This window comes from Rhinoraja longicauda, chromosome 8 (genome assembly GCF_053455715.1).
Source record: "Rhinoraja longicauda isolate Sanriku21f chromosome 8, sRhiLon1.1, whole genome shotgun sequence".
Classification (NCBI taxonomy): Eukaryota; Metazoa; Chordata; class Chondrichthyes; order Rajiformes; family Arhynchobatidae; genus Rhinoraja; species Rhinoraja longicauda.
In genome coordinates this window covers 54,110,988-54,255,166 of record NC_135960.1, presented here as the reverse complement: position 1 = coordinate 54,255,166, position 144,179 = coordinate 54,110,988, and the positions used below count along the sequence as shown (strand labels likewise).

At 43.6% G+C, this 144,179-nt stretch overlaps 2 non-coding genes across 2 annotated transcripts; both read left to right on the top strand.

Moving 5' to 3' along the window:
• Nucleotides 1-10,603: 10,603 nt before the first annotated feature.
• On the top strand, nucleotides 10,604-10,675 carry trnaa-ugc (transfer RNA alanine (anticodon UGC)). The gene has a single exon. It is a non-coding gene; the product is annotated as a tRNA-Ala (tRNA).
• Nucleotides 10,676-11,993: 1,318 nt separating this feature from the next.
• On the top strand, nucleotides 11,994-12,065 carry trnaa-cgc (transfer RNA alanine (anticodon CGC)). Its single transcript has one exon. It is a non-coding gene; the product is annotated as a tRNA-Ala (tRNA).
• Nucleotides 12,066-144,179: the final 132,114 nt, after the last annotated feature.

Sequence of the window (144,179 nt, the reverse complement as noted above, 5' to 3'; positions counted from 1 at the left end):
GATGAAATTTTATCTTGAGGAGAACAATGATTCTGAAAGGAAAGCGAGGGAATTACTTACTTTGTCTCTGATGTTTACATCTCAGTGGGGGAATATTATTGTGAAAGATTCTCGGTTTATTAAAAGTTGGTAGGAGATGAGAAGAAATTTCTTTCGTCAGAGGGTAGTGAATCTGTGGAGTTCTTTACCATGGGCTATGGAGGCCAAGTCTGTGGATATCTTTAAGGCAGAGATAGATAGATTCTTGATTAGTACAGGTGTCAAAGGTTATGGGGAGAAGGCAGAGGGATGGGGTTAGGTGGGAGAGATAGATCAGCCATGATTGAATGGCAGAGTAGACTTGATGAGCCGAATGGTCTAATTCTACTCCTTTCACTTATGTCCTTATGAGGATGTTGCAGTAATCCTTCCAATGGTGAGCTCTGTTTCAATTTTGTTGTAGCCAGCAATCTCATTTCTTTTTTTGCAGAAGAGAAAAGAAGAAAGTGTCGTAATCCAGCTTCAGTAACATCCCAGAGCAAACAGTCATACGGCATGGAAACTGGTCCTCGGGTCAACTTGCCCGTGCCGATACTCCATCTACACTAAATGCTGGAGTAACTCCAGCATTTTGTGAATAAATCGATTTGTACCAGCATCTGCAGTTATTTTCTTATACTCCATCTACACTAGTTCCACCTTCCTGCGTTTGGCACATATCCCTCTAATCCTTTCCTATCCTACTACCTGTCCGAATGTCTTTTCAATGTTGTTATTGCACCTGGCTCAGCTACCTCTTCTGGCAGCTCAATCCATATATCCACACCCACTGTGTAAAAAAGTTCACCCTTAGTCATAGTGTCATAGAGTCAGAGAGTGATACAGTGTGGAAACAGGCCCTTTGGCCCAACTTGCCCACACCGGCCAACATGTTCCAGCTATACTAGTCCCACCTGCCAGCACGGTGCATATCCCTCCAAACCTGTCCTATCTATGTCTCAGGTTCCTATTAAATCTTTCCCCTTGCACCTTAAACCTATGTCCTCTGGATTTTGATTTCCTTACCCTGGGTAAAAGACTCTGGGCATTCACCCTCATGATTTTATACACCTCTATAAGATCACTCCTCAGCCTCCTGCGCTCCGACATAACGTCCTAGCCTGCCCAATCTCTCCCTAAAGCTCAGACACTCAGGTCCTGGCAACATCCTCGTAAAAAAACTGTGACCAAGAAATTCATGAAATCGTGAGATTGCTAAGAAACAAAAGAGAGAAATAGGTGCTCCTGTGCATTATTCTTCACACCATAGAATATATATCCTGAAATTGCTCTGAGTGCTTTGAGTATGCTTTGATACCACCAAGAACATTTGTCCAATAAAATATAATGTACAGTTTGTACATGAAAGACCATAAAAGATGAAATAATATGCTATTGTATATCATACTTTATGCGCGTTCGTGCTTTGTTTATCCATGTACAGTATGTACTGAAATAGGCCGGCCTTATTATGTATTAGTGATACGTTCAACAGAATCACCACACAATATCAGTGCATAGTTTAGACAATTTAATGATGGACTATAATTTATCATAATGATCCTGCCAGACTGTTTGATTTTCTCTGCTTTAAGGAGAAACCAATAAAAATTGATGCTGCAGGCATCTCTGTTCTATGTGGCACACTGAGAGATATGTGAGCTCACAGTATTCAAATAGATAACATAGCTAGATTTCCGTTTACAAAAGCGCTTAACGCTCTTAATATTAGTTCAAATTGATATTATTACAAGAACTTTGGTAGTTTAAGGAGGAAATTAAATCAATGGGGGTTGTTGATGTTGCTTACCTTTTTGTTTAGCCCTGATTAAATCTTCCGCTTTTTGTTTATTAGTGAATCTGTAAATGTTTTAACTGCACAGCTTTTTGAGAGAGAGTAATCCCATTGCCATCTGTCAAACAACACACTCCATTACTCTATGATCTGGCTAATTAAAAATAATCATTCCTTGGGATCGCTTAATTTTGCTGCTGCAGATGTGCAGTAAGATGCAATTTGTGCCAGAAATCTCGAATACTTATTTTATTTTGTAAGATTTTCCCGGTGAAGAACAAATCACCCACTGAAATGTGTGAGAGGAAATATTGGAATTTGGATACCAGTTATTAATTTTGTCGCCATGCAGGAAGCTTATCAGTTGAAAATCTGCTTTCAATTTTTTCAAGAGGCGAATCCTCGAAACACGCATGGACTGTGAATGCATGGTCTGTTCTTAAACATGTCGTCTTGCAATTGTGGTCTATAACACTTTATTGCCCTGAAATTTAAGACCCACAGCAGACCACCTGTGCTTCCCATCATTTCCATTTTGCTGACCTGCAAAATATATTCTGCATTTACTACAGCATCAACCGTATTCCAAGGCTGTTACGCTTGCTAATGCAAAGGCCCTATATTGTGGCAGGCTTAAAACACACCTGGTTTATCCAGACAGCCTCTGATATTCAGCAGCAATCTGAATGGGCGGCACACTGGTGCAGCTGCTAGAACTGCTGCCTCACAGCTTAAGAGATCCAGGTTCGACCCTGATCTTGGGTGCTGCTTGTGTGGGGTTTGCACTTTCCCCGTATGACCAAGTGGGTTTCCTCTGGGTGCTCCGGTTACCTCCCACATCCCAAAGATGTGCATGTTTGTAGGTTAATTGGCCTCTGTAAATTGTCGCTAGTGTGTCGGGAGTGGATGCAAGAAAGGGATAACATAAAACTAGTGTATGAAGCGTGGACTCAGTGGGCCAATGGGCCTGTTTCCATGCTGTGCCTTTCAATCAATTCAATCTTTCAAAGCATTCAAAAATGTTTCAAAATGCTGTAGTTGCTCAGCGGGTCAGGTAGCATCTCTGGAGACAAGGAATAGGTGACGTCTGTCAGTTTGAAGAAGGGTCAGAAACATCACCAATTCCTCTTGTAGAGATGCTGCCTGACCTGCTAAGTTACTCCAGCATTTTGTGTCTATCTTTTATCAGAATTACACTGTGCAACATCATGCCACCATGTGGCTGGCCCAGAAAAACGTTGCTCATGTCCCTGATATTCCAAATCTTTAAAAAACTATTCGAAATGAAACAAGTAAAACATTTTAAAAATCTTAAAAATCACTCAGAAACACATTTAAATGATTGCAATATCACCACATGCACAAATACAAATGTTTATTAGAGTCATAGAGCCCTACAGTGTGGAAACAGAGACCATTCGGCCCAGTTTGCTCACACTATAGACAATAGACAATAGACAATAGGTGCAGGAGTAGGCCATTCAGCCCTTCGAGCCAGCACCGCCATTCAATGCGATCATGGCTGATCACTCTCAATCAGTACCCCGTTCCTGCCTTCTCCCCATACCCCCTCACTCCGCTATCCTTAAGAGCTCTATCCAGCTCTCTCTTGAAAGCATCTAACGAACTGGCCTCCACTGCCTTCTGAGGCAGAGAATTCCACACCTTCACCACTCTCTGACTGAAAAAGTTCTTCCTCATCTCCGTTCTAAATGGCCTACCCCTTATTCTTAAACTGTGGCCCCTTGTTCTGGACTCCCCTAACATTGGGAACATGTTTCCTGCCACTAATGTGTCCAATCCCCTAATTATCTTATGTGTTTCAATAAGATCCCCCCTCATCCTTCTAAATTCCAGTGTATACAAGCCTAATTGCTCCAGCCTTTCAACATACGACAGTCCCGCCATTCCGGGAATTAACCTAGTGAACCTACACTGCACGCCCTCAATAGCACCTTCCATCATGCCCTATCTACACTAGTCTCACCTGCCTGTATTTGGCCCATATCCATCTAAACCTGTCCTATTCATGTACCTGTCTAAATGTTTCTTAAATGTTGAGCGAGCACCTGTCTCAACTACCTTCCCCGGCAGATCATTCCATACACCCTTAAATTCATATTCAATCTTTCCCAAGTGAAGTTCTATTGACCTTTCTCTTTTTGAGAGAATTTTCTCTTCGGTACTTCCTTTATCCTGCAAACTGGTTCCTGACTTGAAGCTGGGAGGTGAGGAGAGGTAAAGCAGTGTTTTATTCCGTTGCTCCTTATAAATTGTTCAAACCAAAACACAATCAAAAATCTGAACCACTATCTGCTGTGACTTCTTCTGGAAGATAATGCGTGGCAATAACAGATCTTTATTGTGCAAAGACGTGGTGTGTGACCCTCTGTACTTTACCTCTCGTCTCTTCCACAGTCAAAAAGGCCCAACAGAGGATGTACTTCCTGTGGCAACTGAAGAAACACAATCTGCCACAGGCAATGATGGTCCAATTCTATACTGCTATCATTCAGTCCGTCCTCACCTTCTCCACGATGGTCTGGTTTGGCTCGGCCACCAAGCACGACATCCGGAGGCTTCAACGGATCGTTCGCACAGCTAAGAAGGTTGTTGGCTGCAACCTTCCCCCCCATTGACGAACTGTACACTGCAAGGGCCAGGAAGCGAGCGGGCAAGATCATCTCTGACCCCTCTCACCCTGGCCACAAACTCTTCAAAGCACTTCCCTCTGGAAGGCGACTCCGGACTGTCAAAGCAGCCACAGCCAGACATAAAAACAGCTTTTTTTCCCACGAGTGATAGTTCTACTCAATAACCAAAGTCTGTAGTCTCTTTTTTTCTCTGGTTTATTTTCACCCACATGTTTAGAGCGTAATGTTGTATCCTTATTGTTTTGATGTGGTTATGTTTTATTCTTAATTGTTAACTGTATGTTTGTGTTGTCATTTGTGAGCGGAGCACCAGGGCACATTCCTTGTATATGCATACTTGGCCAATAAACTCATTCATTCATTCATTCATTCATTCATTCATTCATTCATTCATTCATTCATTCCAAGGTCTGCCATTTCATACTAAAAACTTATCCACATCTTTTTCATGATAATGTAAATAGGGTAGCCGGAATTGTCTTGGAAATTACTCCCATCATTGGGTGAAAAAGTTTTTTCTCATCTCAGTTTAAAATGGCCTCCCCTTTATTCTTAGACTGTGGCCCTTGGTTCTGGACTCCCCAAACATTGGGAACATTTTTCCTGCATCTAGCTTGTCCAGTCCTTTTATAATTTATACACTTTTCTATGAGGTCCCCTCTCATCTTTCCAAATTCTAGTGAATGCAAGCCCTGTCTTTCCAATCTATCCTCATATGACAGTCCCGTCATCCCGGGGATTAACCTCGTGAACCTATGCTGCGCTGCCTCAATAGCAAGGATGTCCTTCCTCAAATTAGGAGACCAAAACTGCACACAATACTCCAAATGTGGTCTCACCAGGACCATGTACAACTGCAGAAGGACCTCTTTACTCCTATACTCAAATCAGTATAGTAAAGCTTTAGGATGTTGAGGTCTGAAATCCTGACATACGCTAGCGGTAGAGTTGCTGCCTTACAGCACCAGAGATCTGGGTTGGATCCTGACTATGGTTGCTCTCTTTCCGGAGTTTGTACGTTCTCCCTGTGACCGTTTGGATTTTCTCCGGGTGCTCCGGTTTCCTCCCCACACCAAAAGCCGCACAGGGTTGTAGGTTAATTGACATCTGTATGTTGTAAATTGTCCCATGTTTGTAGATTAGTCCTAGTGTATGGGGTGATTGTTGGTCGTCATGGACTCAGTGGGCTGAAGGGCCTGTTTCCACGCGGTATCTCTAAAGTCTACATAAGCAGCTAGGTCTTCTGCATCTTTGCCTATGCTTGGTCAGATACATGGATAGGAAAGGTTTAGAGGGATATGGGCCAAATGCAGGAAGATGGGACCAGCTTAGATGGGGCATCTTGGTTGGTATGAATGAGTTGGGCAGAAGGGCCTGTTTCTGTGCTGTATGATTCTATGACTCTAATAGTCAAATCCTCTTGAGATTGCTTTCATATTCACTACACCCAGGTGTTTTGCATAAATATTGCTTCATATTTCCTATACGATTAATATTGTGTGCCCGTCTCCTATATCACCCTGGTTGATGGACAGGTCATGAAATGACCCGGGATGAAATGACATCACGTCTTCACTCAAACGTTATGCAACTTGTACTCACACGGACAAATGTCAGAATAGCCTGGGTGAGTAAGTGCAGTGTATTTGTAGGTGGCACAGAAGTTAGGCACAAAATGCAGGCAGCATCTCTGGAGAAAAGGAATAGGTGACGTTTCAGGTTGGAACCCTTCTTCTAGATGGCACACACTTTCATAACTATGTGCTAAGGGAGGAGGTAAAGAATGTTTGCTGAGGTATAAAGCAAGTGGGAAGCTTTGCCTTGAGAGTGTTCGGGCTGCATTCATACAGACAAGTGGGCAGCAAATTCTGACACTCTCACTAGTGGAAACATCCTCTTCATGTCCACTCTATCCAGGTCTTTCATTATTGGAATGTGGATTGATGCTCTATAGCCTTTCCCTGGAGAGACTGGTCCAGGGAGACCATGAGACCTGGTTCCATACATGTGTGTGGAGTGATGTCTATAGATATTCATGGAGTGATTGTCTACAGACTGTTTGTGGAGTGATGTTCCTCTGGTTCTCTGTTGGGCGATGCAGTGTAGCCTTTGCACGGAGCAGCGTTGCTCAGGCTGTTTGGGGAGTACTGTTGCACAGGCTCGGACCACGGCAGCCAATTTCTATAAGAAACGACCATTGTTACATCCACTGGTCACACTGTTGTAATTATTATCTGATGGAAACCCCAGATGAATTCAGACAATAAAGGATGCAGCATCTGCAGCATGGGCGACACTGTGGCACAGCAGTAGAATTGCTGCCTTACAGCACCAGAGAACTGGGTTTGATTCTGACTACAGGTGCTGTCTGTGAGGAGTTTGCATGTTCTCCTTGTCACCATGTGGGGTTTTTTCTGGGTGTTCCAGTTTCCTCCTACATTCCAAAGACGTGCAGATTTGTAGGTAAATTGGCTTCTGTAAATTGTCCCTCGTGTGTAGGATAGACCTAGTGTATGGGTGATTGTTGGTCAGTGCAGTCTCGGTGGGTCGAAGGGCCTGTTTCCATGTTGTATCTCTAAACTAAACTAAGCTAATCTGCCCAAACGAATGATTTCAAATGCTGAAGAGAAACACATATCAGAATTAAACCTGCTGTGTGTTTCAAAGTAACTAACTATAATTTAACTGCGGATCAAACAGTGCAAAGTACTTTTGTACAGTGGAACATACATTCGACATGGACTTTACCACAATTTCCTTGTTCACTCTTAGCCTTTTGATTTGCCCAGATGCTATTGATCAATTTTACACCCTGAGCTGTGACACTATGTTTAAATGTAATACAGCTGTGCTGCTGGCACTTGTAAGAACGAGACAGATGCATCAACCCAAGAAGACAGGAAGCATTTGTGGAAAAGATGTGGGACTTTTGCATGTTCGGGTGTTTGGAGGCAGATGTAAATTGTTTCTGGGGGAATGTGTGCAATTTGTAGGAAAATGTGCGGAATTTGTTCAGAGAAGTGTGAGATTTCAGTGGAGCTGCAGGAATTACAAACAGGTTTACGCATCAACTAAAATAGCTGACTTTGGTCTTTCACCAGAATGTTTTAAGTGTCCGTATGGATTAACATCCACGCATTATATTCTCAAGGCCTGACAAACATAATCTGAAATATGTGGGATTCAGGGACATTTCAAGAAGATTTTGCAAAGCATTTCTGTCATCCTGAAGGAAAATAGAATCTTGCTTTGAAATGAATGCTAATGCAGCTGAAAAATGTGGTTATGTTTTAATAGTTAATGTTGCTGATTTAATAATGCAGATGAATAGTTTGAATAGTAAATACTGTTACAGTGTACCCTTCATTCCACTTCAATGTTGTGAAAATGACAGCAGACTGATGTTGTGTTGACTGATGTTGTGAGCAGAATGATCAGTCACTGTGTGGTAGTGTATGGGGAGAGTCGATGGGAATGGGGGGAGAGAATGAATTGGGATCAGGGTAGAACTGGTATTAATTATCCTAGATTGTTAGCACAGGCTTAGTGGGCTGAAGTTTTTAAAAAGTTTACTTTAGTTTATCATCATGTGTACTGAGGTACAGTGAAAAGCTTTTCTTGCTAACCAGTCAGCGTACAGGTACATGATAAAGGTAATAACGTTTAGTGCACGATAAAGTCCAGTAAAGTCTGATTAACGATAGTCCGAGGATCTCCAATGAGGTAGACAGTAGTTCAGGACCGCTCTCTCCATGCTGCGTGATTCTATAAATGCATTCTAGTTGTGTGGTAAATGTGGCTGTGTTATTGGCCTCTCAACGTCTAAGAGGAGGATGGAGGATTCCCCATTCCACTCCCACATTTGCCAGAAATGGCAAAAAAAGACATTCCTGTAAGTTGTCTTGAGCACCTGACTTTTGCACAGAATATTGTTTAGAGATATAATATGGAAACAGGCCCAGCAGGTCCACGCCGACCATCCATCACCCGTGCACTAGTTCCACGTTATCCCACTTTCACATTTTACCAGGACCAGAGGCCATAGCCTCAGAATAAAAGGACGTACCTTTAGAAAGGAGATGAGGAGGAATTTCTTTAGTCAGAGTGTGGTGAATCTGTGGAATTAATTGCTACAGACGGCTGTGGGGGCCAAGTCAATGAATATTTTTAAGGTAGAGATTGACAGATTCTCGATTCGTAAGAGTGTCGGGGGTTATTGGGAGAAGGCAGGAGAACGGGTTTGAGAGGGAAAGATAAATCAGCCATGATTGAATGGCGGAGTAGACTTGATGGGCTGAATGGCCTAATTTTGCTCCTGTAACTTATGAACTTATGAATCACACATTGGGGGCAATTTACAGAAGCCGATTAACCTACAAACCTGCACGTCTTTGGAATGTCAGAAGATACCGGAGCACCCGGAGAAATCCCACACAGTCATAGAAAGAATGTGCAAACTCCTTACAGGCAGCAGCCACAGTCAGGATCAAACCCAGATCTCCCACGCTTTGAGGCAGCAGCTCTACTGCTGCACCACCTTGCTGCCCTATTAGCTTACCTCCCTGTACCACCAGACTATCCCACTGTTCACATTCTTGCATATTTGTTGGAGCCGAATGTTGAACGATTAGCTTGTTTGGCGTAAAAAGATAGTTTTAATAAGTCTGGATTGTGTTGATGAATAGAAAGTCACCAGTATGGCTGGTGAATGCCAGCGCTGTGTACAATGATACAGATACTTTAAATGGTTTGCTGCAATTTTCTTTGCATTAACAAATCTTGGCTTCATAAGTTCACAAGTTGTAGGGGAGGAATTAGGCTCTAGTGTTTGCTACAGGGAGATAAAAATAGTGAATGGCAGAAATAAATTTGGCTTACCTAACAGACACAGGATAACATCTTGAAGTCTATTTTTTGCCAGTTGCTCATGTTATTTAAAAATCATGCATGTTTTTTCATTAATATAGGCAAAAAGATGAAACAAAGCTCTCAGATTTATCGCACAGGCTGTTTGGAAATGTTTATTTTATCTTTTCATTTTAGGCATTCTGTGACTTCAGGAGATTTTGCCAATGTAAACTTTGAGTGGCTACATGATACCATTTTTATCAGCTGAGAAGTCATCTGAATCCAACAAAGGAAATCAGACCAGGGTTCCATTCCAGTCGGCTTTGCTTTGGCTGAAGTACGATTGCTTTAACAAGGTTTCCTATTTTGTCTTTAATCTTTTTAACGTTGGCGGAAAGCTGACAAGACAATTGGTTCCCTGCCACCACTAAAATTTAACTGCTACCTGCTGGGGAGTGATACGGGAGATGGCAGAATAACTTGGGATTGCAGTCCTTGCACAGTTTTCAAACAGCTCTGGTTTCATGCTGGTGCTATCAATATAAGAACAACCTTGTACACCAACCAAACACTTGCTGACCTCAATCACTGCTGTGCAGACTACAGAGATTAAATAAGGACCTTTGAAGCACTGAGTGGTTTTATTTGCAAGTGCAAATTGAAAGGACAGTGGTATTATCTATTCCTGTTTGTACAACTTAATGCTTTTATTGTACGAGAAACATTAAGATTATACATTATATGTAAACAAATATTTAATACCCAAAGTGGAACACAATGTTAAGTAGTATTTCATTAATAATATGTTACATAGGTTTAGGATTAAAATAAAGTGTTTATTTAGCAGAGCCCCCTCGATCTTATTGCATTACGTTTTGTGACCAAGAATTTAGTTCGGAGTGTTTGGAGCCATTTGCTATAGGTATCATCAAATTTATTCAAAGGCTCTCCAGATGAAAGATATAAAGTAATAAACAGCTGTAGTTGCTTCAGGGGCTTGGGGCAATAGTTGGATTGCTTGGTGGACTGGTGGTTGGTTTGTGGCAGGGGGCTGGTTGGTGGGGGGTGGTTGATGGTGTGAGAGTTGAAATCATTAAACAACACTTTAGGCTGAACATCTTTGAGTGATATCTGGTCAGTTCCCACTTAAACTCTGGCCTCTCTTTCTTTAGCCTCCTACACTGTTCCAATGAAGCCCAAAAGTATTTTTCAGACATTGCTAAGATTTAATTTCTACTGATCTTGGTCTTTGAATAGCACTTAAACCATAATGTACTATATAATAAGAGGGGATGTAGCTCACTGGTAGAGTGCATGATTTGCATGTATGAGGTCCCAGGTTCAATCCCTGGCATCTCCACAGGTTGTACCTCTGTCTAAAATAAATAAGGGCTTGAAGTGGGATGTATTTTGTTTTCCTGAGTTTTTCTTTGTGGATAGTTTGAGACATTTTCTTTCAAATTCAAATCTGATTGAAACAATTGTGTAATAATGTTTGAAACCCCCCAAAAATATGTTTTCAAAGAAGCCTAGTGGGCTTTGAGAAGGTATAAGTATGATTTCAAATTTCTAACACCACTGTTCACTCTGAACAAGAAAACATCTTTCAGTTGACATTTTTTCCATAATTTTCTTTTAAAATGCTTCATACAAGTACATAGTTATAGGCTATTGATCTTAATGTGATAGAGTAGTAATGGTGCTACTTTTGAGAAATTTTGAATTTATTCAACAAAATTGGAAAATAATTGTAATCAAGTGTCAGATTTGTTGACAGAGAATAATAAATATATTTTTCCATTTGATGTTTATATAAAACCCGAAGACTGGAATACTTGGTGACACAAGGAACTGCAGATGCTGGAATCTTGCGTAAAACACAAAGTGCTGGAGTAACTCAGCGGGTCAGGCCTCAACTCTAGAGGACATAGATAGGTGAGGTTTCGGGTCGGGAGCCTTCTTCAGATACGTTAATGCAATTTTCTTTACATTAACAAATCTTGGCTTCATAAGTTCACAAGTTGTAGGGGAGGAATTAGGCCATTCAGCCCATTAAGTCTATTCCGCCATTCAATCATGGCTGATCTATCTTACCCTCTCAACCCCATTCTTCTGCCTTTTCCCCATAATCATTGACACCTTTACTAATCAAGAACCCATTAATCTCCACCTAAAAAAAACCCCAATTGACTTATCCTCCACAGCCCTCTGTGGCAATAAATTCCACACATTCACCACCCTCTGACTAAAGAAATTCCTCGTAATCTCATTTCTAACAATATGTTCTTTTATTCTGATAATGATCTCTGGTCCTAGACACTCCCACATAGTGGAACCATCCTCTCCACATCCACTCTATCCAGGTGTTTCACCATTCAATAAGTTTCAATGAGGTCCTCCCTCATCCTTCTAAACTCTAGTGCGTATAGGCCCAGTGCCGTCAAACGCTCAAAGGCTTGGTTGAGCATTTCTTGCTAAAATCAGTTGATAGTTTTGTGCAGTTTTCACTTTCAGAATATCAGATTCTGGACAATTTCCACTTAAACTGTGGCCTCTCTATCCTACACTGCTCCAATGAAGCCCCAAAGTATTTTTCAGCCATTGCTAAGATTTAATTTCTACTGATTCTGGCCTTCGAGTAGGACTTAAACAATTTTGTATGGTGTGTCATAACAGGAGGGGATGTAGCTCAGTGGTAGAGCGCATGCTTCGCATGTATGAGGTCCCGGGTTCAATCCCCGGCATCTCCATAGGTTTTACTTTGGCCGGCACAGTGGTGCAGCGGTTCATCCTGACTCGGGGTGCTGTTGGTGCAGAGTTTGTACCAGAGCTGGTTGCTCCGGTTGCCTCCCACATTCCAAAGATTTGCTTCAGTTCAATTGTAAATTATCCCTGGTTTATAGGATTGTTCGTGTACGGGGTGATCGCTTATTGGCAGGGACTCGTTGGGCTGAAGGGCCTGTTTCCATGCTGTATTTCTAAAGTCTAAAGATATACATAATCCTACTTGACAAATGACTCAGCAGCAGATTTCGGGCTGAAACTATCTGAATCCAACATTAACATGGTGTTAAACTGAGATTAACGCCAATCCATCATCATCATCCAAAAAGTCATCTAACCCCCCCCCCCCCCTCCCCCACCCCCACTGTTTCTGCTGGTGGAAACTTGATGGTTAAAAGTCAGGAGTTTATGTCACAGTTCTGATTCTGTAGACCACACTCATGAAAGTTGTAAATGTAGCCTTAAATATATTTCAAGTTATTATATTGTTGATATATAGGAATGCTCCTGCTCCAAACTACGCAGGACCTGGGCTCACATGGCCCAACCTTCTCCCAGCTTTGCTTCCTCCTGGGACAAGAGATACCGCAGGAGAGTTGCTGTCTTTTAGCACCGGAGACCCGGGTTCGATCCTGACTGCGGGTGCTATCTGTGTGGAGTTTGTACATTCTCAGGTATTTATTCACAAAATGCTGGAGTAACTCAGCAGGTCAGGCAGCATCTCGGGAGGGAATGAATGGGTGACGTTTCGGGTCGAGACCCTTCTTCAGACTGATGTCAGGGGGGCGGGACAAAGGAAGGATATAGGTGGAGACAGGAAGATAGAGGGAGATCTGGGAAGGAGGAGGGGAAGAGAGGGGCAGAGGAACTACCTAAAGTTGGAGAAGTCAATGTTCATACCACTGGGCTGCAAGCTGCCCAGGCGAAATATGAGGTGCTGTTCCTCCAATTTCCGGTGGGTCTCACTATGGCACTGGAGAAGGCCCATGACAGAAAGGTCAGACTGGGAATGGGAAGGGGAGTTGAAGTGCTCGGCCACCGGGAGATCAGTTTGGTCAATGTGGACCGAGCGCAGGTGTTGAGCGAAGTGATCGCCGAGCCTGCGCTTGGTTTCGCTGATGTAAATAAGTTGACATCTAGAGCAGCGGATGCAATAGATGAGGTTGGAGGAGGTGCAGGTGAACCTTTGTCTCACCTGGAAAGACTGTTTGGGTCCTTGGATGGAGTTGAGGGGGGAGGTAAAGGGACAGGTGTTGCATCTCGTGCGGTTGCAGGGGAAAGTGCCCGAGGATGGGGTGGTTTGGGTAGGAAGGGACGAGTGGACCAGGGAGTTACGGAGGGAACGGTCTCTGCGGAACGCAGAGAGGGGAGGGGATGGGAAGATATGGCCGGTGGTGGGGTTCCGTTGTAGGTGACGGAAATGTTGGCGGATGATATGTTGGATCCGCTGGCTGGTGGGGTGGAAGGTGAGAACGAGGGGGATTCTGTCCTTGTTACGAGTGGGGGAAGGGGAGGCAAGAGCGGAGCTGCGGGATGTAGAAGAGACCCTAGTGAGAGCCTCATCTATAATGGAGGAGGGGAAGCCCCGTTTCCTGAAGAATGAGGACATCTCTGACACCTGAGACACCTCATCCCGGGCGCAGATGCGGCGTAGACGGAGGAATTGGGAGTAGGGGATAGACTTTTTGCAGGGGACCGGGTGTGAAGAAGTGTAGTCCAGATAGCTGTGCGAGTCACCCGAAACGTCACCCATTCCTTCTCTCTTGAGATGCTGCTTGACCTGCTGAGTTACTCCAGCATTTTGTGAATAAATACCTTCGATTTGTACCAGCATCTGCAGTTATTTTCTTATTGTACATTCTCAGTGTGGGTTTCCCCCGGGTGCTCTGGTTCCCTCCCCCACTCCAAAGACATTGCTATTGAGGGCGTGCAGCGTAGGTTCACTAGGTTATTTCTCGGAATGGCGGGACTGTCGTATGTTGAAAGGCTGGAGCAATTAGGCTTGTATACACTGGAATTTAGAAGGATGAGGGGGGATCTTATTGAAACATATAAGATAATTAGGGGATTGGACACATTAGAGGCAGGAAACATGTTCCCAATGTTGGGGGAGTCCAGAACAAGGGGCCACATTTTAAGAATAAGGGGTAGGCCATTTAGAACGGAGATGAGGAAGAACTTTTTCAGTCAGAGAGTGGTGAAGGTGTGGAATTCTCTGCCTCAGAAGGCAGTGGAGGCCAGTTCGTTGGATGCTTTCAAGAGAGAGCTGGATAGAGCTCTTAAGGATAGCGGAGTGAGGAGGTATGGGGAGAAGGCAGGAACGGGGTACTGATTGAGAGTGATCAGCCATGATCGCATTGAATGGCGGTGCTGGCTCGAAGGGCTGAATGGCCTACTCCTGCACCTATTGTCTATTGTCTATTGACATACAAGTTTGTAGGTTAATCGGCTTTGGTAAAATTGTAAATAGTTCCCAGTATGTAGGATAGTGCTAGTGTATGGGGTGATCACTGGTCAGCATGGATTTGGTGAGCAGATGGGCCTGTTTCCATGCTGTATCTCTAAAGTCTAAAATCTACTCCAATAAAAGCCCCACGAAGATACTGCGTGAATTGAATTTCATGAAACCGTTTTAAGAATTGGTCGATTGGCACAATGGGATGGTGTTGCTGAGGAAGCTGCAAATTCACAGTTTCTTTCCTATTCATAATTTCATAATACAGGATGTATCTTGCATGTTATGCAGGTCTCTTATTTGATTATTGTGTGCTTAATATTTCCACACTCCCCGGTCAGATGGAAACTCCCATTAGACTTTGTCTATGAAGATCCAGTGGCAGAAGTGCAGTATGAAGGTAACTGCTTCCGCCATGGGCTGAGGGACAGTGACCTCATTTGGGCTGTGGTGAGCTGGGTGAGAAATTAACTTCCCTTTCCTTTCCTGTTCCACTTCCTCAAGAGCCTGCTGGAAGGTCACCGTGTCTCACTGTTTGCTGTTTTCACACCGAATCCTTCAGGGAAACCTTTGTCTGTTTTTTTTTTCCTTTTGTTCAAAAGCTCCTCAGTTCCCAAGATTCAAACCAGGAAACACAGCCTTTGGCACTGGAAAGGTAAACCCTAATAGACTATTAGAAAACAAGATAAATTGTGTCAGCAGTGTTTCTGAATACAATTATATGTAGAGAGAGAGAGAGGGTATATACTGTGTAGACCCTAGTTTGGACAGGAGAATAGGGCCAGGAGAGACAGATCAGCCATGATTGAATGGCGGAGTAGACTTGATGGACCGAATGGCCTAATTCTGCTCCTATCACTTATGATCTTATATTGATCATTAATATGAAGCATTATTACCAATAGCACTAGGATCCAATTGGACCACCTTATTTTGGGTTCCAAGTCACTGCCATTTCCAGCAATAGCTATATACGTTTAAACAAAATAAGAAACATTATTTTTTTGGAATAAGCAAGATTATTTTGTGGGATGAGAGGTGTTCACATTTACCTTGCAATGACCTGATTCCACCGCCTCCACCTCTCATCTTTGCTGGAGTAACGCGAGGAGACTATTGCCAAGGCAGACATTCTGAAATTCAATATGCTGTTCCCTGTGACATTTACCAGTGCCAAAAGCAATCCAAACCCCAGAAAACACAATTTGGTTTAGTTTATTGTCACATGCTGGGGTTCACAGTGAAAATCTTTTTGTTTTACACCAGTCAGTGTAAAGACAATACTTGGTTACAATTCAGCCATCCAGAGTGTACAGATACTGTACATAATCAAGAGAATAACGTTTAGGGCAAGATAAAGTCCAGTAAAGTCTGATTAAAGATAGTCCGAGGGTCTTCATTGAGATAGATAGTAGCTCAGGACCACTCTCTAGTTGTTGATAGAATAGTTTAGTTGCCTGATAACACCTGGGAAGAAACTGAATCTGGAGGTATGTATTTTTACACAGGGTTGAAGTTCAATTTTAGGTCGGTTTAGGGCACCATAGGGAAGATTTGGGGTTTGATAAACCTCCAGTTGTGACAGGGCTGGAAAACAAGATCATTCACATTCTTGCAATTTATTTGTTAAAAAAGTATCTGCATTTTTAAATCATGCAATAATAATATTTAAGAAAAAATGAAATAATAGACATGTAGAGTAAATGCCATTTTTTGAGTGAGTGGTACGGTTGGTGAGAGAGTAGTGGCTCATGTTGTGAGTGTTTAGACCTCAGTTGAAGTGAGAAAAGATTTGTCAATGGGTCACAAGCAAAATAAATTTGATCAACATCAATAAATCTATCTGGGATTTCGCACCAAATTGACAATCCTTCATTCACAAGCAAAAGCAAAACCATGAACATTTCACAGTCAAACAGCAGGGGGCACTTAATGCACATTGTTCAGAAAGATGAGAGCTGCTTTGGTCTTCACACGATTGTGACCTGGAAGTATTTCCTACTAGAGGACCAGTTTTTTCTGCAATTTAACAGCCTAGTTTGTTGATTGTGTTGCTGGGTTATTAATCCAGGAGATGTTGACTGTTAACCTGGAGACATGAAGTAGAAACCAACAACAGAAAATAAAGGCTGAAATTCAGTGAAATATATAAATCTGGAATATAAAGCAAATGTTCATAAGAGTGAGCATGAAATTACTGAATTGTTGTTAAAACTCATGTTGCTCATTGACAACCTTCTGCCGTTTTACCTGGTCTGGTCAGTCTGTGGCTCCACGCCCACAATAAAGTAGCTGAACAAACCACTTTGTTTCAGTGCAATGAGATGACCATTAAATGGATACATTGCCAGTAATACCCAAACGAATAAAACAGTTAACAGCATTCTTTAACACTGACATTCCAATGAAAAAGAATGTTACTTGTGTTTTTGTAAAACTCAACAATTTCTTCCCAGCTGTTATCAGGCAGGTGAGCCATCCTTACCAACAATTAGAAAGTGGTCCTGAACTGCTATTTACCTCAAGGAGACCCTCGGGCTATCTTTGATCATACTTTACTGGCTTTATCTTGCTCTAAACCTTATTCACGTTATTCCCTTTATCATGTATCTGTTCGCTGTGGATGGCTCAATTGTAGTCATATATTATCTTTCCACTGACTGGTTGGCGTGCCACAAAAGCTTTTCACTGTACCTCGGAACATGTGACAATAAACTAAGCTAAACTAAACTGAACAATACTTTGAAATGTTGCAGCTTTTTTCTGGCGGGGGAGGGGGGGGGGGGATTCGGGTGGATAGATATCGGCGTGGGCCTGTTGGTGGGCTCAGACACATCACTGCAATAAGCCGAAGTCTGAAGAAGCATCCTGACCGGAAACGTCGCCTCTCCATTCTCTCCACAGATGCTGAATTACTACAACCCTTTGAGTTTTGCTCATGATTCCAGCATCTGCAGTTCCTTGTGTCTCCACCTTACTGTAAGAAGCTGCTACCCAAGCATGATGCAAGTCGCTCAGAGACAATATAGACTTCAGGCCTTCCTTGTATGGTGCCTGGATGGTACCCACAGCTGGAATGGACTGCGGGACGTTTCAGTGCCTGGTGCGGCTCGGCCGCGGGACGTTTCAGTGCCCGGTGCGGCTCGGCCGCGGGACGTTTCGGTGCCCGGTTCGGCTCGGCCGCTGGACTTAACATCGCCCGGTGCGGCCGCGGGACGTTTCGGTGCCCGGGGCGGCTCGGCCGCGGGGCCTTCCATCCTCTTGCGGGGGCTGTGCGTGTCAGTTGCCTCGGTAGGGGTCGAGCTGCCTGTCCGTGGGTGCGGGGGGAAGAGAGGGGAAGTTTTGTTGCCTCCATCACAGTGAGGGGGTGTTTGGAGTCACTGTGATGGATGTTTGTGTTGGGGTCGGGTGTCCTGTGTTTTTTTCTTTTTGCTGTGTTTTGTGACTGCTGAAATTTCGTTCGGTGTTGTGCCGAATGACAATAAAGTGTTGTTATGTTATGTGTTATGTTATCATGATTGCGGAGTTGCAGAAACGCACTACATCACTTGACTCCTCTGCTAGAACTTTCATTTTTCTTTTCATTTACTGCAAGGAGATGGCGAATAGTGGACAAGTAATCCTGAGCAGGCTTGGCCCAATACTTACCACCCCTCAACAATAATCAGTCTTATGAAGTACCGCTTCATGTGTGTTAAGCCTTTCATAACATGATTACATTTCCTTTTCACTGGACACAAAATATATTTGGAAGTAGCGGCACAGGTAGATAGGTTATTCAAAAAGGCGTTCGGCACATTGGCCATTATTTATCAGCGTATTGAGTATAGACATTGGAAGGTCATGTTAGAGTTATATAAGACATTAGTAAGGCCATATTTAGAGCGTTGTGTTCAGTTTTGGTTACCCTATTATAGGAAACATGTTATCAAGCTGGAGAGGGTGCAAAGAAGATTTATGAGGATGTTGCCAGGACTCGAGGGTCTGAGCTGTAGGGAGGGCTTAAGCAGGTTGGACTTTATTCCCTGGAGCGCAGGAGGATGAGGGGTGATATTATAGAGGTGTACAAAATCATGAGAGGAATAGATTGGGTAACGCACAGAATCATTTGGTCAGAGTTTTGGAATCTAGAACTAGAGGATATAGGTTTAATGTGAGAGGAGAAGGATTTAATAGGAACCTGAGGGTTGATTTTTTTACACAAAGGGTGGTGGGTGTATGGAACAAGCTACCGGAGGAGGTAGTTGAAGCAGGTACTATTGCACTGTTTACTGTTTTACTGCAATTTACTGTTGGTAGGTTTGCTGTTAACTAACACCCTTGCATGCCACTTAATTATATTTAGTTTTTACTTTTTCGGTTAGAGATACAGCACGGAAATAGGGCCTTTGGCCCACCAAGTCCACGGCGAGCATCAATCACTTGTTCACACTAGTTCCGTGTTATCCCACTTTTGCATCCACTCCTTACACGCTAGTAGACGAAGAAGTTGTTTTATCCTAATTAGCCACAAGGCCTGCCCACATTTTACATCAAGACCTACAATATGTTGCATGTGAATATGAATGGAGAAATTCAGTTATGAATAACAGACTTATTGAAGTGGAAGCAACAAAGTTAATTAACACTGGTAACCTTTTGTCTATTGCGGCCTAATGTACACATTCCAACAGCTATAAAAAGTGAAGCTTATTCACATTTTTACAAGAATTAAAATGTATGTTGGCAGCAGGATATTGAGCAATTATACAGCATGGAGCAACTTTAAATTCATGTGACAATTTAATATTATGCTGGTAGGCAATGATATTAATAATTCATGCTTTAAAACACATATTTTGCATTATTTAGGCAGTATATTTTACTGAAGTTCAGATATATGAATGTTTCTACATCATACTAAGGGAATAGGTCTTTACTTAGTGCAATGGTGCAACAGAGGTGACAGTGAGTTGATGGCCCATTTTATACATGTGCCAACTTTTGAAATCAGCACACGACATTTGTTATTATTCATCTTGCGCCATTACATAAACATAAAATTAGCCTCAAGTAGTTTTCATTCATATTTAGTATGGTGCTGAATATGTAAAAAAAGTTCTCCTGTGAGGATTACACAGCAGAATTACATTGCCACATTGTTCAATGATGTAGGAACATGAAGCAAAATTACAAATGGCTTTATCATAGTAAATTCAACATGTGGGCTGTAGGGAACGTAATAAGTTTGCAAGATCATGTTATAGGAGCAGAATTAGGCTATTCGGCCCATCGTCTACTCCGCCAATCCATCACGTCGGATCTATTTTTCCCTCCCAACCCCATTTTCCTACCTTCTCCCTCTAACCCCTGACACCCTTACACATGAAGAATCTGTCATCTCCTCCTTAAAAATGTTCGTTGACTTGGCACAGCCGTCTGTGGCAATGAATTCCACAGATTCAACACCCTCTGATTAAAGAAATTCTTCCTCATCCTCTTTCTAACGGTATGTCCTTTTATTCTGAGGCTATGGCCTCTGGTCCTCAACTCTCCCACTCATGGCAACATCCTCTCCACATTCACTCTATCCAGGCCTTTCAATATTATGTAAGTTTCAATGATGTCCCCCCTTCAGGTAATCGAAACATAGAAACATAGAAAATAGGTGCAGGAGTAGGCCATTCGGCCCTTCGAGCCTGCACCGCCATTCAATATGATCATGGCTGATCATCCAACTCAGTATCCCGTACCTGCCCTCTCTCCATACCCCCTGATCCCTTTAGCCACAAGGGCCACATCTAACTCCCTCTTAAATATAGCCAATGAACTGGCCTCAACTACCTTCTGTGGCAGAGAATTCCACAGATTCACCACTCTCTGTGTGAAAAAAACCGTTCTCATCTCGGTCCTAAAAGACATCCCCCTTATCCTTAAACTGTGACCCCTTGTTCTGGACTTCCCCAACATCGGGAACAATCTTCCTGCATCTAGCCTGTCCAACCCCTTAAGAATTTTGTAAGTTTCTATAAGATCCCCCCTCAATCTTCTAAATTCCAGCGAGTACAAGCCGAGTCTATCCAGTCTTTCTTCATATGAAAGTCCTGCCATCCCAGGAATCAATCTGGTGAACTTTCTCTGTACTCCCTCTATGGCAAGAATGTCTTTCCTCAGATTAGGAGACCAGAACTGTACGCAATACTCCAGGTGTGGTCTCACCAATGCCCTGTACAACTGCAGCAGAACCTCCCTGCTCCTATACTCAAATCCCCTCGCTATGAATGCAAACATACCATTCGCTTTCTTCACTGCCTGCTGCACCTGCATGCCTACTTTCGATGACTGGTGTACCACGACACCCAGGTCTCGTTGCATCTCCCCTTCTCCTAATCGGCCACCATTCAGATAATAGTCTGCTTTCCTGTTCTTGCCACCAAAGTGGATAACCTCACATTTATCCACATTATACTGCATCTGCCATGCCTTTGCCCACTCATCTAACCTCTCCAAGTCACGTTGAGGTAATACCAGATGTAATACTTTGTTCCAGGTCAAAACGTGAAGCCGGTGCCATTTCATCTCCTGGGCCTCATTTTAATCGCAATGCCTGACTTGTGGTTCACTTTCACCAGGAACAATATGGCTGGTGGAGAGGAACAGCAACATGCCAGTGACCGGAGCAGATAGAAAAGGTACAGTTCAGACTCACCACAATGTTGCTGATGGGAAGGGGTTACAGGCTTGAAATCAGACTTGGGTTTGGGAAATATAATTTTGAATAATTTTATTAAACTCTGATCTTGTAAAAGTCGCAAACATAATGGTAGGGAAAATTGTGATAAATTGTTTCTATTTGTTGGATCATGAGCAGTTTACAAATCTGTTAAAATTAAACACTGCAGCCTTGCACTGTGATTTAAAATTCATGTTTTCTTTCATTGTACACGCTGCTGTTTAGAAGTGGTTTGAACTTATTGTCTTGTCATGATCAGAGCTGAATGGCGTTATGGGACATGACACGAATGGCTATTTTCACAGTCAATAGCAGGACCGGTTATTATAACTCATTTGTCAAAAAGACACATAATATGTTCAAGGACTTTTCTGGGTTGGCTGGTGGACTTTAATGATATTTAACTCAAGCAATTTGCACAGTGAGTGTTCAGGAAACCTTCACAGTGGTCACACTGAGTTGGAAATTGAATTACCAATTGCCCAGATAGACAATAGGTGCAGGAGTAGGCCATTCGGCCCTTCGAGCCAGCACCACCTTACCACACTCTCTATATTTGTTCAACCACTAAAGGTACACTCAAGGGGCCACTCACAGGTAGATAGGGTGGTCAGAAAGGCTTTCAGCACAATGGTCTTCATCAGTCAGAGTACTGAGTCTAGGAGTTGGGAGCTCATGCTGCAGTTATATAAGACCTTGGTGAGGCCACATTTAGAACATTTTATAGGAAAAAAAACTGCAGATGCTGGTTTAAATCGAAGGTAGACACAAAATGCTGGAGTAATTCAGCGGGTCAGGCAGCATCTCGGGAGAGAAGGAATGGATGACGTTTCAGGTCGCGACCCTTCTCGACCCGAAACGTCACCCATTCCTTCTCTCCCGAGATGCTGCCTGACCCGTTGAGTTACTCCAGCATTTTGTGAATATTTAGAACATTGTGTTCATAGGAATGATATTGTCAAGCTGGAAAGGGTGCAGAGAAGATTTATGAGGATGTTGCCAGGACTCGGGGGCCTGAGCTACAGGGAGAGGTCGATTAGGTAAAAGCACAAAGTCTCTTGCCCAGAGTAGGGGAATCGATAACCAGAGGACACAGGTTTAAGCACCAAAATGTGGCGGCACTTGTGTACTGCCTAGGTGTGGTTTGCTATATAAATTTACCAGGTTGTATGCAAAACAAAGCATGTCACTGTACCTGGGTACATGTGACAATAAAGTATCATTGAAAGTATCATTAAATTTATATCTGGGAGGACCAGGAAACAAGGGTGTTGAAATTTTGTTGCAACTATACAAAACTTTAGTTGGATAATAACTATTCTGGGCATGGGTACACAAGAAAGATGAATTGAAGTGGAAAACTGTTTTATCAGATTCATATCCAAATCAGGGTTAAGTTACCAGGTGAAGTTACACAATTTGTTCAGATATTCCCATCATCCTAAAAGACTACATGGTGAATTGATTAAACTTTTCATGCTATTAAGAGGAACTGCAGAGGTAAAAGGATGAATTCTGCTGATTCGGTATGTCAACAAATACTCTCTTGAACTTCAAAGGTAGACACAAAATGCTGGAGTAACTCAGCGGGACAGGCAGCATCTCTGGGGAGAAGGAATGGGTGATGTTTTGGGTCGAGACCCATCTTCAGACATCAGTATTTTCAGACTCCAGCATTTTGTGTCTACCTTCGATTTAAACCAGCATCTGCAGTTCTTTCCTACACTCACTTGAACTTCTACAGGTGTGCGGTAGAGAGCATATTGACTGCTTGCATCAGAGCCTGGTTCTGCAATTCAAACGCCCAGGAATGAAGGAGATTACAAAAAGTGGTGCTGACCTCCCCACCATCGAAGGGATCCAGAGGAGGCGTTGCCTCAAAAAGGCAGCTAGCATCAATCATAAAGGGGAAGAAAGTATGGGAACCTGAAAACTGTAACGTCCAGGTTCAGGAACAGCTTCTTCCCAACAACCAGGCTACTGAACACCACAAGCTCTAACTAAACAGAACTATGAACTGCCTGGGTTGCACTCGGGATTTTGGGCCTTTTTTTTGTTTCAGCACTAAATAAGGTTTTTTTATTTCATGAACTTCTTTTTAGTTTGTTTGTTTACAATACGATTCACTTGAGTACTGTGTTTACAAACTGTTGTGCTACTGCCGCAAGTAAGAACTTCATTGTTCTTTAGACTTTATGTTAGACTTTTGACTTTTGAGATACAGCACAGAAACAGGCCCTTTGGCCCATCGAGTTCATGCCAACCAGCGATCCCCATACACTTGTACTATCCTACACACCAGGGACAATTTACAAATTTACCGAAGCCAATTAACCTGCAAACCTGTATGTCTTTGGTGTGTGGGAGGAAACTGGAGCACCCGGAGAAAACCCATGCAGGTCACAGGGAGAACGTACAAACTCCATACAGACATCACCCATAGTCAGGATCAAACCCAGGTCTTTGGCGCAGTAAGGCAGCGGCTCCAGTACTGTGCTACTGTGCTGCCTAGGACCTTCTGTTTCGGTACATATGACAATAAAACAGTCTTGACTCTAAACAAATCAGTTGTGCAAAGTGATAGAGCTCCAGAAATTGATCCAGCAAGTCAGGAGTGAATTTTATAAACACCTGAGTGTATACATGGTGGTTGAAGCTCAGTAATTTTCACCACCCGTCGATCAACTGACAATTTAAAATCTATGGATTTTCAATGAAATTCAATAAAATTCAATCATATTTTATTGTCACATGTACTTAGGTACAGTGAAATTCTTTGTTTTTTGCATACAATACACAAAGTATACAAAGGAATTGCTGCGTTTCTGGTGCCAACAAAGTCACAAAAAGTACTCATTAGAGTCATGATAGTCCCTCTTCGTTCTCGGTGGCCCCACCCCGTGCCCCTCTTCGTTCTCAGAGGTCCTTCTTTGTTTGACGGCTCGGTTCGTTCTACTTGGCTCTACCGCCAGGACTCCGTGGCCCGTCTGATTTGTAAATGGTTATTGCATACAAGCAAGTAAATGGAGTCAAGGCACAGGTCAGATTTGATCTCATTGTATGCTGGATCTGCTTTGAGAGGCCAAGTGACATATCTGCCCATATCTTCCTTTAGCTTCCTCTAACCACTAAAGATGCACTCAAAGGGCTGTTACATTTGGCAATGTAAAGACTCCAAGGAGATTGCATCTTCAGCAATCGACAGGATAATATTAGAGGCTGAAAAGCAAAAAAAATGCAGCTGCTAGAAACCTATAGTAGAGTCATAGAGAGTCAGAAAATCATAGAGTCGTACAGCCATACAGCATGGAAACATGTCCTTCGGCCCAACTTGCCCACACCCACCAACATGCCCCATCTGCGCCAGTCCCTGCCTGCGTTTGGCAACGAACTAAAAATAGACAATGCTGGAAACACTTAGCATCTGTGGGGAGAGAAATTGAGTTAATATTTCACAGCAATGCCCTTTTATCAATTAAAGTCAAAGAGCAATTCAGCACGAAAACAAGCCCTTCAGCCCAACTCAACCTTGCCGACCATGATGCCTCATCTAAGCTGGCCCATATCCCTCTAAACCTTTCATATCTATGCACCAGTCCAAGAGTGTTTTAAATACTGTTATTGTACCTGCCTTAACAACCTGGTTTAGCAGCTCGATCCATATACCCACCGCTTGAACTGCTAAAAATTTTGAACAATTTGCTTTTTTAAGATAATACTGATTAAAATATGAAGCTTGGGTTTCTAAAACATTGAGGTGAGTTGCGGGAACTTTGTGAAAGAGAGAGAAAGAGACCTGAATGACCCACAGCCGTGGAGGGAAATGTGATGGTTAACTTTCACACAGCAAAGTCCATTTAACAGCAGTGGGATAGACAACCAACTGGCTGGTGTTGGGGTGTTGATTGAGGGACAAATACTTGCTTGGACATCAGACAGATACATCAGAGGGGGGAAAGGACCTCTGTTTAACATCTCGTCCAAATCCGGCACTTCTGACAGTTTGGATTCACAGAACTTCACTGAGGAAATAAGTAAAGGATTTGGGTGATTGACAGGATTTGAGTTTGAAGCAAGAACTTCAATAAGAATTGTGTTGTTCCGGTTCATATCAATGGATCAATGGTATTTTATTGTCACATGCATCTAAAGACAGTGAAATTCTTTGTTTTGCAAACAATTCACTAAAATCATACGTAGACACAAAGTGCTGGAGTAACTCAGTGGGACAGGCAGCATCTCTGGAGAGAAGGAATGGGTGATGTCACCCATTCTTTCTCTCCAGAGATGCTACCTGTCCCGCTGAGTTACTCCAGCATTTTATGTCTACCTTTGATTTAAATCAGCATCTGCAGTTCTTTCTTGCACTAAATCATACTATACATAAGTACAATCATACATAAGTACAAGAGTACAAGTTCTCCTTTGCTGTTCATCCCTATATCTGTCTCCATCTGCATGCATTGCACCTTTTATTTACTGTTCCTGAAGCTGAAATAACTTCTCAATCTAACTTGGAAACCGAAAGCAAACCCAAGTTCCAGCCAGTGCAATATTACATCACCCGCTGATTATTTATAAGTAGGAGTGAGACAATAATTAATATGTCCAATCAACCTGTGGAATATGCCCTCTCTTCATATGCAATGGCGTCACATTAGAACAGATTAGAACAGATTAGAACACCAGGATTACATGCATTTCCCATAGTTTCCTCTGTCATAAAATAACAGTTTTATAATGGTCAATTTACATTGATTGCACAAACATAATTATGAAGAAGCATTCTCCATAGCCAATTGTTGATAAAATTATTTATGGCAAAGATTCATTGTGAGACTGTATTCACATGAATGGATATTATTTTTCATATCATGCATAATACTTGCTTAGTATATATGTTTAAAGTCTCTTCTGTCACTGTCTAATCACAATCAAAACATGAAAATAATATTTTGAAATTTGAATCACCATATTTATCTTTATCATGAAAATGTCTTAATTAAATCATTTTCTGACTGAGCTATCAAAAGATCCTCCTGAGAGGATACAAATTAAATGTGCTCAATTTTTGAATGTATAAATTATAACATTGAACATTTGAATGAATAAATATTTGCAAAAATAATCATTGAATGGTCATGAGGGTAGATTTGGAATATAGGGATCAGTCAATTGTAGTTTCACGGTAAATTGACTCAGAGGAAACTAAAAGTTCTCCTTTTGGGTGTAACGTTCGATAAGCACTTTGAAAAGGAGTGTGCAGAAATAATTACGCAAGAACAAATTTATTTGTAAGAAAATTGTCCTTGCCAATCCTTTGTAAAGTCTTAACCATCAGATTGTCGCAGCACATTCCATGTTAGTAATTCAGTTATTAATGATATTTATCAGTTATTAATATCAGTTATTAATATCAGTTATGAATCAGTCATCAGTAGTATCAGCTTTTAATAACATAATCCAATCAATAATTACATTTTCACTTAGATACTTCTGAATTTGTGGCAGTGGTTGTGTTGATATGAACATTTTCATAGGAATCATTGTTCCACATCAGTATGTGTTTTTCAGCTTGATTTTGAAAACTTACTGGATGTTTCCAAGCTTATTCCAAACAGCCCCAATGGCGCTATGTTTCTATAAGGTGGGAAGATTTACTGTGTCATTCAGAAAGTGCTCCTGGAGAGCAGGAATTATTTCTGCATGAATAATGGAAGCACGTGTGTTCTTTTCATATATCATTTAGAATGATTGCAGAATCAAAGATTCCTCCATTGTGTGATCTAAGGGTGACGATTTAGGTGGAATTTTTGTTTATCTGCCTGTCTACATTGGAAAACGGGGACGGTAATAGATTACCAAGGCTGCACTTTAGTGGATACATAATGAGCTAGCTGCAGCCTTCCTCTTAATTGGATCGTTCTTGCAGGCTTGATAATATAAAATATATCAACACTTTGCTGTGTGGGATTGTAAATCTTTGCATAATGTCAGCACGGGCAGCACTTTCTGGTGTATTATTGTAGAAGGGTGAGCATGCAGTGTAATGAAGAATGCTGAATTGACCTGATTGATCTTCATTTCCAAATGCACTCTGGGTGTATATAACAGCCTGGGCCCTAGGGTGGCGCTAGTAATTCACCATCTTTCATAGTCCTGTGCACGTTTATGCCTATTCTACTCTAGGGCATATATTGTCCATTCTACTGTTAATAGAGTTAACGGTGGTGCAACAGTAGAGTTGCTGCCTCACAGCGCCAGAGAACTGGGTTCTATCCTGACTACGGGTGCTGTCCTTACGGAGTTTGTACATTCTCCCCGTGAAGAAATTGTGCTTAATGCATAGAATGCTAAACGGGGATAACATAGAATAGTGTTTGGGTGATCGATGGTCGGCATGGACTCAGTGGGCTGAAGGACCCGTTTCCACACTGCAGCTCTAGACTAAACTAAGCTAAACTCGAATTCATCTGAATTCATTCTGCTTTTGTCAGATTGCAGGAAAAATCAACATTGCCTTCTTCAAGTGCTGGTGAGCTCACTGAAGACATGCAGTTGCCTTACACATACATCCTCCTTACAAAAGGGAAGGGTTTTTTCTTTCACCTTTGACTTTCATTGATTTAATATCATGACTGGATTACTGTAAGGCAGAGAGCAGTAGACAGCATGACACGTTAAGAAGGCAGCTGTAATTGTTATTATTGCTCTGCTGTGTGTGTAAAGCTATCAGATTGATGTGAGCATGGCAGTATCACTGCTTAAAACCCCATTAATAAACTTACAATCAATAAAGCACATATGGCCAAGTGTGTCTTTTTATCCTTGCCTGCTCAGTTACAAAATAGAACATAATAAATAGTGGAAATACCAATTCACTTGTTAGTCTGTTGTTTCTACTTAGTAATTTTATAACCGTTGTTTCATTTACAGTGAAATCATTTCAAGAGTAGATCTATTTAAGAATTAATAATTGTCCTTGGCATGGGCAAACATTTATAAATGTTTTAAAGAAAATGAAATGCCAAGAACCTGCTTCTTCTGAGAATCTTCCATTCTTGGAGATACAAGGGAATGCAGATGCTGGGTTACAAAAAAAAAATCCAAAGTGTTGGAGTAACTCAGCGGGTCAGGCAGCATCTCTGACGGACATGGTTATGTGACGTTTTGGGTCAGGATCCTTCTTCAGACTGAGTGTAGTTTGGGGAGAAAGCTGGAAAAGCAGTGGAGGTGGAACAAAGCATGACGAGTGATAGGTGGATACTGGTGAGTGGGAGGGGGAGGTGGTGGGGTGGGGGGGGGGGGAGGTTCGTTTCGCAGATGGCTAGACATAGGCTAGAATAAAATGACAAAAAGTGCGAGATAAGGAGGGAAGAGGCATCACCTATCCATGTTCTCCAGAGACACTGCCTGACCCATTGAATTACTCCAACACTTTGGATCTTTCAATCTTTGTTTTTTCGTTGAGATGTAGTAGCATACGAACCAGCTACCTTCCAAAGTCGTGAACAATATTCAACTTTGAATGTGATTGTCTGCAAGTTGTTTGCCTGTGTAAACACTACAGCTCAGATTCCTTTTTTAAATTGATATTCATATGTTTCTAGAGCAGTGTCCAGGGATGGAATCATCAGCAGGAAGACACAGGGTGGCAGAGTGACACGGCTGGTAGAGCTTCTGCCTCACAGCATCAGAGACCCAGGTTCGATCCTGACCTTTGACGCTGCATGTGTGGAGTTTGTACGTTCTCCCTGTGAATGCGTGGAATTCGTCCGGGTGCTCCAGCTTCCTACCGCGTCCCAAAGATATGTGTGTTTGTAGCTTAATTGGCCACTAGTGAGTTTAGGGTGTGGGTGCAAAAGTGGGGTAACATAGAACTGGTGTGAAGAGGTAATCGACAGTGACAGTGGCCGCTGTGGGCCGAAGGGCCTGTATTCATGCTGCATCTTTCAATCTATCAAGACTGGCCAATTGGCCACATCTCAGTGCCAGGGCACCGAGCAAAGGCCAGAACTTTAATGCTCAAATAGTTGCTGGATAAATAATTTACCAGGAGTTTCCTTGAGGCTGTTTCCACCTTGCTGTGAACCATCAGCCATCACGTGGTAGAGTTATGTGCAAGAACATGGTGATGTGAGCAGTGAAGTCTCTGAGATGATTCCTGCCACCAAGCCAAGTCTAGGGGGGGCATTTTAAACCCTGAAAATAAAGTCAGATTGATCATTTCCCTCCAATCATGCTGGGTTCATAATAGTCCTTATTTGTTTTCTACATCAGTTTAGATTTTAGAGACAGCGTGGAAGCAGGCCCTTCGGCCCACTGAGTCCGCACCAACCAGCGATCTCACACACTAGGAACAATTTACAATTATCAGAAGCCAATTATCCTACAAACCTGTACGTCTTTGGGGTGTGGGACGAATTTGGAGCACCTGGAGAAACCCACGCGGAGAATGTAGTCCTTGTAGTCAGGATCAAACAAATGATACATTTCTATGGAAACTACCTATGTTCCAAGATTATATCACAGGATGCAAGAGCATACCATCTTGTGCCACTTCCCAGTCCTCTGCCCATGGACCTCCAACTAATTCACTTATCCAGTTTGTTTCTGATAGATATAATGGAATCTGCCTCCATTCCCACCCTTGGCAGTTTATTCCAGATCCTAACCACCCACTGTGTAAAATAAATCTTCACTTTTAGTTCCTTCTCAATCACCTTTATTCTACCTCCTCTAGATTTTGACCACAGCACCAAAGGAACAGATTCCTATCACATGTTCAGTCCAAATGTTCCTGATTTAAATTACCTCAAATAGATTTCCTGACAACCTCACCTATTCCAAGGGAAACAACCCCAGGTTTTCCAATAACCTAATCCATATAACTAATATATCAAACCTGGAATCACATTGATAAATCACCAGGGACTGAAGAAGTGTAAGAAAATAACTGCAGATGCTGGTACAAATCGAAAGTATTTATTCACAAAATGCAGGAGTAACTGAGCTGGTCAGGCACATCTCAGGAGAGAAGGAATGGGTGACGTTTCGGGTCGAGACCCTTCTTCAGACTGAAATGTCCCGACCCGAAATGTCACCCATCCTTTTTCTCCGGAGATGTTGCCTGACCCGCTGAGTTACTCCTGCACTTTGTGTCTATCACTTAAGTAATTCCTTCTTCCAAAATCCTTGCACCTTTTGTAAAGTGTACGCTCAGAACTTAAAAGGGCGGCATGGTGGCGCAGCGGTAGAGTTGCTGCCTTAAGAGCGCCAGAGATCAAGGTTCGATTCTGACTACGGGTACTGTCTGTATTGATTTTATACGTTCTCCCCATGACCACGTGGGTTTTCCCTGAGTGCTCTGGTTTCCACCCACACTGCAAAGACGTGCAGGTTTGTAGTTAATTAGCTTTGGTAAAAATTGCAAATTGTCCTTAGTGTATAGGATAATGTTAGTGTGCGGGGATCGCTGGTCAGTGCAGACTCGGTAGGCTAAAGGGCCTGATTCTGGGCTGCATCTCTAAACTAAACTAAACTGGACACAATACTCTGGTGGTTGCTGTGCCAATTTCATAAGGGTTTATTTTGAAAAAATTTTTCCTTCTTCAATTCCATGCCCCTTTTATTTATGAAGTTCAGGGCCAAAATGCTTCTTTAATCACATTCTCAAACTGTCCTGTTACTTTCATTGAACTTTGCTCATGTATCCCATTACAACAGGGCTTGTCAATTTTCCCACCAAATCATAGCTCTTTGTGTTTCTCAGTATTAAATATACTGTGCAATCCATCCGCGCATTCCAACAGGCTGTCTAAATCTGCTTGAAGATTACTACTATCAGTTTAATGTGGAGATACAGCATGGAAACAGGCCCTTTGGATCACCGAGTCCATGCCAATCATCGATCACCTGTTCACACAAGTTCTACTTCATTTATACTAAAACTTTGCACTGTACTGCTATTTTGTACTTGTATTTATTGTTGAATTTATCCTTACTGTATATATACCTTTTAATCTGCTGGCTTCATGTGAACAAGCAATTTCATTGCACCCTGGTGTATATGTCAATAAATTAATCTAATTCAATCTCGGCACTACTACTCCGTTTCCTGTAACTTGGCCAATTTTCAGTCCATGCCGATGTAGCCCCTTTAATCCATGATGACGTCTATTATGCAGCACCTTATCAACCTTTGAAAATCCACATAAATGGCATTGGGTCACATTTCCCTCTCTATTATTTCATTTAAAAATTCTGTCAACTTAGTTGAATACAATTTGCCTTCAGCAAACCTGTGCAGGTTTTCTCTAACCAATCCACATTTGCCCAACTGACTGCTATTCTTTCGCTGGTTATTATTTCTGGAGCTTTCAGTAGAGTTGCTGCCTTACAGCACCAAAGTCCAAGGTTCGATCCCGAAAACAGGTATTGTTGATTCAGAGTTTGTAGGTTCTCCTGTGACCGCATGGGTTTTCCTTTCACACTCCAAAGACGTACAGGTTTGTTGGATAATTGGCTTCAGTTATAAATTGTTCCAAGTGTGTAGGATAGTGTTATTGTGTGGTGATCACTGGTCAGTGCAGACTTGGTAGGCCGAAGGGCCTGTTTCCACGCTGTATCGCCAGTCTAAAGTCTAAAGGAACCTCCAATATCATCAATATTTAGCTCATCCAGAATCTCAGCTACATCATCATTTGATGAGAACCCAGCATAATTTTCTTTCTTGATAAAGAATTCTGTAAAGTATCCATTTGGTACCTCAGCCAAGTCCTCCGCAATAAAATATCGGTTTCCTTTTTGGTTTTTAATTAACTTTACTTCTCCTCTTATACACTCTCTCCTCATCACATGCGTGTAGAATGTATATGCCCCACAGTGGCGCAGCTAGTAGAGTTCCTGCCTCACAGCGCTATAAACCCAGGTTCGATCCTGGTCTTGGGTGCTGTCTGTGTGTCATTTGCACATTCTCCCTGTGAACGCATGGGTTTACCCCAGGTGCTCCGGTTTCTTCCACAACCTAAAGACGTGCGTGATTGTAAGTAAAGTAGCCTCTATAAATTGCTAGTATGTGTAGGGAGTGGATGTGAAAATGGAACATAGAACTAGTGTGAAAGGCTGATCTACGGTCGATCAATTAGACTTGGGCCAATGGGCTTGCTCTATCTATCTTTCAATCAATCAATCAATCAATCAATCAATCAATCAATCAATCAATCAATCAATCAATCAATCAATCAATCAATCAATCAATCAATCAATCAATCAATCAATCAATCAATCAATCAATCAATCAATCGATCAATCGATCGATCGATCGATCAATCGATCAATCAATCGATCGATCAATCGACCAATCAATCAATCAATCGATCAATCAATCAATCACCTTTGATATATGTGGTCAATCATTTCTCACCCTTTCTCTTTGTGTCTCCGATTTCCTTCAAGATGCAATCAGGTCTTTTGCAGAGCCAATGGAGTTACTCCAAAACATTGTGTGCTATTTTTTGTAAACCAGCATCTGCGGTTCCTCCAGCATTGATGTTTTCCTGGCCAACAAGTAATGGTAATGGAGCCAGTTAGCTTGGGGAGGCATGAGTTACTGCCGAGGAGCAGCTGCCCAGACTCTCCTCGGTCCCTTCAATGATGTTCCCTTCAGGTTGTGTTCAATAGGCCCTGTCCATTTTGCAGGTATTGTGGACTGAACTGATGCTGATGCCAACACATTACATTTTACAATGGAAAGAACCAGGTAGTTGTTATTTACAGAGAGCTGCCAGAGGAGGCCAAGAGAGTTTAGAATGTTCTGGAGAAGCCCTGACCCGAAACGTTGCCTATCCATGTTCTCCTGAGATGCACCCTGACCTGCTGAGATAATCCAGCACTTTGTATCTTCTTTTGTTAACCAGCATCTGCAGTTCCTTGTTTCGAGTCAAGTGTTTAATTGTCATATATACTAAAAACAAAACAATAAAATTCTTACTTGTAACAGCATAACAGATATTTAAACACAATATACATTGATAATATGTAATGCATTTAAAAAATCAATAAATTAATAATCCCAATTTTAGTTCATAAAAGCTCGAAATCCTTAGAGCAACCAATGACAGTCTATAGTTCATAATTAAGGATGGTGCTGTGTAATGTTCAAGAGCCTGATTATTGTTGGGAAGAAGCTATTCTTGAAGCTGATTGTTCCTGTTTTCAGTCTCCTCTACATTCTTCCCAATTGTTGGAATTAAACAAGAGTATGGCCAGAGAGGCGTGGGCTTTTGATGATGTCTGTCTGCCTTTTAGAAGGAGAGCTTCCTGTATATTGCTTTGATGGTGGGGAGGTCAGTACCCATGATGGACTGGTGGGTGTTGACCACTTTTTGCAAACTCCTTCATTCTTGGGCATTTGAGTTTCCAAACCATGCCAAGATGCAACCATACAATATGCTCTCTACCGTACACCTGCGGAAGTTCAAGTGAGTATTCAGCGACATACCCAATCCCCTCAATCGTCTAAGGAAGTGATGGCATTGATAGGCTTTCTTTATGATTGTATCAATGTGCTGGATCCAGGACAGTTCTTCAGAGACATGCACACCCAAGAACTGAAAGTTGTTGATTCTGTCCACCAGCGACCCGCCGATAAAGACGACAAACCATTGGTAATTTGTGGTGGGTGCAGAAAGAGTAATAGCATTTAAGAGTAAACTGGAGAGGTGCTTGAATGAGTAAGACACAGGGGGATATACAAGGAAGTGGGATTAGTGTAGGTAGGCATGGTGGTCGGCATGGCCACAGTGGGCCGAAGGGCCTGTTTCTATGCTGCAGTATTGGTACTGGTATTTGCCTTTAGTTGACCTTATTCCTTCAGATACCAACTATCTCCAGTCAGCAGGCAATTAGAGTGATAAATAATAATACACTGCAGGTACAAAGAATAAATTCTTTCTCAAGTCAAACAGTAGGACCAAATGTTTTCATTTCCCATAGCATTTTAACATTGCCATTCAGCTGCTAACACTAATCACATTGCCTCAGGTTCAAATTGTAAATGAACCCTTTGCTGCCACTCGACTTGGCGTGTCAGCTATGTTCACAGCCCAACAAACAAAAGTATGAGGCTCTGATTTCACATGGCGATACACAATAGAACATGGTGTACAGTAAAAACAAAATGTGCAGAACCGCACGGTGGTACACAAGGTGATTTGCAACAGCCATTGTATCAGCATGAGACAACACTTATCTAACTATATCATTTAGTAATGGAGCCAGGTGTTCCACGGTGCTTGCGGTACCCTTGGCATTCCTCTGCCGTGGCCCCGAGAGGTCATGCTGGTCTCGTGGTGTGAAAAATGCTAAATTATTAAGACTTCGTTTCGATGATGTTTAAATACTTCTTCCATCTAAGTTCATTTGTGTGGTCAAATGTGCGGCTGCTTGCTAACGTGTGGTACTGTGCAGTCTCATTCACAGTCTTACGCAGTGAGACACAAAAGGCTGGAGTAACTCAGCGGGTCAGGCAGCGTCCCTGGAGAATATGGATAGGCAACGATTCAGAATGGACCCCTTCTTCAGTCTTTAGAAGGTCTGAAGAAGATCCTGACCCAGAACGTCACCTGCCCATGTCAGTCTGAAGAAGATCCCCAACCCGAAACGTTATCTATGCCTTTTCTCCAGGGATACTGCCTTATCCGCTGAGTTACTCTAGCACTTTATGTCTTTCTTTGATAAACCAGCATCTGCAGTTCCTTGTTTCTACAGTCTCATTCACCGTTCTTGAAGGAATAAAGCAGTCTCTGCCACCCCATAACCATCCTGACCTCAGATGCTGTCTGTGTGGAGTTTGTATTTTCTCCCTGTGACCATGTGGGTTTTCTCCCACATTCCAAAGACATGCAGGTTTGTAGGTTAATTGGCCTCTGTAAATTGCCCCTAGTGCGTAGGTTGCGAAACTGGGATAACATTGAAATAGCATACGATGAATCGATGGTTAGAATGGACTTAGTGAGCCGAAGAGGCCTGTTTCCATGCTGTATCGCAACTCTAAACTGAGTCAACATCCAGCCTACAACTGATAAGTGGGAGACAATATGTGTAGGAAGGAACTGCAGATGCTGGTTTATACTGAAGATAGACACAAAATGCTGGAGTAACTCAACGGGTCAGGCAGCATTTCTGGAGAAGAGGAATAGGTGACATTTCGAAGGTAGACACAAAATGCTGTATCTCTGGAGAGAAGGAATGGGTGACCCTTCTTTAGATAAGAGTCAGGGGAGAGAGAAACTGGAGATACAGAAGGGTACAAAGAGAAGGTAAGTTGTGAAAAAGACACATCAAAGAAAAAGTTGAACAAGGAAATGTACAATGGTTCATTGATGGCTTAGGGGAAGTTGACAACAAGGCATACAAACAGTAAAATTAATCAGGACAGTGAAACTCATCAGAGAACTAGGGTGGGGGAGGGATGGAGAGAGATGGAAAGCAAAGGTTATTTGAAGTTAGAGAAATCAATATTCATACCGTTGCGTTGGATGCTACCCAAGCGAAATATGAGGTACTGTTCCTCCAATTTGCGCTTGGCATCAATCTTGCAGTGGAGGAGGCCCAGGATAGAAAGGTCAGTATAGGAATGGAAGGGGGAGTTATAGTTACTCTAGCATTTTGTGTCTATCTTCGGTGTAAATGGCATCTGCAGTTCCTTCCTACACAGGTGACTTTTCGGGTCTGTGTACGGGTTCCGACCCAAAACATCACCTATTCCTTCTCTCCAGAGATGTGGCCAGACCTGCCGAGTTACTTCAGCATTTTCCGTCTGTCTTAAGTAGTAGATAATGTTCAGGACAAATAGGTATCATGCAATGACAAAGCCTTTTTCTTTGATCTTGAACAAAAGGAATTTACTAGCTCCTCCAACATCAATATATTGTTGTGGAATCATCAGCAACAAATGGAATTTAACTCTCACAGCGAAACACCTAACAAAGCTAGACCCTGGCTGAGAATTCTTCTCAGCCCAGATCCCACAACGTCTCTGCAAAATCGATTAGATTCAAGTTGCTAATCCGATGGTGTACCCAACAATTGTTTGGATGGGAACAGCTGTAATGATTGTCGAGAGGAAGGACTAATCCATGCGATTGGCACCTTGCTTCACCAGCGCTCTCAAACAAGTACCATGGACATACAGTGCCATGTCCTTCCCATCACAACCCCCACAAGCAGACAGAGTCTCAGCGCCACCGCACGCCGTCCTCCAGGAACTTGCAAAGGAGTGAGGCCATTCTCCATCCCTTTGGGAATCTCCATCAAAAAAAGTCTGGAAAGAGATGCAGTGATCCCTGTCAAGGCTCACCGTGAACAGCTGCAAAACATCGGACTCTGTGCGGTAAAGGTTGTTCTCAGGGACAGATGCCAAAATAAACATTAACTATTAACCTAGTAAAAGATGCCCTTTGGTCTGCCAAACTTGCAGGTCTTCCAGTGCAGAGGTCTTTCCAGCACGAATGTTGCAGATTGACGCATTCCCAAGTTCCAAGAATGCGTGCTGAGGGAATCACTGAAGCTTGGTATTGGTATATGTATAGCTTTATTATTGTTACCTGTATCGAGATATTTTTAAATATTGTTTTGCATGCTATCCATGCAAATCTACCATACCTGAGTACATCAGGTAGTGCAGAGGGGAAAATAAAGAGAATATAGAAACATAGAAACATAGAAAATAGGTGCAGGAGTAGGCCATTCGGCCCTTCGAGCCTGCACCGCCATTCAATATGATCATGGCTGATCATCCAGCTCAGTAACCTGTACCTGCCTTCTCTCCATACCCCCTGATCCCTTTAGCCACAAGGGCCACATCTAACTCCCTCTTAAATATAGCCAATGAACTGGCCTCAACTACCTTCTGTGGCAGAGAATTCCACAGACTCACCACTCTCTGTGTGAAGAAATGCTTTCTCATCTCGGTCCTAGAAGATTTCCCCCTTATCCTTAAGCTGTGACCACTGGTTCTGGACTTCCCCAACATCGGGAACAATCTTCTCGCATCTAGCCTCTCCAACCCCTTAAGAATTTTATACGTTTCTATAAGATCACCCCTCAGTCTTCTAAATTCCAGCGAGTATAAGCCTAGTCTATCCAGTCTTTCTTCATATGAAAGTCCTGCCATCCCAGGGATCAATCTGGTGAACCTTCTCTGTACTCCCTCTAAGGCTATATAATGTACAGTGTCAAAGCTACAGCAAGCGCAGATATAAAAGCAGTGCAAGGGCCACGACGAGGTAGACTGGGAGATCAGCAAATTTGTTCTCAGCACATGAGAAGTCTGCACGAGAGTCCCGGAGCACAGATCGATTTGTGGCGCAACGGTGGAGTTGCTGCCATTCAGCGCCAGAGACCCGGGTTCGATCCTGACCACGGGTGCTGCCATATGGAGTTTGCATTTTCTCCCTGTGACCATGTGGGTTTCCTCCGGGTGCTCCACTTTCCTCTCACATTCCAAAGATGTGCAGGTTTGTAGGTTGATCGGCATCTGTAAACTGTCCCTAGTGTGTAGGATAGAACTAGTGTACGGGTGATCATTGGTCGGGGCGGACTCGATGGGCCGAACAGCTTCTTTCCACGCTAGTGTCCATGATGGACTATGTTTAGAACTCTCTGTAATTTCTTGTTCTCCGGAGCAGAGTAACATATGCACTCAGGTAGGATAATATTGTATAGTGCATCTGTAAATATTGGGAAGAGTCATACAGTCATATAGCATGGAAGCAGGCTCTTCAGCCCAACTCATCCATGCCAACTAAAATCCCCATCTAAACTACTCCCATTTACCTGCAAGATAGACACAAAGTTCTGGAGTCATTCCGCAGGTCAAGCAGCATCTCTGGGGAAAATAATGGGTAACGTTTTGGGTCTGAACCCTTCTTTAGACTCATAGTCTTTGTTTCTACGTTTCCCCATTTCCCTGCGTTTGGCCCTCATCCTTTTCAGCTTTTCCAATCCATATAATGGAGTCATTGGAAACATGCTGGATTTCCTTAGCCTTCTGAGGAAGTAGAGGCGTTTTCTTGGCCGGAACAGTGGTGTGGTTGGATTCAGACAACATTCATATGATACTTACCTGGGGACTTGTAAAACAATTTGTTCAGTTGTTGCAAAGGCTCCATCGAGGAAGGTCACAGTTTGAGGGCTTCCTTCTATTGTACACTGATGATCTGAAACCTATGGAAAAAAAATCATAAGAATGCTAGGCATAAAATGTTTATAAAGAAAAAAAATTATGCCATGTGATATAAAGTTAATCTTGTAAGTTAATCATATACTGTACAGAAGGAACATAATTTGTCTTGTATTGCATACAGTGACTTACTATCTTATATATTTGAAATTTCTATGAATAAAATATATTTTGAAATAAAAACTAGCAAGCAGGACGAGGAGCTTTGCGAAAATCCCTCAAGGATAAACAGCAACCTGATGTGGACACATTTCATCCTCTCCACTGGGTTGAAGGACCAGAATTTTTCTACCTCATGTTATTCTGGGAGCTTCATCTGTCCAAGTACTCTAATCGTCCAGAGGGCATACTATCTGCAGAAGGACTGAGGGAGTCAACATTCAAGGGTGTTTAATTGTCCTTCGTACCAACAGCAGAACAATGACATTTCTACTTACTGCAGCATAAAAGGGCTGTAAACACAATATTCGTTAGATAACATATAATAAGCAAAACACAAGGATTCAATGAACCCCCAATACCATTGCAAAAAAGCCCAACCAAGACAGTCCATAATTTATAGCTTACTTAGTGTTTTGTCGTGTTCCAGGGCCTGATGGACGTTGGGAAGATGTTCTTGAACCTGGAACTCGTGTTTTTTAGACTCCTATGCCTTCAAAGTTTGCCAAGTTTTCCACAAATGGGGAACAACGTAAATAAATTCTGGTGTCTACAATTCGGCCACATATTAGCAGGTCAGAATATTAAATATTGAATATTTAAGAGCCTTTGAAACAGCAGTGTGCTATAGTTTGTCAACATATCCCTGACTGAGGGGGCAGCACAATGGCACAGTGATAGAGCTGCTGCCTCACAGTGCCAGGTCGATCCTCCATCATTTTATCGTTAGTTTATTGCTGATGTATTGGGATGTTCCTACTCCAAACTTATGCAGATCTCATTGCGACTGACCTGGGCTCACATAGCTCATCTTTCTCACAGCTTTGCAACTTCCTGGCACAAGGATGGCACAGTGGCACAGCGGTAGAATTGCTGCCTCACTGCGCCAGAGACCAGGGTTCTATCCTGGCTACAGGTGCTGTCTGTGAGGAGTTTGTACGTTCTCCCTGTGACCGTGTGGGCTTTATCTGGGTGCTCCAACTTCTTCCCACTCTTCAAAGACGTGCAGATTCGTAGGTTAATTGGCTTCTGTGAATTGCCCCTAGGGTGCAGGATAGTGCTAGTGTATGGGGTGATACACTAGTGTATCAGTGCTAGTGTTACTAGTGCTGGTGCTAGTGTATGGGGTGATACATCACCATCACTAGTGCTAGTGTATGGGGTGATACACTAGTGTATCAGTGCTAGTGTTACTAGTGCTGGTGCTGGTGTATGGGGTGATACATCACCATCACTAGTGCTAGTGTATGGGGTGATACACTAGTGTATCAGTGCTAGTGTTACTAGTGCTGGTGCTGGTGTATGGGGTGATACATCACCATCACTAGTGCTAGTGTATGGGGTGATCGCTGGTCGGCGAGGCTTGGTGGGTTTTCACACTGCACCTCTTAAAACAAAAACTAAACTAAAATTTCACGATAGAAAAGGTAGCAGAAATGTATCCAAGATTTGTGCTTCTAACTCCTATGAAATGATCCCAGAAGGAAATGTACATGTTTGCACACAAGGTGAGGGCAGGCTGAGCAACGTTGTGATGCTGGTCATGTAGCAGGCTCTGTTATTATTGTCTCCTTGTTCTAGATTTCCTTAAGTATTGAAAGTAATCTGCTACTATCTAACTTATTATTTCATTTAATCATTTTGAACACTTCTCCCAGATGCCCCAAAATCTGTAACGTGCCAATGAAAATTGTTCCAGTCTTTCTCATCTTTCTTCAGAAGCATGCAGGGAAATATCCAATGCATTACCTCTAAATCCTCCTTTAGTCTAATGCTATATATCGTCGAGTCATGGTGTCGTAGAGTAATACAGTATGGAAGCAGGTCCTTCGGCCCAACTTACCCACACTGGCCAACATGTCCCAGCTATACTGGTTCCACCTGCCTGCGTTTGGTCCATATCTCTCCAAACTTGCCATATCCATGTACTTAATTAACTGGTTCTTAAATGTTGGTCCCTGCCAACGTTTCCTGCCTCAACTACCACCTCTGGTAGCTTGTTCCATTGACCCACCACCCTTTGAGTGGACAAAGTTACCCCTCAGATTCCTATTACCTTGCACTCTTATGAACAGCATGAAAAGGAATGAAACAGATTCACAGCAACATGTGTTTTTACATTTTATACAAATTATGATAATATCTTGAATTCCATGAGCTTGTTTATAGCATTAATATTCTGTCAACCTTTCCTTCAAATCTCCCTTCTTTCCAACAACATTGAGTGTGACCATAATTAAAGTTGTTCTTCATATTATCAAAATGCCTCACCTTGCATTTACTGACTCTAAATTCCACCTTCCAATTTAGCTCATTGCCCCAGCAGTCCATGCCGACCAGCGATCATCCCGTGTATCCGATCCACTGAGTCCATGCCGACCAGCGATCACCCCGTGCATCCGATCCACTCGGGACAATTTACAATCTTTACCATTGACGATTAACCTCCGAACCTGGAGTGTGCAAGGAAACCACTGCACCCGGAGAAAGCCCACGCAGTCACAGGGATAAAGTACTCACTCCGTACAGACAGCACCCACAGTCAGGATCGAACCCAGGTGCCTGGCACTGTAAGGAAGCAACACTGCCACTGTGCCGCCCTCAAAAAGAAATCTTCAAAAAGAATACAGATACCCCTCCTGTTTTGATATTGCTCACAAATGCTACATCATCCAACACGATGGCCCGAGAACTCACCGAGTTCTACATCTAAGTCACTGATTGGAACCACACAGATTTACTGTGGTTCCATTCAGTGTATTTGGGACACTGCAGCCCATTTGAACTCATTCTGAAAAAGGTCATAATACTAAATCTATTTTCTTACTTTTAACCAATTATAAAACCAAATTAAAATAGAAGAGGCTAGGCTTTGTTTCCCTCTATGTGCTGATGTTGCCTGAATCCAGAGGGAAACTGCTAGCCTAGATTAGATTGGAGGATAGCTAAAGTTATCCCACTTTTTAAGAAAGGAGGGAGAGAGAAAACAGGGAATTATAGACGAGTTAGCCTGACATCGGTGGTGGGAAAGATGCTGGAGTCAATTATAAAAGATGAAATAGTGGCACATTTGGATAGCAGTAACAGGATCGGTGTGAGTCGGCATGGATTTACGAAGGGAAAATCATGCTTGACTAATCTTCTACAATTTTTTGGGGATGTAACTAGGAAAATGGACAAGAGAGAGCCAGTGGATGTAGTGTACCTGGACTTTCAGAAAGCCCCATAGACGATTAGTGGGCAAAATTAGAGCACATGGTTTTGGGGGTAGGGTACTTGACATGGATAGAAAATTGGTTGGCAGACAAGAAACAAAGAGTAGGGAATAACGGGTCCCTTTCAGAATGGCAGGCAGTGACTAGTGGGGTACCGCAAGGCTCGCTGCTGGCACTGCAGCCTTTTACAATATACATTAATGATTTAGATGAAGGAATTAAAAGTAACATTAGGAAATTTGCAGATGACGCAAAGCTGGGTGGCAGTGTGAACTGTGAGGAGGATGCTATGAGGATTCAGGGTGATCTTGGACAGGCTGTGTGAGTGGGCAGATGCATGGCAGACGCAGTATAATGTGGATAAATGTGAGGTTAATGTGGATAAGTGTGAGGTTATCCACTTTGGGGGCAAGAACAGGAAGGCAGATTATTACCTGAATGGTGTCAAGTTAGGAAAAGGGGAAGTACAACGAGATCTGGATCTCCCATTGTTGGCTGAGGAAGCTGTGCTAACAGCAGAGATACAAGGATGCAAACAGTGGAACCAGCAAGACGGTTGAAATTTGTCTGAAATTTGCAGTAGGTTCTCTGAATTATTTTCCCTTTTTTGATTTGCATAACAATTTTGAAAATCAAAATATTGCAGATGCTGGAAATCTGAAATAAACAAAACAAATACTTGAATTACTTAGCAGGTAAGGCCGATGCAGACACAAGGAGCTGCTGGAGTAACTCAGCAGGTCAGACAGCATCTCTGGAGAACATGGACGGGCAACCTTTCAGGTAGGGCCCCTTCAGGCCGAGACTTTGAAAGAGAAGTAGAGTTAACATTTCAGGCCAAAGACCCTTATCAGTTCTAACTTTTGTATTCATATTTCTTAGTAGTTTCCCCTTCCATTAACCTTACAGCTAACTGCCCTCTAGTTATTTCCTTTAACGTGATCTTCTGTGTGGTTCTGCACTCATTAAAGCATGGGAACATGGAGTCATAGAGTCATTGAATCATGTAGCATCGAAACCGGCCCTTTGGACCAACTTTCCCATGTTGTGCAAGATGCTGCATCTATGCCAGTAGTTGCCCGAGGATCTGCGCTATTGGTGATAGGCATTTCTCCTTTCTTTGGCTGATTTTATCTGAAATTATTCTTTAGTTCACCATAATATCTGTTAGCTCACGCTCAATTAGTTCAGGATCTGTCTTATATTAAAAATGTAGAATGAAACTGCAGATTCTGGTTTACACTGAAGATAGACATAAAATGCTGGTATAACTCAGATCAAGCAGCACCTCTGGAGAAAAGGAATAGGTGACCTTTCGAGTCAAGGCCCTTCTTCAGAGTCAAGAACTATATTCAGCATTCTGGTTTCTCTCTCTTTGCTCCACCTTTTGTACTTGTGTTTGGCTTGATCGTTTTCATGTAAAGTATTATATGATTTGATTGGGAAGCAGGCAAACAAAAGATTTTCACTATACTTCGGTGCATGTTTCCATAATAAACCTAAACCTTAACTTAAAGTATTTGTCTCTTCAATGACCTGTGCTGTGACCTCTCACTCAAAGTCACAATATTCACATTTTGCAGTCCAGAGTTTCAGACAGCTGCAGTATCAACTGATTGCTTCTTCTTGCCTCATGCAATGGAACAATATTATCTCAGATTCCTCTTTCTGCTGTGGAGTATAATATGCATTCAATGCAGTTTTTGCTGCCATCTAGCTGATAATGCTTCATAAATATTTTCTTCCCTTCCACCTACATCCCTTCCCCTGTCTTCACAATCTGCAACTCTTCAATCCTTCTGTCTCACACCTTCTGTATTTTCATCTCTGGGTTGAGGCCAACCAACTGTCTATCTAACACCCCCCCCCTCCACCCCCCCCTCCCCCCACCCCCGCCTCTCACCTGCAGTTGCACGGTAGAAAGTATTCTTATGGGATGCATCTCAGCTTGGTATACCAACTGCTTTGCTCCTGTCTGCCTGAATCTGCAGAGAGCTGTGTACACAACCCAGTTCAAAGAGGCTCTTCACTTCCTTTCATCCAGTCCATCTTCAAGGTGCGTTGCCTCAGCCTTGGTAAGGATACCTGCCACAGTGGCCATTTCTTTTTTTCTCTTCTACCTTTAGGGAGAAGATACAAGAACTTGGCAGCTCAGATGTTCAGACTTAAGAGCAGCTTCTTCCCTTCTGCTATCTCCCCCCTCCCCCCCATTTACAGCAGAAGTATTGCAATGTTCTCTTACTCTTAACTGTAGTGTTACAGCATTATAACACTATTGTTACAGAGAAAAAGCCCATGGTGTGCAATGAGGTAGGTTGGAAGATTGGGACTACACCCGAGCATATGGGAGGGAGAAGCATTCAGTAGTCTCACAACAGCGGGGCAGAGAATGTTGCTGAATCTGGTGGTACATGCTTTCAAGCTTTCGTATATTTTGCCTGAAGGGAGAGGGAAGCAGATGGAATGACCAAGATGATAAAGATCTTTGATGTCCTAAAGCAGGGTGATGTGTAGATGGAGTCCATGATCGGGAGGATGTTCCTTGTGATGGACTCTGCTACATCCACAGTGGCCTCGGTGTAGGGTGAGAGGGGAAAGATTTAAAGCGGACCTGTGGGGCAAGTTCTTCACACGGTGATGGGCACATGGAACAAGCTGTAGAGGAAGCGGTTGAGGTGGGTACATTTACAGCATTTAAAAGACATTTGGACAGTTCAATGGATATGTAAGGGTTGGTGGGTAATGGACCAAACATTGGCAAATGCTAACTCAGATATGCTCCTAGGTCAACATGGACAAATTGTACTGAAGGACCTGTTTCCATGCTGTACAAATCTATGACTCTAATGGTACAGCAGAAGGTCTTTCATCACAGATCTTCCTTTATTTCAGACTTTAGACTGTAAGAGATACAGCGCGGAAACAGGTCCTTTGACCCACCGAGGCCATGCTGACCAACAATCACCCCGCACACTGGCACTGTCCTACACACTAGGGACAATTTACAATTTTGCCAAAGCCAATTAGCCTACAAACCTAAATGTCTTTGGAGTGTGGGAGGAAACCGGAGCACCTGGAGAAAACCCACTCGGTCACAGGGAGAAGAGACAAACTCCGTACAGACAGCAACTGTAGTCAGGATCGATCCTGGGTCTTTGGCGCTGTAAGGCAGCAACTCTACCGCTGCACCACTTTCCCCACCGCTCCCAATTCTCTTGAACATGTCTGCTTTCGCACCTTTCCTCCTCTAGATAAGATCATTAACGTATTTCTCATTTTACCTGACTTGCTGAGTATATATAATTCTTTCTGGTTTTCGGTCAATGCATGTTATAATAATGCTCTGTGTGTACATTGTCCCTGCATTCATTGTACTTTTAGAGAATTACTTTAAATTCAATCTGTTAAAATGCTTTTATTTCAACAACTATTTTAAAATTATTTTCATGCCAGCTTTGGGATCCTCTGTACCAAAATGCTCCTTTGCAGTAGATTAGAAACTTCCTTGGAGCTTCTGTCAGTGGTGAATGGAAACAAAGAGGTGTGCAGAAATTATCCTTTTAATTCTCTCCTTCCTCCATAACAATCTATGGACCAACACTCTGATGGACCAATGCAGAACCAAGTGAGTTCATGCAATGAGGGCTGAGGGTTAAATCAAAGGAATTGACAGATACATTTGTTCAAAAGTCATACAAAAGAGTTTGCACATTCTCCCTGTGACAACAAAGGTTTCTTCCATGTGCTCTGGTTTCCTTCCACATCCCGAAGACGAGTGGGTTTGTAGATTTATTGGCTTCTGTAAATCACCCTGAGTGTGTCGGGAGTGGATATGAAAGTGGGATAACATAGAACTAGTGTGAACGGGTGATCAATGGTCAGCGTGGACTCGGTGGGCTGAAGGGCCTGTTTCCATGCAGTATCTTTCAATCAATCTGTCTTCCAATTTGCCAACTGTTAATCTTTAACAAACCTGGCTAATGTTTACAGAATCAGAAAGTCAATCCCTCCCCTAGCTTCTGAACCACTTACGTATATTGATCTTACTGTTCATTTACACTTAATTTGCAAGCCTTGAAAATGATCTGATTTCTCAAATAAACTTGAGCGTTGGTGTCTTTATTCTGCTGAGACTCATTCAAGTGTATAGTACCGATAGGCTCTGGATCACTAAACATTTTGAAGATGTGGTCACTAAACAGTAGAGAACTTAAAGTCTACGAACCAGCCCTTAATTACTTAAGAAACAAAGCAAACAGTTTAAATGTAACCCGATGAGAGCATTCTGTTCTCAGCAAGGTGCCAGACTAGGAGAAATCAGCTTCAAGGTTTGCTGGAAAAGCTTAAAGTCGACTATTCAACAAGTAAACCTGGTCTGTTATGCTTCATATAAACTCCCTCAACTAATGATAGCGTTATGAATAACCCTATACAAGTAATACTGAAGAAACTAATCATGGATCCATTCCAGGTGCTCAATGTACACAATGCTTGGTCTGAGAAGAAAAACTATTTGCAATGACTAATATACTGGGCATATCACTAATTATATTTCCAACCGAGTACTGCAAGCTGGTGCGCTTTCTCCCCTCAAATAAATGAAACTCTTTTTACAGATTTCATATCTCCTCTCGTTGCATTCAGAAAATATAGAAATGGTCTTCAATAATAGGCTTTATGTTCGTTTGATGACATTTCATGCAAAAAAAAAATTAGTTATTGAGTAACTGAGTTTGAACATGTTAATGGATAATGATGTAGTTAAATCACAACTGATCAAAATATATGAAAGGCCGTCCATTGTCGGTGTGTGGTTGTACACAATTGCCGGCAATGGCTGCCTCGTGAACAGTCTGTCTGTCTCTTCCTTCGTTGTGTCTGTTTTGTATGTGTTAAATGTATGTTTTTAGTGTTCTTTAGCTTGTTTTGTGTGGGGGAGGGGGGGGTGGGGGGGGAGTTGCGGGAAACTTTTTCTAATCCTTTACCTCGACGGAGATGCGATTTTTTTCCGTATCGTATCTCCATCCTCACTGTGGCCTAACATTGTGGAGTTGGCGGCCTTTGCTGGAGATCGACTGGGAGCTCCATCGCGGGAGCCTGTGAACTTAACACCATGGAGCTTGCGATCCCTGTCGGGGGTCGTCTTTGGAGCTCCAACCGTGGGAGCCTGCGAGACTTTAACATTGAGGAGTCTGTGGTCTCTGGTAGAGACCGACATCGGGGCCTCCAACCCACAGGAATTTCGACCGCCCTGACACGAGTGTTTCGATCGCCCCGATGGGGGCTTCGACCGCCGGCTGCGGATGGTTCGACTGCCCCGACCGTGGGAGAATAAAGAGGAAGGAGATTGGACTTTATTGCCTTCCATCACAGTGAGGAACGTGGGGGATCCGCTGTGGTGGATGTTTATGTTAACTTTTATGTAGTTGTGTGTCTTGTTGCTTTTTTTTTGTATGGCTGTATGGTAATCTGAATTTCACTGTATCTTAATTGGTACTTGTTATAATAAACTGACCTTGAAACTATGATATGACCACAGTCAATGCGAACAATGGTGAGATTTCTTATCTCCAGTTCCCTCCCCTCTACTTTCAGTCTGAAGAAGGATCCCGATCTGAAACAACACCCATCCTTTCCTCCAGAGAGGCTGCCTGACCCGCTGAGTTACTCCAGCACTTTGTGTCCATCTTCAGTGAAATTTGGATGTTTGTGATTCCATCACGGGTACTCACCTCCCCACTGTCGAAGGGAACTACAGGAGTCGGTGCACCAAAAAGGCAGCCAGCATCATCAGAGACTCACACCAGCCTGCCCACACCCTCACTTCACTCCTGCTATCGGGAAGAAGGTACAGGAGCCTGAAAACTGTAACGTCCAGGTTCAGGAACAGCTTCTTCCCAACAACCATCAGGTTATTAAACACGACAAACTCCAACTGAGATCCGAACTGCATAGACTGGGGGGCATTGGTTTAGTCTTTGCACAATCATTGTTCATTTTTTTTAGTTTACTAAACTTTTTTGTTTATTATGGTGTTGACAGAGTATTTATTATCTTTACATATCTGTTGTGCTGCTGCAAGTAAGAATTTCATTGTCCCGTTTCTGGACATATGACAATAAAACTCTCCTAACTTTTGACTCTTGACTCCCTTGACTCTTGGTTGTTTGAAACCTTGGATTTTAATAATCACATAATTCTATTATGAGGGGGTATGGGGAGAAGGCAGGAACGGGGTACTGATTGAGAGTGATCAGCCATGATCGCATTGAATGGCGGTGCTGGCTCGAAGGGCTGAATGGCCTACTCCTGCACCTATTGTCTATTGTCTATTGTCTACTATATGAATATGTGCCACAAGAAATATTGATGAAGTCCTGTCTTACTGTGAGGGGCACAACCCCTTTCTCTCAGACCATTTAAGGAACTTAAATGGCCTGCATGAAATGCAAAAGAGGCAGGTTTATAAAAACACATCCCATTATCCACATATTACTAAAACTCGCTGTTTGTTTGTTTGTTTGTATGTATGTTTGTTTAGACAATAGACAATAGGTGCAGGAGTAGGCCATTTGGCCCTTCGAGGAAGCACCGCCATTCACCGTGATCATGGCTGATCATGCACAATCAGTACCCCGTTTCTGCCTCCCCGATTCCTGAAATACAGCCAAAATGGTACACGATAGCGCAACAATTTTAGGCCCACCTTACTCACCATTGTCCTGCGGTGTGCAGTAGCATGTTTTGTTCAAATTGTTGTTATAGTTCAAAAGTTTTTGACATTTTAAACTTTAATAAATTGCTCCCACTTGGAGGGGGAGGGAGGAACTGGGGAGGGGAGGGTGCTAGACCAATGCAGGAGGTTCGGACCCAACAGGTCCACAGGTCATCTAGTGAATAATAATATCTTACACATAGGAAAATCATTGATTCACAAATGATAGTTATAACAAATGACTCTGAGCCATTTCAGATGAGACAAAGAAAATCTTGCATTATGCAACATCTTGCTCAACCTCAGAACATCTTTAAACACATTATAGCAATTTTACTTTTGAACTATAATCAACATTGTAAAGTTGGCATTATCTCAGGCAACCAGTGAGCAGTAAGTGGTTTTAACTGACATTAGAACAAAGAATGGTACAGAACAAGAACAGGCCTATAGGCCACAATATCTGTGCTGAACACGACTGACCTATCTTCCCCTCTCAACCCCATTCTGCCGCCTTCTCCCCATAACCCCTGACACCTGTACTAATCTAGAATTTATCAATCTCGGCCTTAAAAATATCCATTGACGGCCTCCACAGCCTCCACAGCCTCCTCTGGCAATTAATTTCACAGATTAAATAAATTCCTTCTTATCTCCTTTCTAAAGATACATCCTTTTATTCTGAGGCTATGGCCTCTGGTCCTAGACACTCCCACTAGTGGGAATGTCTTCCCCACATCCATTCTATCCAGGCCTTTCACTATTGGAAGGAGAGGACCATTGAGGATATCTCTCCTACTTTAGGACAGCAGGAATTTTATGCCCTTCTGAAAATGTTCAAGAGGCCTCAGTTAATGTTGCAATAAACAGACTGCGTGTTAAATACAAGAATGTCAACCTAGATTTCTTCTCTCCAGAGAGGGTGCCTGTCCCGCTGAGTTACTCCAGCTTTTTGTGTATCTTCAGCCGAGATTTTTACATTTATGTCCAGTGTTAGATATGAACACACAACCTCCTGACTGTTGCCTGAGCATGGATTGGAAGAGATAATGGGGAAAGTGAGAAATAGTTTGACAGAGCCAGGTTTTCTGAAGGGAGTAAAATGTAGGCAGCAAGACTTTAGAGTGAATTCCAGAACTTGGTCATTAGGGAGCTAAAGGAATAGCTTCTCTTATACTTGGATCTCATTAAATACCAGTCTAGCTCTCGGCTGCCTTTTAATTATGACAAGTGACCTGCACTTGACTAGCCACACATCTAAGCATGTTGTGCCTGCGATTGAAAGCAGCATTAGTGCTGCTTACATTCGGCAGAAAAATTAAAATGATCTTTCTGAATGGTTATGGAGCTATTAAACCCACCCACTGCCCATGAGAAGTACTGATTAACATCCAGCAGAAAGTATAACTTTAAAGAAAAGACATTTTACACAGTAATTACCAGAAACCTAAAGAGCAGGGAAGCAATTACTTCCACCCAAAGGGCAGTAATTGATTGTATTGCTTAATCTGTAGAAAGTCACCTGACCTGCATACAGATGACACATTGCTTGTCTTCAAAATCTATTATTAGGTTTTACTGACATTGTGCATAACAAATGTGGCAGATGTGTCCAGCTTCTGAAAATGAACAAGTTTAGTGAGAGGACATAGGTTTGAGATGAGCGGGAAAAGATTTAAAAGGAGCCTGAGGGAAAACTTTTTCACGGAACCTGAGGAGAAACTTTTTCACGTGGGTGGGTGTATGGAACGAGCTGCCAGAGGAGGTAGTTGGGGCAGGTACTATCGCAATGTTTAAGAAACATTTGGACAGGTACATGGATAGGACAGGTTTAGGGGGATATGGGCCAAATGCAGGCAGGTGGGACTAGTGTAAATCGGTCATGTTGGTCATTGTGGCCAAGTTGGTCCGAAGGGCCTGTTTCCACTCTGTATGACTCTTGTGATGCTGGCTCAAAGGGCAGAATGGCATACTCCTGCACCTATTGTCTATTGTCTCTATCATTCTAGTCCTCGCTGAAAAGACTGATAGAGAAATGTATATCTGGCATAGATTGTACAGACAGTCAGAACTCTTTTCCCCTCAGGTGGAAATATCAAAGTCTAGAGGGCATAGTTTTAAGGTGAGAATGGCAAAGTTTAAGGGGGATGTGCGGGGCAAGTATTTTACACAGAGAGTGTTGGATGCCTGGAATGCCCTCCCAGAGGCAGTGGTGGAGTTAAATATGATAGGGATATCTAAGAGGCTTTTAGATAGGCACATGAATATAGACAATAGACAATAGGTGCAGGAGTAGGCCATTCGGCCTTTCGAGCCAGCACCGCCATTCAATGTGATCATGGCTGATCATTCTCAATCAGTACCCCGTTCCTGCCTTCTCCCCATACCCCCTGACTCCCCTATCCTTAAGAGCTCTATCTAGCTCTCTCTTGAATGCTTTCAGAGAATTCCACAGATTTACAACTCTCTGACTGAAAATGTTTGGCAGGGAATGGAGAGATATGGATCAAGTGCAGGCAGAAGAGATCAGATAAACTTGGCATCATGGTTGGCATGGACATTGTGAGCCGAAGGGCGTGTCTAGTGTGGTTGTTGTTATATGTTCGATGCTTGTTCAGACAAATGCCAGTAATACGCCAATAACACGGTTCTCTGGATATTCTTAATAATCTTAATGCCCATTGAGATTCTGCATCTCAATAAAGATTCATTATACATTTAAGAATTGATTTGACCAAAAAAAATCAAGGTTTGTAGAAGTCTTTTTGGCTTCTAACCTCAATGATATTAATTAATCTATAGTTTAGTTTAGTTTACTTTAGTTTAGAGATACAGCGCGGAAACAGGCCCTTCGGCTCATTGTGCCACACCGACTAGTGATAGTAACACTAGGGACAATTTATTGTGATACCAAGCCAATTAACCTACAAACCTGTAGGTCTTTGGAGTGTGGGAAGAAACCGAAGATCTCGGAGAAAACCCACAGGGAGAACGTACAAACTCCGTACAGACAGCACCCGTAGTCGGGATCAAACCCGGGTCTCTGGCGCTGCAAGTGCTGTAAGGCAGCCACTCTACCGCCGCACCACCGTGCCACCGTATACGCTTATATTTTAGTCTTAAGTTTGTTAATTTTAACACAACTTGTTGTTTTGAGGCCTGTGTTCATTTTTTAGTGGTAAGTAATTTATACATTGACATCGGAAAGTATACACTTACATTAATACTGTAACAAAGTGTTTTCAGTATAAGGACAGAATTCAATAATACAAATTCACTTTTAATTTAATTTTAATTTCAAGTTTTTGTGTACCTTGTTGTGTGTTATGGCTGTTGGCAGACCAATTTCCCTCCGGGGATGAATAAACTTCTATCGTATCGTATCGTATTTCCAATTGCCATTCCTGTGCTGTTTAGTCAGGTAAGCACTGTGTGCCAACAGTGCTATCTAACTTTAACAAAGTTAGTCAGGGAGCCCAGTAGCACACGACTTAATCCAACAGCAGAACATATCTACATATATACCCTTTTGGAGCCTCAACCTCAGCCTCTCCCCACAGCCACAACTTATGAAAGGAGACACATGAGACTGCAGATGCTGGAATCTTGAGCATAGATGCAAAGTCATAGAGTGTTGAAACGGGCCCAACCTGTCCACACTGATCAACATGCCCCATCTACACAAGTCCCACCTGCCTGCGGTTGGCCCATATCCCTCTAAACCTATCCTTTCAATCTACCTGTCCAAATGTTTTTTAACCATGGTGATATTACCTGCCTCAACTACATCTTCTGGCAGCTCGTTCCATATAAGTGCTGGAGGAACTCAAAGGGGTCGGGCATAGGCAGAGAGAATGGACAGATGACCTTTCGAGTCGAGACTCACCTGAAAGGTGCTGATCCGAAACGTTGCCTTGTCTGTTTCCCTTCACAAATGTTGCTTTTGTGAGGACGCCGAGAACGAAGAGGGACCAACGTGACTCTAATGAGTACTTTTGTAACTTTGTGCCGCCAGAAACGTGGCGATGCTTTTGTGTACTTTGTGCATTTGTATGCAAAAACAAAGAATGTCACTGTACCCTGGTACACGTGACAAGAAAATATCATGGAATCATTGAATTAAAAACTTGATGATATATAACTATATATAAACTCGTACCAATTGAATTGCACTGCCATGAACGTTGAATTCTCCAATGTGTAGTAATAACCCCCCACCCCTCTCTCCTTTCTGTGCCCGTCCAACACAGTGCGCACCTATTTCTCCCACTATTCCAACCCCCCCCCCCCCCCTTCTCTTTCCACTCATATCCTTCCCTCTGGCCGCATTTCACTCCTTAACCTGACACCCTTTTGCCAATTTTTTTCACCTCTTGCCTTTGTCAATCGAATACCCAAACGGTGTCCTGTCCATTCCCTCCGCAGATGCTGCCTGATCCTCGGAGTTGCTCCAGCACTTTGTGTTTTGCCAAAGATTCCAGCATCTGCGGTCCCTTGTCTCTGCAATATCACAATATTCCTAATTAATATGTTCTTTGACCGAAAGTAATGGCCGAAACTATAAAAGGGAAACAAACGTCGGGGCAAAACAACGCGAAAGAAAATCATAAAGCAACCACAAGAGACCGTGTACATAGAGATTATGAAGAAAGAAATATGAATCTTAAAATATAACTTTTACAGCGCTTCCTCTTTTTGGATGGTTTGGATGCAGAAAGGCGTGACACATATTCCCAATCTCAGGCATACAGGAGGCGAGGACTTCAGCATCTGTTTCCTCTGCTCCGAAACCAAGGACACCATGGCTAAATTACCGCAGCAATACAAAGACTCGGCACGCTAGACAGACATGCTTAGGAAAAGGTGTAGGAAGGAACTGCAGATGCTGCTTTACACCGCTGGTAGACACAAAAATGCTGGAGTAACTCAGCGGGTCTGCTTAGGAGAAAGGTTTCGATGGATGTGGGCCAAACGCGGGCAGGTGGGACGAGTGTAAATGGGACATGTTGGCCAGCATGGGCAACTTGGGCCGAAGGGTCTGTTCCCGCGGTGTCTTTGGGAGACTTCTGATGGAAAAACGGCCCTCTGCCCACTATCCACGGCAACTGCAAAACAAAGTTTGAGACGGATGCTGTTGCTAGAAATCAATAGGATTTCTTCTGAAAATATAAAATCATTCCCCCTCTTAACGGAGCAGCTGCCACGCTTGAACGCCACATTTTAGCAAATAGAACGGTAAAGCGAATTTGCGTAGAAAAATAGGAGCGGAGTGTGAATTGCTATCTGCAGTGCAAGTCCCATTCCTTTTTGCCCGTACAAAACACGGATCTGAGTTGTTTTTCAGGACCGTGAATCGTCCGCAATAATATAATTTTGACTCTGACATTTAATGCAAATTTGACTGACTTTAATGCCCACTCTTCGAAGCTGAAAACAGTTTGCTTAAATGCCTCTACGGAGCGTTCCGTCTCCGTTGTGTTGTTTGCAACGTCTTGTCCGCTCGATTTCTGTGGCCGCGTCCAGGTTTAATGTTTATTGGCGAATCTTCATAGGCTCTGTGTTCGCACGTCCCGGCGCACTGTGCAAATCGTGGAAAACTTCAGGGGAGGTGGGGGGGGGGGAATAGTAACGCTTTAAAAAAAACCACAAGCAACTGCAGATGCTGAAATCTTGAGCAAAAACCCCATAAAGTGCTGGAGTGACTCAGCGGGTCAGGCAGTATCTCTGGCGAACGCGGACAGGGTAGGAATGTGCAGGAAGGGACGATGTGCAGATAGATGCTGGTTCACACCGAAGATAGACACGAAAATGCCGGAGGAATTCAGCGGGTTAGCTGAGTTCCTACAGCATGTGGTGTCTTATTTTATAGACAGGACTGAAGTGTTTCAATCCGAAACTTCACTTGTCCATGTCTTCCAGAGATGCTGCTTTGACCCGCTGAGTTATTCCAGCACTTTGTGTTGCAGCACTTTCTTTTGTTTAGATTATGTTTCACCGATTCTACCATGTACCATCTACTTCTAACATCGGGCAGACGATACAAGGCCTTCTACGCCCGCACCTCCAGACTCAGGAACAGCTTCATCCCCAGGGCCATAGCTGCTATGAACCGGTCCTGCTGAGTGAACAGTGAACCGGCACAGATCTACTTGCACTTTATTCTGTTTTAAAACGGTTCTAATTTGTTTCATTGGTTGTGTAAATTAATACTGACTAGCTAATTAATTTATTGCATCGTATGGGAGGCGCATTCCCAATCTCGTTGTACCCCTGTACAATGAAGATGTATTGTATTGTATTGTATCGAGTTCTTTATCGCGTGTTCATATCATCATATCATATCATATATATACAGCCGGAAACAGGCCTTTTCGGCCCTCCAAGTCCGTGCCGCCCAGAGATCCCCGTACATTAACACTATCCTACACCCACTAGGGACAATTTTTACATTTACCCAGCCAATTAACCTACATACCTGTACGTCTTTGGTGTTGGCCCGGACGATACCAATTTAATCCATGTTACGCTTCGTGCTTGGTGGTGGGTGTGCATGTGTCTCTCTAAAGCCCAAAGTTTATCCCTCTCTCTCCAAGGGTTGCATTAATCCCCACCATTCCCATTTTGGAAAATCTTTCCCCATTACTCAAGAGTCAAGATGTTATATGTCGCAGAGCGAACAATGAAATTCTTACTAGCTGCAGCACAACAGAACATTTAAACACAGTACACTGTAAACATTGTAATAAACGAGAAAAAGCTCAGTGTTTGTACACACGCACACGCACATATATGTTTCTACGCACACATATACGTGCGCATAAAAAACAAACAATATAAGTGCAAAAAGACAAAACCAATTCCCCCAAGTCTATGTAGTTCAGATCTTATTTGAGGCTGTCGTGTTTAATAGCCGGATGGCTGCATGAAAGAAGCTGTTTCTCAACATCGCAGAGGTGAAATGAGTGTGTGGCCAGGGTGGTGTGGGTCTCTGATGATGCCGGCTGCCTTTGTGAGGCAGCGACTCCTGTAAATCCCTTCGATGGTGGGGAGGTCATTTTTACCTGCATTCCAACATTTTCCTCCCTCTTAATTAATTAAATAAAAACTATTTCCTAGACGCCCTCATTGCACAACAAATGGCAGATCCCTATACTAAAACACGCAGACTTTCTGCGGCGCAAATCCACACTGTTGGGAACATATCTCTAGATATGCATTTGCAACGCTAACGTTCACATTTGATGCCAGCAGGGAGTGTAAACGGTAAAGTAAATGGTGGACGTGGGGGTTTGGCATTGGACCCAGTAGGAGATGCTGAATGCCGCTGGGCCAGAGGCCAGCTGTTCATTGCTTGCGGGGGGGGGGGGGGGGGGGGGGGGGGGGTGTCCAGAGGGAGGGAGCGCCGCTTTCTGGAGTAGCTCAGCACCTGCCCACCACTGCCGTCGCTCGCCACATGATGGATGGGGGCAGAGAGGACCGACTCAGCAAGCACAGGCACAGATACTGTTGGACCCACGCCGCCCCAATACACACACGCGTTTTTACCCGGTGCCCTTTATACCCTCGGCTGATGTTCAATGCTTAGATCTAATATCTGCACAATAGCCGAGTGATACCATGCGAGCCAGGCAGGGTGGTAAGGATAGTCTCCTGGTGGAACCGCACTGCAAGTGACAACAGTCCGGCTCCCCCGACATTGTTTAGCAAACACTTCACTCTGCTTTGTGGCTGCTTGTCACTGTGTACTGGTCTTACCGCTCGGTTCTGGTACCCGGCTGCCAGAAGCGACGAGCCTTAAGCACGCCGTCTCACTAATAACTCGGGGAAGACCACATTTGGGGGTCTCTCCGCCGCTTGACATTGGGGGGCAGGGGGTAATGGAGGGAGGGTCCGGGTATAAAGATATTTATGTGAACACCACCAAACACAACGCCATTGAATGTATGCATCGCCGCTGAGAATGTCGGAAGAATGTTTGCAGTTCCTGTTTTGTATAGGAGAACTGCAGATGCTGGTTTAAATCGAAATTCTCCCATCAGTTTTACTGTCTCCGACTACATTCTATCTTTGTCCCTCCCTCTCCCCTGATATCAGTCTGAAGAAGGGTCTCGACCCGAAATGTCACCTATTCCTTCTCTCCAGAGATGCTGCCTGTCCCGCTGAGTTCCTCAAGCATTCTGTGTCTATCTGTTTTCTATATATTTTTTGTTCTGAATAAAGTTTATTTTTTATTTTAAAAAACTGCACCTGGGAGTACTCATGAACATATACTTTCTGATTTTCCTGGGATGGTTTTGAATTGTTAAAACTGTGTAGGCTGTGGTGAGGGGGGCGGGAGTGATCTTAATTCGACAGTTCACGTCCAGTGGACTAAGTGCTACATTGGTTTGCATTTAAGGCGTGGGTTTATTCAACACACAAGGCAAAGCCACATTTCTGTGAACCCCTGACTGTTGCCAGCGATGTACGCGAGGATCCGATGTGTATCACGTGCCTCTAAGTGATAACCTCACGATCGATGAATCTTCCCGGATTAGGAGGCACGTTTACAGCCACGAAATGTGAAGGCATTTGCAGAATTTATTATCTGTCGGATATAGGGGCTTATACCAATAATACTAAAGCGTTACTTTGGTTATTGTAAAATGAAAGGTTTTCATTCCACTACTCTCGTCAATTACATTTTATTGTTTCGAAACAGGCAAGATTAGCAGTAAATGTAACACATCGGAAGCAGCCGGCAGCTGATTTAGACTGACTAAATCGGGCCGGTTGTTGAGTTTGCCCGTCGTTGGGTAAACTTGTGGCACTCTCCACTGTAATCCACACTACACACAGTGCTTGGCGATTGCGCGTGTCTCCCTAAAGTCAAATATTGACTTTCTCCTTCCCTCCTGCACAATGTAAGACATGAGCCAGAAATACTGATGTGATCTCCCAAAAGCCGCATCACGGGGCGCTTTCCTGGCGAGGCCAGTGTGGCAATAGCTGACACCAAATTGTTCTTGAGACTGGAGACAACAAGGAAATGCAGATGTGTATGAAGGATCTGTAGATGCTGGTTTAAACCGAAGATAGACACAAAATGCTGGAGTAACTCAGCCGGACAGGCAGCATCTCTGGAGAGAAGGAATGTGTGACCAGATATGCTGCCTGACCCGCTGAGTTAGCCCAGCATTAAGGAAATGCAGACACTGATTTACAAAAAAAAACCCCAATGTGCTGGGGTAACGCAGCGGGTAACTCTGTGGAGAACACGGATAGGCGACGTTTCGGGTCTGTACGTTCTTCAGACTGATCATCACTCCAGTACCAAGTCTGAAGAAGGGTCTCGACCCGAAACGTCACCCATTCCTTCTCTCCTGAGAGGCTGCCTGACCTGCTGAGTTACTCCAGCATTTTGTGAACAAATACCTTCGATTTGTACCAGCATCTGCCGTTATTTTCTTATCACTCCAGTACCATGTGTCTCCCTTTTGTGCTTGCACGGTGGTGCAGCGGTAGAGTTGCTGCCTTACAGCGCTAGAGATCAGGGCTCTATTCTGAATGCGGGTGCTGTCTGAATGTTTGTATGTTCTCCCCGTGAACGCGTGGGGTTTCTGCGGGTGCTCCGGTATCCACCCCCACTCCAAAGACGTATAGGTTTGTCGGTTAATTGGCTTCGATAAAAATGGTAAATTGTCCCTGGTGTGTAGGACCGCTGGTCGGCACGGACTCAGTGGGTCGAAGGGCCTGTTTCAGCGTTGCATCTCTGAGGTGGAAAGTCTAAAGAGAGGGACTGGGTTTGATTTGGGATTGTGTGGAGATGGAGTGTGTGTGGGTGTGTTGGTGATGTCTGGTGTAGGGAGAGAGTGGAGGAGCTTCACTTAAAAGAAAATCCCATTGATAATGTGTATTCACTCGCTTTGCCTTCTATTCGGAGGGAGTTCAAAGTGCCAGGTAATATGTGAGCCGAGGGTGAGGTGTAAAGAGCATCACAAAGTGACCGGACACTTCCCACCGGAGCATCTATTCTGGGCAGGTAAACGTTGGTTTTGTTTGCGCCCTTTGTAGTCCCCGGAGATGGCGTTGTAACGGCTTGTTCCATGATCAGATAGTACAGGCCAACGTTCCGCACGATTTAATGCAACTGTTTGGAAACCGCCCAAGAGCATCGCTCTCGCTCGTCCCGAATCAACATTCTTCTCATTTCTTTTATTTTGTTCCGCAACGTGACACGCTAGATTAATTGCTTCTGTTACATATGTAAATAGCCTTTGGCAAAGGAGTAGCAATTATTGCGGGATCTTTTGTGGGAATAAAATGGATTCGTGCAAAATGCAATCGCATTTACATTTTGGAATTGGCATTTCGCGGTTGTATCCAGTCAGTTCTCATGTTATTAATTATTCCCCTTGCTGTGGAGTGCATACCTCCTTGTTTGTTGCTTAAGATTGGGACTTAAATATTAAAATTTAAGATTAAAATCAAAGCAATGTTAGGTAACCTTTAAATCCTCTCCCCCACCAGCCAGCCCTGCATTTCCCGAGCTTCCCCCAGTCCCCTGTGGGCAGTATCATTCCCTGGATGAGAAGTCTTGTAAAGCACCACTAGGAGGGGATCTCTCACCATTTCAGCGGTGGTTGCAAATGACTGGCCGCCGCACAGCAGCGCCCACTCGTGGCATCGCCGGTCTGGGGCTCTGCAGAATACAAACGCGAAGGTTTTGGCCAAAAGGCGTGGGGGACGTGGGCAGTTATTGCCCAGCCCTCCTTCTCCAGCGAGCTAGTTTCTCAAGACACTGCAGTACTGCTGTAACGGTGCTCGATACACACATCTAGTCTTTAAACCCAGAGACGAGGAGGGTTATATTTCAGCAAAGTGCGTGAGTTGAACGGCTGTCAGTGATTTTTGAAAACACAGCATGGAAACAGGGTCATTCGGCCCGCCGAGTCCATGCTGACTATCATAGTCATAGAGTGTGGAAACAGGCTCTTCGGCCCAACATGCCCACACCGACCAACATGTCCGTTACACTTGTCCCACTTGCCTGCATTTGGCCCATATTCCTCTAAACCTGTCCTGTCCATATGCCTATCTAATTGCTTCTTAAACGCTGCGATCGTCCCTGCCTCAACTATCTCCTCCAGCAATTCGTTCCATACATCTATTTGTGTGATTCATCCTTCACTTTCCAATCTTTTCGGTCAACCCACGCCGTCACAGGAAGAATATACACGCTCAGTACAGACAGTACCCGTGGGCAGGATCAGACCTGGGTGTCTGGTGCTGTCAGGCAGCAGCTCTGCCGCTGCGCCACTGTGCCGCCCCCTAATAATTTTGCGATTTTGATAATTGCTGAGTGCACAGCTATCACAATTCGGACATAATTTTCCAAATATAGGCTGGATGTCAAACAAAAAATCACTTCAATGATACGAAAAAACCCCATTTCCATTCTAGTTACGCTGCTAATGTAAAACAGTGAATGAGGATGGCAATAATTTGAGACGACCAGCTGCTTCATTCTATCTGAGATGTTCTAACATTCTAAGAAAGCAAAAGGAAGGAAAATCATTAAATGCATTCCAATCCTTCATGCTGACAGTGATATCCTTGATCAAGACATTATCTCTATCCCAAGTTACAAATTTATTTCTTCCATTTCATCACGTTTGTGCACTACAGGTGATGAAGGGCTGCCAATATCATTGGAACCTATCCCAGGCATGCCTGAATACTTTCAAAAGCAAAGAGAAGGGTAATGAAAGTTTATTAAGTGTCAATAAGTATTTCTGTGCACAGAAAGTAAATCGACCCTGAGTTATACTGCTCAGAAACAAGTCCTTAGACCCAACCCGACAAGATTGCCAGTCCCATTTATGTGTGCTTGGCCCATATCCCGCTAAACCTCACCTATCCATGTACCTGTCTTTTAATTGATGTTATTTTACCCGTCTCAACTACTTTAACTGGCAGCTCGTTCCATATACTCACTACCCAATGTGCAAGAAAGTTGCCCCCCAGGTTCCTATTAAACCTTTCCCCTCTCATCTTAAATCTATGCCCTCTAGTTCCTGTCTCCTGGGGAAAAAATGTTTATTTATCCAATCTACTTTTGTATCCAATAAGGTTCTCTGGTGGATCCCAGGAGATCTAACTTTCCAGAGCAGCTTACCATGTGGAACCTTATCAAAAGCCTTTGTTGAAGACCATATGGACAACCTCTATGGCCCTGCTCTCATCAACCTTCTTGGTTACTTCCTCAAAAAACTCAATCAAATTTATGAAACACCATCTCCCATGTACAAAACCATGCTGAATATCCCTGATCAACCCAAGTCTTTCCAAGTGTGTATATATATTATCCCTCAGAATCCTCTCCAATAACTTTCATATCACAGATAGTTTAAAGTTCCCAGGTTTTTCTTTGCAGCCCTTCTTAAATAGAAGTACGACATTAGCTCCCTCCTGGGTTATCGGCACCTACGGCATGTCTAACAGTGATTCATATATCTCAGCCAAGGATCCTGTACTTTCTAAAATCCTACCACATCCTACAGCCACCAGGCTATTAAGCACTACAACCTCCAAATAAGCTCTGAACCACAGAGCATTAGTTTGTCTTTTTGCACTATTGTATATTGTTATATATTGTTATATAGACAATAGACAATAGGTGCAGGAGTAGGCCATTCGGCCCTTCGAGCCAGCACCGCCATTCAATGTAATCATGGTTGATCATTCTCAATCAGTACCCCGTTCCTGCCTTCTCCCCATACCCCCTGTTTATTGTTTGTTTTTATGTGTATGTATGTATATTGTTTACAGAGTATCATATCATATATCATATCATATATATACAGCCGGAAACAGGCCTTTTTGGCCCTCCAAGTCCGTGCCGCCCAGCGATCCCCGTACATTAACACTATCCTACACCCACTAGGGACAATTTTTACATTTTACCCAGCCAATTAACCTACATACCTGTACGTCTTTGGAGTGTGGGAGGAAACCGAAAATCTCGGAGAAAACCCACGCAGGTCACGGGGAGAACGTACAAACTCCTTACAGTGCAGCACCCGTAGTCAGGATCGAACCTGAGTCTCCGGCGCTGCATTCGCTGTAAAGATGCAACTCTACCGCTGTGCTACCGTGCCACCCTGCTCTACTCTGCCATTCAATCATGGCTGATCTTTCTCTCCCTCCTAACCCCATTCTCCCCATAACCTCTGACACCTGTGTTAGTCAGGAATCTATCACTGCCTTAAAAATATCCACTGACTTGGCCTCCACAGCCTTCTGTGAAGAATTCCACAGATTCACAACCCTCTGATGAATGAAATTTCCCCTCATCTCCTTCTTAAAAGAACGTTCTTTAATTCTGAGACTATGACCTCTAGTCCTAGACTCTCCCACTGGTGGAAACATCCTCTCCACATCCACTCTATCCAAACCTTTTACGATTCTGTATGTTTTAATGAGGTCCCCCCCCTCATTCTTCTAAACTTCAATGAATACAGGCTCAGTGCTGATAAACGCTCATGATAGGCTAACCTACTTATTCCTGGGATCATTCTCGTAAACCTCCTCTGGACCCTCTCCAGAGCCAGCACATCTTTCCTCAGATATGGTGCCCAGAATTGCTCACAATATTCCATATTCAGCCTTACCAACGCTTTGTAGAGCCTCAGCATTACACCCCTTTTTTTTTGTATACAAGCCCTCTTGAAATAAATGTTAGCATTGAGTTTGCTTTCTTTGCTGGTGTCAAAGGTCATGGAGAGAAGGCAGAAGAATGGGTTTAGGAAGGAGAGAAGTTAGACATGATTGAATGGCACAGGCTTGATGGGCTGAATGGCCCAATTCTGCTCCTATCACTTTAGACCTCATGGTTGCCTAATGATCTTGGAACCGACAACATTTCTTCCTTTTATTCACAAAATGCTGGAGTAACTCAGCAGGTCAGGCAGCATCTCGGGAGAGAAGGAATGGGTGACGTTTCGGGTCGAGACCCTTCTTCTTCCTTTACTGCACACTTTCACAGTTGGCACAAATTCGCCTCCCGCATCGACGGAGTGACTGGGTTCCAGTGTTGTCCATGCCGGTGATGAAGCAATGATGAAGCACCAGCAGTACACTACACTACAGGTAGTACTTTGTTTACATTTTCTGTTGTGCTGTTGCAAGTAAGAATTTAATTTCTGTTTGGGACATATGACAATAAAACACTCTTGACTATTGGTACACAAGTGATGCACAAGTCATTGGTGCAAAAAGTGATCAAGTGCCCCACCCACCGAAAATAATTGCTAGATGTGTGTTGGTAACATGTGATGCATCAGTATGACCAAAAGATCAGTGAAAGCAAAGTGGTGGGACAAAAGATCACTCAGCAAGAAGTGGAAAAATAACTGTAAAACACAGATCTTAGTATTTTCTTATTATTTGCATGCTCTGTAAATCTACTCAGTACAATCTCAGCAATAGCACAGGTTTAATAACAATAGGGAAATAAATAAGTGAACTATTTTGGGTATCAATAACAATTTCCTGTGCTTAATGCTAACCACCTTCACAAATTATAAATATTTGGGAATTGAGAGTGAGATAGCAAGGCAAAAGGCAGTGGCTCAGTAGCTCAGAGGAAGAGAAGGGAAGATAGCCTCATAAAACCCGATGATTAATGCCACACCAAAGCACCACAGTGCCTCTACTTCCTCAGGAGACTAAGGAAATTTGGCATGTCTCCAACGACTCTTTAAAAAAAAAATGTTTATTATTATCACATGTACCAAGGTAAAGTGAAAATATTTTTGTTGTGTGGTTATTCAGTCAGCGAAAAGTCTATACATGATTACAATCGAGCCATCCATGGTGTATATATACAGGATAAAGGGGATAATGTTTAGTGCAAGATAGAGTCCTGTGAAGTCTGATTAAAGGTAATCTAAAGGTCTCCAATGAAGTAGATGGTAGGTCAGGACTGCTCTCTCTAGTTGGCGATAGGATGGTTCAGTTGCCTGATAACAGCTGGGATGAAACTGTCCCTGAATCTGGAGTTATGCGTTTTCACACTTCCAATTCCTCTTGCTCGATGGAAGAGGGGAGAAGAGGGAGTGACCGAGGTGAGATTTCTAGCAACATTCCACAGATGCAACGTAGAAAGCATACTATCGGGTCGCATCACACCTTGGTTTGGGAATTGCTCTGCCTAAGATCGCAAGAAATTTCTGAGAGTTGTGGATATCATCATACATATCATCATACGCTCCTCACCAACAACTCCATCTACACTTCACGCTGCCTTGGGAAAACAGCCAACATAATCAAGGACTTATTTCACCCTGCTCATTCCCTCTTCTCCCCACTCCCGTAGGCAATAGATACAAAAGCCTGAAAGCACGTACCACTAGACTCAAGAACAGCATCTTCCTCTCTGTTAACAATCTTCTGAAATGTCCTTCCATAAGCTAAGGTATAGTCCCAATCTTCCAGCCTACCTCATGGCAGGCAGTGTACTGTTTCTCTGGAACTCATACACTACAATGCTGAAAAACTATATTCTGTACTCTGGTATTTTTCTCTTTGGTCTCCCTGTTGTATTTGTGTATGGCTTCTTAAATATTATCTGATTTGAGTGGAAAGCACGTAAACAAAAGCTTTTCACTGTGTCCCGTTACTCATAACAATAATAAACCAATACAATACCTATACCAACCCCAAAGCTGATCATTACAAGAAGAAAGGAAGACTGAGGAAAGAAAAGGGTTCAGCAGCATGAAGGATCTGGGGAAGACTGAGTTAGAACAACATCTAATAAAATAGCAACGCCAAGATCAGGAAAACATATGAGGTTGTGCATTTGAAACTCAGGGGAAAAGAAACAAATGAAAGGAAGATTTGCAGACAACTTTGTAACTTAAAAAATAAAGTGCAACAACAATAAACTACCTTTACATATGAATTCTAAACATAAAAAATCCCATGCTATCCCATGAGTTCATAATCAGACTGAAACTAAAGCAAGGCTTGAAAAGCAAATTAGATAGATTACTTAATGCTTGGTCAGGGAGCTGGTTTTCAGGAAGGGTTTTAAAGAAGGAGGGAGCAAAGTGGAGGCAGAAGGCACAAAACTCAGTCATGGTCTTTGTTGACCAATGTCCCATTGGTGAATTGTTTCCAATATGGCGACCTATGCACTTGGTTCCATTTGTACTGAGGCACACCAGGCACCATATTGGGATGGATGGATAGATGTGTTACTGCATGCTGGAAGCAAACAAGTCATGGCATCAAGCAGCAGGATAGACTGATTTGGCATCAGCTGCAGCCACAGCCATTAGTTTCAGTGCATTGAGTTTTGAGTCGCAGGGAGCTCCCTCACAAGCACTCACAAACCCTAAGTCCACCATCTAAAGGAGCTTCTACCACTTGGGCCTCAGGTTAACTGATTTTTACTGGCTGTTTTATTGATTATTCAATGGTTTGGTGCTTTTGAGAGTTTTTTAAGTTAGTGAAGACTACAGGGGGATTGGTATGGCAGGTGCTGAAGGAATTTGCCTTGGCCTTTGTAATCTCTGTTTGATTTGAAGTCTTTCAGCCCTTGTTGCCAGACTGGAGTGTATGTGTAGCCATTCCCCTTGTGGAGAGGGGATGATCAGAGTGTGCTCTCACGGAGCAGGCTCTCGGCTGAGGACCGGCTCCACCCAGGATGCTCATGGACCCAACCCTACCTGGCCTCGTCAGGAACAACACGTGAAACATCAGTGGTTCGTTAATGCCGCACGGTCCTTTGCCCGATCACAACTCCAACCTGAGGGAGAGAAGGATATTCCCAATTGCTAAGAAATGAAACAGTGGGGCTGCTCCTTGCCTTCTGGCTGCATTTGTCACCCACTGTCCTCATCTTTAGACACCCTGTGCGTAGGGGAGAGGGCAGGGCCGAAGATGTCCTGGTTGGGTTGTTCCTTGGCCTGGCCAAGCTGGCCATCCGCGAGTCACGGCGCCAGACGGAAGAGGGCTCTGCCCGAGCCAGCTCCCTGCCCCTTTTCCGGGGTTACGTCAGTGCCTGGGTGGGGTTAGAGAGGGACTATGTGCTGTCCACGGGCACCCTGGGGGATTTCTGGGACCGTTGGGCACTGCGGGGGGTTGAATGCATCCTTGACAAGGAGTGTAAGATAGTTGTAAAATAGTTTATTGTTTGTATTGTACTATGGTGGTAGGTTCTATTTTGGTTTTATTGTATTGTATATATTATTTTAATATTTGAATAAATATTTTTGATTAAAAAAAAGAAATGAAACAGTTTTTGAACTCAGCTTTAAAAGAGTGAAAGGTCTTGTGGAAAGTAGGAATGTTGAACGCGGAAAAGGAAATTGAATTTTGTTAGTGAATATGATATGGAAGAGGCCCATCTGAGGTTAAACAAGGTAATCAGGCTAAAAATGTGAAATAAAGAAGAGGTAAGAGTGCAGTCAAAGGTAACAGGTGTTGGTTATATTTGACAAAACTAACTGTGGTCCTGAAATTCCATGAGGGTTCTATCAATTTCCTGCTGGAACAGGTGAGAGGCTGGGAGAAGTTTGACTTGTTTATATAGTTTTCCCAGCTGTTGCTGCTCGGGCTACAGTAGGAAACTAATACAGCTTCCACTGAAGGTTAGTCCTTTGCCAGCAGCCAAGATTTTAATTAAACTATGCAAAACGATTGGCGTGCGTGGCGGCGTTGATGGAAATGGAATCACTAGCAGAACAGGGTTGACAATAAATTAAAACCACTCATCGAATGGAAGAATAGAGTTATGTGAGGACAGAGCTCCAGAACCCAAACCAGTGGAAAAATAATAAATGGAGGAAAGACACATACACGCTCGCAACACACATGCAAGCACATTCACACACACATGCAAGCACATTCACACACACATGCAAGCACATACACACGCATGCAAGCGCACGCGCGCACACACGCGCACACACACACACACACACACACACACAAAATAGAAAAAGAAAATGGGGACATAAGAAACTGCAGATGCTGGAAAAAAAATCACAAAGTACATAAAGTGCTGGAGGAACTCGACGGGTCAGGCAGCATATCTGCTCTGAGTTACTCCAGCACTTTGTGTCCCTTTTATGTACTTGTACCTCAAGATCCTGCTGTTCAATAACAATCCTGACTGAGACTGTTAGCCCAGCTAACCTCCACAAACTCTGGGGGAAAGATTTCCAGCGATTCACTAAGCAACCACAAAATTAGTTTTCATTGGAAATCATATAATATAATAGAACTTACTGAGAAAAAAGTGTATCTAATCCTGTGAAAGATGTTGAGTTTTATTGGATGATGAGATAGAAAATTCCAACAGATAGATATCTATGCCATATTCATATCTATGCCAAACGTGCATACTTCCCAATCCACTTCCACCTTATCCAGTTACCTATTTTGTAATTTGATTAGGTCAACAAACAAAACAGCAGCCCAGTTTCCTTCCACAACCTTCCACAGATACTGTCTGACCTGTGGAGCATCTCGAATATTTTCTATGAATTTATTGGTGGTGACATGTTCCACTATTCCCTGTAGGAGAACTATTCGGAGAAGCTGGATTGTAATCTATGCATAGTCCATTGTTAGTTAATTAAAACTTGGCTCATCTACTTGCATGGTGACAGGTCAACTGTGCTGAAATCCAACAGGAAGCGAAGATGATCAAAGTGCTTTGCAGAGATGTAGAAGAAGGTATTGAAAACAAGGGGGGGCGGCATGGTGGCGCAGCGGTAGAGTTGCTGCCTTACAGCGCCAGAGACCCGGGTTCGATCCTGACTACGGGTGCTGTCTGTATGGAGTTTATACATTCTCCCAGTGACGGCATGGGTTTTCCCCAGGTGCTCTGTTGAGTGGGCGGATACATGGCAGATGCAGTTTAATGTAGATAAGTGTGAGGTTATTCACTTTGGAAGTAAGAATAGAAAGGCAGATTATTATCTGAATGGTGTCAAGTTAGGAAGAGGGGATGTTCAATGAGATCTGGGTGTCCTAGTGCATCAGTCACTGAAAGGAAGCATGCAGGTACAGCAGGCAGTGAAGAAAGCCAATGGAATGTTGGCCTTCATAACAAGAGGAGTTGAGTATAGGAGCAAAGAGGTCCTTCTACAGTTGTACCGGGCCCTGGTGAGACCACACCTGGAGTACTGTGTGCAGTTTTGGTCTCCAAATTTGAGGAAGGATATTCTTGCTATTGAGGGCATACAGCATAGGTTCACTAGGTTAATTCCCGGAATGGCGGGACTGTCGTATGTTGAAAGGCTGGAGCAATTAGGCTTGTATACACTGGAATTTAGAAGGATGAGGGGGGATCTTATTGAAACATATAAGATAATTAGGGGATTGGACACATTAGAGGCAGGAAACATGTTCCCAATGTTGGGGGAGTCCAGAACAAGGGGCCACAGTTTAAGAATAAGGGGTAGGCCATTTAGAACGGAGATGAGGAAGAACTTTTTCAGTCAGAGAGTGGTGAAGGTGTGGAATTCTCTGCCTCAGAAGGCAGTGGAGGCCAGTTCGTTGGATGCTTTCAAGAGAGAGCTGGATAGAGCTCTTAAGGATAGCGGAGTGAGGGGGTATGGGGAGAAGGCAGGAACGGGGTACTGATTGAGAGTGATCAGCCATGATCGCATTGAATGGCGGTGCTGGCTCGAAGGGCTGAATGGCCTACTCCTGCACCTATTGTCTATTGTCTATTGTCACATTCCAAAGACGTACAGGTTTGTAGGTTAAGGGTGCTGCGAGGCAGCAGCTCTACCTTCTGTGCCACTGTGCCACCTCTGTGCCACTATGCTGCCACAATTAAATCAAACAAGATTTTAGGACTTGTTCCAGATATTCTATGTTTTTTTAATTTGGAATGTGCAGTTTGATAGGAAATTTGCAAAATAATACATGTGCATTCAGCTTTGAAGAAGGTCTAAAATAAAATGAATGTTAAAATGATGGAAACATTGTATGTAAAAGAAATTTAAGAAATTTATCGTTAACATTAAGAAATTCTGCAACATACAGTTAATAAATCTTGCAATAAAAATTGATTTCTACTATTTGAATTGAGGTAGTGTGATTACTCAGCGGATAATAAATTATGGTACAGTACTAATTACCATTTGGATTGATCTTGTTCTAATTCTAGAACAAGGCATGCAGGATGTGACTGGATTAAGTGCTAAAAATGGCAAGGATTAAAGGCAGTGTACAACCCAGCCCTGCGAACACACTCTCACATTAACTTGTACAAACGTTATTGCTGAAGGCAAAAACATTCTTAGGGTTTTATTTTTGTAACAGGATGATTGACAGGAGATATTAAAATAAAGTAACCGCTCGTTTTAAGTGACATCTGTATAACATATTTTGGTTATGGTGAACAGACTTGTCCACGCTACATCCGGCTCGCATCGCCTCCTTGGCCACTTACAGGCCCGGCTTCCCACCCCAACCCTGACTTGCAAGGTGCCCTTCTTCACCTACTGCATGGTTCAGTGACGTGGCTGTTGTTGTGGCTCATGTTGTAGCACTTTTCTCGGGTCGCCGCCACTGACAGGACGTGCTCGGTCACTGTGGGGCTCCCTCCCCTCTCACCAGCTGCTGCTTCTCCCTGTTGTCCTCGCCTGGTCCATTCCCCTCTCCACCTCCACCATCTCCTCCCATCACTGTCCACTCGGCTTCTCCCCCCCTCTACCATCGCCTCCTCCTTCTCCTCCTCCCCTGGAGTTGCCGCCATACTCCATCTTAGTGGATGTCACTGACTGCGGGGGATATTGTGGAGGAGGAGGCAGCAGTGGCGACGGGAGTGGACAAAGTGATAGCATGGAAACAGCCACTTCTACCCAACGAGTCCATGCCGACCACTGATCACCCTCTCAAACTAGTTCTATGTTATCCCACTTTCTCAACCATTCACCCGAAACACTAGGGGCAAGTTTACCGAGGCCAATTAACCTACAAACCCACACATGGGTTTTGGGATGTGGGAGGAAACTGGTGCATCCGGAGGAAACCCATGCGGTCACAGGGAGAACAATCAAACTCCGCACAGACAGCACCTGAGGTCAGGATCGAACCAGGGTTTCTGGCAATGTGAGGCTGCAGCTCCACTATTTGCACCACTCTGCTGCCCTGTTACTCCAGCACGTTATGTCTCTTTTTGTAAACCAGCACCTGCAGTTCCTCGTGCCTACTTTAAAATATGTATTTCGCAGTCAGGGTCACAGACTAACATTACAGGTGTCTACCTCAGGGCCCTGCTTAATTAGGTTTAATTATATTTAAAAGCAGTGTTTCTACATGGCTTGAAGTACAACACAATTTTTTGAGCTATTTGTGCAAATCCATTTGGCTAGCAATTTACATAGACATTGTCGATAGTCAGATCCCAAGTGTAAGCTAGTAATTGCAGTTACTCTTATTTCTTATAAAAACACTGCACAGGTTTTAATTTGGCTTGTTTTTAAATGTACAACCTACACCTGTTAAACAAAAGATTTCTATTAATCTATCCCCCCTCACCACCAAAGGTTTTGAAATTGTCCTACAAGCAGATTCATTAAAGGCCCATTTAAAAAAAAATGTAGATCCCTGCCATTTGTTCAGTCGCTTTGGGTTGCACTTTAGGATGGTCTTATAGGACGTGGTAGTAAATTAGTACACATTGTCCGGTAATACAAATGATAGAGGTAAATTGGGGCCAGCCATCATTTGATGAAGTCAGCCATAAACACTTTCTGAAATTTTTGCAAAATTGGATGTTGGAACCAAATAAAAATACCATTATTAGTAGAATCTCAAGTGATTATTCTATACTGAACTCTGCAGAGGCCTCCCAAGTGCGATCAACTTAAAAAAACAAGTAAGGAAACTTTCCAACGTGCCTTCATTTTGTGCATCTCTGGAACTTAAATGCACTTGGCTCCAAATAAGTGCAGTAGTGGTTGTCTGTGAGTTATCTTCTCTTTTTACGATGTTTTGCTTAACTTGCAGGAAAAGATTAAAGTTGTAGAAGTTTTTACCCCACCTTCGGTGACCAACCAGAGGAAGGCACAATTGATCCAGGGTCCTGTAAGCCAAGTGGTCATGGCTTCAGAGTAAGGCCACATGCATTGGAGAAATAACACCTCATATTTTACTTGGGCAGCTAAAACCCAACGGTATGAACGCTGATTTCTCTAATTTCACATAACTCCTGCATTCCTTTCCACCCCCTCCTCTCCCCCTCCCCCTCCCCACCCTAGTTATCCTACTAATTCCACTGTTTGCATCCTTGTATCCCTCTTGTTAGCACATCTTCCCCCACCAACAATGGGCCATTATGGACTCCACCCTTCCTGAGGTCATGGGTTGCTGGCCCTGTTTTGTTCTGGCCTTCCCTATCTTTCAGTATGAAGAAGGGTTCCAACCCGAGACGTCGCTTATACCTTTTCTCCAGAGATGTCGACTGACCTGCTGAGTTACTCCAGCATTTTGTGTCTGTCAACAGTCATTTGAGTGAGGTGCTGCCCCGAATCACGATGGGTGGAATCGTACTTGGTCAAGCATTTTGTGTCTGACTGCCCCAGCTGACAGACAAATGCTACACCAAGGCTTTGAATGGGGCCATCTGCGAAAAGATTTTAAGAGGAATAACAGGTCCAGCCTTGAAAAGATAAATCTGTCCAAGGCCATCAGAATGATCCAAGGGTGGGAGTTCAAACGTCAGTTGCCTGGGATATGTATATACCACTGATAGACACAAAGAGCTGGAGTAACTCAGTGGGACAGGCAGCATCTCTGGAGAGAAGGAATGGGTAATGTTTTGGGTCAAGATCCTTCCTCAGACCATGCATGGCCCCGCACTGCCTCCTCAGTGGGTGGAGATCCCAAACACAATACATCCCAAGCTGCTAAAACAAGCAAATGTAGTGTTTGGGCAGCCCAGTGGTGCTGGTGGTAGAACTACTGCCTCACAGCTCCAGAGACATGGGATCGATCCTGACCTTTGGTGCTGTCCGTGTGGAGTTTGCACATTCTCCCTGTGACCACGTGGGTTTCGTCTGGGTGCTCCGGTTTCCTCTCACATCCCAAAGATGTGTGGGTTTGTAGGTGCGCCTAGTGTGTGAGGAGAGGATGTAAATGTGGAATAAGCTAGAACTAGCATAAACGGTTGATCGATGGTCGGCGTGGACTCAGTGGGCCAAAGGGCCAGTTTCCATGCTGTGTATTTTTCGATGAACTTTCAATCTTTCAATGAGTAGTGGGATTAGCACTGGGGATAATGCAAGCGATGGGCCCATTTGAGCACAATCTGGTCTCCACTCCAGAGCCTTTCCATATATGCCAAATACTTCAGATTTCCTTAAAACATGATAGACCATTCAGCCCATCAGGTCGATATTATCTCAGAGCAATCCCATCAATCCCACTCCCCTGCTTATTTCCCTGCAACCTATTTTCTTACACATGCCCATGAACACTCTTTGATTTGCCCACTGGCCATCAACACTTAAGGATAATTTACAGAGGCCAATTAACCTCCAATACACCAGTCTCTGCGAAGTGGGAGGAAACTGGAGTACTCAGGGGAAGTCCAGATGGAAATGGGGGGGAATGTGCAAACTCCACACTGAGAGAGTCAGTGATCTGCTTCAAGCTCAACGCTGCAAAGGCATTTTTTTCACTGTCTTAAATATCATATTTAACTCTTTGGGTACATTCAAAACATGGATGCACACAGTTCAAACAATTATTTAAAAATAATTAAAAAGGTAATAAATTTAGTTAAAAATACAATAAATTAAAACATAAATATGAAGTGAAATAAAGTAAAAATAAATGAGATTCTTAACCTGAACTTAACTTTTTGATGAAGCTTAATGACTTATTTCAGATAAATATGTTTGGCTCTTGTGTGTCAGTGTGGCTGTCACAAGGTTGAAGGGCTGGATGTGGTAATATAGTTTAATTTAGAGATACACCACAGAAACAGGACCTTTGGCCCACTGAGTCCGCGCCGACCAGCAATTCCCGTACACTAACATAATCCTACACACACAAGGGGCAATTTACAATTTTAACAAGCCAATTGACCTACAAACCTGTACGTCTTTGGAGTGTGGGAGGAAACCAGAGCATCCGGAGAAAACCCACGCAGGTCACGGGGAGAACGTACAAACTCTGTAAAGACAAGCACGCGTGGTCAGGCGCTGTAAGGCAGCAAGTCTACCGCTGTGCCACCGCGCCACCCTAGATCTGGTCTCTCAGCTGAATATCCGTTCTGTGGCCACGGCTGGACTCGGAGGTTGAAGCTGTGCTGAGCACCAAGAGGGCAAATGGACAGACACTTCCACATCAGAGCTCCATCCAGCCTAATGAACCATTATTTTAATAGCCATGCAATGGGGCTGCCCCAACATGGCCATTATCCATTTGTGCTTTCCTTTCTTTAGTTTTGATAAATGATGAATTGAATCGAGAGCTATGAGTGTGCTTTTCATGACACACGAGTAACACATGGCCCTCATTATCCATGACAACACAGAATGGTTAACAGTTCTGGATTCTATTCATATTCCAAACTTTAAAAAATCTCCTTAATTGCTTTCTGCACTGTGTTAAAATGTTATTAAATACTTTAATGCATTTCATCGCAATACAAATTGCGTGTGCGAGAATTTTCCTGGCACTGGGGATTCATTAGAAAGTGACTTGCAGAAAAAAATACACGCCAAAAAATTGTTTGTGATCCAGATTTCACAAAATAAACCATATAAAATCACATACAAGGCTTGAAATACCATTTGGAATAAATGCAGAAATGGGTGAATTTGGTAACTTTGGTAACTGAGAATGAACCAAGGGTTAATAGTAACTTTGCGTATTTAAATTTTAGGTGAGGAAAGATATCTTCCATTAAATGGCTCATCTTGGATCTTGTTGGCTCCTTAAAAGCTGAATCTATCTGGCGATGAAAGGCGGGTTGAAAGCCAACAAGAATACTGCATTCTGTCTTTAATTTGATGCACACAAGACCCTTGGGGTTAATAGGTGTGATTTTAAATTTCTTATCACACTGCATAGAGCTTGAGTTTTACTTTGACCAGATAATTGAACCTGTTAGCCAGATATCCAATTTTATTTTAAAAAAAATCCACAACTTTTCAGTATAGTAGCACACTGTCCAATAGATTTCTGTCATCATTAAACTGCACCATTGCTGTATAGCGAGCCTTTGCAAAAGCATGTCAGTAATTGATCTATTCCTCACTCTCTTCCTGTTTAAAGTTGATGGAAAGGATTTAGTACAATGCTTATGTGGTGATGACAGATTTAGAAGTGGTTATGAACTATAACAGACATATACTGGCCTGGACAGCAATTCACAACACATGCTTACGTTGTATTCTACAATCACAGCACAAGGAACTTTTGATTGTGTGATAATGCCTGCTTCATTTCTAAAGTTTTGGACCGTGTGATAAATCAGCCTTTGCATCGCTTTAAAAAAATATTCTTTTAAAATAATATATTTATTAAAAGCGAGGTGGGTAGCAGTTATGTGGAGTAATTGCCAGTTAAATCAAAATAGGGCGAGCTCTGTCTGTTTGCCTGGGCAACACAGCATTGCACAATGAAAACAGACTAATCATCCAACTGTGACTAGCAGCACTGGCAGATGTGAATGTGAATATTATGGATCTGTGAAACAGAACCATGTGGACCTTCATTAGGTACTGTAGAAGCTCATAATACCGTTCCACTGGTTTCTATAGATCACTTGAATTTGCCCAGTTATTTCACTTATTAACTGTACCTTTTTTTGACTGGGGAAGCATTTTTATTTCTTTCAAGAGAGAACATTTTTTCAAAGGCACCTATAGTTTGCTGCATGGTAAGGATATACATATATATGTAGGAAAAAAACTGCAGATGCTGGTTTAAATCGAAGGTAGACACAAAATGCTGGAGTAACTCAGCGGGTCAGGCAGCATCTTTGGAGAGAAGGATTGGGTGACGTTTCGGGTCGAGACCCTTCCATGATTGGACTGTGGGAATAAATACTGGCAGTGACCAGAATAAACCAATATTTCATATTATACAACCTTCTAACTTTAAAAAGCCTTATTACTTTAAAAAGCCAGGCAGCATCTCTGGAGAAGAGAAATAGGCGATGTTCCTGGTGAGAATCCTTCCTCAGACTGAAATACAGAGAAGTAAATTAAAAGGAAATAATTAACACAATTAGCATTCTCCAGTGCCTTTAGCTCCCAGGAACTATAAAGTTCAACAATAAAAGTTTAAAGTAGACTCATGTATGCAGTAACCAGGTAGACAAATAATCACCTTTCTGTTTGTCTTTACTCATTATGCCTTAATTGTGTTTAAAAAAATAAATAAATAATGGGTTTTTTCCTGCCAACAAAACGACCCAGAATAAAGTCATGGCCACTAAATGAAGATTGGACATTTATTGAATCAAGCCTGAGTTTGCCAGAAACCTTCTTCATCCTAACGTAATCTAATCAGCCAACAAGGAATGAGGCATAGCGAAGGAATGTGTCCAAGGGTTTCCAAAATTTTGATTGTGTTGGCATGAAATAAAGCTTAGACCATGTGTGCAATTTCCTCATAGGGTGCTTTTGCAGATTATGTTTCCATCATGGATTAGTAGCTAGTTTAGTTTAGTTTAGAGATACAGGTCCTTCGGCCCACCGAGTCCGAGCTGACTAGCGATCACACCCCATACACTAGCACTATCCTACACACTAGGGACAATTTATAATTTTTCCCGAAGCCAATTAGCCTACAAACCTGTACATCTTTAGAGCGTGGGAGGAAACCGGAGCATTGGAGAAATACCCACGCAGTCACAGGAGAATGCACAAACTCCGTGCAGACAGCACCCATAGTCAGGAGCGAACCCGGGTCTCTGCCACTGTAAGGCAGCAACTCAACTGCTGCGTCACCATGCTGCCTCAGGATTCTGAGATAGAAATGTGTAAGGATATGGGCTAAAGGTCCTATATAAAATTGGCCTGTTCTTGAATAGAGTCAGGCTTCAGAATTACTGTCGCATAATTGCAAAGGTTGTTACAAATATAAACCAATTTCCAGAACTAAATTACATAGTGAGTAAAGCATCATCATCTTCCCCAAAACATAAGCAAATGGTAAAAGGAGTTTGAAGTAGGGTTCGGACCCAAAACGTCACCTATTCCTTTTCTCCAGGGATGCAGCCTGACCCGTTGAATTACTCCAGCATTTTGTGTCTATTTTCAGCAAATGGCAACATGGATTCAATTTAACTCCTTTCAATTCATCAAGGGGTCATCACTCACAAGAGCTTCTGCCTGCTCCCTGTTAGGTCACCATTTTCAGTTAGTTCCAAATGAGTTACTGAAACAGATTTCCTCTTATTTCCATTGCTTTGTGGCCCTCAATGATGTTGCTATGGAAAGTGTAACAAAAAGCCTCTATTCTGACTCTCATTTGGTTCATTCAATAATAATTTTTCCTCGATTCTTAAAAAAAAGAAAGAAATTCATACCAATAAGAAGGTTTGAGTAGAAACTTTAATATTAATGGTAGTTGGGTTGGAAGAAAGTCCTGTGAGTGAAAATATAATTATATTGGAATATGATGTTGGCTTCATACTCATGAAAGTAAGAGGAATTTTCAGTATTCTGTCTAAAGGAGGCAACAAACAATCTTGTTCAGTCAATTGGTTGTATTTTATTGCAAAAAACATAGTAATTCCATCTGCTCTCCTCATTTGTAAATAATAAGTCTTACGTGGTTTTTACTTGTTTTACTTCAATGGGACTTGGTCTATTATTTTAACCTAGTATTTACTAATTAAATTGAAATGACAAGATACATCCGTAATAACGATGAAATAAGTAGTTGATGATATTGCTGGAAAGAGCCATGAAAGAAAAGATTATCCAAGGCATGGAACAGGCAGATTTTAAACTAATTAAGTGCTATGTAAATGAAAAAGTCTTGTCAATTTTTGTAATTAAATAAAAATGTAAAATCTGTATTCCCACATGGGTTTCCTGTTGTCTGAAACTGTTTCCTTAATAAAATTATATATGCAGCTTTGCATATCTATATAATTAGATTATAGCAACACTCAGTTTGAATGAAAAAAAATGTTATATTTTATGTAAACATAATTTGTAACTGACATTGGGCGCTGAAATTTCATTTACATTTGGACTCTGGAATTTTAAAAAAATCAGTACTGATATTGAATTGAATATTTGGCAAAAAAAAATAATTATACGAGTATTTTGTAGTGGTTTATGTCAGTAAATAATAGTGTAATAATCCTGCCAGAAATAGCTAGAAAATGCCTCAACAATTGAAAATAATTTCATACTCATTAATAGGAAACTGCTGCATTAGCTGTAATTGGATTCAAGGCTGCGCGGGAATAATTTTTATGATAATGATTTTGTAACAATGGGAGAAAAGTGTGCAGTGAAAAATGATTTTTTTAAAAAGCAGTGACAAATATTTATGTTAAACATTATTTCCATCTCCCGATTTGAGAGGTATACTGGCAGCCCTCCAGGAACACATGGCTGTATAACAGGCGCATTTCTCAGAGAGTGAAATGCTCCATCACTGAACACACACTGCTGCTACTGCTCTCATGAAGCAAAACAATGGCTGGCTCATCTTTACAACAGTCAGCACTTCCAGCCCTCTCTCCCCGCACGCGCCCAGTCAATTGTTAGAAAGCTTAAGACGACTACAACAGATATTTCCAACATTAACTCCTTCCACATGATTGCAATGAGATGATGGGAAGGATGACAATGTCTTTGTTAAAGATGGAAGTATTAATTTTCAAATAAACCTTTGCAATTCAGTTCCTTAAACTCGGATGTACGCAACCCGGGATCTGGAGCAAATGATCCATTTAAGACTGTGACTGTCTTTTGTTGCAGTCCAAAGGAAATTGCTTTTCAGTGAAAACACCGGGGTAATTACACTCTTATTTTTCCAATGATCTTAATACAGGTTCATGAAAGGCCAAGGGAACAGAGATGCTGCAGAAATTAACTGGCTGCGTGCGTAGCATCCATTTATTTTGTGTGGCTATGTTGGTGCATACCACTGAGGAATGGGATGATCAGGGACCTCAGGATCCTAACAGCGCAAATGCACATTTCAATATTGACAAGGCTGGAGCAGGAACCCAGCGACCAAGCACACACTAAAACCAGCGATGGGGAAAGAGTCATTCTGCAGCATAATCGCCCTATTTGGCTACGTCGCTACCCACATGAGATCTAATACCTGCAAAAACATACATTGTTATAATATTCTCCTGGAGTTCAAAGAAGTGCTGAGCCAGCTTCAAACAGAACACAGCCATTCCAATAACCGGTATCTTTGCAATGTGAGATATCACTATTGCATTCAAGCCTTCTGTTTTGCATTTATACACTGGGCAAATTTACACAAAAGAAAATCTGGAACAAAATGCAAGAATGAATTGAAATGTTTAAAAAGGCATTTAAAATATTTGGCAAATGATTTTTAAAAGCAGATTTCAATAATTACATTTAAAATTATGTTCAAAAACTCGTTAAGACTGCTTTAGATATGCCCGAGCAAAAAATTCTTTATAAAATTGAAATGATTAATTTGATTTTCTCATGAAAATTGATTTGCAAAAAGGGATCGTCGTGGCCTGGGAACATTGACTTTCACAGGTAGGATAATGAAATAATACATTGAACAATCCTATAGCAGCCTTCAAGGAAGCATTGTCCAAACTGTTCTTCTAGCCCAGTCTCAAGTTTGCTGAATTAACCCCAGACTTTATAAAGCAGAGTGATACGACTGAATATTGATCATCATCAAGATACCTGACATAAAACTGTTTGTGGAAGTGTGGTTTGTGTTTTATTTACCAAGGAGATGAATTATTAATGACCTCTGTGGTTTTGCGGTATTCAATGAGAAGCAGGCGGGTGTTGTTCTAATCAAAGCTTTTACTTGCTCTTCAACCATCACACATGTTTAAACCTTAAAGACATGAATTTCACCACCAAAACCAAAAATATATATACCATTGCTGCCCAACTGACCTTGTAATTTTCAGCAGATGCTTAATAGTTTTCTTTCTCTTCAGGAAATTCATTTCATATATTATGGAGGGACATGTTACCAAATTCTTACTTGAATTATTTTAGAAAATAAGCCGACACAGGGAAATATCTCACTGCTAAATGCACCAGTCATGTGTGCAATGATTTTGCACAGGCGGAATTGTTCATTCTATAATTCTCCGAGTCGAAAAGATTGCTAAATTGACTATTATGAAATGCACACCAACTGTTCGGTTAAGATTGCAGCTTCCAGTTTAGCTGTCTCCTCAAGATCGCTTCCCTCGAAGGTGAGATGATTTAGAGGCCCAGAGAAACTTAATTTTTCTTGATCACCATGTGCAACCTGGAGTCTTAATGGCAAGCATAATTAATTCTGCTGATGTTAATCATCAGGGCCGGGCCCCACAATTATCAGCCTAGTGCAGCTGGGGCATAGTGTAGACATGAAAAATTAGGAAAACAAATCAGTAATGGTGTGGCAGATTTAATCTGCATCATGAAACAAAGTTAAAAAGAGGAAGATCGAGAGAATTTCGGCTGAAGCTTTTGTGCCAATGAGTCTTGACAGAACTGAAAAATGTTGCTGATGCCCAAAGTGATTGGTAATTACTTGGCCATTGAATTTTTTATTGTCAATTTATCATGTTGCAAGAGGTTAAATTTAACATCTTCTTCCAATGCTATCTCACTAGGGAAAGGAAAGCTTCAGCAGCACGTGGTACAGGAGTCAGTGAAAGGTTAATCAGGCAGTTCTCTAGTTTGTGTGGTCTTTGAAATCATTACCTATTCTGCACAGTAAACCCATTGCGATGAATGCTGTCTGTAATGGAACAGATATGAAGGTAATGTGATTCTCAGCAGCTTCACTGAGGAGTGCTCAGTTTATCTTTATGCATGCTTTATGGCCACGGTAATCGGCTCATTTGGGCCTACATAGGATGATTTCAATACTATCAAAACTTTATTGCATAAATTTCCCCCTGTATGGAAATCCCTTAAAATATTTAAACTAAAGTGTTAATTATTTTAACCCCTCATAAAAGGAAATTACACTGCTGCCCCCAAAATTTGGAAAAATGTGTTTTAGTTGATTATAGAAATTGGTGAGAAATTCAAAAGAAAATAGAAATTGCTCCATCTATTTTTTGTTATTCTTTTATAGTGAATCACATTCGACAAGGACAAACAAATTTGGCTGTTGCAGTTTGACTTGCTTCATACATTGAATTTTAAAATGTTTTAACGCTGCAAAGTACAAAAGTAAAACAAAGTGATGCTGAAGGTATAATGACTGTATTCAAGAACCATCTTTTTATTTCCGAAATACTTCACATATAAATATATGCTGAACAATCCCTTGGAATAAGCCGCAGGCTCTTAATGAGGTTCATTCCTCTTCATCGCTACATTTAGATCAATTTAGTTCCCCAACACTATACATGTACTACTTAGGCATCTGTATATGTGCCATGTTTGATATTTTGTGCTGTACAGATGCTGACTAGTGCAGGGCACTTCCGCATAACACAGTACAATCCATTGATTGATTGATTAGGAGATACAGCATGGAAACAGGCCCATCAGCCCACCAAGTCCATGCTGGCTATCATCCCATTCACACTAGTCCCTTGCTATCTCACGCTCGTTTAGCATCCACTCTACATACTCAGGGCAATTTACAGAGGCCAATTAACCTACAAACCCACATGTCTTTTGGGATGTTGGGTAAACTGGAACACCCGCAGTCACTAGGGGAAACATGCGAACTCCACACACACAACACCCGAGGTCAGGATCAAACCCGGGTCTCTGGAGCTGTGAGATGGCAACTCTACAAGCTGCACCACTGTGCTGTCTCTAGTGGGACACTTGTAAATTATGAGTAATGGGATTTTTGTGGAATTGTTTGGTGGGGCTGAAGAGTGTTTGGAAGGGTACCAGTCATTTTGGGGAAATCTTGGGTGGGTATGGGTACCATTTGTGTGACAGGTGGCCAAAAGGGTGGCACAGTGATGTAGAGGGGAGCGCAGTGGTGCAGTAGTAGAGCTGCTGCCTTATGGCGCCAGAGACCAAGGTTTGATCCTGACTACGGATGCTGTCTGTACGGAGTTTGTATGTTCGCTATGTGATCTCGTGAGTTTTCTCCACTTGTTCCAGTTTCCTCCCACACTCCAAATACGTACAGGTTTGTATGTTAATTGGCTTTGGTAAATTGTTCCTAGTGTGTAGGATAATGTTAGTGTATGGGATGATCGCTGGTTGGTGCGGACTCTGTGGGCCAAAGGGCCTGTTTCCGCTCTGTATCTTTCAAGTCTAAAGAGACAAAGATGTGCAGCATCTCGACCTCACAGAGTACAACTAATGCAAACAATGAGTGAATCCAATATTACAATAATAAATCTACAATTATAGGATGATTATGCTATTCCTGAAGGGCACATGTTTCTTTTGACTTTAGGAGTTGGTTTGACCATCCTACATTGAAAAGTAGTGTTTGAAGGTAATGGATTTTGTGCCCATCCCTCTACTCTCCCCCCACACTTTCTAAGTTTCGATTTCTGATGCCACAGAGATGTCTGCGGTGTATTAGATTCGGCGATGATGCCTTATCGTCAGAGAGCTTATGGACATTTACTATTTATGTTCACTGGAGAAAATAATATAGATGAATTAGTGAGATAGAAGGGTTAAAGGAGAAAATTAGGGAAAACTGGCATTAGCAACCCGAAGATAGTTGAGTTTCACTTTGCATGCTCATAAACAAATAATCATCAAGTTCGTTCTATTCATATCTGAAGGTGATTGGTCTTAATGTTTAGAATGATAAAAGCACAGACATATAGAATATTATTAGATATATGTTACTTTTCTTTGGCGGAAGATGTGCTATTACCATCAAACAGCCTACTATTGCCTTTGAGTCAAACATGCAATTTAATCAAGGTTAAAGCTTAGCTTTGTGCAAGGTGCACCGTGTTGCCTTTTAAACATGCCATTAAAAAATAACCTGCATTTGCGACGATTTCTCAACACTGTTTCAGAAAAGGGATGTGTATTTATCGATCGTTCTTTTCAATGTTATATGTTGCCTGAGCAATCTCACAGTTTAATATCGTGTACTAATAAAAAAAGTAAGATGTTGGTCTCTGAACATTCCAAAATGCCCTTATAAGGTTGTGGTGGGGGAGAGAAAAATCAATCCGAACATTAATTGCCACAAGTTATTATACAAATGAACATGTGATTCAGTCTTTATTGGATATAAATTTAAAAGGTACAAGGAAAGCTCGATTTTAAATCAATCACAAGAAAGGGTCCTGAAGTGTTAGGAGGAGACAAAGACCAGTGATCCTAACCACATTAATCTGCAGATCAAAGTGTATGTAATTCTGTTACATGTGGGAACTCCTCTGGGGGAATTGTGACAGGGATCAATCCCGGCTTCCAAGTGGTGACTTATAGTTCCCGCATACAAAGATGGTCAGATGACATAGATGTTGACAAACAATGATGGAACTCATCTGATAGCAGTCACTAATGAAGGCCTGCCCTACACTCTGGTTCACATTTTACCCACTGCACACTTTTCAGAGGTTAAATAAAGCTATGCTCTAGGATAATGCAATCATTTTTTTAGCCGGCACGACCTTGCTGACAGTGAGTTAGATATTGATTTTATATTTATACTCTGGAACCTCTCACATTTAGCAAAAAAAACCTTGCTCCAGTGAGAGGAAGCTGTCCCTGTACATCTTTTACAACCAGTGTATTTAAATCATAGAGAATATATTTTGAAGAGAGGCTGCACTCTCTTGAGACAAACCTCGTCTTCAGTAAATCCTTGTGCACTGGTTGTTAGTAAATCCTTGTGCATGCTATTGCAATGGGTGATAATTCAGACAAAAAAATAAACATTAACAAATGAAGGATTAGAAAAGACCAAACAGCTCGATCTATTGAACAGAATACTAAATCTCAATGCAGAAAATAATTTATTAAAAGGGCGTCACGGTGGTGCAGCGGTAGAGTTTCTGCCATACCGGGCCAGAGCCCCGGGTTCGATCCTGACTACGGGTGCTGTCTGTACGGAGTTTATACGTTCTCCTTGTGACCGCATAGGTTTTCTCTGGGTGCTCCGGTTTCCTCCCACACCAGATGTACAAGTTTGTAGGTAAATTGACTAAGGTAAGAATTGTAAATTGTCCCTGGTGCATAGGATAGTGCTGGTGTATGATGATAACAGGTTGGCATGCATTAGGTGTGCCAAAGGACCTGTTTCTGCACTGTATCTCTAAAGTAAACTAAAAGGACAAACAAAAGCACAAATGCTTGCTATTTCCCTCGTACACCACAGTCGGTTTAATAACACAGATTATTCAAGTGTAGAAATAGCAAATGCTAATTTCAGTAAGAAAGCAGATGGTGTACAACAATGATTTGATAGTTCAAAGGCCCTGCTATACATTGCTACTTTGGACTCAACTGCACTTTGAAACTGGATTTCAACCAAAAGCACAACTAATTAGGAATCAATCCAGGGCCATTACTGAGGTTGAATGAATGCACCAGGGTTGCATATTTCAAAAGAACCAGTTTTAATGAGCTCACATCATGGGCAAAAAGGGAAGTGAAATAGATTGGAGATAATGTAGGGCCTACACCAGGTGAACTGTGTGATCACTCAACAACTACTGCTACAAGTAAAGATGCTGAACTTGTACTCTTTCTGAATTGATCAACGTACCCTTTATCAAGAACGTGAAATAATGTGTACGTGGGAAACAACAGTTACTGGGCAGTGTGTAGGAAGGAACTGCAGATGCTGGTTTACACTGAAGATAGACACAAAATGCTGGAGTAACTCAGCGAGTCAGGCAGCATCTCTGGAGAAAAGGAATAGATAACGTTTCAGGTTGGATCCCTTCTTTTGATCGAGACTCACAGTCTGAAGATGGGTGTCAACCCGAAACGTCACCTATACCTTTTCTCCAGAGATGCTGCCTGACCCGTTGAGTTACTCCAGCATTTTGTGTCTATCTTCTGTACTGTCCATTATTGGGCTCCTCAGATACCACTTGCTTTCATTTAGGTGTAGGACATGATGAAACACTGGGTGACACAGCATCCTTTCCATGTGGATCCTTAGTTGGATGTTAACTTTTAAGAGGGTGAGGGTTTCTGGTGGAAAGGGGACAACGTGAGCTTCAGCACAGACCACTGGTCACTGAGATGCCAGCCAGCTGAGATATTAGTGGGTCTCAGGTTAAAGGGGGGAGTGGTGAATCGAGAGTGGCTGTTCCCTGCAGTGTCTGGTGCTATCTGAAAATATCAGTTGGGGTCCTTTAGGGGGTCAGGCTCCATTGCGAAAGTGTCAGCAGGTTAACAACAGCTGGGGCGGCACAGTGGCACAGTGGCACAGTGGCACAGTGGCACAGCGGTAGAGTTGCAGCCTTACAGCTCCAGAGACCCAGGTTCGATCCTGAGTACGGGTGCTGTCTGTGCGGAGTTTGCACGTCCTCCCTGTGACCACGTGGGTTTTCTTCAGGGGCTCCGATTTCTTCCTGTTCCAAAGTTGTACAGGTTTCCAGGTTAATTGGTTGCTGTAAATTCTCCTTAGTGTGTCAGATAGAACTGGTGTACGAGTGATTGCTGGTCGACACAGACTCGGTGGCCGAAAGGTCTGTGTCCACGCTGGACAGTGAAATAGGTCAACATGACAAACAAGCTGCCATGTCAAACTAGGTGGATTCATAGTCATGGAGTCATACTGCACGGAAACAGGCCTTTCGGCCCAACTTGCCCATGCCAACCAAGATGCTCCATCCAAGCTAGGCCCTTTTGCCTGCATTTGGCCCATATCCCACTAAACCTTTCCTATCCATATACCTTACCGAGTGTCTTTTATATATTGTACCTGCCTCAACTACCTCATCTGGCAGCTCATTCCATATACCCACCACCCTCTGAGTAAAAGGCTGGAGTTCCTATTAAATCTTTCCCCTTTCACCTTAAACCTATGGTTCCTGATTTCTCTACCCTAGGTAAAAGACTTATCATATCATATCATATCATATCATATATATACAGCCGGAAACAGGCCTTTTCGGCCCTCCAAGTCCGTGCCGCCCAGCGATCCCCGTACATTAACCCTATCCTACACCCACTAGGGACAATTTTTACATTTACCCAGCCAATTAACCCATTATAAGATCACCCCTCAGCTGTCAGATTTCCAAGGAATAAAATTCTAGCCAGCCCAACCTCTCCCTGTAGCTCAGGCCCTAGAGTCCCAGCAATATCATCGTAAATCGTCTGCGCACTCTTTCCAGAAGAGTCTTCTATCTTCACTAATGTCCACAGCATTCAAAGTGCCAGCGGTCATCCAATTTTTAACTTGTCCATGATTCGTAAAACTTGAAGTAAAAATGTCACCACCAAGTCTCCGATTGGAATGCTGGGAAGTATCCTCCATTAGTTGTAGTAAGTAACATGTCCGCAATCTTCTCATGAAGTGGAGGCGTTGATGGACTTTCTTTATGAAGTAAATTCATTCTGAAGAAGGGCTCAGGCCCGAAATGTTGCCTCTCATTACCGCCAGAGATGCTGCCAGACCCGCTGAGTTCCTGCAGAACTCTGTGTTTAGCTCAACGTCAAGCGTCGATTTGGGGGAGGAGGTGCCCTGGATTGGATGAGGAGAGGAAACGTTGGTGCACCGCTGGGGGAACTGGCTTATGATCAACAACTAGCAGGATCTGGAAAGCAGAGTGAGGAAAACTACTTGAGTTCAGAGACAGAACAAAGCTGGAGCATGAATATTATATTTCTGGGCATCAGCCATACAGGTCATATGTGGAAACAAATGTGATGAACACCTGTACTGACACAAAGAAACATTAAGGATAACATCGTATGAAAAACAAGATTACAAGTGTTATTTATAACGCAAAAGAAAAGTCATGCAGGAAGCAATTTCTACGGGGGAGGGTGAGGGGGGGGGATTGAATGATTCGCAATCCACACGGTGCTAGGGTTTCAAAGTAAAAACCTGTCATATAATCACAGAGAGGTGCAAGGTTCAGCAGGTGGTGGTCCTGGAAACATAAACCACCAAGTGGAGAACAGGAAGCTTTTGTCCAGCTGTTTAAGGGAGGGGGACCTGCAAAAGGTGGAGCCTGTGGAGACTGGAGAGCAGCACACAACCTTTTGCTTTGTAGACTTTCTTCAGATGTTCCATCGTTCACACCGTGGTGGACTTTGCCATATTTAGTGATAAGTGCATAAAAGTGTTGTCAATGGCAATGTAATATCCTGGCAACATGTTTGTGGACTGACATGGTGGTGTTGACTGTTTTAACACAGCAAAGGAAAGGTCCAAAGAACAACAATAACTTGAGGAGAAGGCAGGAGAATGGGGTTGAGAGGGAAAGATAGATAGGCCATGATTGAATGGTGGAGTGGACCTGATGGGCCGAATGGCCTCATTTTGCTCCGATGACTTATGGATTTATGAACTTCAATGGTGCTGAAACAAGGAACTACAGATCCCTGTATCCTCACTATTCATGTGTAGGAAGGAACTGCAGATGCTGGTTTAAATTAAAAATAGACACAAAATGCTGGATTAACTCAGCAGGTCAGGCAGCATCTCTGCAGAAAAAGGATGGGTGACGTTTTGGATTGGAACCCTTCTTCAGAGGGAAAGTAGATGGGGTGGGGGGGGGTATTATTGCCCCCAAAAGGTCCCCCTCTCCCTCTACTTTCTGTCTGAAAAAGGGTTCCGACCTGAAACGTCACCCATCCCTTTTCTCAAGAGATGCCGCCTGACCCGTTGAGTTACTCCAGCATTTTGTGCATATCCTCACTATTCATGTCCTATTAATAAGCTAGAAACAGGAAAAAGAAAAGTTACACCGAAATCTCCTCATGCTATGATGTTGAAGTGCACCACTAATTCTGCTTTAAATCACACAGGCTATAAAGAACCCTTGTGGAATGCATGTTCTGTGCTGAATTACCTGTTCTCAGCAGTTATGGTGCTGAAGGAGAAACAAAAAATGATGCTGTTTGATCCGTTGAGTGTACTCCAGCACTTTGTGTCTTTTTTTAACTTCCCTTCTTGAACACTTTGCACTTTGTTCCAGCATAATGCACATACATTTCAGAAGAATGTATGATGAAGTTTGGTGGCACCGTGACTCAGTGGTAGAATTACTGCCTGACAGCGCCAGAGACCCAAGTTTGTTCTTGAGTACGGGTGCTGTCTGTACATAGATTGTACATGGGTAGATTGTACGTATGCAAGATTGTACCTGTGACTGCATGGGCTTTCTCTAGGTGCTCCTGTTTCCTCCAACACCACAAAGATATACAGGTTTGTAGGTTAATTGGCTTCAGTAAGAATCGTAAATTGTCCCTCGTGTGTAGGATGCTGGTAGCAAACGGGGTAATCGCTAGTCAGCACGGACTCAGTGGACCGAAGGGCCTGTTTCTGTGCTGTGACTCTAAACTAAACTAAACTACACTAAAGTTGTAGAAATGTACTAGTGGGGCTTAGGCATAGTTAGCATTGGGGATTGTTAGCAGTGGATAGCAGTCATTAAAATAAAGGAGAATCAGTCTTCAAAAAAATACTTGTTCACAGATTAATTACCAGCAGTAATCAGTGTGTACAGAGAGCATCATCACTCCATCCAGCGGTAAGAAGGCTGTTCGGGGTGTCCAGGTTCCCAACAAAAAGGTGTTTTAATACCCAGAGGTGTTCTTGTCATTTAAGGTCTGACCCCCATTGTGGAACTGTAATTCTGAAAAAACACTTGCCAAAGTGTTGAAGCAAACTATGTAAATGCAATTGTAGAAGCTACATTTAATCACCTGTTGTTATACAGCATAGAATGCAGAGCAGTACGCCACAGAAACAGGCCCTTTGGCTGCAATGTCTGTGACAAATATAATGCCAAATCAATCTCGTCTGCCTGCGCTTGAATCCATATTCCACCATTTCCTACATATTCATGTGCCTGACCACCATGTTTGATGTAATTTGCAAACTTACTAACCAACCCATCTGTATTCACATCCAATTCATTCATATATATACACACAACAACAGATGTCCCAGCACTGAACCCTGCAGATCACCACTGGTTGCAGATATCCAGCCAGAATAATACCCTTCCTTCACCACCCCCTGTCTTCCATAGCAAAACCAGTTCTGAATCCAAACGACCAAGTCACCACAAATCTAATATATCTTAATCTTCTGGATCAGCCTACCATGAGGGACTTTATCAAATGTTTTACTAACATCCAGGTGTTCAACTTCCACTGCCCTACCCTCACCAACCACATTCATCACCTCCTGGAAAAATCACAATCAAGTTAGGAAGACATGACTTGCCACAGACAAAGCCATCTGACTGTCCCAAATTATCCCATTCTCTTCCCCATGTGAGTAACTCCTACCCCGAAGAATCCTCACCAACAGCTTCCCTACATTTGACTTGAGGCTCACCAGCTTATAATTTGTGAAGGTTTGGGTTCAGGTCTGATGCCTCGCACGGTGGTGCAGCGGTAGAGTTGCTGCCTTACAGCGCCGGAGACCGGGTTCGATCCTGAGTAAGGGTGCTGTCTGTACAGAGTTTGTACGTTCTCCCCATGACCACGTGAGTTTTCTCCGGGTGCTCCGGTTTCCTCCCACATTCCAATGACGTGCAGGTATGTCGGTTAGTTGGCTTCTGTAAATTGTCCCTAGTGTGTAGGATAGAACTAGTGTACAGATGATCGCAGGTTGGTGCAGACTCAGTGGGCTGAGGGGGCTGTTTCCAGGCTGAAGATAGTCTTTGAGTGTTTGAAAAGCGCTATATAAATGTAATGCATTATTATTATTATTATTAAAGAGTGCTGCAGTAACTCAGCGGGTCAGGCAGCGTCTCTGGTGAAAAGGAATAGGTGACGTTTCGGGTCGGAACCCTTCTTCAGACCGATAGTTTCCAGGCTGCATCTCTAATCACAAAACTCTAAATTCTAAATTATCACCAATGTCGACTTAGCAGAGCTATTCTCCCACTTATTTGCAATAGCATTGATGCACAACATTTCCACAGCTGACCGACCTCTCCCTTCAAAGTAAGTAAATGTCCGTGGAAATTCATTCCCCCAAGTGAATCAGCAGCTTGTAAATTAGTTTCCCTCTCCAGACTTCAGCAGATGAGCTGGGTTAGAGACGAGTGCCATTCTCATGGAGAGGCACTGTGGCACTGACTGTGCCTGGTCTTCCCACGAACATATTCCCATCACCGTCTTCAGTGCAACGCAATCAATTATGTACGGAGCATTATTTTATACCTCAGGTGTTCCGGTCAATGTTTCTGCCTCAATTGATAGCCAGGGCACAGGTTACCTTATCAGTCCTCCCACACGCTGGCAGCGAGAATCTGCTGCATGCAATTTTCTCGGAAAGTTTGCTCATCCAATACCAGGGACAGGACACCAAAAAAATAATTAATTTTGCGTGAGGTCCTGTGAATTGTTTTGTTGCTTTGAAAAGGAGCCCAGAAATGCAAATTCCTTCTTATGGGTTGAAGCCAGGTACCTACAGTAATGGATGCCAATTGGATCAGATCACTTGATCTGTGAAATTTGTGTTCCAAAGAATTGGTGGTGGAAGGATCATGTAGTTTATTCTGTAGTGGAGGGTGTGGGGTCAGGGATGACGCTGGACTCAGCAGAGACCACACCGACACCCGCAGGAGGGTGAACTCACCTGATATATTATATTTGCAGAGATATTAAAGTCCAGGACCACATGGGAGTGCTGTTCCTCGCTGTCAGGGTGCATGTGCGGAGGCGCTGGTGATCTCAGGGTTGGCCTGGTAGCTCAGTCCTGGTTTTCTAAGGAGGAGGTGTGGCGATCTCAGGCTTATCCCTGCAGTTCACCCTTACCTCGAGAGGAGGCGCTGGTGGTCTCGGGGATATCATGCTGATTTCCCTGCGATTAAAAACAGGAAATGCTGGAAATACTCAGCATGTCAGGCTGTATCAGGCTGTACCGAGCTAACGTTTAAATTAAACTTGCCCTGCACACCTCTCTCAGCTTAAAGCTATGGCCTCTATGTCTCTGTAGCTCCAGCATACCAACATGCCAGGAGAGTGGGACAAAAAATGTTATTGAGTTGTGTGGATCAGGTCGTGAATGTGCCGGGTACGGGTTCAATTACAGTTGACAAAGAAAATTGGAAACATTTTTGAAGGTATGAAGTTTGATTTTTGATGGGGAAAGAGCAGAGATGCATTGCTCCACAAAGAGCCAGGACACATACAGACTGGCCACCTTCTGTTTAGTTTAGTTTTAGAGATACTGCATGGAAACAGACCCTTCGGCCACCGAGTCCACGCCAACCAACGATCAACGTTACACTTGTTCTATCCTACCCACTAGGACAATTTACAGAAACCAAAAACTGCACGTTTTTGCAATGCGGGTAGAAACCGGAACACCCAGAGCAAACCCACATGGTCACGGGGAGAACATACAAACTCTATACAGACAGCACATGAGTTAGGATTGAACTCAGGTCTCTGGCGCTGTAAGGCATCAACTCTACCACTGTGTCACTGTGGAGATTCTGTGATTCTGAGGGAGAAGGTGACTCCAGACTGTCAAAGCAGCCACAGCCAGACATAAAAACAGCTTTTTTTCCACGAGTGATTGTTCTACTCAATAACCAAAGTCTGCAGTCTCTTTTTTGCTCTGGTTTATTTTCACCCACATATTTAGACCGTAATGTTGTATCCTTATTGTTTTGATGTGTTTATGCTTTATTCTTAATTGTTAACTGTATGTTTTTGTGTTGTCATTTATGAGCGGAGCACCAAGGCACATTCCTTGTATATGCATACTTGGCCAATAAACTTATTCATTCATTCATTCAAAGTAAGTTTCAGAAATAAAATGTATCAAGGAGCAAACTGATAACAATCATCTCAGTGTCAGGGTGAAGCTGAATGATTTTTCTCAGGCTCTGAATGTTAAAGTTGCAGTAGATTTACTGGTGCATCTGTGCACTGTTCTGTCTGTCCATCGAAAGGGAAACAGAGTCTGCTGTTGCTCGATATCCGAAGTAAAAGCAGAAAATGCTGGAAATGCTCAGGAGCTCAAGCAGTGTCTGTAAAGTAGTAGAAACATTACCTTGTAACAGGATGACAGAGGGGGTGGGAGAAAGGTACGTGCACCGGGGGAGGGGGAACAAAACGAGAAAGGGGGGATGTGGGGGGTGGGGAGTCACACACCTTTCTCGCACGACTCCAGCCACCCTGTTCTTTTCCCCTCCTCTTGCCCTTCTCCCATCCCTCCCAATTCTGAATCCCATGTTTCCCGTGTATCCCCCACTTTCCTCTCTCCCCTTCCGCCTTTCACCCATATCCCTCTCCCCAGCGTTACGTTTCCCACAGCTTTCTCCATTGGTCTCTAGAAGGGTCCCAACACAATACATCGTCCGTCCATTCCCCACACGGTTGCTGCCTGACCTGCTGAGAAAACCAATGTGGTTGCTGGGAGAATGTGAAAACTCCACACACACAGCACCCGAAGTCAGGGTCGAACCCGGGTTTGTGGCACTGTGAGGCAATGGCCCTACCTGCTGCACTATCCTGCCACCCTCAATTAATATCAAATGATACATGACTTATACATAAATCACATATTAGTCTCAAATTTCACATCATGTTTGCAAAAGTAAGCAGCATGTCTTCTTTATCTCCCAAATGTAGTGATTTTGGCTCTTTTTATTATCTAATTAAATTCACTCTATTGAGGTGGTTCCCCAACAGTCATCGTTGTAACTTGTTTATTCCCAGTTGACCCTTCCCAGCCTCTGCGAGTTTTCAGTGCAATATGAGAAAATAAATTAAAATGGGAGTGAATGGAACAAAGAGTAAGAAAATAACTGCAGATGCTGGTACAAATCGTAGGTATTTATTCACAAAATGCTGGAGTAACTCAGCAGGCCAGGCAGCATCTCAGGAGAGAAGGAATGGGTGACGTTTTTGGGACTCGACCCGAAACGTCACCCATTCCTTCTCTCCTGAGATGCTGCCTGACCTGCTGAGTTACTCCAACATTTTGTGAATGGAACCAAGAGCTCACTGCCCCAAAATCGGATACAAACAAGCTCTCATAGAACATAGAGCATTGAACAGTACAGCACAGGAACAGGCCCTTCGGTCCACAATGTTTGTGCTGAACATGATGACTAGTTACACTGATCTCATCTGCCTGCACATGATCCATATCCCTCTATTCCCTGCACTTCCATGTGCCTTTCCAAACGCCACTTAAATACCATTATCGTATCTGCCTCCAGCACCACCCCTGGCAGTGAGCTCCAGGCTCTCACCACTCTCTGTGTATAAAACTTGCCCCACACATCTCCATTAAACTTCCGCCCTCTCACTTTATAGCTATGCCCTCTAGCATTGGACATTTCCATCCTGGGAAAAATACTCTGACTGCCTACCCTATCTATGCCTCTCATAATTTTATATCATTCTATTAATCTCTGACATTCCAGAGAAAACAGTCCAAGTTTATCCCACCTCTCCCTACAGCTGAAACCCCCTAATCCAGGCAGCATTCTGGTAAGCCTCTGCACCTTCTCCAAAGCCTCCACATCCTTCCTGTAATGCAGCGACCAGAACTGCACACAATACTCCACATGCGGCCTAACCAAAGTCCTACAAAGTATCCCTGTAGTAAATCTCAATGGCAAAATTTAATCCACAACCTTTTGGGCTTAAAGCGAGCCAAGTTTTCCTCTACTTACGGCTCACCAGAGACATTTCCAGGCCAGTGTGAATGTGTGAAAGTTGGGTGGGAAGAGCACTATTGGTGCTGCTTTGCTTGTTTGTACAGCTTTCTCTCGCCCCTGGTCCGGCTTCATGTGAAGAAATGTTTTTGCTCCAGTGATAGAGAAACCGATGGGCCAGCAGTTCATGCAGTTGCCTCGAAGCCCCAGCGGCGGTGCGGGTTCGATCCTGACCTCGCGGGGGGGGGGGGGGGGGGAGGGGGGGGGGGGCTGCTCATGTGTTCTCCCCATCACTGTGTGCATTTTCACACTCTAAGGTGAGTTGGTGGATTAATTTGCTGCTGCAAAATTGCCCCTAATCTGGGTAAGGGGCAGGAGGGGAAGCGGAGATGGGCAAGTGAGAGAGAGAATGTTTTACAGGGAACTATGACAAGGGATGTGATAAAACCTGGATTGTCCTGTTGTAATACGTAGGTTAAGATTATCCTCTCTCCCCTCACTCTTCCCTGTGCCACTTCTTCCACCCCAGTGCGCTCCCATTTCGCTCACTATCTCCCACCCCCCATCACCCTGCTCCTCTCCCCTCCTTTGTACACCAATCTCCCATCTCCTGAGTCTCTCATTTCCCTTTCATCTACCCTCTCTCCCCCTTTCCATTCCACCTTTCCTTCTGCTTGTTTTACATTTCATTCCTCTTCGCTCTTTATCTGACACTGTTTTGTCTCACTTTGCTACTTACTCCATCCATCTGCCAGCCCAACGTGCCCCCCCCCCCCCACTGCATCCACCTATCACTCACCAGTCTTTGTCCTGCCCCCAACTCTCTATTCCAGTTTTCTCCCTCCACTTTAACGATTCAGACAAAGGGTCCGGACATGAAGCATCACTTGTCCGGTGTCTCCACAGATGCTGCCTGACCTGTTGCGTTCCTCCATCACTTAGTTTTGCTCAATAATATCCATTGTTGCCTCCACAAAAGCTTCATAAATTGATTTCAGATAATTCAGACTCCTCATTAATAGAAATCAATAGAAATGAACAAAATCGCAGCTAAAATTAGAGTCGGAAATGGAGAAATATTTACAGTTTAGTTTAATTTACTTTAGAGATACAGCCTGGAAACAGGTCCTTCGGCCCCTCCGAATCCGCACCGACCAGCGATCACCCGTGCACTAGTTCCATCCTACATGCCAGGGAGGATTTACGGAAGCCAATTAACCTATAAACCTGCACGTCTTTGGAGTGTGGGAGGAAACCGGAGCACCCAGAGGAAACCCACGTGGTCACAGGGAGAACATGCAGACTCCATACAGGTAGCACCTGTAGTCAGGATTGAACATGGGTCCTTGGTGCTGTGAGGCAGCAACTCTACCGCTGTGCCACTGTGCCGCTGCATTAATTATATTCATTTACTCTGTATTCCAGTGCCAATTCTCAGCCATAGGAATGGGAGTACCTCAATTAGTTTCCCAAATTTGTACTGAGGTACAATGCGTACATTGCTGATCTGTAACCTAACTCCATATGCACTTTTTAAACTCCATATTCCTTAAGCTTTGAGTTCTGATCGCCCCATTACAGGAAGGTTTAGTGGCTTTGCAGTGGGTGCAGAAGAGGTTTACCAGGATGCTGCCTGGATTAAAGGATATTAGCTACAAGGAAAGGTTGGACAAAGTTGGATTGTTTTCTCTGGAACGCCGAAGGTTGAGGGGAGACCTGATAGCGTATATAAAATTATGAGAGGCATAGATTGGATAGGTAGTCAGAACTATGTCCCAGGATAGAAATATCAGAGTTGGGTGTATAGCTTTGAAATGAGAGGGGCAAAGTTTAAAGGACATTTGCGGAGCAACTTTCTTGCACAGGGTGCCTGAAACGCGCTGCCGGTGATGGTGGTGAAGACAGATATGATAGTGGTGCTTAATAGGCTTTTAGATAGGTACATTGATATACAGGAAATGGAGGGATATGCATCATGTGTGGGCAGATGAGAATTGTTTATCTTGGTATCATGTTCAGCACAGACATTGTGGGTTGAACAGCTTGCTTCTATGCTGTAATTCTCTATGTAATATAATTATAAAGAAAATAATTGCAGAGTTGTAGATGTAGCCCAGTTCATCACACAGACCTGACTTCCCACAAGTTACTCGATCTACACTTCAAGCTGCCTCAGAAAAACAGCCAGCATAATCAAAGGCATCCCACCCCAGTCATTCCTTCTTCTCCCTGCTTACGTCTGGTGGAAGATACAGAAACAGCTTCTTCCCCTCCTCATCAGGCTTCTGAACAGTCCATCCAAAAGCTAGAGTACCGTCTGATTCACCTCTACACCAAATGAGGATATTGGACTTTGTCTATGGAACAGATGTCCTACAATGTGCTAAAATGCTGAGAACTGTGCTCTGCACTCTGTATCTTCGCTTTGCTCTTTCTATTGTATGTGGTTTGAACTGATTGTATCTAGGTATGGTATATTTGATCTTTCTTTAGAGATACTTGGCGGAAACAGGCCCTTCGGTTCACCAGGTCCATGCCGACCAGCGATCACCCTGTACACTAACACTATCGCACAAACGAACGATGATCAACAGTGTTATCAAAGCCAATTAACCTACAAAGCTGTACAGTTTTGGAGTGTAGGAGAAAACTGGAGCTCCTGGATAAAACCCATGTGGTCACAGGGAGAATGTACAAACTTCGAACAGACAGCACCCGTAGTCAGGATCAAACCCGGTGCTTTGTTGCTATAAGGCAGCAACTCTAACTGTGCCGCTGTTTGGACTGCATGCAAACAACGCTTTTCATTGTACCTCTATACATGTGCCAACAATAAACCTAAATTTAAACCTAAATAATCAATGGGTCTTTTATAATCCAAAGAAAACTGAAAAAAAGCCTTTGCCATTGCCATTGCTGTACTTAATTGTTGGAATGTTGATTTGAAGTAGGAAGTGCTGTGGCATGGTGGCGCAGCAGTATAGTTGCTGCCTCACAGTGCCAGAGACCAGGGTTCGATTCTGTCTACAGGTGCTGTCTGTATGGAGCTTGTACGTTCACCCATGACCGCGTGGGTTTTCTCCGGGTGCTCCAGTTTCCTTCAACACCCCAAAGACGTACTGGTTCATAGGTTTATTGGCTTCAGTTAAGATTGTAAATTGTCTCTAGTGTGTAGGATAGTGCTAGTGTACAGGGCGATCGATGGCTAGCATGGACCCAGTGGGCTGAAGGGCCTGTTTCTGCGCTGTACCTCTAAACTAAACTAAACTATAAAAGGGAATGCAGTGGCCACACTGTTGGTGGCTGCAGTTGGGGAGTCTTGTGACCGGGACCTCATTGCGGGCAAGGCTCAGAATGTGCTGAGCGATGGAGTCTCTCAGCAGTCGACTGGCCGTTTGGGCTCTGCTTCCTGTGGGTAGCTGTGGGAAGGGGCTGTGAGCTTGAGGAGGAGGAGGTGTGTAATGAGAACCGGTAAAAGATCCAGTTTGTTAGAAATAAAAGCTCAGCTTTCCTCAGTTCAGAGGTCAGTGGGGTTAACCTGGGGAGCAGTGGATTATAAACAGAGCAACTGTAATGGCCTCATTGCCGACAGAAAGTCTGGGGAGAGGTGTCAAGGACTGCTTTTAGCGTGAAAGTGTGACTGGAATTACCAACTGAGAGAGGGGGCTTGTAATACTGCGTAAATATATTGTTTAAGAGTGTAACTGGCTGATCTGTTTACATCATGAGTTCCTGTACCACAGAGGGAGCATCTCATTGGTGTGATAAGACTTGACAAATATGCCAGCTATTCCCCTGGTGAGAGTCTGGTGAATATCTGTTTGGAAAAGGGAATTTGGACTTGTGACAATGGGCAGAAAGAGTTGATGTGAACAGTTAAATGGCTTGGTGTCATGAGACCATTTCCAGAGCGCACATTAGTTACAAACAATCCATTGCCTATCTGAGCCTTTAGGTTATTTACAGAAGGCAAAGGCCTTGCGCTCAGGAGGAGTGGCTTTTGTGGCGATATATTCAACTAAACCCAGGCCGCACTGAGTAAAGTTCAACAACATCCTCCTTCAATCGGACAATTGCCATAAGGATTTATTTCATCCAATAGTTTGCTGATGAGAATGTAATTATCCATTCTTTGGATTTTTCAAAACCTTTCCCATATTTCAGGGAGTCTGGGTGGAACATGACTTTTCCAACCAGTCAATAGACTGTGCAGAATATATAGAGTTCTTCATGTGTCAATCCCATTCATTATTTCCAATTGTAAAAAAAATACAATTTTATTGAGCTGCAAGTAAGAATTTCAATGTTCTGTCTGGGACATATGACAATAAAACACTCTTGATTCTTGACTCTTGAATTATAAGAAACATATTCTGCACTCTGCATCTTGCCCTGTGCTCTCTCTATTGTACTTGAGTTTGACTTGATTGTATTTATTAGTTCCAGTTCAGTTTATAGTTGCAGCATAGAAACAGGCCTTTTAGCCCACTGAGTATGCACTGACCAGTGATCTTCCATACTTGTTCTATCCTACATATTAGGGTCAATGTACAGAAGCCAATTAACCTAGTCTTTGTCTTAGTCTCTGCACGTCTTTGGAGTGTGGGAGGAAACTGGAGCACCCGGAGAAAACCCATGCAGTTACAGGGAGAACCTATTAATTCCGTATAGACAGTACTCATAGTCAGGATTGAACCCGTGTCTCTGGCACTGTGAGGAGGCAACTCAATAGACTGTGCTGAAAGTGTAGAGTTCTTCTTTATGTGTCAATCCTATTCATAATTTTTCATTGCAGAAAAAATTCATTGAATTAGAAGAAACATATTCTGCACTCTGGATCTTCCCCTGGGCTCTATCTATTGTACTTGAGTTTGACTTGGTTGTATTTATGTGTAGTATATCTGATCTGTTTGGATAGCATGCAAAACAAAGCCCTTCACTGTACTTCAGGACACCTGACAATAATAAACCTAAACCTAGACCTAAACCTAAAATCTTTAGCAGCAATACACTGCAAGGGAGGGGGTAAGATGGGATTTGGTGATGAAATGAGACACGATGGCCGATCACATTCCCAGTTGTGTTTGCATGCTGCAGTTAAAATTAGTGATTTTACTTTCCACGGTGTAATAATTGGAAAATTCCTGGGTTGACATTTTCTTCATTAACTGTCACTGGGTGAATCCATTTCATATAAATGTCATAACATGTAATAAATGTAATAACATTTATTGTGCTCTCAAAAAAGGAAATGATTTTACTCCTGCCCTACTGAGTGGAAACTGGTTGGCTGAGAATCAATACAGGCTGGGTGACCGACATATATTGGCTACCCAGGAACCCAGGAATGTTTGGGTTAACATAAGATGAGCATTTGATGGTACTGGGCCTGAACTCACTGGAGTTTTGAAGGATGAGGGGGAACCTCATTGAAACATATCAAATAATGAAAGGCCTGGATAGAGTGACTATGAAGAGAATGTTTCCACCAGTGAGAGAGTCTAGGACCAGAGGCCATAGCCTCGGAATAAAAGGACGTGCCTTTAGAAAGGAGATGAGGAAGAATTTCTTTAGTTAGATGATGGTGAATCTATGGAATTAATTGCCACAGACGGGTGGAGGTTTATAGATTCTTGATTGGCAAGAGTGTCTGGGGTTATGGGGAGAAGGCAGGAGAATGGGGTTGAGAGGGAGAGATAGATCAGCGATGATTGAATGGCGGAGCAGACTTGATGGGCCAAATGGCCTAATTCTGCTCCTATAATTTAAGGAATTATGATCAGCCATTCCAATTCTAGCTCGGTCCACTGAGCAGATGGTGAACCATCTATTCAAAGACAATGAGAGCCCTTTCAATTAATGCAGGGATGTTCCTGATGATGTTATAGGACATTATCCTCAATGATAAGCCAGTTTTGATGAGTTTCTTAGATCGTGAACCTAATGGGGAAGTGGACGGGGATAGATCTTGGCCTAAAAATTCCTGGGTACAGTGTCGCAGCTGATAGAACTGCTGCCGCACTGCACCTGAGACCCATGTTTGATGCTGACCTCGGGCGCTGTCCGTGTGGAGTCTGCACGTTCTCCCTGTGACCACGTGCGTTTCCTCTGGGTGCTTTGGGTTTCTCTCACATCCTGAAGACGTGCGCGTTTATAGGCTTCTGTAAAATGGTCCCGAGTGTGTTGGGAGTCGATGCAAAAGTGGACTTTTCATAGAAGTAGTGTGAATTGGTGATCGATGGTCGATATGGACTTGGTGGGCCGATTGCCTTGTTTAGATGCTATCTTTCACAACTAAACTAAATTCAATTAAGCCTGGAATCGTACATTAAAGGGGAGCATACATGACAAACAATAGCGTTTCTGAAGGGGAGGAACATTCTATTGAGTATGAAGTCCGTGATAAGCGATTGACATGCTCAAAGGCCTTTCCTTTAGTCGGTCTGCCATTGAGAATAGAGCAGAAAATCACAGAGTTTAGAGTTTAGTTTATTGTCGCGTCTACCAAGGTACAGTGGGAAAACTTGTGTTGCATGCTAACCAGTCAGTGGAAAGACAACACATGATTATAATTGACCCATTCACAGTGTACCGATACATGATAAGGGGAATAATGTGAATAATGTTTAGTGCAAGATAAAGTCCAGTAAAGTCCATCAAAGATAGTCCGATGGTCTCCAATGAGGTGGATATTAGCTCAGCTCTCTAGTTGTTGATAGGATGGTTCCGTTGCCCGATAACAGCTGGGTAGAAACTGTCTCTGAATCTGGAGGTGTGCGTTTTATAGTTTTGCCCGATGGGAAAGGGGAGAAGAGGGAATGGTCAGGGTGCGACTTGTCCTTGATTATGCTCAGGCAGCGTGAAATGTAAATGGAGTCAATGGAAGGGTGATTGGTTTGTGTGATGGTCTGGGCTGCGTCTACCACCTGATGGGAGGGGGTTGAGCCATTGGTGAAGGAGAGGGGAGATATCAGAGGCTCAGGACCCTGAGTCACACTCAAAACCACCCAGACAAATGTCCAGAGAGATGTGAATGATCCCACAAGTGATCATTGTCACCTTTCACTGAAGGAAAGGTTTATTTTAATTCACACATTGAAATAAAGTGTTGTTTGGCATCCAATTTCCAGGCTTGGATCCTCGAATGACTGAATAAAAGGAAAGTCAATGATAAAATATAAAAGTAAAATTCTTTCTACACAAAATAAACCTTGTTTATGTTTTTGGAGATGCACTAGGAATGCTCTGGTACTCTCAAGGGGCAGGAACTGACTCCCAATTTGCTTTCTATTGCAAAAAGAATCCGGTCTCTTTGAGATTAAGCAATGAGTTGTTAGTATTTTATGGCAGGCACTCAAACACCCAAAGGTGCTTTTATATTTATGAGTAAGACCAAGTTATTTTATTGGTTCCTAACGTGTGACCGATTCACCAGCAGCTGGCAATGTGAGTGGCCGAGGACCTCCTGTGGATGTTGGCGTGAAGATCTGAGGCATTGGTTACTCTGGGTGAGTGCCAGTTTTATCGATGACTCATTGACTGCCAACTGCAAGGATTCAGCCTCTGGGGAATTTGGTCACATCAATGCCCTCTAAAACCACCCAAGAGAAGATAAAGCCCCTTGACTGCGGCACAGACTTCCCCATTATTTACATACTGCGACTAAACTACTGCGGTTATGGGTGGTGGTGCGGGCTGGGCTGGCGTCGGCAGCAAGGCCTGGAAGCGGCCGGGGATGGTGCTGGCATACGCAGTGAAGATCGGTAGGTCCATCCACTATAACCAAAATCTGTTATAAAGAGGTCTGTAATAATGAGGGTTTACTGAACTCTGTGGCTTCAGATGAACAAAGAATCCCATAAGATCATAAGGTCATTTGGGATAGAAGCGGAATTAGGCCATTTGGCCCATCAAGTCTACTCCGCCATTCAATCATGGCTGATCTATCTCTCCCTCCTAACCCAATTTTCCTGCCTTCTCCCCATACCTCTGGAGGAAATGGCCAGCCAACATCTGAAGAAGAGTCCTAACCCAAAATGTCATCTCTCCATTCCCTGCATGGATACTGCCTGACCACTGAGTTACAACAGCACTTTGTGTTTTGCCAAGGGAAACTTTCAAACCTTAACTTGAAGAATTGCTGCTTCTGAGATAACATCCAGCCAAGTCAGATTCTTCGAAATCCACATAAAAACACAGAGACAAGATATTAACATTCAGAAAGAGGTAATGCCTTAGAGTTGAACATAGGGGAGAAACCCAGGGGCTGGAGAAGGTCACTCAGTCTTTAGACTTTAGAGATACAGCGCAGAAACAGGCCCTTTGGCCCACTGAATCCGTGCTGACCAGTGATCGCTCTGTACACTAACACTATCCTACACATGAGGGACAATTTACAATTTATTGAAGCCAATGAACCTACAAAACAGTATGAAGTGTGGGAGGGAACCGAAGCACCGCGAGAAAACCCACCCGGTCATAGGAAGAGCATACCAACTCTGTACGGACAGCCCCCATAGTCAGGATCAAACACAGGTCTCTGGCACTGTAAGGTGACAACTCTACCGCTGCCCCTTGCATTTGTTCTACAAATCAATATGTTTGTGGCTGATCTAATTGTAACTTAAACTGCATTTTCTAGGCTACCCCCAGTAACCTTTCACCTCTCTTTCCCCTTGCTCTAGTTAAACTATAACAACTATCATCATATCATATATATACAGCCGGAAACAGGCCTTTTCGGCCCTCCAAGTCCGTGCCGCCCAGCGATCCCCGCACATTAACATTATCCTACACCCACTAGGGACAATTTATTTACATTTACCCAGCCAATTAACCTACATACCTGTACGTCTTTGTTCAATATTTTGAATATTGAACAATATTTATTTATTCAATATTTATTTATTTATTTATTTATTTATTTATTTATTTATTTATTTATTCAATATTTATTCAATACTGTTCAATATTTCCATGAATTTTTATAATGCAGTTCGGACAATGGATCGCCTCGCCCTTTCTGATATGATGCACTGGGACCTAATTCAATAGTGCAGCTTATGTTCTAGTGATTGCAACCAGGAGGGAATATTTAGAATATACAGTCCATATTCAAATCAATAGGGGAATTGGTAATAAAGCTTCATCTCTGTATTCATGGTTGAATATTGTTAATGATATTGCACCTATCTGCATTTGTAGGAATCTTTGATTCCTCGGAAGATTAACACAAAAAGCCGGAGTAACTCAGCGGGACAGGCAGCATCTCTGGAGAGAAGGAATAGGTGACGTTTTGGATGGAGACCCTTCATCACGCTGAGAGTCAGGGAGGGGGAAACTAGAGGTATGGGAAGGTACAGAACAAAGCAGAGCTTGCAATTGCTTTCTTCTGTCACACATAGTCTGTCTCAGCTAAAAAGAATAAATATTTTTTTGACAAGACGTGAATCAGAATGCCAATATTGAGCTGCACTAATTTTCCTCTGCAACTGTCTTTTAAATTGGATCCTTAGGGCTTTAAAGATCTAACGTACTTGTGGTTTCCAATTGTAAATAGCTGGGAAAAAAAGCAGCAAATTTCTGAAATGGGGATGGTTCAGTTGCGATCAATACTTAATTCTAAGCAGTGCAATAGGCAACAGTTTCCATAGTAACATTGATGTCATGGAGGTTGAACAGTGGCTGTTACAGCAAATCATTTCCTTTGAGCAATTGTAATTGACTATTTGTGCGGTTTGCTGTCACCTGAGACTATTTACATCAGACCTTAAACTGAGCAGCATTAGTTATTCCGGGTCTCTAAGGGTTGCTTCTTCTTTTGGTGACCTTACAAACACTTCAGAGGGTATCGCCATGGCAACGGAGGCTGGCTCTGAAAAGGCAATGTGAAAAGGACAGCTGACTGTGGCAGGGCACCTCTAGGTAGAACGAAAGCTTGCACATTTACTGCCCACTTCTGCACAATTCTGCAAAAGGCAAAACCACCACTGCCATTGAGTTTTGCGATAATTGTGTGCATGGAAATGGCTTTGGTGATTTACTGCAAGGTTGCACTATTTATCTTGCCCTTATTATTGCATTTTCATTCTCGTTACAAATGGACACAATAAGACAGATGCATATTATTTTCAATTTGAGCATCACAATAAAAAATTGAAAAGCTGTTCTGCATTTTGTTCACTATGTGTAAATTGCAATTAGATTCACTTCTGGCGGTAAATTGTCATCTACTGTAGCTTTTGCTTTTGATTTAGAGCGGTTATTGCAGGATACTCAGAGATGAGTCGCTCAGATCTTGCCATTAAACTGCCTTAGTGGAATCAATGAGACTGTGAGACTTATGGATGGTGAGGCTGACTCCAACTCATGGCAGAAGCCTAGGGCTGTGTAGGCAGGTGGCAAAGGGCCTTGCAGTGAGGAATTTGAAGATGCATTTGGTAATGACTTGAAGCATTTCTTTACCACAGGAATTGGCACAGAAATGGCACTGAGATGGGATGGGGAGTGATGGGTGGAGGTGGGGTGGGGAGTGATGAGTGGATGGGGTGATGGGTGGAGGAGGGATTGGAGTGATGGGTGGACGAGGAGTGATAGGTGGAAGTGAAATGGGGAGTGATGGGTGGAGGTGGGATGGAGAGTGATAGGTGGTGCGAAAGGGAGTGATGGGTAGAGGTGAGATAGGGAGTGATGGGTGGAATTGGGAGAGGGAGTGATGGATGGATGAGGAGCGATGGGTAGAGGTGCCAATGAGGAGTGATGGGTGAAGGTGGGTGGGATAGGGAGTGATGGTGAAGATGGGATGGGAAGTGATGGGTGGAGGAAGGATGGGGAGTGATGTGTGGAGGAAGGATGGGGAGTGATGGGTGGAGGTGGGATAGAGAGTGATGGGTGGAAAGTGATTGGAGATGATTGTACCGTGATTGAGGCCATGGGACTGAGGTGTGGCTATGAAGAAATACTTGGAAATTTATACACATGGAGAGATCTTGGAAAAAAAAGGAATGCAGTGAGCTCTGAGCAGAGAACGTAGAAACAAAAAAAAAAAAACGCAGATGTTGGTTCATATCAAAGATAGACAATGTGCTGGAGTAACTCAACGGCCCAGCAGCATCTTGCGAGAAAAATGGATGGGTGACGTTTTTGGTTGGGATCCTTCTTCAGACTGAAAGTAGGAGGTGGGGGGAGAGAGGAGGTGAAGAGCTGGAGGCGAGAAAAGACCAGGACCAATCAGGGCCAACAATGGATCTACCAGGCATCGCCCTGCCTGAGGTCACTTGTGGCCGGCCCCGATTGGTCCGGATCTGATCATATGCTACCATCTAACATACAAAGTACCATGGCATAAAGGCAGATTTGTTCCAAGAATATGTTAAGAAATCATAAAAGGAGACAAAGTGCTGGAGTATCCCAACAGATCAGGCAGCACCTTGGGTGAACATGGATAGGTGACGTTTCAGGTCGGGACCGTCCTTCAGAATGCGTCTGAGGAAGACTCCTGACCTGAAACCTCACCTATCCATATTCTCCAGAGATGCTGCCTGATTCGTTGAGTTATCCAGCACTTTGTGTACTTTTGTGAAAACCAGTATCTGCAGTTCCTTGTTTCTACAGTAAAAATCTTGATTACAGCTTGTTCATGGAGTGAGCAGGCTGTGTGAAATCTGAGCTGGACAATGAGAATATCACTGGGGATAAAGGAGATGACTTCCCACCTTGTTGACTTGGGGCAAATCACCTGTTATTTAGTTTAGTTTAGTTTAGTTCACTTTAGTTTATTGTCACATGTACCGAGGTACAGTGAAAAGCTTTGTTGCGTGCTAACCAGTCAGTGGAAAGACAATACATGATTACAATCGAGCCATTCACAGAGTACAGGTACATGATTAGGGGAATAACACGAATAACCTACAGTGCAAGATAAAGCCAGTAAAGTCCAATCAAAGATAGTCCGAAGGTCTCCAATGAGGATAGATAGTAGTTCAGGACTACTGTCTATTTGTGGTGGGATGGTTCAGTTGCCTGATAACAGCTGGGAAGAAACTGTCCCTGAATCTGGAGGTACGTGTTTTCACACTTCTATGTCTTTTGCCCGATGGAGAGAGGAGAAGAGAGAGTGGCCAGGGTGTGACTCATCCTTGGTTATGCTGCTGGCCTTGCCGAGGCAGCGCGAGGTATAAATGGAGTCAATGGAAGGGAGGTTGGTTTGTGTGAAGGTCTGGGCCGCGTCCACAATTCTCTGCAATATCTTGTGGTCTAGGATGGAACAGTTCCCAAACCATGCTGTGATGCATCCCGATAAAATGCTTTCTACGTCGAATCTGTAGACGTTGGTGAGAGTTGTTGGGGACATGCTGAGCCTTCTAAACCTACTAAGGAAGTAGAGGAGTTGGTGTGCTTTCTTGGCCATTGCTTCAATAGGGGCGAAGTTGTTGGTGATATTTACTCTAAGGAATTTGAAGTTCTAGAGTTCCTGTTATGTGAATGCTGTGATAATTTGCCATGCCCAATGATAAAGCTAGGAAGAGCTGCCTCTCTGATGCTTAGTTAAACCCACCCCATGCCACTGGCTTCATTATCGGGTGGGGTTTCGCCCTTACCCCTGATTGTCCACTAGTGGCAGATCGCTGTGTCTGATCATCAATTGTGGAGAAGATTGACACAAAGTGCTGGAGTAACTCAGCAGGTCAGGCAGCATCCCAGGAGAACATGGAAGGGTGAGGTTTCGGTAGGGATCCTTCTGCAGACAAGATTGAGTTTGGTCAAATCCCAGTCCAAGCCCAGACAAGCGGCCGATATCATCCCCTGAAGTTCTAATGATGTCATCATTATACTGAGAATTGCTGATTCAAAATAAATATTTGTAGCCAGTCTGGTTTTGACTATGATAAAGCTTCTATTGGGCAGCACAGTGGCACAGCTGATGGAACTACTGCCTCACAACGCCAGAGTCCTAGGTTCGATCCTGACCTCGGGTTCTGTCTGTGTGGAGTTTGCACATTCTCCCAGAGGGTTTCTTCTGGGTGCTCCGGTTTCCTCCCACTTCCTAAAGACGTGCGTGTTTGTAGTTTAATTGGCCTTTGTAAAATTGCCCATATTGTGTCGGGAGTGGATATGAAAGTGGGATAACATAAAACTAGTGTGAACGCGTGGTCAATGGTCGGCGTGGACTTGGTGGGCAAAGGGCCTGTTTCTATGCTGCATCTCTAACCTAAAATAAATTTGCCGCTGGCAGGTTGCTGTATAAACATAGAGAATATGAGATGTAAAAAAAAGCTCACCCCGTTTCATTTATGGTCGTCCTCGAGTCACCTCTTCACTGATAAGCACTTACAGAAAGCCAGAGTCCATCCAAAGATTGAGGCAATAAAGGAAGTTTAGAGTCCTGTTTGCAGCTACTCTTTGATCAGCCCCACTACATTGGGAGAATATGCATTGTCTGCTTAAGTCCATTGACCAGCGACACCACGATGGGGCTGGGCAAGTGCTCTAATGGCAGGAAGTACATTGTTTGGCATCACACTGAGATGCTGTATAATGTGTTTGCACTGGAGCAGAAGTCACCAGGAAACCAAATAACACTTAGGTCTCAGGCAATTTATTTCAATTCAGCCTGAAAATAAATGATCAATAAAATCATGTAACCCAACAAAAGGTATTTTCTGAGGGAACATTACACTCTGATTTATCAGCACTGTTTAACACCATAACAATTAAACAGGAGATGCTGACAGAGATTGCATGCAGAGCAAGATTACATGAAAGGCACTTAAAAAAAATATTTGAAACATTTGGAAAAGGACTGAAATATTTAAAACATGGTAAAATAACACACTACTTATCGCTCAAAATCTTGTCCTTTCTCAATAAGTCTTTCAAGAATGACACGATTGGGCAATTTGTCGGTCTGGGATTTATCGACTACGAACTATCTTGGTTGCACTAGGAACTTTAGGCTTTAGTTTTGCACTAATATTGTTTTTTTAATTTATTGAATCTTTTTTGTTTATTGTTATCTATAACTACTGTGCTTACAGACCTGTTATGCTGCTGCAAGTAAGAAGTTCATTGTTCTGTTTTCGGTACATATGACAATTATGGGCAGCACAGTGGTGCAGCGGTAGAGTTGCTGCTTCATAGCACCAGAGGCCCTGATTCGATCCTGACCACGGGTGCAGTATGTACATTCCGTATCTTTTCCTTGTGACCGTGTGGGCTTTCTCCAGGTGGTTCACTTTCCTCCCATATTCCAAAGACGTACAGGTTTGTAGGTCAATTGGCTTCTGTCAATTTTCCGTAAGAAATTGCAGCGATTTGTGGACACAGTCCAGAACATCGCACAAACCAACCTCCCTTCTATTGATTCCGTTTATATCTCACACTGCCTCGGCAAGGCCAGCAGCATTATCAAGCACGAGTTGCACCCTGGCCACCCCCTCTTCTCCCCTCTCCCATCAGGCAAAATGTACAGAAGTGTGAAAACGCACACCACCAGATTCAGGGACAGTTTCTTCCCAGCTGTTATCAGACAACTGAACCATCCTACCGCAACCAGAGAGCAATGCTGAACTACTCTTTGATGTCCCTTTGACTATCCTTGACCGGACTTTGCTAGCTTTACCTTGACTAAAAGTTATTCCCTTATCATGTATCTATACACAGTAAATGGATTGATTGTAATCATATATTGTCTTTCTGCTGATTTGTTAGCACGCAACAAAAAGCTTATCACTGTACATGGGTACACGTGACAATAAACTGAACTGAACTAAATTGTCCCTAGTGTGTAGGATAGTGCTACACTGTGCTAGTGTATGGGGTGATTGCTAGTCAGCGCGGACACGGTGGGCCGAAGGACCTGTTTCCATTCTGTATCTCTAAAGTATAAAGTCTAAAAATTATGCGCACGACGCTTCACTCTTGTTGAATATCTTGTAACTCTATTTTGAATAATTTCTTCAATGAAAATAAGAGGTTTTGATGATTTGTTTAAAAGGCCGACAAGGGCAGGCTGTGTCGGAAGGAACTGCAGATGTTGGTTTACACGAAAAGCTGGAGTAACTCAGCGAGTCAGGCAGTATCTCTGGAGAAAAAGAATGAGTGATGTTGTGGGTCGAGGTTGAAGGGGCAGGTTGAGTGAGCTTTGCAAATAGACAAACTTAACATTTTGAGAATTAAAGATAGTGATTCAGCTTTAGAAAGGAGCGGTTTTGGAAGGGGAGACAGCTGGTTTACTGGGATGCACATGTCAATGCTCTTTGCTTGGGTCTCGGTGGGAGATTGCACCATGCGGCGTGGAGCTGAGTCATGAGGATGAGAACGCCCCATGTCTGATCAGCCACAGTCGACGCTGGCCTACTTAATCTCAGCTGGCCAGCACATGGAAAAATACAGTCACCTCTGTGTCCTGAGACTTGGGAAAGGAACATAAATCAGCAAGAGCTCCCGCTGCTGTGGATTTATGCAGATAACAGGATCAGCTTCAGCAGATACACGGACAATGGCCATTAGGATGAATAATCAATGGGAAATTGATGTTTTGTGAATAATATCATAATCATAAGGGAATCATAAGTCATAGGATCAGGCCATTCGGCCCACCGGGTCTACTCCGCCATTCAATCGTGGCTGATCTATTTTTCCCCCTCAACCCCATTCTCCTGATTTCTCCCCAGAACCTTTGACACCCTTACTCATCAAGAACCTGTCAATCCCCACATTAATAATACCCAAATGACTTGGCCTCCACCACCGTCTGTGGCAATAAATTCCACGGATTCACCACCCTCTGACTCAAGAAGTTCTGCCTCACCTCCTTTCTAAAGGTATGTACTTTTATTCTTTTTTTCTCCTTTAATATCCCAGGGCAGAGAGTAGGATTTTGGAAAAAAGTAAAGTGAAAGGAAAGAAAATCATGGAAAGAGATAAAACTGTGCTGGCAATCATTTTGAATTTATACATTACATATCACTACCACTTCTTGAAATGTATTAATATTGACTCAGAAATGGATCAGTGGATCAGTATTAATGGAATTTCCAGAGATGCTGCCTGACCTGTTGAATTACTCGAGGACTTTGTGTCCTTTAACAGAATCAAAGCTTGGCAACAAAAACTGTAATTGAACAGTGAGGAGTCACAAGAAACGGCAGATATTGAAGAAGAGTCCTGACCCAAACCTTTGCCTATCCATGTCCTCCAGAGCTGCTGCCTGAACCACTCCTCACGACCATACAGGCGATATCCCGGCAACTGTGTGGCGACAGCCTGGTCGCCTGTAGTTGCCTAAAAAATAGCCTAAGTGGGACAGAGGTTTTAGAAGGACCATGGACATGCGGACGAATCTTGAACAATTAGCAGGAAAAAGAGTTAGAGAGTCGTAGAGTCATGGAATGTGGAAACAGGCCCTTCGGCCCAACTTGCCCACGTCCCACCTGCTGGCGTTTGGCCCAAATCCCTCTAAACCTATCCTATTTATGTGCCTATCTAAATGCTTCTTCAACATTGCGATAGTACATGCCTCAACTACCTCCTCTGACAGCTCTTTCCATATACCCACCACACTTTGTGTAAAAAGGTTACCCCTCAGGTTCCTATTAAATCTTTCCCCCCTCACCTTAAATCCGTGTCCTGTGGTTTTCGATTTCATATTCTGAGCAAAAGACTCTGTGCGTTTACCTGATCTATTCCTCTGATGATTTTATACACCTCTATAAGATGACCCCCACATCCTCCTGCGCTCCAGGGAATAGAGTCCTAGCCTGCTCAGGCTCTCCCTATAGCTCAGGCCCTCGAGTCCTGGCAGCATCCTCATAAATCTTCTCGGCACCCTTTCCAGCTTGACAAGTTGTATTGAAATCTGTTTTTCAGACTGGAGGTAAGTCAGAGGTGATCTCTAGAGATTGGTACGACGAACTACAGCTCTTAATATGCATGTGTGGGGCCACAGTTTAAGAATAAGGGGTAGGCCATTTAGAACAGAGATGAGGAAAAACCTTTTTAGTCAGAGAGTTGTGAATCTGTGGAATTCTCTGCCTCAGAGGGCAGTGGAGGCCAATTCTCTGAATACATTCAAGAGAGAGCTAGATAGAGCTCTTAAGGATAGCAGAGTCAGGGGGTATGGGGAGAAGGCAGGAACGGGGTACTGATTGAGAATGATCAGCCATGATCACATTGAATGGCGGTGCTGGCTCGAAGGGCCGAATGGCCTCCTCCTGCACCTATTGTCTATTAGTCTATTGTCTATAACTGCAGATGCTGGTTTAAATTGAAGATAGACGCAAAATGCTGGAGTAACTCGGCAGGACAGGGTGAATCGCTGGAGAGAGGGAATGGGTGATGTTTCTGGGTCGAGACCCTTCTTCAGACAATAATTCTTCTTAATATGTATCACAGGTGTGGACAAGGGAGAATTGTGCACGATTTACAGACTTTCAGTTGACATGAAATTTGGGGGCATGGTCAACCACAGTGAAGAAAATAAGTAAACGCTTCTGGCCAATGTAGGCAGGTTGCTGGAGTGAGCAGATAAAATTTAATGCTAAGAGTTAAGAAGTGTTGCATTTTGGTATGAAGCATAGGAGAGACAATGTAAATTAGTCAAGAGTCTAGATTACTTTATTGTCATACTAGACGGGTGCAGGTCTCACAAAGCTCAGCTGCAGGTGGTCCTGCGGGGGCATGGCTGGGGGGGGGGGTGAGGGGAGGGGGGGGATAAGGGGGGTTGAGGAGGGATGGAGTGGGTGAGTGGGTGGGGGGGGGAGGGGGTTTGAGGGGGGGATAAGGGGGGTTGAGGGGGGATGGAGTGGGTGAGTGGGTGAGTAGGGGAGGAAGAAGGGGGAGGGGGAAGGGAATGGGGGAGGGAATGGGGGGAGGGGAGAGTGGGGGCGGGGAGGGTGCTAGACCAATGCAGGAGAAGTTTAGGCCCAATGGGTCTGGGAAGTGTCCCCCGGGGCCGTGGGTCGGCGAGGAGGGGACAGGGAGCCATTCACCTCTGCCCCGTGTGGCCAGTGCTGCGGGCAGTGCGAGCCGTGGAGCCAATACATCTCCTGCAGCTCGGCGGTGAACGGCGGGGACGGCCATCGGCTAGTGGTGCGGGCAGATTGAGCCGTGGACCCGAAACGTCTCCTGCTGTGTCCTGCGGGCGCGGCAACCCCCGTTGGGTGCAAACCTCTCCTGCGGGCCCAGCAACCCTACCGATCCGTGGACCCGTTCGTGGGTGGGGAGTGTCCCCCATGGCTGTGGGCGGGAGAGGGGGGATAGGGAAGGGTAGTGGGAGCCACTCACGTCGGCACCGGGCGTCCATCACATCGGGCAGATCGAGCCGTGGACCCGAAACATCTCCTGCAGCGGTCGACGGGGAATGGCGGCGACGGGCATCTTGTTGGACACTGTTAGACCCTCGGCCGTCGCGCTGCACCACGGGAGGAAGGTCAGGTGAGGGGCGCGCCGGGACGGGCGCTGGTCCTCCCGCTGGGGGTGGTGGGGGGGGGGAGCACATTTATTAAAGTTTATTAGGTAAATTGTTTTTTAAAAGTAACAAAAGTTGATTTATTCAGACTGCTGGGGAATGGTGAGTAGGGTGGGCCTAAAATTGTCGTGCTACCGTGTACCCTTTTTTTCCAGATGAAAACCGCAAAAAGAAACACAGGACAAACAAACAAACGGGGGAACAAACATACAGGAAGTGGAGAACTAACAAGATAAGAGTTTTAGTAATATATAGATTATAGATGTCCCGGAACGGAACAATGAAATTCTTACTTGCAGGAGCACGAGAGCTAGAGGGGATTAGAGGTCTCCATTCTAAAAGGGATACAACAACCAAGGAAGGTATCACAAAATGCTGGAGTAACTCAGCAGGTCAGGCAGCATATCATATCATATCATATATATACAGCCGGAAACAGGCCTTTTCGGCCCACCAAGTCCGTGCCGCCCAGTGATCCCCGCACATTAACACTATCCTACACCCACTAGGGACAATTTTTTTACATTTACCCAGCCAATTAACCTACATACCTGTACGTCTTTGGAGTGTGGGAGGAAACCGAAGATCTCGGAGAAAACCCACATGGATAGGTGACGTTTCACAGAGTGCTGGAGTAACTCAGCAGGTCAGGCAGCATCCCAGGAGAGAGGGAATGGGTGACGTTTCGGGTCGAGACCCTTCTTCAGACCCGAAACATCACCCATTCCTTCTCTCCAGAGATGCTGCCAGACCTGCTGAGTTACTCCAGCATTTTGTGATACCTTCGATTTGTACCAGCATCTGCACTTATTTTCCTACACAACAACCAAGGAATCTCAACATAGATTTTCAATTTGTGAAAGTTGATCAAAACAACATGAGGATCCTGGGCTTTCTCAATAGAGGCATAGCGTAACACAGCAAGGTGGTCCTTTACAGGACACTGGTGTGGTGAAGCTTAAGTATCAGTCTGAAGAAGGATCCTGACCTGAATCATTGTCTATGCATGCCCTCCACATTGGCACAGCGGTAGAGTTGCTGCCTTACAGTGCCACAGACCCAGGTTCGATCCTGACTACGGGTGCTGTCAGTACGGAGTTTTGTGTTCTCCCTATGAATGCGTGGGTTTTCTCCAGATGCTCCGGTTTCCTCACACATACCAAAGACGTATATGTTTGTAGGTTAATTGGCTTCAGTAAAAATTGTAAACTATCCCTGGTGTGTAGGATAGTATAGTGTATGAGAATCACTGGTCAGTGTGGACTCAGTGGGCTGTATCTCAGTGTTTCCATGCTGTATCTCTAAACTAAACTAAACAAAACTAAATTAGACTAGTGGATAGACTAGAGCTAGATCTGGTCACTTAGGAATAGAGGAGGCCGTGATCTGACACAACTACTTAAAATCGCGAAGTGTCGGAAAATAACTGCAGATGCTGGTACAAGAAGAAGGGTCTCGACCCGAAACGTCACACATTCCTTCTGTCCAGAGATGCTGCCAGACCTGCTGAGTTACTCCAGCATTTTGTGATACCTAAAATCACGAAGAGTATTGACAGCATAGGGAGAGGGGGGGATCTGTCCCCACCTGGCAGTGGAGTCAAGAACCCAGGACATGAAATTCATGTGAATGTCAAAAGAACTTAAGTAACACAAAGAAAATCTTTCTTGTACCACATGAGGTTCGAGTTACAGCCAGAGATGGTAGAGGAGGCAGATTCAAAAGAGAGCTGGACAGGTATCTGAAATGAAACAATTGAAGGGCTACGGAGACAAAGTGTCAGAGTGAGACTTACGTTCTTGCTCTTACATAGAGTTGGCAGAGACTCCATGATGGAATGGCCTTCTTCCCACTAAATACCTTCTGGGGTTCTGAGGTTCCAAGCATATGTTCCTCCACATATCCTTATTGATTGAAAGATACAGTATGGAAACAGACCCATTCAGCCCACCGACTTCATGCTGACCATCAATCACCCGTTCACACTGGATCTATGTTATCCCACTTTCACATCCGCTCTCTGCACACCAGCGGCAATTTGCAGTTGCCAATTAACCTACCAATCTGCGCGTCTTTGGGATGAGGGAGGAAACTGGAGCACCCGGAGGAAACCCACGCCTGTCACAGGGAGAATGTGCAAACTCCACACGGACAGACGCGCAGGCCAAGATTATTAAGGGGTTGGACATGTTAGAGGCAGGAAACATGTTCCCAATGTTGGGGGAGTCCAGAACCAGGGGCCACAGTTTAAGAATAAGGGGTAGGCCATTTAGAACAGAGATGAGGAAAAACTTTTTTAGTCAGAGAGTTGTGAATCTGTGGAATTCTCTGCCTCAGAGGGCAGTGGAGGCCAATTCTCTGAATACATTCAAGAGAGAGCTAGATAGAGCTCTTAAGGACAGCGGAGTCAGGGGGTATGGGGAGAAAGCAGGAACGGGGTACTGATTGAGAATGATCAGCCATGATCACATTGAATGGCGGTGCTGGCTCGAAGGGCCGAATGGCCTCCTCCTGCACCTATTGTCTATTGTCTATTGACGCCGAGATCAGGATCCAACTCGGGTCTCTGGCTCTGTGAGGTGGTGGTTCTACCAGCCGCACAACTGTGCCGCCCAAACCCATACCTAAGCTTCTTTATGTTTCAGAGAGGAGGTCACACCTGTTAATGCACAAGAATACAATAGTATTCTGTGTGTGAGTGCCGGGTTTATTAATAGTGATGGTCTGAGTGGTAACTGGTTGCATTTCCCTAGGTGTTCCTCCATCCATTTATCTAAGAGATATAAATAGTCGCTGGTACATTAAGTTGACAGTTTCACTGCACTGATATAAAAAGCAGCACGAATTTAAGGCCACCACTGAATTTACTTTGCGTGAAACAATAAAATGGGCCACTACTTCCAGTGGACCAAGAGGAATAGGCCATAAACTAACATTTATAATGTAAAAGTTTGAAATTAATTGGGTTGGTGTGTAAATTTAGACAAAACAAACCTTCTGTACAGAAGTCATGAAAGCGGCTACCTACTGAAATCAAAATCTCTGTTATCTTCCACTTGGTCTGCAAAGGGAAATCTATACTCGACAATTTGTGCCAAATGGTGTCATCTATACTGAATAATGTTCCCACTCTCTGAACCCATTCTGGAGTTGGGCTCTTTGTGAATTGGTCTAAATTAAAACGCATGAGCAGAAGAACACGCCCTTCGCAAACCGCTGCATTGAGAACGATGTGCTGTCTTTAGTCCTTTTGGCAACCCGCAGTCTATAACTCTGGTGTAAAGACAGGAAAATTTGTCTTTTCACGGATGTAAGTGGATGCTTTTATCTCCATTACAGGTTATGGGAACAGCTTGTTGCAATAATGCCTGCCTCAGCCTTCTATCTCCGAGCACCATGTGCCAGACTGCTGTGCTGGGACTCGGGGAAAAAATAAATGCCTCTCGGAGATGGCTCCTCATGCGAAGGGGCCTTTATTTTATTTTTTTGAGGAAGCCACCTGGACGTTGTTAAATACACGGCCTGGCTTGCAGATTCGCTTTGTGCAATCAGGTGTTAGTGCAAGTCTTCTTTATTTACAGCAATTAAATCTCCAGCATTCCCTTCTCAAGGCAGACAATTAACAGAGTTCTGATATTCCTTCTAATTGCTCTTGTGGAGGAGGTTGGTGGGATGCCAATGATCTGATAGGGTGGAGGATTATCATTTTTTAGCCTACTGCCTCAAAAAATCATTTGTAATATCCCTTGTGTAATTAGCAAAGTCTTGTGATTAATTGTCCTGTAAAAATTTCCTCTCTGTTGCTTTTATTTCCCAGCAAGAAGTATTAATTAATGTTAACTCCTTTTGTTCCCACCATTCTAGTCTTCAACATCCCTGTGAAAATAAATGACGCTCGTGGCATATCAGCATCTGATTTAGGGTTCAGAGAAATCTTTGTTTTATTGAAAAATTAATATTTGTGATAAGCTGAAATTGGAATTATCTTCCAAAATAGTTTTGTCACTTGAAGAATTAAAGGACGTCGTTTTAGTTAATACCTTTTCAGGGAGTCATTGATGCTGAGGTTAACATTGCCTTTGAATCCCAGGTTTTATAATATTCCCGACTTTCCCGATTTTCTACCTCAATAAGTTTGAATTTGAGTTTAGTTTATTGTACCATGGTGCTGGGAAAAGCTCTTATAGCGTGCTAACCGGTCAGCAGCAAGCCAATACATGATTACAATCGAGCCTTCCACAGTGTACAGGTACATGATAAAGGGAATAACATGAATAATGTTTAGTGCATGATAAAGTCCAATAAACTCCAATCAAAGATAGTGTGGGGGTCTCCTATAATCACCCCTGTTAAAGTCTAATTACTCCTCTTTTATCTCTTTCCCCTTGTCTCGCTACACGATAGAATTTATCGATCCAAGTGCTTTTTTCCCATTATTAATATCTACCAACTGTAACCTTGGATGGGCTTGGGTTTGCAATAACAAGGTGAGCGGTAGGGAAGCACAGCTGGTAGAGCAGCTGCCCAACAGCACCGCAAGCCCAGGTTCGATCCTGACCTCGGGTGCCGTCTGTGTGGCGTTTGCATGTTCTCCCTGTGACCGCGTGTGTTTCTTCCGGGTGCTCCAGTTTTCTCCCCCATCCCAAAGATGTGTGGGTTTGTAAATGAAATGATCTCTGTAAGTTGCTCCAAACTTGCAGGGAGTGGATGGCAAAGCGGGATAACATTGAACTAGTGTGAACTGGTGATTGAGGGTCGGCATGGACCTGGTGGACTGAAGGGCCCCTTTCAGAGTATTACCTGAATGGTGGCCAATTAGGAAAAGGGGAGATGCAACGTGACCTGGGTGTCATGGTGCACCAGTCATTGAAAGCAAGCGTGCAGGTGCAGCACGCAGTGAAGAAAGCGAATGGTATGTTGGCATTCATAGCAAGAGGATTTGAGTATAGGAGCAGGGAGGTTCTGCTGCAGTTGTACAGGGCCTTGGTGCGACCGCACCTGGAGTATTGTGTACAGCTTTGGTCTCCTAATCTGAGGAAAGACATTCTAGCCTTAGAGGGAGTACAGAGAAGGTTCACCAGATTGATCCCTGGAATGGCAGGACTTTCATATGAAGAAAGATTGGATAGACTAGGCTTATACTCGCTGGAATTTAGAAGACTGAGGGGGGATCTTATTGAAACATATAAAATTCTTAAGGGGTTGGAGAGGCTAGATTGTTCCCGATGTTGGGGAAGTCCAGAACCAGGGGTCACAGCTTAAGGATAAGGGGGAAGTCTTTTAGGACCGAGATGAGAAAACATTTCTTCACACAGAGAGTGGTGAGTCTGTGGAATTCTCTGCCACAGAAGGTAGTTGAGGCCAGTTCATTGGCTATATTTAAGAGGGAGTTAGATGTGGCCCTTGTGGCTAAAGGGATCAGGGGGTATGGAGAGAAGGCAGGTACAGGTTACTGAGCTGGATGATCAGCCATGATCATATTGAATGGCGGTGCAGGCTCGAAGGGCCGAATGGCCTACTCCTGCACCTATTTTCTATGTTTCTATGTTTCTATGTTTTTCCATGTAGTATCTCTACACTAAACAAACTTCATTATCGTTTTAGACACAAAATGCTGGAGTAACTCAGCGGGTCAGGCAGCATCTCTGGAGAAAGGGAATAGGTGATGTTTCGGATCGAGACCCTTCGTCAGACTAAGAGTCAGGGGAGAGGGAAACTAGAGGTATGAAAAGGTTCAGAACAAATCAGAGCCGGCACTGATGACCTAGGAAAGGTGAAGCACACAATGGTCCATTGTTGACTGTGGAAGAGATGATAATGGAGGGATATATAGATGTAAACAGTAGAACTAGCAGGACGACTGGGATGGGGGAGGAGCGGAGAGAGTGGGTCTGGGATGGGGGAGGGATGAAGAGAGAGAGTGCTCCATTGAAATATCACCAACAATAGGTGCCGGTAAGAATAAAAATCTGTTACTCTGGAAACAAGATTATTCAGTGAATGTGCTACAAAGAACAGAAAGTAAAACATTCCATCTTTACCTTGCTGAATGCAAGTATATTGATCTTTGTATACAGTCGGAGCTACAGAAGCTGCAACCTTGGCTGTTCAGTATGTGATCCTTTAATGGGCTTGCACTGTGATACTATAAAGAGTCCTGAGTGGCAGCACCAGCACCTTGGAGCAGGCTGCCCTGCATAATTCTGGTGCTGAGTAGACAGATGGTCTGGTCCCTAGTCAATTGTACACACAGCCAAATGGCACACGCAATCACTAAATAGTTCCTGTGGGCCCAAACACTATTTTTCTCCCACCTTGCTTTGTAAGGAAGGCAAGCGATTCTAAAACATTGCAGATCCAATGCACAGTTCTTCATTAACGTTGTTAGCATGCTGCAGACGGCTTAAAAATAGCTATCAGAAATTGGATCTTAAATAACCTTGAGTCCATTTGGTACACTGTTTTCACGAGTCTGCTCGGATTTTGTACGTTCTCCCTATGACTGTGTGGGTTTTCTCCGTGTGCTCCAGTTTCCTCCCACACTCCAAAGACGTGCAGGTTTGTAGGTTAATTGGCTTTGGTAACATTGTAAAATTGTCCCTAGTGTGTAGGATAGTGTTTGTGTGCTCCTGAACGTTACAATTTTCACGCTCCTATACCGATCATCTCCATAAATATTATCAATTAATGTCAAAGAAAAATTGCCATGATTGATTGAAAGATGCAGCATGGAAACAGGCCCATTGGCTCACCACGCCCACGCTGACCATTGATCACCAGTCACACTAGTTCTACGTTATTCCCACTTTTGTATCCACTCTCTACACACTAGGGGCAATTTACAGAGGCCAGTTACTTACAAACCCGCTCCACTTTCAGATGTGGGAGGAAACTGGAGAAGCTGGAGCAAACCCAGGCGGGCACTGGGTGAACTTGCAAACTCCGCACAGATGGTACCCGAGGTCAGAATTGAACCCGGGTCTCTGGCACTGTGAGGCAGCAACTCTACCAGCTGCACAACTGAAAATTACTGTGAGGTAGTAATTGAATCAGGTGCAAGTTCGGCAAGTGGCACAGCAGTAGAGCTGCTGACTCACAGCGCCAGAGACCCGGGTTTGATCCTGATTGTTGGTGCTGTCTGTGCAGAGTTTGCTCGTTCTCCCTGTGACCACGTGGGTTTTCTCCAGGTGCTCCGTATCCTGCCCACATTCCAGAGATATGCAGGTTTGTTGGTTAATTGGATTCTGTAAATGGCCCCTCGTGTGCAGGATGCGAAACTGGGATAATATAGAATTGGCATATGGGTGATCAATGGTCAGTGAGGACTCGATGTGTCAAAGGGCCTGTTTCCACCCTGTATTTCTAAATTAAACTAAACTATACAAAAATTATATGCATTTTTATACTGAGATTAAAATGGTAAGTTACTCCAATTTTCGATTCAGCTAAAAATGGTAAGGAAGAGAACACATTATTAGAAGTCTGAGTGCACACACAGAGTTAGGATTTACACATACTACGGGGAGAACGTACAAACACCATACAGAAAGCACCTGTAGTCAGGGTCGAACCCAGGTCTCTGGCGGTGTAAGGCAGCAACTCTACCGCTGCGCAATCGTGCAATACTCATTAAGTTGTAATGGACACAAATAATCAAACCAATATTTAACCCAAAGTGCTCTTGAAGCTGCCAACCTTTACACCAACGTGAACCTCAGCACATAAAGAAGATCTGAAGAAGGGTCTCGACCCGAAACGTCACCCATTCCTTCTCTCCTGAGATGCTGCCTGACCTGCTGAGTTACTCCAGCATTTTGTGAAATAAATACCTTAGATTTGTACCGGCATCTGCAGTTATTTTCTTACATAAAGAAGATGGTCGTCCTTCAACTTCCCATTCAGGAAGGATAGCTCGACAGTGGTGAATAGAAGTAATATTTTAATTGTGTTATCTGCCACATTATAGAGAATGATCAGTTCGGCATTCACAAGCATACCTGATTCTTGATAAGAAGTATCTAACATGCCCAGAGCAAGCAGCTTAATATGTTTGTATTAGACATGTATTAGCACTTGAAGGTTGATGACAAAAATTGCTTCATCCGACATTAAACCTGATCTCGCAGTTGTGGAACTTTGTTGAAATGAGATAATTTGTTAGATTTGGACATAATATAGAAATTGCTTCAGAAGGAAGATCAGTGCTGTCTGTGGCTGATCACATGTATTTATCCTAAAGGTGGATTAAGACTTTAGAGATACAGTGTGGAAACAAGCCCTCGGGCCCACCGGGTCCGCGCAGACCAGCAAACACCCCTTACACAGGCACTATCTGACAAACTAGGGACAATTTACAATTTACTGAAGCCTACAAACCCGCATGTCTTTGGAGTGTGAGAGGAAACTGGAGCACCTGGAGAAAATCCACGTGGTCACAGGGAGAATGTACAAAGTCCATATGGACAGCACCTTCAGTCACGATCAAACTCGGGTCTGTGGCGATGTAAAATAAAAATTTTGAATGTTGGTCAATTGCAAATTTAAAAACCAAAATTCTGGATTTTTGGTAATCAGATGTATGAAGACGGGTTAAGTAATCCTTAAGGTATATTGTTGGAATTAAGCTCTAAGATTAGTTGGGATCGAATGGTGGCACAGTGGCGCAGCAGTAGAGTTGCTGCGTCAGAGACCTGGGTTCGATCCTGACTATGGGTTCTCTCTGAATGGAGTTTATACATTGTCCCGGTGACTGGGTGCGTTTTCTCCGGGTGCTCCGGTTTCCTCCCACATTTCAAAGATGAGCAGGTTTTGAAGGTTAATTGGCTTCTGTAAATTGTCCCCATGGTGTAGGATAGAACTAGTGTATGGGTGATCGCTGGTCAGCAAGGTCTCGATGGACCAAAGGGCCTGTTTCCACACTGCATCTCTCAACTAAAGTAAACCAAACTAAACCAAACTAAACTAAACTCAACTCAACTAAACTCAACTCAACTCAACGGCAGGATAGGTCTGAGGGGGCGATCTGATCAATTGCTCTTCGTGTGATGACATTGGAGTACTTTCTTCTCCCAAAAATGACACCTGCTGATGAATTCTGAAGGCAGATCTACAAATGTCTATTTCTCACCTTCCTCCTCTTCCCATATTCCTTCCTCTGGCATCACAATGCGCAACTCTTCAATCCCGTCTCACACCTTCCTCTTTTATCTCTGGCCTTTGGTCCAACTATCTGCCTATCAAAACCCCCCTCGCTTGTGCCCACCTATTACCTGCTACGCTTTGTCCTGCCTCTCCTCTCTTCCAGCTTTCTTCCCACCCCCACCCTACAGTCAGTCTGTAGAAGGGTCCCAACCCAACATGTCACCTATCCATGTTCTCCAGAAATGCTGTATGTCCTGCTGAGTTACTTCAACACTCTGTTCCCTTTTGTGGAAAGCAGCTTCTGTAGTTCCTTGTTTCTACAAATTAATTAATTTGAAATGTTGATAGGAAATGGTTGTGTGAGTTTACAGGGCATTCACAAATCACGGAATTGACCACTAAACTAATCATCAGATGGTTTGTGCAGATTTCAGTGGTTGAGTTTTATTGTTTGTTGGTTGCACCAGATGTTCATTGTGTATTTCTCCCTCTATCCCCTAATTAGCCAGCAAAGTCAGCTGAAAAATAAATGCCTTGCACAACCATTCAGTCCACCTACTTTCAAACAACTAAGAAACTTAATGAGAACTTGCACAAGGGCAATTGTGCTTCAGGCCTACAAACATTTCTTTGATAGAGTGACTTGATTTTAAGATGCACCACATGGTGGTGCAGTGGTAGAGTTGCTGCCTTACAGCGCCAGGGACCCGGGTTCGATCCTGACTACAGGTGCTGTCTGTACAGAGTTTGTACATTCTCCCTGTGACCTGCGTGTGTTTACTCCGGGAGCTCCGGTTTCCTCCCACACTCCAAAGACATACAGGTTTGTAGGTTAATTGGCTTGGTAAAATTGTGAAATTGTGAAATTGTCCCTAGTGTGTGTTGGATAGTGTTAGTGTGCGGGGATCGCTGGTCAGCACGGACTCGGTGGGCTGAAGGGGCTGCATCTGCACTGCATCTCTAAACTAAACTAAACTAAACTTAGCACCAGAGATGTCCTCGTTTTTTAGGAAACGAGGGTTCCCCTCTTCCATTATAGATGAGGCTCGCACTAGGGTCTCCTCTATATCCCCCAGCCCCACTCTTGTACCCCCTCTCCCCATTCGTAACAAGGATAGAGTCCCCCTTGTCCTCACCTTCCACCCCATCAGCCGTCGCATACAGCAAATTATCCTCCAACATTTCCGTCACCTCCAACGGGATCCCACTACTGGCCACATCTTTCCATCTCCACCCCTTTCTGCTTTCTGCAGAGACCGTTGCCTCCGTAACTCCCTGGTCCACTTGTCCCTTTCCACCCAAACCACCCCCTCCTCAGGTACTTTCCCCTGCAACCACAGGAGATGCAACACCTGTCCTTTTACCTCCCCCCTCGACTCCATCCAAAGACTCAAACAGTCTTTCCAGGTGAGGCAGAGGTTCCAGATGTCAACTTCTCTACATCGGCGACACCAAACGCAGGCTCGGCGATCATTTCGCTCAACACCTTCGCTCAGTCCGCCTTAACCAACCTGATCTTCCTGCTCAGCACTTCAACTCCCCCTCCTACTCCCAATCTGATCTTTCTGTCATGGGCCTCCTCCATTGTCACAGTGAGGCCCAGCGCAAATTGGAGGAACAGCATCTCATATTTTGCTTGCGCAGTTTACACCCCAACGGTGTGAACATTGACTTCTCTAACTTCAGATAGTTCCTCTGTCCCTCTCTTTCCCCTCCCCCTTCCCAGTTCTCCCACTGTCTTCCTGTCTCCTACTACATCCTATCTTTGTTCCGCCCCCTCCTCTGACATCAGTCATAAGAAGGGTCTCGACCAGAAACATCACCCATTCCTTCTCTCCTGAGATGTTGCCTGACCCACTGAGTTACTCCAGCATTTTGTGTCTACCTCCAATTTGAACCAGCATCTGCAGTTATTTTCCTATTAACTAAACCAGCAATTGTTACCATACCTTTAAAATGGCAATAATCTGTAACACATTTGGGAACTTTTCTGCAGTGTAATATTAGCTGTGAAAACCAAAGGTTTTTAATCATTCCTTGGAGATTGCTGTTGGGACCTCTCTTGTTTGCCAAATAAATTTCTAGGAGTTGGTCAATGACAGAATATTAAAATTCGTTAGCGGTACCAAATCGGGGAATGGGCCATGTGGGAGGACTGTACAAGCACTGCAGGAGAGCATTAATACAATAATGGTGCACAGATGTGCAGCTAATATAATACAGTTTTCTCATGTGGTGTAATTTTTTTTAAAAAGGGGTTGCTTTTCCAATAGTGTTCACTTCGTAAGCCTCCATAAATTTGGTGGATGAGCTGCAGAAAGTTTGGAAGTAAAGGCAAAAGTATTGCTTGTGCCTCTTGTTTGGGGATTAAAGGTCCCTTGCCAGAATTATGATGAATAAGATCGGCATAAAAAAATATATTGGAGCCATAGAAATGATGCAATTTTGAATCACGAGGAAAATACCAGGGTTGAGAAAATGCAGTTAAAGGAGGGCTTTAGAAAATATAGTACTGTCGTTGGTGAAGTATAGAAGGCCAAGGAACTGGCAGGTGGCTGAAGAAGGGTCTCCACCTGAAAGGTCACCAGAGATGCCTGATCCACTGAGTTACTCCAGCACTTTGTGTCTATCTATCTTTGGTATAAACCTGCATCTGCAGCTCTTTGTTTCTACATTTAGGCATGTTTGAAACCTGGACCCTGCATCCATGACAAGGGGTCATAAACTTTAGGATTAAACCTGGAAGCATTAAGAAGGATGTTGAAATCATATCTTGGTGCGGAGTTATCGCTGAATGAAATGTCAGTGAACAAGTGGTTATTAAAACGGAGTCAACCATGACATTGGAACAGATTGAGAACTACTGTGCTAAAGGTGATGGAGAGAAGTAATGCTTCCGTGAGGAGTTGACCAGATCTATCAATGCTCATGCTTCTATGGATTTCGCTGTGATGAAGAGGTAGAAAGAGTAATGCCAACTGGTTCTTCATTTTCAATTGTTGGAGCCATGGCTCTGATATGCCCTTTAAGGTCAAAGGAACATTTTTTTTGAAGGTGAATAAGGAATTGACTTAAAGAGGCTGTACTCAACTATGAGCTGGTAGAAGACAGTCGGCACAGTGGTGTAGCTGTAGAGTTGTTGCCTTACAACACCAGAGACCCGGGTTCAATCCCGACTATGGGTACTGTCCATACGCCGTTTATACGTTCTCCCCGCGGGTTTTCTCCAGGTGCGCCGGTTTCCTCCCATGCTCCAAAGGCGTACAGGTTTGTAGGTTAATTGGCTTTGGTAAAATAGTGTGTCTAGGATAGTATTAGTGTGTGTGGATCGCTGGTCGGCACGGATCCATTGGGCCGAAAGGCCTGTTTCCACACTGTCTCTAAAACTAAACAAAACTAAAAGCAATTAAAATGCTAAGCTTGATTTGGCTCCCTGAAATGGGGTTAAAGAGAACCTATGAACTGCCCACACAATGGATAGACCAATAATGGTGAAATAATTCATGCTGTTTCTACATATGCCACCATTTCCATTTGTACAGTCAGCTGACTTTCTGCTTTAGCATCTTATATTTGTTCTGTATTACAAACTTCAAGTGCTGAACACACCCCCGTTACAAAATGTCACGGACTTTTTAACGAGCTTGAAAAAATATGAAATTGTCCAGGCTTCATCCCTCGGTCTGTGTTTATAAAAAACGTTGGTTGTTCCACTGGGTCTTTTTTCTGAGGGCTAATTATCGGTAAATCGCTATGAACTGAGCCATGGCAGCAGCAGCAGAGAGAGACCTTCAACAGTACTGACAGCTGCAGATGCAAATCGCGTCATCTTGCAGTCAGCAGAAATGAAAATTCAGCTCTCACTTTGAGTGGGTTGACTTTTACAATCCCTCTTGCATTGATTTGAACTAATTGAAGATTCTGGTCCTGATTTATTTGCAAGTGGCCGGTTCATCTCAGCCGGAGTCCCCAAAGGTCTGAGGAACGACAGACTCCCAGTATGTCTTTGCTCACCTGCTGGTGGTCAGGTAATCTGCACTCCTGCACCGTAGCCCTGGTGTTGGGAATCTCTCCAGGCTGTACCCACCTGAAGTGAGTAGGGCAGCACGGTGGTGCAGCGGTAGAGTTGCTGCCTTACAGCGCCAGAGACCCAGGTTCGATCCTGACCGCAGGTAATAATAATAATAATAATGTATTACATTTATATAGTGCTTTTCATACACTCAAAGACGCTTTACAGGGATTTAAAGAACATAGGGAAGTGAATAAATAGATAGATAAATAAGTAAATAAGATAAATAAATAAGGTGCTGTCTGTACGGAGTTTGTGCGTTCTCCCTGTTACCGTGTGGGTTTTCTCCAGGTGCTCCGGTCTCCTCCCACACTCCAAAGTAGGTTAATTGGCTTCACTAAAAAAAATATGTAGATTGTCCCTTGTGTTTAGGATGGTGTTAGAGTATGGGGTGATCGCTGGTCGGCACGTGGAGTCGGGGGGGGGGGGGGGGGGGGGGGGCGAGGGGCCGGTTTACCAGGCTGTGCCTTTAAAGTCTAAATGTCTAAAGTGAGTAGATATTCCTGGTTATTTGTTAACAGATCCCCAATTGTATTACATTCTAATAATACGTTTATAGTAGGTGGAATTCCTCAGGTAGGATATCAATCCCATGCCAATTGCATGGACTTCAAAAGAGTCATAGGGTCATAGAGGACTGAAACAGGCCCTTCAGCACAACATCCATTATGACCAAGATGGCCCATCTACGCTAGTCCCAACTGCCCATGTTTGGCCCAAATTCCTTTAAATATTTGCTCTTCAGGTACTTGTCCAATGTCTGGTCTATACCTGAATAATTTCTCTAGATGCTAATGAGGTCCTTGGATCATGGTTCTCTGTCCTTTACTTGGTAAACCGCAACAACTCCCCACCCCCCCTCCCCTCCGCGCCCCCCACCCGCCCACCCACCCACCTTCACCCGGCCTCCATTGAAACACTGAGTGGAGGCAGTCACCTGTGCAACAGTGGGACTGCTGACTATTCAAGAGATAGGAAAATACTGGAGAGGGAGAACCGCTGTGAAAGGAAGCTTCAGATAGGAGTGGCACAGCGGTAGAGTTGCTGCATTACAGCACCAGAGACCCGGGTCTGGTGCTGACTACGGGAGCAGTCCTTATGGAGTTTATATGTTCTCCCCGTGACCACATGGGTTTTCTCTGGATGTTCCGGTTTCCTCCAACTCTCTGAAGACGTGCAGATTTGTAGGTTAATTGGCCTCTGTAAATTGCCTCTAGTGAGCAGGATAGTACTAGTGATTGGTGGTTGGTGCGAACTTGTGGGCTAAAGGGCTTGTTTCCATGCTGTATCTCTAAACTAAACCAAACTACGAAGGATCTGAAATCAAGACCTTTTTAATCTCATTTAGGGTTCATTCCAGATCTAACCTTCTGCTCTCTGAGAGTGGTGCACTTTTTCTATATTTCAAAAATAAACATTTCAGAATGAAAAATATATATACCAAAATATATATACAACACAAAAACTGTGCAAAACCTCCTCATACATTCCCAGTGTCTGTGCAATTTAGTTTAGTTTAGTTTAGAGATACAGCATGGAAACAGACCCTTCAACACACTGAGTCCGTGCTGGCCATTAATCACTCGTTCACACTAGTTCTATGTTCTCCCATTTTCTCATCCACACATTAGGGACAATTTACAGAGGCCAATGAACTTAAAAACCTCCACGTCTACGTCCCACCCACCGAGTACTTGGTGACCAGCGATCACCCTGTGCAGTAGCACTATCCTACACAATAGGGACAATTCACAATTTTTCATTGCAGCCAATTAACCTACAAAACTTGGACATCTTTGGAGTGTGGGAGGAAATCGGAGCACCCAGATAAAACAGTCACAGGGAGAACGTACAAACTCCATACACACAACACCATAGTCAGGATCGAACCTGGGTCTCTAGCGCTATAAGGCAGCACCTCTACCGTTGCATCACTGAGCCGCCCGAATAGTGGTGTTCAATGTTACTTTAATACAGGGGCATGCTCATTGTTCACTGTTCATCTGAGGGGCTTTTTAATAAACTATGCCGTAACTTTGACATCACCCTACAGCACTTACTCCTTATCATGCCATTTGTTGATGACACCAGGATAAGTAGGAAGAGAACACAAGGTGGCAACGATGGGATAGAGGTACGTTAAGAGGTGGGCAAAGATCTGACTAATGGAGTACAATATGGGAAAATGTTTATTTTTAGTTTAATTTAGAGATACAGCATGGAATCATGCCCTTCGGCCCACAGGGCCCGCGCCGACCAACACCCCTTTACACGAGCGATATCCTACACACTAGGGACAATTTACAATTTTTATCAAAGCCAATTAACCTACAAACCTGTATATCTTTGGATAGTGGGAGGAAACCGGAGCTCCCGGAGAAAACCCACACAGTCACAGGGAAAATGTACAAACGCCATACAAACAGCACTCGTAGTCAGGCTTGTACCTGGGTCTCTTGCGCTGTCAGGCTGCAACTCTACCGCTGTTCCACCGTGCCACCCCATTTTGTGGCAGAAAAACTTAAAGAAAAGAAGCACTTTATGTAAATAGTGAGAGATTGCAAAGTTGTGAGATGCAGAGGGATCAGGGTGTCGTAATGTATAATTCTGAGAGGCTGAGTATGCAGGTGCAGCAATTAATTAGAAAAAGCTAACAGGATGTGATCGCAATGGCCAAGGGAAAGAGATGAAAAGTAGGGAAGTTAAGCTTCAGTTATATGTTTCTGACACCACATCTGGAGCACCAGTCTCTTTATTTAATGCAGTGTAGGAAGGAACTGCAGATGCTGGTTTGCACCAAAGAGAGACACAAAAAGCTGGAGTAACTCAGCAGGTCAGACAGCATCTCTGGAGAAAAGGAATAGGTGATGTTTTGGGTCAAGATCCTTCTTCAGTCTCGACACGAAACATCACCTATTCCTTTCTCCAGAGATGCTGCCTGACCTGCTGAGTTACTTCAGCTTTTTGTGTCTATCTTCTTTATTTAAGGCAGCAGTTCCAAGCTTCACTGGGGTAATGCCTGGAGTGGGCTGGTTGTTCTCCGAAGAAGAATAGGACGGACGATGCTTGTCCCAAGTGCATGTCACAGTGACAGGACCAGCCACGCTTGTGTGTACGGCCCTGTGCCTTGGCCGTGTGGAAATAGCATGCACGTGTCTAGAGTTGCTGCGTTTTGGTTTGAGGTCAGCCTACTTTGATTGGGTTCGTAAATTTCTTTCTGGTGAAATGAAGTCCACAGGTATCAGTGATCAAAACATATGAGGGTAGAGACTAAGAACAGCAGGAAAAAAATAGAGCATTAGATGCAATTATGTGCAGCACAGTGGCACAGCGGTAGAGTCACTGCCTTACAGCGCCAGAGACCTGGGTTTGATCATGATTGCTGGTGCTGTTTGTGCGGTCTCCCTGTAATCTTTTACATTCTCCCTGTGATCATGTGGGTTTTCTTCATGTAATCCGGTTTCCTCCCAAATCCCAAAGTGGCAAAGGTTTGTAGGTTATTTGTCTTCTGTAAATTGTCCCTAGTGTTTAGGTTAGAAATAGTGTTTGGGTGATCACTGGTCAATAGACAATAGACAATAGGTGCAGGAGTAGGCCATTCGGCCCTTCGAGCCAGCACCGCCATTCAATGTGATCATGGCTGATCATTTTCAATCAGTACCCCGTTCCTGCCTTCTCCCCATACCCCCTGACTCCGCTATCCTTAAGAGCTCTATCTAGCTCTCTCTTGAATGTATTCAGAGAATTGGCCTCCACTACCCTCTGAGGCAGAGAATTCCACAGATTTACAACTCTCTGACTGAAAAAGTTTTTCCTCATCTCTGTTCTAAATGGCCTACCCCTTATTCTTAAACTGTGGCCCCTGGTTCTGGACTCCCCGAACATTGGGAACATGTTTCCTGCCTCTAATATGTCCAACCCCTTAATAATCTTATACGTTTCGATAAGATCCCCTCTCATCCTTCTAAATTCCAGTGTATACAAGCCTAGTCGCTCCAGTCTTTCAACATATGACAGTCCTGCCATTCCGGGAATTAACCTAGTAAACCTATGCTGCACGCCCTCAATAGCAAGAATATCCTTCCATGCGTGGGCTCGGTGGGCCGAAGGGCCTGTTTCCATGCTCTATCTCTAAACTAAACTAAAAGCTCCTCAGAAGTCACTGATTAATCGGTAAAGTTGATGCCATCTTCTAAGGCACTGGAAGTGATGCAAAGCTGCTTTGATTTGGGCTGTGAACGTCATTGAATGCGTACAGTTTTGCAATGAAATGCTTGTTCTGCATGCTGTCTATCAAATCATACCATACATGAGTATAATGGATCCTCTTCTGGAACAGCACGCAGAAATGATGCTGATTGAAGGAGTGGCAGCTGCCAAGAATGTCCCACTGCCCTGATTAACAAAACATAACACATACAATGAAATGTAATCAATACTTATATGTCCCACAACCCATTCAAGCTGGCTTCACTCTACCGCATCTGTTCCCTTTGTCCCATTCATTGACGAAGAAGGGTCCTGACCTGAGACGTTGTCTGCCTCTTTCCCTCCACAGATGCTGCCTGACCCGCTGAGTCCCTCCGGCAGTTTGTTTTTTTGATCCTAACCTTTTTCTACTTTTGTTTCAAATGTTCATGAATAATGCATGCGAACCCTAAGGAGCTTTGAGATTTGTGCTCTTTGAAATATTGAGGAAAGTTATATGGATAGAATAACAAAATTAGTTATTTGGCATGGTTTATTAAAGAGTCATTCAGATGAACAAGGTACGTTTCCTCATATTTAAAGTAACATTGAACACCACTTCCAGTTGTCTTACTTACTCTACAATCAGCTAGGCTGGACTATAGGCGGCACGGTGGCGCAGCGGTAGAGTTGCTGCCTTACACCGAATGCAGCGCCGGAGACTCAGGTTCGATCCTGACTACGGGCGCCGTCTGTACGGAGTTTGTGCGTTCTCCCCGTGACCTGCGTGGGTTTTCTCCGAGATCTTCGGTTTCCTCCCACACTTCAAAGACGTACAGGTATGTAGGTTAATTGACTGGGTAAATGTAAAAATTGTCCCTAGTGTGTGTAGGATAGTGTTAATATGCGGGGATCGCTGGGGGTGCGGACTCGGTGGGCCGAAAGGCCTGTTTCCGCGCTGTATATATATGATATGATATGATATAGATAATTAGGACCCATTCCAATATCACACCCAATGTAAAAATAAGAACCCACTCCCAATATTAGCGATCGGCACAGTGGCGCAGTGGTAGAGTAACTGTCTTAGAGGTTCGAACCTGACAACAGGTGCTGTCTGAATGGAGTTTGTACGTCCTCCCTGTGACCACGTGGGTTTACTCCGGGTGCTCCTGTTTCCTCCCACACTCTAAAGATGTACAGGCCTGCAGGTTAATTGGATTCTGTAAATTGAAAATTGTCCCTAGTGTGTGGCATAGTGTTAGTGTGCAGAGTGATCGCTGGTCGGTGTGGGTTTCTGTGGGCCGAAGGGCTTGTTTCCATGCTGTATCTCCGGAGTCTAAAGTCCAAAGTCTAAGATACAAAACTTTATGGAATTTAAACTGATGAGATTTATTCTACCGACGTAAAGAATGACAGTTTGTGAAGAATGTACACCATTCTGCAAGAAAGTTTCAAGATTGTCTAGAGTTGATATGGAATATCTTTGATTTTTGTTCGTCTCCTTAATATTGTCATTAATTGATTAAATGAGCCTTATTGCAGAAAACCTCTGGCATAGGATGAATCACTGGATTGTAATAGAAACACTGTTATTCACGAATGATGAAGTTTTGCCAGACATTTGTCCACATTAATACTCAAGATGAAAGTAGCTATTGTGGCACGGTGATGTTCAAATGAAAAATGACTCACAATTGGACGTTTAGGCTTGAAAAAGTGCAAATTTCTTTTCCTGGAAACAAAGGGAATATTGACTAGAAACTCAACTGGACCAGCTACATGAAGAAATGAGGAACTGCAAATGCTGGCTTACAAAAAAAGGACGCAAATTGCTGGAGTAACTGGAAAGGTGACGGAAGGGTTATATTTTTCTCACTCCTCCGGTCAGTAGATGTTTGACCTTCTGCCTCACTTGTGATGGCTGCCATTTTGTGTCATAGTGGGTGGAGAGCTGTGAGCTGGGTCACATTGAGGAATAGATCGGGTAAACGCACAATCTCTTGCCCAGAGTAGCAGAGGGCATAGGTTTAAGGTGAGGGGGGGGGGGGGGGGGGTGGGGGAAATGTAATAGGAACTTAAGGGGTAACTTTTTTCCACAAAGGGTGATGGGTGTATGGAATGAGCTGCCAGAGGAGGTAGTTGAGGCAGGGACTATCGCAACATTTAAGAAGCATTTAGATAGGTACATAGATAAGACAAAAGACAAAGATATAAATGATGATGTGAAGCCAGCATGTGCGTCTTAAATTGCCGTGATCCTGATGCTGTAAAATCTGGTGTGAGCTATTCCCAGATTTGTTCCAGAGGAACTGGACACAAGTCATTGGATTTCTCACAGTCAGTAGCATCCCCAGTGTAAACTCACAGAACTCACCCCATCTCTGTTGTTGGCTTCATTGCAGCCATAAAATGTTCCATGGAGTTGCCATCGGCAACAAGAGGCCCATGAGCAGCTGACCGTTCCAACAACCCAGTGAGTAGACTGTAAAAGCAGCTATAAACGATGTAATAGATTCCACTGACTTCCAGCCACAAGCAGTGTTGCAGGCCGCCACTTCTAAAAGGTGTGTTTATTGGAAAAGTGAGTCCGAAGCTGTATATTTCTATAAAACCCATTGGCCAGTTGAGAAAGTGATGAAAGCTTTATCTGAACTGCAGCAGTCCTATTGCTTATGACAGACTAGGGAGAGAAATGTATGCAACACGTGCTGTTAGCCTTTAGTTTTAAAGAATAAAGCATGAAACAAGTTCTCATAACTTGCTACAAAATATTATTTTTTCCCTTACGGATTAGGAGTCTCGTGGAAACCCGACCTTGCCAGACGTTGCACACATCCTGAGCCACCCTGGTGACGTCGCTAGGGTGGAGACCCACATGTGTCCCATTGTGTCTTCATTCAGTTTTATTGGAGCCAGCACATTTGACTGGCCCACAGCCAGCCTGGCCCGGCCCAGCCATGGAAAATTCAGAGCACTTCCTTCCATCTTTCCTTCCCTTCCCCTTCAACTGCAACAAGCAGTTACGTTCAGGCAGTTTCCGACTGTTTTTCTGCAGAAAGGGTTTTGGGGAAAAAAATACTTTTAAGCGTTGGGTTTTGAAAACAAAATGGATTTACACAAGTCTACCTACTCTGGGTCGTCAGAGAGTGATACAGTGTGGAAACAGGCCCTACGGCTCAACCTGCCCACACCAACCAGCATGCCCCATCTACACAGTGTGGAAACAGGTCCTATGGCCCAAGCTGCCCACACCGACCAACATGCCCCATCTACACTAGTCCCACCTGCCAGCATTTGGCCCATATCCCTCTGAACCTGTCCTATCCATGTACCTGTCTAATTGCTTCTTAAACATTGCAATAGTGCCTGACCCAACTACCTCCTCTGGCAGCTCGTTCCATACATCCACCACCCTTGGTGTGAAAAAGTCACCTCTCAGATTCCTATTAAATCTTTCCCCCTTCGCCTTAAACCTATGTCCTCTGGTTCTCGATTCCCCCACTTTGGGCAAGACACTGTGCATCCACCCGATCTATTCCCCTCACAATTTTATACACAAATAATTTTGTAAAAAATTGCTACAAATTATTCTAAATAAAGTGGATTTACATAAGTCTACATATGTTGGGTATTGCAAAGAAAGTGGATTTACACAAGTCTACATAAAAATGTGCCTGGACAAAAGATGATTAATATCGTAATGGTAGTTGCTTTCCCTAAGGACCGTAAACAATAAACAATTCATTAATCTGTTTTGGCAATCGATAAACCTTGACCTGGAACTTTGTCATATTTTACTGCTGTTAATTTGGCTCATAATGGTCGTTTTTACGTTCACCTGATGAGCCCAGACCTCCCTCATAGATACTGCTCCCAACTCATAGCATCCACAAGCTTCTTGCTTTAACCACACCAATGTGATGGCAGCAACTTTGTTCCCGAAATGGGTGAAACACAACCTCCTTCACCTGACATTGATATAGCTGAGGGGTTGAAACACTAAACAGACTTCATGTGAGCCGCTTTAATGAGTTTAAAAGCTTTTCTTTCGGCGAGAACCTGCGCTCTGTATATCAATGCTTCAAAGCCACAGACAGTGCGTCTGAGCTTTATCAGATGCAAACCTTCTGCCAAACACTTGGACTGACCAAGCAGTAGCTCTGACGAAACAGAGCTAACCAGTAGAAATATCTCTACACCTTTTTTATAACAGAGATTTTATAGGGCAGCACAGTGGCGCTGTGGTAGAGGTGCCGCCTCACAGTGCCAGAGACCCAGGTTCGATCCTTACTACGAGTGCTGTCCTTGTGCAGTTTGCACATTCTCCTGTGACCGCGTGAGTTTTCTCCGGGTGCACCAGTTTCCTCCCACATTCCAAAGACGTGCGGGTTTGTAGGTTAATTGGCATCCATAAAATTGTCCCTAGTGTGTATGATAGAACTAGTGCACGGGGTGATCATTGGTCGGCGCGGACTCGGTGGGCCGACGGGCCTGTTTCCACGCTGCATCTCCAAACTAAACTAAACTAAAGATGGAACAGGAGCAAGAGAGCAAGAGAGCGGGGTATCGTATCAAATTAACAGATGATTGCAAACTAGAAGAGGGAATAAAATTCAACTCAACAGCTTGGAAAGGCCATGAGGGTAAAACTCCACAGTACTTGGTCCACTCACCATTACACTGCTGCGCCACAGAGTGTGTGCTGGCAGCATGACCACTTCCTGCTCCTTTTTGAGAAACAATCCGTCAGGACTTTGTACTTCACCAGGTACATCATAGCCACAATGAATCAAGTTACCAATTGTTTTAAGTGAACCCTTCTCGGGCGTCATTTATTAAGTGTAAAATATTAACTCAGCCAGTTCTGACTTTCAGAGTGTTATTTTTTTGTATTCGATTTTTTCCTTAGAGATATAGCATGGAAAAAGGCCCTTCGGCCCACCGTGTCCGTGCCGACCAGGGATCTCCCCGTACACTAGCACTCTCCTGCACACTACGGACAGTTTACAATTTTACCGAAACCAATCAACCTACAAATTTACAAGTCTTTGGAGTGTGGGAGGAAACCGAGCACCCAGTGAACACTAATGCACTCACAGGGAGAACGCACAAATGCTACCATGAGGAGATCCAGTTTCTCCTCCTCTTCCACTGACATGTTGATTTCAAAATCCTCGTCCTCATTATTAAATCCCTTTGCGCTTTCATCCTGCTTACTTTTGTTTCAGTTACCTACACTTTGCATCCATCAACATCCCCTGCTCAACTGTATCGTTGAGGCCCAGGACAGAAGGGTCAGTATGGGAATGGGAAGGGGAGATAAGTGGTGAGCAGCTGGGCAACTTGGCGGACCGAGCGCAAGTGTTCAGCGAAACGGTCGCCGAGTCTGTGATTGGTCTCATCGATGTACTGGAGGCGACGCTGGGAGCATCGGGTGCAGTAGATGAGTTTGGAGGAGGTGCACGTAAACCTCTGTCACATCTGGAAGCACTGCTGAGGTCCTTGGATGGAGTCAAGGGACGAGGTCTAGGGGCAGGTGTTACATCTCTTGCGGTTACAAGGGAAGGTACCTGGGGTACTTTGGGTGGTTTGGGTGGGAAGGGTGAAAACGTTTCCCCCCTCCCTCCGATGGGAGTTTTGCGAGACCCTCTCTCGCTCTTCCCCTTCTGAGAATCTTCCATTTTTTTCCCCGTTCCCCTGCTATAATCAGTTTGAAGAAAGGTCCTGACCCGGAACGTCACCTATCTATGTTGTCCAGAGATGCAGCCTGACTTGCTGTGTTACTCCAGCACTTTGTGCCTATAAAGTATTGTATATTTCACATTCCCCCTGCTGCACACGCAATAGTCTTGATTCATCCAGCATCCTCTCCCCTTCCTCCCTCTCCCTCTCCATTCAAATCCTTCATGTTCTAGGTGTAGAATTAGGCCATTCGGCCCATCGTCTACTCTGCCATTCAATCATGGCTGATCTATCTTTCCCTCTCAACCCCATTCTCCTGCCTTTGCCCCACAGCCCCTGACACCCGCACTAATCAAGAATCTGTCACTCTCTGCCTTAAAAATACCCGATGACTTGGCCTCCACAGCCATCTGTGGCAATGGATTCCACAGATTCACCACCCTCTGACTAAAGAAGTTCTTCCTCATCTCTTTTGTAAAGCTATGTTCTTTTATTCTGAGGCTATGGCCTCTGGTCCGACATTCTCCCACTAGTAGAAACATCCCCTCACTGCTACTCCCTCTAGGCCTTTCACTATTCGGTAAGTTTCAATGAGGTCACCCCTCATCATTCTAAACTCCAGCGAGTACAAGCCCAGAGCTGTCAGATGTGAACCTAATCATTTCTGGAGTCATTCTCGTAAAACTCTTCTGGACCTTCTCCAAAGTCAACATATCCTTCCTGAGATATGGGGCCCTAACCTGCTCACAATACTTCACCCTCTATCAAACTTCAACAGCTCCATTAACCACTTGCATTTATTCTTGCTCCAGTATAACGACCAACAATGACGTGGCTTGGGATGTCAGCTAACCATGTACAATGCTAAGCAACACACAAAATGCTGGAGTAATTCAGCAGGTCAGGCAGCATCTGTGGAGGGTACGGACCGGCGATGTTTGGATCGCGACTCTATGTCTGACTCTTTTCAAATCCATTCCCTTCACAGATGTCGGCTGACCTGATGAGTTACGCCAGCACTTTGTGTTTGCTCAAGATTCCAGCATCTGCAGGTCTTGGTGGCCCCATTATCCTGTGGTATATAGTTGCTCCAGAGGTATACGTTGTGATAGTTTCAATAATGGAACTGGTTCTTGCCTGACAAAATAGCATAAACTTGGATACTTCTGAGAAGCAGGGAAGCAGAAATAATGGGTTATATTCAGGAATCTTCAGGATAGCAAGGAAAATAAAACTCACCATTCAACTGTTTTACCTTTCAAATCTCTGTTTATTGAAAAGGGAAATAAGGTTTTTAAGGAGCAATTCTGAAACTGTAATGAAGGCACGTAAAAACAGCAACATAAATGCAACAAATGAAAAAAATTCATTTTCATTGTTTCATTGTTTGGATCAATTAACCTTTCTTTCCGATACACAATTTGAATCAGCATCTTGCTACAGGGGCTAATTAGCCACGGATAAATATCGAGAGAAACTCTCATTTCTCCAATAACAGTGGGTCATCTAACTTTCAAGGATAGTACCAATTTCCCATTAAGATGGGAATTGGCTGAAGAAACGGTGGCACAATGGTGCAGCAGTAGAGTTGCTGCCTTATAGCGCCAGAGACCCGGGTTCAATCCTGACTACGGGTGGGGTCTGTACAGTTTGTACGTTCTCCCTGTGACTGCGTGGGTTTAATCCGGGTGCTCCGGTGTCCTCCCATATTCCAAACATGTGCAGGTTTGTAGGTTGATTGGATTCTGTAAATTGTCTCTAGTGTATGGGATAGAACTAGTGTGCACGTGATCATTGGTTAGCATTGACCCGGTGGGCCAAAGAGCCCGTTTCCACACTGTATCTCAAAGCTAAACTAAACTGAACTAAATTGTGGACTCAGTGGGCCGAAGGCCCTGTTGCCACACTCTATCCCTATACTAAATTACATCAAACTATAAGACCATGAGACATAGGAGCAGAATTAGGCCATTCAGCACATCAAGTCTACTCTGCCATTCGATCATGGCTGATCTCAGAAGTTCATAAGGTCATAAGTGATAGGAGTAGAATTAGGCCATTTGGCCCATCAAGTCTAATCCGCCATTCAAACATGGCTGATCTATCTCTCCCTCCTAACCCCATTCTCCTGTCTTCTCCCCATAATCTCTGACACCTGTATTAATCAAGAATCTATCTATCTCTGCCTTCAATATATCCACTGACTTGGCCTCCCTAGCCTTCTGTGGCAAAGAATTCCATAGATTCACCACCCTCTGACAAAATAAATTTCTCATCATCCCCTTCCTAAAAGAACACCCTTTAATTCTGAGGCTATGACCTCTAGTCCTCGACTACCATTAGTGGAACCATCCTCTCCACATCCACTATCCAAGCCTTTCACTATTCTGTATATTTCAATGAGGTCCCCCTTCATTCTTCTATTTTTCCCTTTCAGCCCCATGAAGAAGCTAGGGTTCTTTAAGCATAGGGAAGAATAGATTTGTGCCAATTGCAGTTCCTCCCCGGTTTGTGTGAAACACACCTGTGAGAGAATTATACCAGCGTTGATCCCACACCTCTTGCCAAATGCAACTTATCTTTAAGTCAGTAAGTTCTCACTACAGCCACACAACACTGCGCATTGATGCAAAATGAAAATTATATTGATCGAAGGCGAGATTGCAGTGTAGCTGGGCCATTAATTTAATGCGCTGCTTTGAATAGTCTATTCATTAATGATGCCATGGGTCATATCTTTTCTTCCCTGTTTATTCATTTTCAGTATCATTACACAGTGCGATAGCTTGCTTTCGTGGCTTTTCGTTGACTCCGTTCCCATTACTGGTACCCTGCTGTACAATTACAGGAGAGTTATCCTCGGTGCCTGCCCTCACTAACACTGATCATCTGATCATTATCACATTGTTGCTTCTGGGATCTTGCTCTGCACACATTTCCAACAATTCAGCAGTGACCATATTTTAAATAGTATTTTGTTGGTTGTAAAACATCTGGGACATCTGAAGCTGTGAGAGGCACTAAATATTCTTTTGTTGCAAGACCAAATATGTTTGGTTATTAAAGCCAAGTTCTGCACAATTGCCAATAGAACATAGCTTTAAACACAAAAGAAAAAACCAACTGGAAATCATATCAATAGGAAACGTATTCCACTGTCATCTAGTTTAGTTTAGTTTAGTTTAGAGACACAGTGTGGAAACAGGCCCTTCAGCCCACCAAGTCCGCGCCAACCACAATCACCCATGAACACTAGATCTATTCTACACACTTGGGACAATTTTTTTACGGAAGCCAATTAACCTACAAACCTGGACGTCTTTGGAGTGTGGGAGGAAACCGGAGCACCCAGAGAAAACCCACGTGGTCACAGGGAGAACATGCACACGGTGCCACTTATGGTCTTACGGTTTGACTGTGATATTCAGTGTTATGTTTGACTGTGATATTCTGTCTGCTGCTGGGTGTGTAGATTGCCGCTGTGAAATAAAACCCTAAAGTGCTGGACATATGCAGTTGGTTAGGGAGACTCTGCATCTGAAAATAATTTTAGATTTGTATTAGAGGTCTGACATGAACTGCTCAGGTAGAAGTGGGGAAACAAGGCACAGTAGATTAGTACGGGTGACAGGGGTTATGGGAAGAAGGCAGGAGAATGGGATTAGGAGGGACAGATAGTTCAGCCATGATTGAATGGCGGTGTAGACTTGATGGGCCAAATGGCCTAAATCTGCTCCTATCAGTTATGACCTTATGAACAGATGGTGTTTAATACACAAAAGACATGAAGTGCTGGTCAGACAGAATCTCTGGAAGACATGGATAGATGATGTTTCAGTTTGGGACTCTGGTTCACACTGATTGTGGATGGGGAGAAGAAAGCTGGAAGAGGGGAGAGGCAGGGCAGAGTGTGACAGGCAAGGAGGGTTTTAGAGTCATGGAGTCATACAGTGTGGAAACAGGCCCATCAACCCAACTTGCCCACCAATATGTCCCATCCACACTAGTCCCGCATGCCTGCCTTTGACCTATGTCCCCCTAAATCTATCCTATCCATGTACCTGTCTAAATGTTTCTTAAACATGCGATAGTACCCGCCTCAACTACCTCCTCCGGCAGCTGGTTCCATACACCCACCACCCTTTGTGTAAAAAAGTTACCTCTCAGGTTCCTATTAAATCTTTCCCCCCTCTACCTTAAACCTATGTTCTCTGGTTCTTGATTCCCCTATTCTGGGCAAGAGACTCTGCGCATCTACCCGAACTATCCTCTCACGGTTTTGTACACAACAATAAGATTACCCCTAACCGTTATCCTCTTGCGCTCCAGGGAATAGAATCCTAGCCTGCTCAACCTCTCCCTTCAGTCCTAGCAGCATCCTCATAAATCTTCTCTGCACCCTTTCCAGCTTGAGATACGCAGATGGGCAGAACTAAGGCCAGAGATAAGAGCAGAAGGTGTGATACAGGATTGCAAAGTAGGCCGAGTCAATAGTAGTGTTTGAAAGGAGCTGGATAAGAATGAGAAGCAGGGTTATGAGGAAGAGCAGTGGAGAGGGCCCTGGTGCTCCTCACACAGAGACAGTGGGGATAACAGATCTCACAGGTCAAAATGGAGGAACTAACACAAGCTGAGTTTCAGTTGAGTTGGGTTTAGTTGAGTTTAGTTTATTGTCACGTGTACCGAAGTGCAGTGAATAGCTTTTGTTGCGTGCTAACCAGTCAGTGGAAAAACAATACATGAGACAGAACCTGGAGTACTGTGTGCAGTTTTGGTCTCCAAATTTGAGGAAGGATATTCTTGCTATTGAGGGCGTGCAGCGTAGGTTTACTAGGTTAATTCCTGGAATAGCGGGACTGTCATATGTACTGGAGCGACTAGGCTTGTATACACTGGAATTTAGAAGGATGAAAGGAGATCTTATCGAAACGTATAAGATTATTAAGGGGTTGGACACGTTAGAGGCAGGAAACATGTTCCCAATGTTGGGGGAGTCCAGAACAAGGGGCCACAGTTTAAGAATAAGGGGTAGGTAATTAGAACTGAGATGAGGAAAAACTTTTTCAGTCAGAGAGTTGTGAATCTGTGGAATTCTCTGCCTCGGAAGGCAGTGGAGGCCAATTCTCTGAATGCATTCAAGAGAGAGCTAGATAGAGCTCTTAAGGATAGTGGAGTCAGGGGGTATAGGGAGAAGGCAGGAACGGGGTACTGATTGAGAATGATCAGCCATGATCACATTGAATGGCGGTGCTGGCTCGAAGGGCCGAAAAGGCCTCCTCCTGCACCTATTGTCTATTGTCTACAATCGAGCCATCCACAGGGTACATCAGATACATGATGAAGGGAATAATGCAAATAACATTTAGTGCAAGATCAAGTCCAGTAAAGTCTGATCAAAAGTCCAGTAAAGCCCGATCAAGCCCAGTAAAGTCCAATAATGTCCAATAAAGTCCGATCAAAGTCTACGAAAGTCCGATCAAAAGCTGAGCGGATGAATTGCAATTTCTTGGAGCCCCAAGCTCGGATAGGCCAGTTGAACATCAGTACCTAAGGTCCAGCTTGCAATCAAGGGCTGGAATCTCCCTTGAGGAACCTGAGGTCCTCTGATAGACTCCTACCATTGTATTTAATTGTAAATGTGAGACGGGTCCTATAACAACATATATTAACAGATGCCATCCCAGATAAGAGGCAAAGATCTGAGTAGTATATGAGATTTCACACCGTTCAGACATAAAAAAATGTAAGCTGCACGGATCACCATTTGAAGGCAGAGTGATCTCATTAAGGTTGGTAACACGATCCTAGGGTTCACTGCCTTGTGTAAATCATTCACTTTTCACATGAAGTTTAATGTGCAGTTCAAGCTCCTTCACTGGGTTTTCTGTCTGTGTAACTTCCTATGACTGATCTACCAGTTGTACTTGTATTTCAGCAGAAACACAAAAGTGGTAAGAAGCGGCCGAATCTAAGGTCGTTGAGCAAATTATTTTCAGCCTTTGTGTGATTTTTAAAAGGAAAAGAAAGAAAATAAATGAGGACAGGACTGGTCGGCAGTGAGTGAGCGGTGCAGAGCTCACAGCAGTGAGAGTTGCCAATTACGATGGAAGATATGGCGTGGGCTGTATCTGTATTCCCCACCTGCTTGTAAATGTGGCTGGGTAGCAGTCTGTATATAAACGGCAGCCACACGCTGTTCCTGTAGCAACCCAGCAGAAAATAGAAACCATAAAACTGTTGCTAGGATAAAATCACAGAGGAGATTGGCTTATGTCTCCCTTAATTTAGGATTGCCTTTGTTTTAAAGTAGTTACAAAAATTATAGGAAACATTCATTGATCATTTAGTGTCAACTGGAATACTTGGGGCGACCCTTACAAATGTACAGATTCGCCAGTGTCAATCTAGTTATTGCATTACAGGTGGATTTACACATGGACTCTGTTTGACTTTATTCATCCAGATATTGTGTTCAGTTAGGCATCATTTCGCTTTTGTTTCAGAGAGACGGCATGGAAACAGGCCCTTCAGCTCACCGAGTCCACGCCAACCGCTGATCACCCATTCGCATAAGTTGTATGTGGAAGAAGGGTTCCAACCTGAAACGTCACCTATTCCTTCTCTCCAGAGATGCTGCCTGACCTACTGGAGTTGAGTTACTCCAGCATTTGTGTCAACTTACCTCCGAAAAACTGAGCATAGTTAAGCTGCACGAAACTGGTCCCTGAGATGGCACACTTGCTGCGTGAGAAAGGTTGAATGGACGAGCTCATCATGCTCCAGGGTTTAGAAGAATGGGAAAGGATCTCATTGATTTTAAAGAGCTCATCAGAGGGTGGATACTGGGAGGATACTTGCCTTGGCCGAGGAGTCTAGAACCAGGGGACAGAGCCTCATGATACGGCGAAGATTCATTTACAACTGACAGGAGGGGAAAATTCTTTGCTCAGTGGATGATAAATCTTTGAAATTCTCCAACCCACGAGGGTTGTAAAGGCTCAGTAACTGAGTTTATTTAAAACAGAAATTGGCAGATTCTGGCTGTAAAAGGGAATAGTGCAGGAAAATGGTGTTGAGATCAAGTCAAGTCGAATTTATAGTCGGAGGCACATGTACGGTGAGGTTCAGCTCCAATTAAAATCTCCCTTGCAGCAGCATCACGGGCACACAGAGGAACACACAAAAAACATCAATTAAAAATAAGTTGCACATAAAATTTTGCAAGGAAGTAATAAGAAAAGTATTATGCAAAAAAATCAAGACATTAATGCAATCACAATTAGAGAGGATAAAAACAAGTTGGCAAGGTAGGATTCTGGTTGGGAAGGTTGTTTTAGGAATCTGATGGTTGTAGGGAAGTAGCTGTTCCTGAACCTGGTGTGTGGGACTTCAGGCTTCCCTGAGGGATGAATGAATAAAGTCAAGAGGGCCTGAGCCGGGAGAGTGGGGATCCCTGATGAGAGGTTAGCCTAGTTTAGTTTAGTTTAGCTTGGTTTAGCTTGGTTTGGTTTGGTTTAGTTGAGTTTTGTTTAGATTAGTAATAAATAATAAACATTTATTTTTTATAGCGCTTTTCCAAATGCTCAAAGACGCTTTACAAAAACTGTCAAGACATAAAAACAAACAAACAAACTGTCCTAAACTGTTTAGTTTAAGTTAGTCTAGTTTAGTTTAGGTTCGTTTAGTTTAGTTTAGTTTAGAGGTACAGCATGGAAACGGGCCTTTCGGCCCACTGTCCATGCTGGACATTGATCACCAATGTACACAAGTTCTATGTGATCCCACTTTCTCATCCACGCCCTACGCACTGGGGACAACTTACAGAGGCCAATTAACCTACAAACCCACAAAAACAATGTCATTGAGATATGGGAGGAAACCGAAGCACCCGGAGGAAACCCGTGCAGTCACAGGGTTGACATGCAAACTCTCTGCCGACAGCACCCGAGAGGACCTGGGCCTCTGGCGCTGTGAGGCAGTGGCCCTGTCGGCTGAGCCACTGGCCCACTCTCTTGAGGCAGCACATCATGTGGATGCTTTTGATGGTGGGGAATGCTGTTGAGACCTGGTTGCAGTAGAAGATCACCCATGATCTTGGTGACTGGTAGAGGAGGCTCAAAGGACCAGGTTAGCTGCTCCTGCTCCACCTGTCAAGATCAAGAATTCTTCTGTTGTTATGTTCTAGAAATACTTGTCTCGGAGTGTTAGGGGTGGCACAGTGGCGCAGCGGTAGAGTTGCTGCCTCACAGCGCCAGAGAACCGGGTTCGATCTTGACTACCGGTGCTGTTTGTACGGAGTTTGTACATTCACCCCGTGACTGTGGGGATTTTTCCGGGTGTTCCAGTTTCCTCCCACACTCCAAAGATGTACAGATTTGTAGGTTAATTGGCTTTGGTAAAAATGGTTAATTGTCCCTAGCACATATGATTGGGCCATTGTACGAGGTAATCGCTGCTCATTGCGGACTCGGTGGGCCGAAGGGCCTGTTTCTGCATTGTATCTCTAAACGAAACTATGGAAAATAATAAAAAGCTCAGTAACACAAAATATATAATCTATCTTGAAATGAGTTCAATATCATCATTCAACATGGCTTCCTGGTGTCATTCTATATGGCTAAGATCTTAAGGTTTGCTAACGGTTTGTTACGGAGGAATTAAGAACTAAATGGTGCATTCCTACACTGCCCTGTCCAGAAAGGAAGTGGATAATTATGGGGATGAATGTGCTGAATCAATATTTGATATTGCCATATCAATGGCTATTTTGAGCATGCTGACCATTTTAGGCATGCAGTCTGCAGCTGACCTGGGAGTGTATCTGTCTGAAACTCATGTTTGGCCACAGAGACACAGACACAAAAGGAACTGCAGATGCTAGAGCCTTGAGAAAAAATAAAGTGCTGGAGGAACTCACTGGGTCAGGCAGCATACATGGTGGGAATGGGACAAGCGACATTTCAGGTTGAGACCCTTCAGACGCCTTCTTCCACTTGAAGAAGGTTCCCAACCTGAAATGTCGTCTGCCTACTCCCTCCACAGATGGTGCCTGACCCAGTGAGTTCCTCCAGCACGTTGTGTTTTATTAATGTTTGGCCAATTGCTTATGCAGGTCAGGCATCAGTTGTGTGTGTATTTGAGGTCTGGTTGTTCAACGAATTTGCGATTGACCGGTAATTTATGCAGAAAAGTGTAGTAATTTTTCTCAGAGAGACAGCAACCAACAGCTCTTAAATGAGACACCGGGCAGGTTAATTGAACAATTTTGTTCATCTGAGTATGTGGCTGGGAATTTAGGATTGTTTTTCTTGGGTCCATGAGGTGTGTTAAAACTATAGCTGTGGTGACTCACTACCTTGGATTTATCTTAATCTTTGACACACTCGTACCTGGCAGTGGGTCAGGCAGCATCTGTGGAGGGAGTGGACAGGCGACATTTCAGGTTGGGCCCCTTCTTCAGACGGAAGAAGGCACCCTAATGGTATGGGTAGGTGGATTCTCTGTGCATCAGTTGAAAACTCTTTGAGGGACAGGCACTGTGGGATTCATCTTTAAGGCCAAATGTTTATGCTCTGTTAAAAAAACAGACAAAGTGCTTGAGTAACTCAGTGGATCAGGCAGACAAGAATAGGCGACCTTTCAGGTCAGGACCCTTGGCCAGGGCGGTTACCCATTGGGTTACTACAGAACATTGTGCCTTTGTTTGTAAACCAGCATCTGCATCCCTTGTACCTACATATTTCTGCTCTGCAATGTTTATACAATATGTGGGCCCCAGTCTGTTGTGAAGTAACATGCAGAGTGTAGAGGATAATGGTCAGGGATCACGGAGCGCTCCAGAAGGTGAATCTGTTTTAGTTGAGGTTCTTCTCAGACATGTACACAATACATATGTAATCAAATATATTATAAAGTGTGACCACTTGGACGCTGTTCTCTCAGTCCCAGCAGTATCGCTGCAGCAGGAAGTCCATCCCGCATCGTGTGCATGTGCCGAGACTGAGCTCCAGGCCGTCAGTAACCCAGTCAGTGAAGCATCCACGGATATGGATCTTGCACTCAACTTCCACAGACCGGGATCC